Raw genomic sequence first — 117,500 nt, forward strand, 5'->3', positions numbered from 1 at the left:
GGTCTTTTAAAATAAACCTATCTTCTTGAGAAATGTCCTTCTCTGGGCTATGCTCTAATGCAGTTGTGTGACAATGGTGGATTCATGCTTTATGGGTACTTGAAGCATTTGGCTTGTCACAGTTTCGCCACTGTGCTACACCTCATATGTTTTACGGCAAGGATCTTTAACTTTCAGTCTGGTGATATTGGTTGTATTTACTTCTGGTACCTCGACCGTATTATTCAGTCTCTTCTGAAAGGCTTGTACACATGATAACAAAAAACACCAACTACCCAATTGAAAAAAATATCTATATACCTGATTTGGTCAATTAGTTTGACAGTTTAAACATTAGTTAGTAATAAACCTCCCACACTCAGTCCTGTTGCGCTCAATTCATACTTTCTAGAAGATAAGGAGTCACAGCACATCCAGGAATTCTGAGTAGAATGATCCTGAAATTTGTGTTATTTAGTTATTAAATATATGAAGCATATTTTTTTCTGATTTACACTAGCAATAATTCTGTAAATATCTTAAAACCTTAATCATTAAATCATTGTTTTGCTCTCTTGCTTTATGTAATATGACAAAAATATTATTATCCCTTGGGACTTTTCAGGAATATTACAATATGAACAAAAGCAAAAACAGAGCCAAATATGATGATTTACCCTGGAAGAGCAACTGTGAACTATGAATGCAACCGTAGAAACCCCATATAAAGACAAACACTTCACCACCAATAATAATGAGAATGAACCTCCCTATAAAAAGTTAGAGGATTATGTAAGCAGGTAGGGTCTGACTGACATTATCCCCAAATACCTTTGGGTTTTAAATCTAAACCAATTTGGAGATAAGTGAAATTGTGCAAAAGCCACAATGAAATGGTGTCAAGGGAACTGGTATTTTGATTTAAATAGATTCAAGCAATCTTTCTCATTCCTCATGACACAACCAAAATCTTTTTCATTCCTCATAGCTCATCCAAAATCTTTCTCTTTCCTCATGACTCATCCAAAATCTTTCTCTTTCCTCATGACTCATCCAAAATCTTTCTCATTCTTTATGACTCATAGCTGTCGAGCATGTCTGATTTGTCTGATTTGTTCAACTAAAATGACAAAACCATCAAAGGTCACATTAAATTTCATTATGTCACTGTTGCCATGACCACACCTCTGGTTGCTATGCCCTACACAATGCAATTTGCCTGTGTCTAGTTATCCATGAACTTCCTTTCTGTATAAAGAGTTCCTGTTTGTCCTCACTGTCTTTCTGTCTTGTTCACACTAATGTTATGCTAATGTTTGTCCAAGCACACCTGGCCATACCCTATTCCTAGTTCCCTTTTGTGACGGTGTCATATTTCTGCACTATACTGACACTACGGAGAAGCAACGTTCTGCTTGTGTATCTTGTCATCCATCATCTTTGATTTTTCCTCCTTTCGTGTCATCACCAGACATCCTACCTGCTGTGTCTGAGTGATGCGTCGTTCTGTCATTCACAGCCACTCCGCAGTGAAGACCAGTGCCACCATCTTCACACTTTCAGTTTGCACTGAGTGAGCTTGATGGTTACTGAAGGAACAGGGCAAGTGGCCTGTGGTGGTTTTTTCCCCAGAACGCACACACTCTTACACAATGGCAGACTGCAGGAATGCTCAGAGACCCATGGCTGGAACAGAGGCTGATCATGTTTGCTGGACAGAGAGGATGTAAAAGACTTGTGGAGTAGACAGTGTAAATGTCTATGGAATGAGCAAGAATGAGTTCCAGATGGCTGTAGGTAGTTAAGACAGTCAGAGACTCAGGAGGCCCTTGTTGCTGGAGGGCACATCTCAGGCCTTCAGATCTCTCCTGTCTCTCAGTCCTATGGGAAGCTCTCTGGATCTGCCTATGATTCATACCAAACCAAAATGTCATTGACCTTCTCTCTACAGCTTTAGTTTAGTGGTCGTAAATGAGAGAAAACAGATTTATTTAGACACACGCGTGTGTGTGTATGTGTGTGTGTGTGTGTGTGTGTGTGTGTGGGTGTGTGTGTGTGGGTGTGTGTGTGTGTGAGAGAGAGAGAGAGAGAGACAGGCAGCTGCATACCTTTGTGGTGTTATTTTCCACTATTCATCATCTCTCTCAGTAGCTTCTTGCTCCCAGTTTCCATGACAGCCCGGGGTCAAGGCAAGTAGAACCATTCAGCCCAGAGTAATGAGATTAAGGAAATGATGGAGATGTTTGGCAGTGCAGTCAAACAGGACAAACTCTTCCCCTCTGCATTCCACAGTTCATAATACGCTGTGGCAGTATCAAGGTGACTGGCCACTAGGTGCACCAGTGTCCATCTGTAAATAACTGAAGAAAGAAAATGGTTTGGAAATATTTTGTAATTAGCACTGCTTTCAAACAGAGTATGTTTTTATTCCTGGGCTATGGCTACACTGCAGTTTGATGTTGTTTACAAAATGCTTTGGCCTGTGTCAGCATCGGAGAATTATCATGTTGAATCAGGTGTGTTGAGGCTGGGAGAACACTAAATTGTAGAGTGCTGCGATGCTTCTGGATCTGACCTCACGCGCCCTGTCCCAAGTCATGTCAATGAGAGGAAAAAGTCAGCATATGCTCAAACGTTTACTTTCCCACATCAGAAATTTCAATTTGACTTTTAAGAACCATTTATAGTTATTTTTGCCCTCTTTCTGTTCTTCACAAAGAGGTGCAGCATGTTTGTGTGCATCTTTTCTGCATCTAAGCACTTCAGGTATAGCAAAAGGAGGCATGCAGCTGTGTTTGCTGTCCGGCGGTTTTGGAACAGTGAGACACGTACCTTCTCCCTGCGGTCAACTGTCTCGCTGGGTGTAATGTAACTTGTCACTTCCTGCCCAACGCCTCTTTCCTGTCTGAGGTTTCGCCTGTTTCCAGACTGTATTTATTTGAGGGGAAGTCTTGAATATGTTTGAAATAAATCTTTGAAGATCACAACACATTCCCCCAACTTTCCCTAACAAACACATGCATTGTTGGTGGTGGGCTTTAGAATAGCTATAAAAAGCTGACAAGCCATATGAAGTAGTGAGGATAGGCGAGAACATTTTAGAAACTCTCACATTTCAAACTGCTGTTGTACATATACCTGGTGGATAGGTTTTACTTTTAGCCAACAGCCAAACGCAGTGCAGTTGTATCTGATGTTTAACTTTCCATGTGTAAATATGGATGGTGGTCATGCCAAATAGCTCAGATATAAGTATGTTTATGGGTGGCATTACTGTAGAGGACCAGCATGTGAAAGATATGTAGCAATCAGAGCATGGCAACAGAGAGTGGTCTGCTCTGCCATCTGTCCTTGACAAAGTATTTAATGAGTACTTGTCAAGTTCTATGAAGCATGGGTCTTGCTTTCATTAGTTTAGCTCTGTATCATACCTCTTTTTTGGTGAAAAATGAGGGCTAATGTGTGTTTATTCCCTTGTTTATTACCATTATAACATTGATTGTATCGAACAGCCTTCATAGCATTTTAGCCTGTAACCTTGCAGTGCTTTCAGAGTATATTACATTCAGCTCCAGGTTGTTGTTTTGTTGCTTTTACACTTGCACAGGATGCAGCTTCACTAATGTTTGAAGGGGAAGGCTCGTGAAAGTGTAAGACAAGCCAGGGAGAGTTTTGTGAACCTGGGCTGGCATTCCGAAAGGTCACAGCAGGTCAGGAAGGAAGGAAGAGTTTAAACCCCCTTGCCTACATAACCTTTTCCACTGTAATTTTGTTATTAATCTTAAGGCATATTATACAGTAGCTAATGTAAAAGATATAATGAGTGCACTGAAACTATTATGGAAGATTTGTAGCTAGAAGAGTGAGGACCAAGAATGTGGAAACTCTTTGGAGTGAAAGGACTGGTTCCCTGCACATTCACCCCACAAATGACAATCAAAATAAATAATCAAATTCATATACAGGCCAATAATTATATTGTTTTATATATAAGTATTTATAATCAAATAGTAAGTAGCAAAATAAAGAAGTAGTCGCATGTTTAATATTACATTGTTTGCTGCCATGTTATGTTGCTGGTCTCTCTGTCCAAGCTTTGACCCCATGACCTGCAGCATGAATATCCAATGCTGCCAGTTAGGCAGTACTGTTCAATCAAACTTGGGCGTGCTGGTTCATTTAGACAATGTCATACTTCCAATGATGAAATAATAACAGCCTCCGAATTCTACTGGTCCTATGTTTTGTAGAACCACTTAAATAGTTCTAGAAGCAAACAGTCAGACCAAAGAAAACAGCTATTGAAGGAAATTGTGGTAGCATTCCTTGCATTATTATTAAGGCACATGTGTGTTCTAGTGACTGGGTTCTCCTGGGTTCTCCTCTGGGCTGTCCTCTCTCCTGGGTTCTCCTCTGGGCTCTCCTCCCTCTTGTGTTCTCCTCTGGGCTATCCTCCCTCCTGGGCTCTCCTCTGGGCTCTCCTCCCTCCTGGGTTCTCCTCTGGGCTGTCCTCTCTCCTGGGTTCTCCTCTGGGCTCTCCTCTCTCTTAGGGTCTCCTCTGGGCTCTCCTCTACTACATCAGTAAGATATTAATACCAGCACAACTGCAGACTACAATTCACATTCCAAAAGCTGCAAAGTCAAATTTTTTCAAGCTGTGATCTGCACCTCTGGTTGTAAACTGGGTGCCTTCACACCCCCAGGCAAGCGCTGCTGGCTTGATGGAAGTGGTTAGCAGCATTTCAGACATCCCAGCACAGTGAATGTTCCCTTGTTTGATTCCATGAGGCAGCATGAACAAGCTTGTAAGTGGAAGCAATGAAGGGTTCACCTCCAGCTAGAGATGTTTGCTGAAAGAGCACTCCAGCATCATCTGGGAGTGCTGGCAGAAGACTCTTCAGTCTTCTGCTTCAGTTTTAATGCGCACACACACACACACACACACACACACACACACACACACACACACACACATACACACACACACACACACACACACATTCACACAGGGAATGAGTCAGGGCATGAGTCATGGTTTGTTTAGTGTTTGTTTTGGTTGTTGGCTTTTCTGATTGTGTCGATGCCATTTTACGCTGGCTTAGTCAAGCTTGCCTCGCTTTCTCTTTCTGTCTGTCTGTGTGTGTGTCTGTGTGTGTGTGTCTGCATAGCCTTGTCTGTGTGTGTGTAAAACCTCCACCTCCTCACTCCCGTACATGAGTAATTATACAAACAGAAAATAAATCTGTGCAGAAGAGGAAAGCTAAATGAAAAGAAATGTTTAAGTGCTCCTCCTTCTCCACCAATCAGCTTCTCGCATTGCTGCTCTCCTTGCATTTCACTTGAGCACATTCACCCAGTCAAGCGAGGAATTACATTCACCCTTAATCTATTACATTTATTCCTTGTTAGAAACTCTGATCCTCTGTGGGTATGAATGAATATCTCAGATTTAGATGTGTGTAAGTCAAGTGTGTCTAGCACATATGTGAGCATATCCCGAAAACTATAGTTTTGTATGGTGCGTGTGTGCGGTGTGATGGAGTGTACGCTGATGTTCATCAGTCTAATTGAGCGTTTGATTGCCGCTCGCTTCCCTGGCTCATTTGCTCCGCTAGTCTCCCCCTCCCCCAGTCTAGCTTTCCTCTCCATCATTTCATATCCTCAGTCTTCTTGCTGTTTGGTCGTGCTCCAACATTTCCAGCACTGTGCATCTCTCCTCTGCACCTTGTGCTCTGGCTCTCAAGTGCGTCCTTTAATTTATCTCTGCCGTGTTCTCCACATGGACAGCTCGTTGTCACGTCTCCCACCCAACCATCAAATGTGCTGATGGCACACGTTAGCAATATATTGGTTCTTCCAACATTTACTAGTAAAATTAATAGCCTCTGGTTTCATGGATTAAACTCCAAACGCATGCATGAGCCAAGCACACTAGCAGCTGTCATTTCTGCGTCTGTAGACGCCAGAGGTTTTCACACAGGACTCCACAAGCTGATCAGTGACAAAGGCTTTATTAAAACGTTTTTCACTTTTATGAACCTTTATTAACCTGGGGCCAAAGCTGCTGAGGGGCCGCAAAGAGATGATACTGGATGCGGCTTTTTTTTTTCTTTTGACCTAACGCATCACTGCTGTAACACCTCACCCCTCAGAGAGACTCAACATTACCAAGAGAGGCTTGCCATGGGAATGCTGAACACTGAGGCCCTTGATCCTGTTCATTTCTAGATTCAGAAGTTTCTGCTGCTGTCTAGGAGGAAAGGAGAATGATGTAAAGCTACCTACTGAAGAAGAGAGACATCTTTAGATCGTGCCAGTTGATCGGTGACTGGATTAGACACCTCTGCATGTGAGATAAGTGCACATGCCCATGCAGCTGAAAATTGCCATAACGCTGATACAGATTGCGTACATCGATTGCTATGTTTATTATATTTGGTTTAAGTCACCCTTTGTCAGTAATTGGTAAGATGAATATCTATGTGGGAGTGGCTTCCCATTTAAAGGCGGGGAAGGTAGTGACATCAGGTTGTTCAGTGTAGATGATGACGGGTCTGAACTGCTTCACTAGGGCATTATTAGAGAAGGACTGCTTGCTATGCGTCTAGGATAAAAACGTTTGAAGAGCACATGCAATCACAACGTGGAGTTTGGTAGAACTGCTAGCTGTACCGTATTTGCTGCATCTGTATGAGTTCCTTGGCACTTCCTGTGGCATTGGTTATGACCTCAAACCAAATGCTCTGTGCCAGACAGCCTGATGAAAGGAAAGGTGATGCCTGCCGCTGCCAGCTCAGCCAGCGCTGGGGGGGTTTGCATATCCTTCTGAGTCAGCTAAGCGCTCCTCGTGGTCAGTTCTGATGTGTGTGCAAAGACAGCACTCTTACTCGCTCATAAGTGCTGGTGCTACATTAGTCATTTATCTGCTGACTCATAACGGACTGAAGGAGGCCCGGTGGCAGGATGGTACCTGCAGCTGGAAACGTGGGCCAGTCAATGGGGAAGCGTGTTATGAATGGAAGGAGGCAGATAAAAGGAGAGGAGTTTAAAAAAATCATAGGTCATGAAGACAAGGAGCATTTTAATCAGGATGCCGAGTGATGAAGGTTCAAGGTCTCGGATATCTGCTCAAAAAACTCTAGAAAAGTAGAGTCATGCACTGAACTGAGAGAGACAATGCTGGAAAAAAAAAATGAGATGATCCCATTGTTGGTTGAAGAGCTCTTCAAAGGAGAACTGTCAAAGAACCTGCAGCTGTTCGAATTGAGATAGAGGATAAGAGATCAAACAGGCATGCTGATGGGGGGAGGGAGTGAGGGAGAGTTGATAAAAGAGGAACCAGAGGAGTGGTGATGAAAGAGAGGGGGAACGCGGGAAGCTGAAATTGGTCTGGGGCAGATGTCCAGAACCCCACGGCCTTGCAGCTGCTCCTGCTCCTGTTCTTCCCAGATTTTCCAAGGCCAGTTTCAATTAAACATGTGGTTCAGGGTGTGACTGTGTGATATGTTTCCATAGCTACATCTGCACAGGGCTCCATGCCTCAGCTGAGATTAAAGGGGACTTAAAATCAGCTTGAAAAGACCTGGCTTTCCCCTACTACATTGCCCCACTCCAATTTTTTTCCCCCATTTCTTCTAACAGTATCGTCACATTAGCCTATTTTAATGAGATGGAGCTGGAGATAGATATATAATAATGTACAGTTAATGTTTTCACATTGTAAATGTTGTCGAATGATAATTTAAAATGTAAATATTAAGAATTGTATTAGGAAGAAAAAAACTAAAAACCAGTTTTAGAGGGTCTTAGGAGTCTGTTTCCAAATGAAAGGAGCCATATGATCATGTTAACAGCTGAGGTGAGAGGAACTTAGCAGGTGGGTGCACACCCACACACACACGCTCTCATAGCACACAAAGAATCGCACCTGTCTAATGTCAAGCTATGTGGACAGGTTGAGAATGAAAGGGGTGTGAAAAAAATAATTAAGATAAATCCAGATGAAAGAAAAAGTGATGAAGAATCTGGAAGCCTTTAAATCCGGTGATAAGTGGAAAGAGATCCCAGGTGCAGTAATTAGTCTCAGTCACCTTAATATCTTTTATTTTATTATCTTTAATTTAATTTAAACATGTCACAAACTGATTTTGTGAAAGGTATGATTGAATATCTCTTGAAATGCACTCTCAGCAGGATGGCCTGCTTCTAGTCCTCTGTGGGACTAGCTCGCTCTGGTTCAAGGACTGAGTGTCCTCCAGAGGCTGCTGGCCCTGACCCCATGGATGCAGTTACTGTGTCATTCGTAGGAGGGCAGTGTTGGTCATGGTGCGTCCCATGCGTAAGAATAATACCGGTGCTGTACAATAATTGTGCTGTACAAACTACTGTGTTTCCTTGTGTATGTTGTTTAGTTGAAAGTCTCCATCCCACACTGTACATGGGATATACTTAAAATGCTTCTTATTGAATTATTTAAAACAAAACAAAACAAAAAAACAGCGATTGTTTAGCTCAAGCAGATCCAGATAATTCCAAAGGGTTCACATTTTACCTCACAATTCAAATGAAATGCTCCAGCTCAGCAGTCTGAAATGGCACATTGTATGAGGAAATATCAGCACTCCAGTTCTGAAAAATATCCTCTGCCAGACCAACATGCACCAATAACAAAACAAATACCCATGGGCAATGAGAAAGTGACACAAACCCACACACACTTTGTGTGTCTTATTGTGTTATGACATAAACAGCCACGTACAAGGGTATTAGTTGTTTTGAAAAATGTAAATCTAAATCCAAGTATTGTCCTATGTTTGGAGGGATCACACTGCTGAAAGTGAGCAGTTTTTTTACCCAATAACCTCCTCTCCTACATGTTGGTTAAGGGGTTAAGGGGTGATACAGTGGTGCTTGAAAGATTGTGAACCCTTTAGAAGTATCTATATTGATCCATAAATGTGACTTAAAAATTAAACAGATTATCCTACAAGTCGTAAAAGTAGATAAAGAGAACCAAATAATCAAATGAAACAAAAATATTAGACTGTCATTTATTTATTGAGGAAAATGATCCAATATTACATAACAGGCCCAAACCGTGATTCTACCACCACCATGTTTCACTGAAAGGATTAGGGATTTAGGTTGAAATGCAGTGTTTTCCTTTCTCCAAACATTTCTCATTTAAACCAAAAATATCTATTTTGGTCTCATCTGTCCACAAAACATTGTTCCAATAGACTTCTGGCTTATCTATGTGATCTGCCTATCTGCAGTTTGGTATATTGTTTTTGAAGAGCAGTGGCTATCTGCATTGCAACCCTGCCATGCAAACCACTGTTGTCCAGTGTTCTCCTGATGGGGGACTTATGAACATTAACCTTATCCAATGTGAGAAAGGCTTTTGGTCTGATTTTTGTTGGGTGACTACTCTTGGGAAGGGTAATAATGGTCTTGACTTTCCTCCATTTCTACACCATCTGTCTGAATGTGAATCAGCGTAATTCAAAATCTTAATAGATGGCTTGGTAACCTTCTCCAGTCTGATTAGCATCAATTGAGGGTCTCAGAAAGCTCCCATGTTCATGTCATAATACACTTCCACAAATGTGTTGTGGTTATCTGACTTGATGGCTCTCCGTACTTTAAATAAAACAGGGTGCCCACTCACACCTGATTTTCATCCCACTGATTAACATTGCTTGACTCAAATTTCATCTTCAAATTATCTGCTAATCTTAAAAGCTCACATACTTTTGCTTCCCCACAGGCTAGAATTCCTGCTCCTGCTTGTGTGCACCATATTTATGTTACCTCAGTGAGCATTACTTCCATGAGTAGTAAAACAATCAGAGGTGAGACCAGGTTTCCTGAGTGTTCCATATATCTGTTCTTCATGTATTGGAGGAATGTGTCTGGGAGTTTTTTCTGTGCAATGACTTATTCATGTGAACCAAGGTGCAAAGCAATTAAGCCCTGCTGCCCAGAAAGGTGGTTTGAACAGAAATCAGTGTCATGAGGGTAAGACTGCCATTTCCAGAACACAGGCCTCATCATAATGCTAGCAGTCTTCTGGCCAAGAGTTTATCTGAAATCCTTGTCTTACTTTAGAGATGGATGAGACCTAAGACAAAAAGAAATGCATCATTCTAACTGGCTTATATTAGACTTTAGTTCTTGGCTAGGTACTTTTGACTGTAGTGAAATGATTCATTCAGATTTAATAGGGCAAGAACTTTCAGGTTTTATAACCTTTTAATTTATTAACTAATTTAAATTGTGCTATTGTATAAAGGGCAAATTTGCAGCTTCTAATTTGTACAAGTTTGTATGACTGCCAAATTCCTACAGGGTTTTGAATGGAGTTTAAACATGAATGAATACAATAATGACAGTAATTAAACTACTGTTATCCTGCAGTAGTTGAAGTGATCTCTTATTAACCATTTGAGCTGATGCAAACTTGTCCTGTAATGATTTTTGTTGTGGGGAACATGACAAGAATGATCAGCCATTACCTGGCTTTAGAATCTGAGCACCAGTAAGAGTGATTGATGGTATCTGATAACATGTTGTGCATGTTCATGAGAATTAAAATGTCATTAACAGAAAAGAGAGATCTAAACACAAAACCTATCACCCAGTTTGTGATTTGGTATGAATTAAATTTGGTGATTCATTAACCTGTACATGTGCATACACAAATATCCAGTCCAAGACATCTTTAGTGTCAACTGTGGCCGTGTGACTTTTAGTACCTTTCCATCCCTAACCTATATGTTGAGTGGAGTAACATTTAACACTCATCTCTCCAGGAATGGGCTGGCTATCACACTGACAACAGACAGGATACTGGAAAAATGTTTTCCTCTAAATCTCCTGACCAGTTTATATGGTTTTATAAGAACAGCCTAAAAAATGGTTCGTTATTGAAGGAAAAATAATCTTGTTTAAGTACCATTTGCGTATTTAAGATTAACATAAGTTTTGGTTTTTTTTCTCTTGAGACTGAGCTTCTTTTAAAGTGAAGAACACAACAACCATTAGAAATCAAGAAAAACATTTTTAAAGTGAATTCATTCTCTATAACAATAGAAAATGAATTCTTTGTAAGTGTTTTTCACAACATCTCCACAACGGTTCCACTGGGACATGTAGAGATCATCTCAGGCCAGGGCTGTATGAGCTTTAGAATAGTAGAGAACAATGAGCTCAAGTGCAGTACCACTCTTCAAAGTCATAAGCACACTATGGAACGTGTTGCATTCATGTAGTCGGTGTTATTAATTTTACACAAAGCCTGTCAAAGTGTGAGATGAGTGGAGAGCAGGTGTTTATTTATGAGAGCATTTTAACATGCTCCATAATCTTTACCTTTTCACCACTGTGGCCATTGTGGGTCTGATTCTGGAGAGCGGTGTCAGTTTGTCTTTCAGCATACGAGACTCAAGTTTCAGGAAGAGCAACTTCTGCATGGTACAGGGGGAATAGCACAACATTAGTATTGAGGGAGACTTTATAACCTCCTGTCAGATTTAGATTAAAGTGACCTAGAATAACTGTGCCCTAGTGGCCTAGACAGTGGCATTAAGATAATGTGCTGTGCCATGCTGATGGATTTAAAAGTAGCGAATGGGGTTCGGTGACTTTCAGTGGCGGTTCAGTTCTTTGTTGGTGTAAGGTAGCAAGCAGAAGGGAGTGGATGGAGTTTATCCTAATTGTCCTCTAGTGCTGTGAAAGCCCTCAGCTGGATCCTTTAGAAACCTGCTGCTCTCAGCAGAATGAGCTGCTGTGCTGTGTTGATAAGGAGGTAAATTCCCTCCCCCCTCTCCACCTCCTGGGATCCTGCCACGTCTCCCACCACCATATGTACAGGACGCACTGGTTCTGCACTGACTGGGAAGACACGTGTGCTGCCAAATTGATTTTCCTGAAGGAGAATAAGAATATGCAACAAAATACAATCTCTCGTACTCGCTCACTGCCTCGCTCATTCACACACACTCTCTCTCTCTCTCTCTCTCTCTCTCTCATGACTGGCCTGTTTAAAGACTCGGCAGTTGGCACCAACAGTGGATCTGTTGCCTGGTTTCTCTGACATGGGTGGCTGGTCTCTCTGGTAACAGACTGACCTCTGCTCTCACTACTTGGTTCAGTAACAGGTGCGAGGGATGAACAGACCTAGCTGACCTAATTGAGGTGGTCTGCTCCACTCACCTTGGCAATTGTTCAGTAACTGTCTATAGATGTAGAGTAGGCAGTATACTCCCCACGTGATTTCAGGATTTAGGGTATTAGAATTCAATAAGTAGCTTTACTGCCCGAAACATTTATTTTTAAACAGACTGTACTAATGTATTACACCCATTAGATAACATTTTGGAAATTTGATCAGCACTGTTCGGGAGTGTATAACCAAAGTGAAGATCATTAGTCCACCAAATGACCTAATGTTTATGTAACTAAAATAGCAACATGCAGTTCAGATCTATTATTCTCTGCTCACTAATTACTAATGCGCTGCATTTGTATTTGTATACTCTTGTGATAAGAGTCTGAAGAGTATCACAGTTTTGGTCCAGTGATAAAAAAAAATTATTTTTGTGAATGTGCTCATTTCAAGATCATTGGTTATGTGAAAAATTAAGCAATTGTACAAAAGAATGCTACTCCATTGTAGGAGCTGCGAAAGGTTTATTGACCAATTCAAAGATTTATGTCGTAAAAACATATTTCCGTGGCATGTAAAAAATAAAGGCCCAAACATCCTGCAATTAAAAAAATAATAATCAGAAGTTAAATTAACATTACCGGTTTAAAGATGACTATCGGCAAAGTCATGATTGTTGTCTCCCGCCCCATCAAACAGCCAAGGATTTATTTATTTATTTTAATGACGTCTTTGAAGCGCTGCTTAGTGCCGGTTTCTTGGTTTCAGATTATAATGGGTTTAGCCCACCGTATCCGCCTGTGCATGAATCAGGTTCGAATGGACGCGTGGCGCGGCGCCGTGATGCGCGAGTTAATTCTGCGGTAGCGCAGTTCTCTGATTGGCCGTTCGGCGGTACGATCGGGTGGTAGAAGAGGATGGAGTCAGCCGTTGGACGTCAACGCGTGAAACTGGCGCACCCAAAAGGGAGAAGCGGTCACTTATCAGACTTCACCTGCGCGCTCGACATTCGGGCACGGAAGCGTTTGAGTCTGTATCTAAAAGCGCAGCGCGCACACGCACGCAAAGCCTGCAAATCGGCTTGCTCCAGTCGGCGCCCCGTGAGTCAAAGCGCGTGACTGTGACTCCGACGCTGACTGTGGCGGCGTGGGAAAAACAACAACAACAACAAAAAACAAACAAACAGACCGACACCACTGCGAGACTGACCGGGAGAGAGATTCGGCGGAAGTTTACCGAGCCAAATTCGTGTCCTCCGGCTGCCGTGTCCGGTAAAGGGTATCTGTGGACATCCAGTGCATCCAGCGCTCGTGGTTTTGCGTAAGTTATTTAGTGTAGGATATTTTCGTGAATTCGGGAAACGGGTACCGAATGGCTAAGTGATTACATTTATGTATAAAGACACAAAACTTTGTGCCTGAACACTTGGCGGAGGAGAGCAATAATCAAATGATTAGAAGCAGTTGCTTTCATGTGATCTAATGCTGGAGACCGGTCTAGGTTAGACAGAATAATAGGACGTGGCGCTAGGGCGAACTCTGCATGCATCCATAAACGCGGAATCGGCATTGATAAAATATGTTTTGATTCCGTCGGGAGGACATTGCATTTATAACTGGCATTTGAACCAGTCCCGTAGTTTACCATGCGGGGCCGTTTTTTTGTTTTTTTTTCCGGATGTTAGAAGAGATTTGCGGTGTTGTCAAGATGTGAAGCATGTGTTAACGGCTGGGATGAAAAAAGGCACCCTGGCGCAGTATATATCAGTGTGCTGGAAGAGTAAACATTAATCTTTATACGGATAGTTATGTTTTTAATGGCCACTTTATCCGGATGTCAGGTACAATTTAGCCCACAGTCTCTTGCCTCTGTTCAAACGTGCCACTCACGTGCCATTAAGTGTGTCCTAGGAGCTGTTCATATTGTCAGTGCCAAAGATTACCATTTGGTGAGGGGCAGGGTTAGGGTAAAGATTTAACGGGGTCATCCTGAGTACGGGAGAACGCGCAGGCACGGTTTACATGCTCGTGACCTCCATGGTAGAATGCTTTTAAAGCAGCATTGGCTGTGTTAGTGTTAGACACTTTATGATGTGCAAAAACATGTCATATGATAGTATAGGCCTAACAAAGTTCAACAAAACTGAACTGCGGTTTTTCTGAAGCTCGTGTCAATCAGGAAGACTGATTACACCTTCTAGATATGGTGGAAGAAGGAAAAAATAAATACATAAAGTTTTATCCAGACTTGGTTTATTTTTAATGCTCTTGCCCAGGTCTAGGATTTTATATTACTGTTCTGTGAATTTGCCTCATATGGCAGTGCTTGTCGAATCTTGTGCTAGGCATAGAAAAAAGTCACAATGCTGAAACTGTAGAGTGGAGATCCAGGATGGAGGGCAGCCTGCACTAGGTGCTTTTTAGGATCCAGCAGATGATGGTAATCCTTTATTGCTTCTCTATTTGCACTGTTCAAGGAAGACAAATGACAGAATGTGAATACAGAGAGCTGGGCTCCTTATCTCATCTATCTGCAGAGGTTGCATCCCAGTGTGATCAGACAAGAACCTCACATGTTAAACCCACATTCCAGCTGTACCTGGCTGTTCGGTTTTCTTCTGATTAAGTCTGATCGAACTGATCGTCACAGCTGTTCACCCAATTGAGCTGCCTCCAGGTCCCTATTATTTTTGTACTTGCCATATTCGTCCAAACTGCCAGACTGAAGAGGTGAGAGCTCCACAGCTTTCCTCTGAAAAGTGAGGTTTGACTGCTCTACTCGCTACACCCCAAATGTACCATATGGGTGTCCAACTGCTCAGGGAAGTCAGTACATCATTATGCCAGTATATGACTGTACTAAAGAGGAGTAGTCTCACTTCATCACTGCATAATGGGACGCAGCCCTACATTAGTGTGTGCCTGATCTTTTAGCCAAGCCCACAAACCTATTATTTGCATACAGACAAAATGAAGGCGGCCACCACAATTCCCGTAACATCTTCCCAGCAGTGCCTTTGGCTCAAATCTTCTGAGTCAGATTATGCTTTAAAGATTATGTAATTTAAGGATCTTTAAATGTTGTATTCCCGTAACATCTTCCCAGCAGTGCCTTTGGCTCAAGTCTTCTGAGTCAGATTATGCTTTAAAGATTATGTAACTTAAGGATCTTTAAATTTTGTATTCCCGTAACATCTTCCCAGCAGTGCCTTTGGCTCAAGTCTTCTGAGTCAGATTATGCTTTAAAGATTATGTAACTTAAGGATCTTTAAATGTTGTATTCCCGTAACATCTTCCCAGCAGTGCCTTTGGCTCAAGTCTTCTGAGTCAGATTATGCTTTAAAGATTATGTAATTTAAGGATCTTTAAATGTTGTATTCCCGTAACATCTTCCCAGCAGTGCCTTTGGCTCAAGTCTTCTGAGTCAGATTATGCTTTAAAGATTATGTAATTTAAGGATCTTTAAATGTTGTATTCCCGTAACATCTTCCCAGCAGTGCCTTTGGCTCAAGTCTTCTGAGTCAGATTATGCTTTAAAGATTATGTAACTTCAGGATCTTTAAATGTTGTATTCCCGTAACATCTTCCCAGCAGTGCCTTTGGCTCAAGTCTTCTGAGTCAGATTATGCTTTAAAGATTATGTAATTTAAGGATCTTTAAATGTTGTATTCCCGTAACATCTTCCCAGCAGTGCCTTTGGCTCAAGTCTTCTGAGTCAGATTATGCTTTAAAGATTATGTAACTTTCCTTCAGGATCTTTAAATGTTGTATTCAAATCATTAAATAAACCTGTTGATCTTATTTGAGCAGCTGAGCCAAAATCTCATGTGTTCATTTTGTATGAGCAGTTAGCGTTGACGTCAGATCTGGGTGGCCACATCTGGTCTGCATGCAAGTTCGGATTAACAATGTTTTGGGTCGTGGGCAAGCATAAAACCCCTGTTCATTCATGAAAATATGGCTTGAAAGCTCACTGGCCAAAATCACCTTAGGACAAAGGTGATAGATATATTACATGTGCAGGAAATAATTACTTGAAAATAAGTAATGCATCACTATGTATAATAAAACGATAGCAATAAAAAGTCCTAATAACAATGATCAGTCAACAGTAAACAATAAAATAGATGAGATAAAAACTACATTCAACCTGTCCTTAAATAATAGCCCTGCTGGTGGGGACTGTTTTGTTGCTGTGCTTGTACTTTAGAGTTTCTAATTGCAGTTTCTAGATCCACCGTGATGGTTTTCGCATCATCTTTAGATCAGGGATCCGGGTCATGAGGGTTCCAAAGCATGCACACACGTCACCTGCCTCAGACAGTGTCATTTTGGCCACTGCTGAAAACATCCCTATAAGTCACATGACCAACGACAGTTCTACTGGAAGCAGCCAATATTTGGGCTTCTGTATAGAGAGGCCTTTTGCGTGTATGCTATCACCATTCCCTCAGTCTAAATGTATACACTGCAGTATATGTCTGTGCATAAGGTGTGCTGTCTTGGTACCACACACCTATTTCTCATATAACAACGTGTTCCGGGCACTATGTGGTTTGGTAGATGAGTTCATAAATAACTTTACTCTGGACAGGCTACTCATGGCTAGCTTTCTTGTGCAAGGTTAAATAACAAAGATACCAAGGATAAGTTGCTCTGGGTGGACATAAATCCATCTTACAATGTTTTTAGGCAAAAATATTTGCTAATTGACTTAATACATTTAAATTATATAGGTTTAAGGTATATAAATCCATAGTGTGGATTGCTGTGGTGGCATGCATATATGCTGAACATACCATTTGTTTTAAAAATATTTTACCTTATTTTCTTCATACTTTGGGAGACCTTGAAATTTGGGCTCCACTGACCAAAAGGCGCACACCATGCCTTTCAGGAGTCAAAACAATCACTCCATTTTGTGCATGGTTCAGATTGCCCTATAAACCTGCTTAATGATTGCTAGAAAAAAAAGGGTACTAAACCTCTTCAATACGTCAAATTTCTGAAATTTGAGAAGATTGCTAAAAATTGTACCTCTCAGAGGGTGTGTGTGTGTGTGTGTGTGTGTGTGTGCGCGCGCGTGCTTCTTGGAAGACAGAATGTTACACTATATGTGTGTTCAAAATATGTTTCCTCCCTCAGAACTCAACCCTAAAATGTAGCCAACCGTGTATGGCAGTGTATGGGTGCATTATGAATGTGACATCCAAAAGATCCCTGCAGTGCATTAACTGCTTGACACGTGCATATTTTGGCAAGACACAGAAGTGAGAGCTCCCTCAATAGTGGAACAATAGCAGATGCTGACTGGGAGTTTTAGAATCGCATGCACATTTGCTTCTGAAAGGGTAAGACGTAATAAGGGATCAGTGAACTTTCAGAAGCAAGTCACTCTTTACTTCTTCTCTGCTCTGCTGCATAGCGAGGTTTAGCCTGAGGGTGAGAGGCTGGCTGGCTGCCCTTTTCTTCACTGTTTGAAGTGGTTGATTATCTCCTAAGCTGCAGAGAAAATCGCTGCAGACTGGTCAGGAAAAAGCAGGGCTTTTATAAAGAGGCGCGCTCTCCGCGAATGCCTCAGCATCGAAAATGCAGGAGGCCCTTTGTTTTCTGAGCTTTTTCTCTGGCTCACTGACTGAGGTAGGCTTAGGTGTTTTTTATTTTATTTTATAAACCCTCACGAAGACTTGGTGGATGGAGGGAGAGGGGGTACTTGCATGAAACTGTCGGAATGCTAACATTAGGCGAGTTTGTGTGGGAATTTAAATGACAATTTTACATGGAGGTTAATGATGGAGAAGTGTATTCAAATGTCTATGTGGTTTTGGTGGAAACCTAAATGTCTGAGATATAACCCGTGTGTGTGTGTAAGTATCCGTCAGTCAAGGGCAGAATAGTTGTAAACAGAGGGAGAGTAATGTGATTGGTGGAGATACAGAGCACAGCTGACTGAGTCATCCCCCAAAGCATCATCCCCTGCCCCTTCTCTCCACATTCAGTCATCTTTTTTATTTCTGTTGAGCAGCCTTGCCTCTCTCTCTCACACACACACACACACACACACACACCTAGAGCCCATCAGCCCTCCCCTGCCCCACCCACACATTGAGTCTGTGTTCTGTAAGCTGAATGAAATGCCCCCCTACCCTGCTGTACTTCAGCTTCCTATAAAAAGCCAGGCTGACTAATAGGCTGCCTCTGGCAGCTTCCATATAATGGTGCATATTTGCCTCATATATTAGACTCTGTGAGTCTGCTCCTTCAGTCACCTCTATAAAGAGAGGGACAGAGAAGCAGAATCATTGGCAGTTTATTTCATCTACTTAAGAGTGAATGTACTTAAGAACATCCAAGTGTTAGAAACGGGTGCGTTGGAGCAGGATATGAACTGTGCTGAAGAACAGGATCAAGGTGGAGCACGGTGGGGTATGGGTAATATCAGCTCCTTTCTGCTTCTGGCTTTACCTTTTGTGATGTACAGATGTAGATCTCCAGGTTCTCATCTGATCCTCATAAAATGAAAAAATAAATTGAAGTCCAAAGCATTTGATTGCTGTTTAATGACAAGTCTGTTTCTCTGTGTCTGTGCGCAGTCATGTGAAGGAACTATAGCTTATTAAAGCCTTACAAAATGATCCAATAAACATCCTTGTATGTGCATTGATGGACTTGACAATCTCGCAGCTCTTTACATTGAGAGAGAGAGAGAGAGAGCAATGCACCATGCCATTACAGAGATGGAGGTGCAGAGAGGCATCATAGTTTAGTGTTCTGCAATCAGCTACTCGTGAAACAAGTTCATTCCATGCAGCACCACACCCGTTGCCTCAGAATAAAGGGTTGCTATCAGAAACAGCACTGCTAAGCCTGAGAGTGCTCCAGAGTCCTACAGGAACCCCCTCCCGAGGGCGCTCCGCCACGTTAGCTGACCAATCAGAGGCAATAGCAGTAACAGGTGTTCTCGTTAAGGGTCTGAAATTTTCTGCGGCTTTTTCTGTGGAGGAGTAACATAAAGTGAGAAGTGGCCTTGATACCGAAGTGATTGAATCGGAGTTCCAAAGTCAGCTACACAGGTGAGCATTATTAGGTTGAATAGCTGTTAGCAGTGCTTGTCAGGTGTAAAAGAGGTCTGCCAGTAAGCACATTGATTGGTGGTTTTTTGGCGAAACATGGGGCAACAGACAGAGCTTACAAAACCTGTTTGCTTCATGTCCACAGAAAGCCACAGGATGACTTCAACCCACAGTGCATGTTTCTGACTAAATATGGTGTTGGATCCATAATGTTAATGTCATCCATGTCATGTGAGTTGATAGATTAGATTGCTCTGCAGTGTTGTCCAATGGGCAAGGAACAGGTAGATTCTTAGGTGCAGTTCTAAGTGTGAACACTGTTCACTCATCATGTTTCTCATATTCCAATACATGCTCCATGCACACTGTGAAAGGAAGTCAGTGCCTTCCATGCCTGCCCAGTCAGGTGGAAGCACCACGGGCTCTTGAGGGAAGCATTATGGGAAGTTCAAAATTCAAAGTGTAGAGTGCCAAGTGGATTTTTACCCATTTCATCCCTCCAGGAAATGGAGGCTTTTCTTATAGAAGAATGACCCAATATCCCACTGCACTGGTCGGAGCCTTTCTAATACCGTTCCTCAAAGAACTCGGTGTTCTGTAGGCAAATGGTGCCCTGTTTCCTACTGAACGCTTGACGTATGTTTAGATGACTCTTCCATTATGTGCCTGTCATTTACCAGTTTGTGTCCATAAAGCCTCTCCCCCAGAGTGCCATGTTGTACGGGGGAGTTTGACATGTGGCATGTTGGACTGATCCGCATGACTGTCAGACAGTCCATGGGGAGGAGGGGGCCAAAGATATTTTGTCCACATCCAAATCTCTGTATTCACACATCATGGGCTACTGAGTCACTAAAATGTATGCAGTGTTATACAAAATCAGTCTGGAATTTGAGGGATTTTTTTTTTTTAATGCTTTTCACCAGCTCTAATATTGGTGCTGAAAAATGCAAAGCAAATATTGAAAGGTTTGGTGCTGTTTTCCCCAGGAACGGCCCCCCTTTCCAGCATCTGTGTCCTGAGCTCCCCTACCTGGCCACTGAACCCACTTGTCATTTGGTGTCCCCCTTTGACTGCCATCATTGAGCCAGCAGCAGCAGTCATGGGACGAAAATTGGACCTATCTGGACTGACAGACGATGAGGCAGAGCATGTGCTCAGAGTGGTACAGCGAGACATGAAACTCCGCAAGAAAGAGGAAGAACGCCTCAGGTAAGTGTGTGCGTGCATGTGTGCAGTGAGTTTGTGTTTGCACATGCTAGCTGTGTGTACTGTTTTGTTTGCAGTGTGTACTGTTTGTGTGCCTGTGCAGTGTATGAGTGAGGATGTGTGCAGGCATTCACCCAATAGAAGACAAGCTGACAAGCTTTCTCTAGTTTCTCATAACTGAATATTCTGTTCTCCCTCTCCTGACCATTAGCCCTGCATCTGTCCTGATGAGGTGCGGATGGAGCTTCCCCTTGTAGGCAAACAAGAAAACCTTGCATGCGCTCCTTCTGACATTCCATCTCTATTATTCAGCTGTTAGTCTCTCTGTCCCATTTCTTTTTGTGCTTTTGTAACTTGTAACCATCCACGTCTGCTCTGCACTGAATACTCACAAAGCTGTCAGCATGATGTACGAGCGTGCTCTCCTGCTATCATCTAGCTCCCATGTCTCTACCGCGTTGGCACACCATGTGCGTTGTTCGTGCCGTGCGGGACACTGCGCACACCAGGGCCTTCCGGAGTTGCTTCCACTTCCACTGGATTATTAGACGATGGTTAAGTGCTGCCCTTTCTGCAGCTTGGTGCCACGTGGTGTCTCTTGTAGCTCACCTGTTAAAGGTAGAGCGAGGTGGTACCGACCCCAGCTTCATGAGTTTGATTCCCTAGGAGTACACACAGTGCCATATGGATAAATATGTAAGTCACTCTAGATAAGCGCGCCTGCCAAATGCTGTAAGTGTTAAATGTACTGTAATGTTAGTCAGGAATTGGGCATCGGCCCGCCGGACACGTTGCTGCTTGTCTTGGTGAGGATGATGTGTGTATTGTGTGATTCAGTTTGGTGCATTGCTGCTGTTCAGAAAGCATCTGTTTGGTGCTGTAGGAATCGCCAATCAGGTTGTGGTAAATACTAACTGTCTGGCAGGGGCTTGATTTGGATCAGTGCTGTGTGCCCATCCTGCTGCACACGGGGTTGAGGGTCTTCCGGTTGTCATCTGGCAGATCTGTCTTGGATTCAGAGTGAGAATCCAGACACATCCATGCTCTGTTGCCTTAAAAATGCCTTATTGGCGCTTTCTCTCTCTCTCTCTCTCTCTCGCCTTGGGTGTTGAAAGGTCTCAGCGCTGGGATTGAGAGGCACCAGTCCTGTCTCTCTCATGCCCTGCCGGTGAGGGGCTCAGCTCTGTGGCTGATGAGTCAGAGCCTCTGTCGTCTCCGCCTCTGCCCTGATTGATTTTGCGAGCAGCCTCTTGGCTTTCAGCAGGAGAGTTGGAGTGGAAGGGAATAATCCACCCTTTACATGTTCAGTGTGGTTTGCAGCATGAATGTAAAACTGGATTATCAGAATGAATGGAAAATAGTTTTATATAAGAGACCAGTGGCTGCAGTCTATATTTATTTGCTAAATTATAAGTTTATTGCTCTTCACAATGCGTTGAAAAGAGAGAAATTGTATGTGTATGTAATATAGTGCATTTCACCGTAGTGTATAATTTAAGCTTCTGTTCTACTGTTTCCACACTTCAGCACTTTGCTTTCACACTTTTACAAGACTCAAGAAATCACTGGGCCTTTTTTAAAGATTAAAAAAACCAGAAGGCAAAAGGAAATTAAATTTGTGCAATTGCTGACCTGAACTCAATGTTTGTCACTGCCAATCCATTCACAGTTGACAGGGTGCTTCTTCACCGCACTCCGAACGTTTGCAGGGAAACGTAGAGGAATATTCTTTCCCTTTAATTCCCATGCTACTAGCATTTACAGTCGGTCTTCATTTCCCTCTTACTCTCTCACTCACCCTGCACGGTCTTCTGTTTCGTCTCCCTCTCAGTCCTCCACTGCAGCGGAATTGATCGCGCTCGTGCTGTGGGCAGGATAAATAGGATGTCCTGTGGCCTTAGTGCTCTCTTGGATTTCTGTGGTCGAATTTGGTTCACATGGTGGTCAGCCCAGCAGAGGGGTCGCACACAGACCTGCAGGAAGTCCTGCCTAGTGCTTAGTCCCGCCACTTCTGCATGGTACACTGCCACGCTGTAGTTCATTTTGACCCAGGACCAGGGGTGTCTGACCTTTTTATACTGCGTGAACTACAGTTCAGCTCAATTTTGTCTGTTTGTTTTTGTTGTTTTTTTTCTTGCATGTGAAGCTTTTCACAACGGACCGACATAGTGTACACTATAGCCTCAAGAGCCTCTGAATTCAGTTTTAGATCACTAAAACTACTTAGTTTTAAGTAGTGGTTGAATTATATTTTTATACAAGTGTACGGTATAATAAAACACTTCATGACGCTGCGCGACAACACAGGACCATGTAATGTGGTACATGCCTCAGGCAGAGGACAGAAGTGACCCAGTAAGACATATAGAAAGCAGAAGGTATGTCAGCTTGACCCTGAGGACAGATGACGGTATGTCTGGATATGGATCAGTCTCCAGCTGTTGTTGTCATGACGGAAAGATCCTTGTGATTGCACTGGCTCAACTGAAATTGAAATAAGTGAATTTAAACTCGTCTCAAATCGAATCCTTCAGAGGAAGTGAAAATCGTTGTGCTTTCCTTCCATCTTCTCTGAGGGCTCTGTCCATGTGAAGTTCTCAGAGATATGTGTATGCCAGGAACTGACCCTTCCCACAGGTCTGCCATTGATGGCGATGGGTGCACTGTCCACTATCAGCTCTTTGGCCTTTGCCACATTAAGGGAGACTCAGTTCTCCTGGCACCAATGTGTCGTGCATTGACTTCTTCCCGATATGCTGTCTCATCGCCACTGGACGTGAGATCTACCACTGCTGTGTGGTCAGCATATTTCACAACACTGTTAGAGGTGCTACTGGCTACACAGTTCTGTGTGTAAAGAGAGTACAGGAGAAGATTCTGTATGCTTTCCTGAGGGGCAACTGTGTTAAGGGTGAGAGATGAGGAGGTAACTGTCCATATAACCACAGTCTGACCACCTGGCACCAGTCTGATAGGAATTTCAGGATCCAATGGCATATGTAGTGATTTACACCCAGTTGGCATCGCTTCCTGTCCAGCATGGAATGAATTGCAGTGCTGAAGGCAGGGCGGTAATCGACAAACAGCATTCTCACATGCATCCATCTTATCCTGGCGCATGAGTGTGAAGGCTGCTGCGTCAACAGTAGACCTATTGACAGGGCAGGTGCAGGGGGTCCAGGGTGTCGGGCAGCCTGGAGAAAACCAGGAGCCTTTTGAAGCTGTTGTTCTCTCTGGGTGTCAGTGCCACGATGCGGTACCATGGAGGACTTGGGCACAGGAACAACCTTTGAGGTTTTTGAAGCAGCCCGGGCCAACAGATGGGAGGAGAGACAGGTTAAAGGTGTCGGTGACCGCTGCAGTCAGCTGGTCTGTGTGTGCTTTTAAAACGCAACGCAAAATCCCATCATAGCCAGCAGCTTTGCACATGGTCAATTTCCTAAAACTCTTTTGCGTGTCTTGTTTGGACCCAGAGATGGCGGTGACATCATGCTCTGCACATGTTGTCTCGTGGCGAAAATTGTTGGTCTCGAAATGAGCACAGATGCCAGCGAGACATGCTAAAAGTCCTTTTAAAGTCCGCTACGATGTCCGCTCCCTGCTACCTGCCACAAGTGTTGCTCTTACACTGCTGCTCAACTTTATACCTGTAATTGCATTTGGCTGCCCTAATAGTTCTCCAGAGGGAACACAGTGGATCCTGCATTTAAGAACATGAGTAAACTCTTTGTTCATCTAGGCTGGAACTGTGTCTTCTATGTACTTCCTCATAAACTTGCAAACTGTTTCTGTGCGCTCCTTGAGGTATGGTGGAACATTTTCAGTTCGCGTGGTCAAAACACTCCTGCAACATAACATCTGATTGCCCGACCAGCAGTTGATTTATGAACCGGGGCTTTCTGTTTTAACCTTTAATCTATAGGCAGGAATGAGAAGAATGGAGCAGTGATCTGATTTGTCAACAGGTTGTGGGGGAGGGCTTTGTGGGTTTCTCAGAAGGGAGAGCAGAAGTGATGTAATGTTTGTCTCTGCCTTATGCTACATGTTGTGGTAGAAGTACTCTGGCAGCTGTGTCTTCGAGTTTGCTTAAAGTTCCCATGCACAGTGGCCTCTGGATGCCTGGTTTCCTGTTTGCAAACAGTGTCATGCAAGTGCTGTAACACCAGGTCTGCTTATGGAAGAAGGTACACTGCAGTAGCTATTATGGCGGACAATTCCTTCAGTTGCCAGGACGGGTAACATAAGATAGTGATAAACTCCAGGAGAGCAGGGTGTTTTTAATCATGTGTAGACCTCAGTTCTAGAGCAGGACATGGCTCACCAACATTGTACAGACGGTCACGACAGGCGTGGCTCACCAACTAACCGCCTGAGTTTGTCGGTATTTGTTGGACGATTATGGGTCCGAGTGCTTTGGGCTTAACTGATTGTGGTTTTGTGGCCTGACAGATGAGTGAGTTTTCCTCCTAAACCCTCTGAATTGAAGGCAGCTTCTGTGGAATTGATTAAATGTACTACACCTGTTGGGAAGGTGATTCCTCTTCTTCTTCTTCTTCTTCTAACATTGGAGTTTCATTTACTGTCTCTTCATTTGCTCGTGTTTGTCTTGCCTTGTGGATTCGTGGCTCATTTGCTTGTTCTCCATTGCTGTGTGGGTGGAGTCTGTGGTAGAGTGCGAAATCCCTCCCCTGGGAATGCCTGGGGAACATGGTCCCGGTCCAAAGGCAAACAGCCTTGTCTTCAGCCTCATGTCTCCACTGCGTGTGCAGATACATGCAGTGCATGCTTGTGGCATTCTAAATAGCATGCATTTTTCATGGAGTCACAGATGCCTGCCATAAAGCTGATGGATTCTGAGAGCAGAGAGAGCACATCTTTAGGACTCTTGTGTAAATAGGGACAGATGGGGTGTGTGTGTGAGCAAGAGAGATGGAGAGAGACTCCAATGGGATTCTTCATAGTACCCAAAAAATATTTTTTGTTTCTTTTAAAAAGAATCGATATGCAAATGCTGTGGAGGAATAACATATCCCCCAAACCCTAATTTATGAGTCTTAGATTTATGATTCCCAAAGCCCTCTCAGAACAGCTGGAGCTGGATATTTTTTTTTTTTTTTTTTTTAAGGAAAAAGACTAATTGATATTACCTTCTGTTCCATAAATATTCATCTGATCTTTCCGAAGCTGTAAATAAGCCTGAACTGGCAGTGGCGTCAGGTTTGGTTTTGATGGCTCCTGTGAGGAAGCCTGAGTGGTGAAGTGCTGACGGTGCTGTTTGAAGGCCTTGCGGGGGGAGCAGCAAACACCCCTGTAAGGAGTTATTTCCAGGCTCATACTAGACAGAAGCAAGAAAGGCTTTCCAATAATTGTGCCCCCTTTGCAGTTAAAGCCTGCTACATGTACATTAGCCCTGCGCTGTGAAATCAGTCCCATTCTTGGGTTCCCAGGGCTCTGTGCCAGCTGTTCCTGACCAGTGCTTTGAAATGAAATGAAATCGTGTGCTGAGTGTGTAGTATTGTATAGCACGCTGGCCATGCGTTGGGGAAAACAAGTGTTGTCATGGGGCTAATTCATTCCATCATTCCAGCCACTGGCTTGAGGGAGGGGCACATGGGTCACGCCCTGCAGGCGGGGCCTCAAGATGAGGGGGGGGCTCCCAGGAAGAGATGCTACCTTTTTTTTAAAAGGAAAAAAGGTACAAAGGGGCCCACAAAGTTTAGTATCGTGCCCCTGGTCCCAGTCTGCCGTTCTCTTCATGTGCTTGCTCAGGCAGTTTTCCATAGCTCTTGTCGTTAATGTTAGTTTGAGTGGGGCGGTGTGGCCTGTGAAGCTTTAATACAGATTTGAATTGGTTTATAGAACAGGCCAGGCAGAGCTATTAAAACTGAGCTAGTGGATGAAAGTGATGTTTTGGGGCCAGTAACTAAATGCAATAACAGTGAAGATTGGTGAGCTTGGTGTAAATCTATAGTTCCTGCTTTCTCTTTAGAACTATGTCCAGCAGAGTCTTGCTACCATGATAAAGGGCCATCACTGGGTTGTAATCTGTTTCAGTGCCTAACAAGGCATTCATCATATCAATATAGTTCTCCACATATAGTAGGTTGTCACCTGGGAGAAGGACTGTAATAAAATATTTGAGGGGGAAATGGAGAACAGACATTTAGCCACTTTGTAGCTTTTTGTAGCGTCGTTGTATGCAGGCGCATAATGAGACACTGAGGCAGGATTCTGCAGCAACAGTCTTACTCCTCGTGACCTTATACTGACAGTGCCCTCCATATAGTCCATCTGTACAGAGGTGACCAAGCAGTATCACATGGATATTTTTTGCTCAGAGGCAAATAACATTTTTAGCCCCTAGTACGTTTTCCCTCTTTAGCCTTTTTGTTAGTTACTTAATCCCTACTTGATCACCTCCGAGGCTTAATCCTAATTTGAATCGGAGATATCAACCTCGTTATGTACTAAGTGTCTAGTGCCTAGTGTTGCTGTAATGTATTTCTCATTGTATGTGTGCTTGCTTCTTATAAGATTAGCGTTTTAAATGAACAGGCTGGGTGTTGGGAGGGGGTTGTTTGTCTTTTTTCCTTGAATAGGACAATTTTCTCATGAAACAGGTTCAAGTTGCATTATCACTTCTGAGATTCTCAAAGAAGCAGATTTAGAAGCGAATGTTTTCAGAGTCTCAGTTGCGCTCTCCCTCCTCCCCTCCTTCTATCTCTCCCTATTTTTGTCTTTCTCTTTTCTCTCGCATATTCTCTGTGGATCTCAGGAGTGTGAGGTTACACGGTATAAGCTTCACTTCTTGCTCTGCCCATGTTTCTCCTTTCTGTTCCGTGTGCGCGCGTGCGAATGAGTGATCTCACACTGGCGCAGCAGTCATCTGTTACAGGTGTAACACCGAAGGTGCTGTTCTAACCATAACCAAACAGGATATCCCGAGTGACCTTATCGTCTTTAGAGTAAGACGATGTGTTCTCTTCTGCTGGAGTGCAGGGTTTCCTAATCTGTTCTGCTGGGTTGCAGCAAACCAAATTCAAGGCTCCTCCTTATTAGTGCAGTTTTGAGAGGGGTCTGTGTGCACCTGTGAACTGGTAGAAAGCATTCGATTGGAGCGAATCTCTGGCAGTGGTGGTTCATGTGGAATTATTCTCCTGTGATCTGAAACTCTCTGCATGTCGTCTCTTCTGACTGAACTTAACTGTAGGTAAACACTTAACACATCCCAGTAACCCTGTTGAATTATTGCAAGTTTTGGCAATTACACACAAACCTCTTATTCACTCAATCGAATTCACTCGAAGCTGCTATTAGGTGTAATGTAAATCGAGTTGGCGTTCGGCCTAGCTGGGAGTGCAGGTGAAAGGGGCGGAACTTGTCGAGTACCCCCTGCCTGGACCAGCCCAGGAAAATAAAGCGATGTCCTCCATCATCCTTTTACACAGCTGTCAGTTTGCTGCGTAAAAGGACAGGAGCGAAAACACGTGGACATGGTGTTGGAGTCTAATGCTAGTAACGGCCCCTCCCCTTGCTCCTGCTCCGCTCTGCTCATTCACCACTTTGTATCTCTCCACCGTGAACTAGACAGATTAACATCTTGAACCGAAGACACATTGGTTTGTAAATGCTGTCTATCTCCCCAACAGCAACAGTGAACCTATTATGCAAGACATCTTGTCACAAAAATGAGGGGTGAGAATGGGGACCCTCTGAGCAGTGGCATGGGGCATAAAGTGAAGGAACTTTCTACTAACTAACTTTCTCATATATATATCAACAACCAGCAACTTTGTAAAAATTGGGACATATCAACAAGCTAGGATCATCTGAGACTGATTACACACCTTGTTGGACTGTTTCTTATCTTAGTCTTTGTTACCTTTCACAGACTGTTAAAATAATCCTTTTTTGTGGAAATTTAAATGGCCTAGATTGTTTGGCGTAAACAAAGGAACCAAGCAACTGAACCACTGCTGATTAGTTTATTTAGGCTTATTTTAAGGACTTGTATGTTTTAAATTAGAAAATTATAAAATGGTAATGGGATAATTAAGGTAGATTTTTTTTTTTTTTTTTTTTTTTTTTTTGTGAAGTCTGCGAACTACTTCTGAGTCGGGGTGTTTTTTGAGATCATTTTACATAGGGGTGTGTGTGTGTGGGGGGGTGTTTCGTGTGTGCATATGAGTGGATATAATGAAGAAAAAAAGGTGTGCAGTGCATATACTAAAGGTTAATTTATGAGGGCATCATCTCAGCCCCCTGGCAGGTTTAATGTGGCGACTGTGGCAAACCACTTGGAAATGAAACATGTGTCCCCCGAGTCTGACCTCCAGCCTCAGTCCCTCCCCCTCTGCTCCTCTCCATACTCAGCCTGTCCCGTTAATACAAGCCTGGCACTTCCTGTCCAGCAGGACGCAGGGAGCCGCAGTCCATAAACAGTTTGTGCGCGCAGCTTCCCAAATGACTCATTCTTAGAATTGTGACCAATTAACCTTTACATGCAGAAACTGGAAACTGAAGAATAACTGTGTCTCTGATGGCGGTGCTAAGTTTTGGCTGTGTGCACCATGCATGCAAGCGCACCAGGCTACCCTGAAACGCCCTTTTCACACAGTTAGACAGATGGGGGTGGCACAGGCTTGTTTCAGACCGTTTCGGTGTGAATGGGTGAGAGCTGTGAAGGAAAGATTGGCAGGTGATTAGTGAGAATCAACACACTGTACGTCTGTGCTTCTGAGTGAAAGGGTTGCAGGCAGCTAGGCGCTCTGGGAGAGCCAGCCTGGCCCCTCATCTGCACCCCAGCATGCATCAGCCAACAGCTGTGCTCCAATGAAGGGGGGGGGGGGGGGTTCTACAGACTTCTTCACAATCACAAACGCAAGCTGGATGCTAATGCACTATCCAGCCCCAAATGTACTAATGTGTGACTGTTGGGTATGTGCAACACTAACCGAAATATGGTCTCTGGTAATTGACTACGTTTTTCTTCATAGGACTCGGTTTAGGCCGTAGTTAGTCTAGGACTTCACACTTTCTGCCTTTTGCAGACTACTGAAAGTATTACATGTCTGTAATAGCAGGTAGCCTATTGAGTGTTACAAAAGAACACTGTGCAGTCGAAAGGTGTGAGGCCTTTTTGGTCTTTGTGTATTAATTGTGATGTTACTTTGCACCTGCCTCTGTGAAACTGGGCTATGGTTTATGTGGAATGCTGAAGTCTCAGTGCGACACCTACAGCAGAGCTACCTCATGTAGCCAAGCTAAAGCCAATGGTGGAATTTGATGTCCTACAGAATCGATGCGCGCACACACACCCAGAGATGCAACCACACAAGTTGATGGGTGCACACACATGTACAAAGATGTTCATACAGACTTTGCGTGCACGTGCACACACACGCAGATGCTCTGTTGTCCCAGCTCTTTTGTCGCACCTTGGTCCTTTTGAAGACAGCCCTTCGGGATAGTTCCCTTCTCATTGTGTGAGCTTTGCCAGTAACCAAACAACGGCAGGATTTTTCCATTTTCCCCATGTTCATAGCTGGCGAGTCCCCGCAGCTACACACCTCTCTCTCTCTCTCTCTCTCTCTCTCTCTCTCTCTCTCTCTCTCTCTCTCTCTCGCTTTCTGCTTCTCGTGTTCATACCCAAGACGGAGGTAATTCTGCATTCATAACCTCAGCATTGCAAATGACCAAACAAGTGATGCTTGGAATGTCAAAAAGGCAGCACAAGAGAGAGAAGGAGGAAAAGACAAAGACCTGGGAGACAGACGGAGAGAGTGAGAGGAGACCGAATCAGAGCGACAGAAGATGGGGTACCCATGTGGAGAGAGAACCAAAACCATTTTAGAGTTCAAGTGTGGGCAGGTGGAGGCAGAATGCTAAAAAGGCCATTATACAAATTCCATCACCTCCAGCCTGGGTTCATCTGGGCAGGTCTGGGGCTCAAAGCTGTTTGTGGGGCTGGAATCCCTCCCTCCCTTTCCCATCTGCCCCTTGCCCTGAGCGCAGCAGCTTGCGGGGGTAAGAGAGCTTTTTACATCTTGCTCCTAGGGGCAAAGGAGAGAGTACAACAGAGAGCATCTTCAGTCAGCGTTTGAGCACGGTCTTGACCTTCAGGTTTCAGAGTCATTCGGATGAGCACGGCCCCAAGTTCCTTTGGTGAATATTTGATGTGTGTGAGTAAAACTACGCTCATCATTAGCCTGCATGCTTAAGCACTGCATTTGTGTCATGTATATTGATGTGACGCAGCATACAGCATATACTCTTCTGATCCTAATATCCTCGATTTACAACAAGGTCTTATCCACTGTGTAGAACCGGCTGCTAACGTTGGCTTGATTTCCAGACCCAGATTAAACCATGCAAGACCGAAAAGGATTTTCTGAGGTTTTCACCACTGGCATTACAATTTAGCACAAGATTTGGCTTAATCCTTATTGTGTGTGTGAGGGTTGTTTTAGTGCTGGTCATGATGCGCGCACACACATCTCCAGCCAACTAAAGGATTTTCAAAAATGACTCAGTCGGAGCAGGCTGGGAATTGTAGTGTTTAGCATACAGAAAGTCAGAGGCTGCAAATGAGCCAGTCTGGTTCTGCCTGTGTACACTGCACTCAGACATTGCTTGCCTTGTTCTTTTCTGCTCATATACATCTGTTCATTAATCATACTTATGAGAGGACTCGTGCACCACGGCTGTGGGTAAGGTTGCCAGGTTACCTGCTCCTTACTTTCTAACTGCATGTTGAGAGAGAGAGAGAGAGAGAGAGAGAGAGAGTGGTTTTGGCACGAGTGTGAAATTATATTTGGAGTACTGGCTGGGGTTGCCACGTTGTGTTGCCAGCCTGTAGAGTGCACTGTTGTGCAGATTATTGGAGCAGCCCCTCTCTTGTGGTTTCTGATGTCCTTTTCACTGTCTCATACATGCACATAGAGACAAGCCAATTTAATGTGTTAATGTGAAACACACTGTCAAAATATATTGTTTGTATGCTGTGAATTATGGGGAATGTGTGTGTGTGACAGAGAGAATACAGAGACCATATAAATGCTGTCTCACTTCTCAGCCCGTATCTTTCACAGTCGTTGTGAATGGGCATCTTCATCATCGTCATTATCACAACAGCCCCCTTTACATCTCCATGAATGGACCCCCCTCCCCCCAAGGCCTTCCATCTTCCCTTACAGCTGCAGTGTTATTCAGGCTGAATATAAGCTGGCTCATGAGACAAAATGCCATCCTAGGGGTATTCATTCGTTTGCTGCAAAGGCTCGTGTCCCACAGTGTGCGGTGCTCGCTGAAATGGCACGCTCCAAGCGACGTCATGCTTGGGACTGTGCAGGGAAAGTAGGGCAGGAAAGTGGACATGCGGGGACAGGCTCCACTGTGGAACTGAGCACTTTCGATGCGCTCTTCATCTCCGACAAAACGCGCATACCTGTGTGTGTGTGTGTGTGTGTGTGTGTGTGTGTGTGTGTGTGTGTGGAAGGCTGAGGGCATCACAGCTGATCTCAAACCCAGGTCTTCCAGAGCCAGAACACACGTGATGGTCTCTCACTTGCAGAAGTAGTCAAAATTGTGGAGATTCCAGTTGTATAGTGTGCAAGGTTTCCAGACTGCTTCACTTTGCTTGCACAGCTGATAAGAATTTCAATTTCAGTGTTAAATGAAGTTTCAGTCCATATGAAGTCTTTATATATGTTTTTTTTTTTTTATATTGTATATTAATTTTATTTTTATATATGTATAATATAAAATTTGGTATAATTTAAATCCACTGTCATTCATCCTGTTTGGATAAGTCTTTATGAAATCTGTCCAGTTTAAGAATTTTGATTTGATTTGTATTTTTGCAGATAGGTACCTAACAAATGACTACAGCAGTGGTGTTGATATTTTTCCTCTATGTATCAGTGTTTGGTCTTTTCTTTTCCTGGGGTCTTTCCCGTAGTCTACATCCTGTGGTGAACCAACTGAGGGCAAGTGTTTTACACAACTGTGCTCATATCTTATATTCTTAATCAGTTAACCCCCCCCCCCCCCGATTGAAAGTGTTCAGTGGTCCAGTGCTGGTCTCTCTTCCTCATGCATGAATTGAGGACACACACACAGCTGGACAGGAAATGACACAGCAGTTCACTGTCCAATTACTTATGGCTCCTCGAGATGGCCAAACCGTGTTTTGAAAAAGGCTGTGATATTTGCTATCCATTTTACCCCAAGCAGATGTAAATGCTGACGAATTAAAGTCCTCATTCTGCCCTTTGACCTCACTGGCATTGTTTAATTTCTTATCCGGCGTGGTAGCATGCGTTGGCAAAACACTGGTCACGGTGGTCCTTCTCTCCACTGGCAGACTGCGCTGGATGTGCTGTGGGAATGCGGATATTTGCGTGTGAAAATACGGTTTTATGAGGTGTGTGTGTGTGTGTGATGGAGGATGAGAGAGGCATTTTGACCAATGCCTGAGATCTAAGCAAGCCTTTGCCCTTTTTATGTTCTCTCTTTTATAGCTCTGAGGTATTTGGCTGAGCCCAATAAAAACATCAACCACTTAAGTAGTCTGTGTTAATCCACATAAAAAGAGAAAGCTGGAACTACATTAAACTTTTACATTTAACTGTACTGTACTCAATGTAATTGAAAGTAAGACTGTCTGTCTTTTAAACTTTTGTTACACTTAAATCTTTCATTTGCTTCTTCTCTTGTACCTTCTCCCTTTCTCCCTTGTTCTCTTCACAAATGTCTCCCTTTGTTTTGTGTGATGGTAATATATTTTTAAGTGACTGGATGAAACAACAGGGTTAATTCTGTTTTTAAAAATCTACCCTGCTACTTTGTTACTGTGTTAGAACGTGTGACACTTGTTGAAAGGTTTTCCTTTAAAGGTTTAATGTGGGTTACATTTTTTTTAAACTAAATGTTTTCAAGATTAATGGTTTTGCATGGTTGGATCTGTGACCCTTTTAAGAGAAGTGACACATGTATGCACACGCATCCACTACCTCACTACCTTTTAATAATGGGGGGTGTGTGTGTGGGAGACAGAGAGAGGGAGGGTTAGGGGGTTACCCTCTCTACTACCTTTTGTACTAGTATTCCTCTTTTTGTGAGGAATACACACATTATATTCTATATACACAGTATACACATTGTATTCTTCTATATACACACATTGTATTCTATATAGACATGTTTCCATATGACCTGTATCCAGCAACTTTGTAGTTTTGGCAGTGAAAGTTGGCTCTTATCTGTGCGCTGACAGATGAGAAAATGTAACTTTTTACCTGGACTGACTGAATATTTTCTCTGACATTCTGTTATACAGAAACCTTTGAGCTGGAGAACCATTAAGCTCCATAAAAGGAATGGAGAGCATTGAAATTATTTTTTTTTTTTTTTTTTTTTTTTTTCCCAGTATAATGTAGCATTGCTGAACATTAAACATTTTTTAAATTTAAATTAAGCTTTCACTTAGTGGGCTATCGGAATGAGAGTGGCAAAAGTAATGAAAAAGATTCACAGAATCGTTATGTCAGCACCTCAGGGTCATGTCATGTTCTGTGCCTGTGCTAATGGTAGAATGGAGGAACTGTTCTTCATAAAGACACAACTGTGGAACACCCCACCTAATCTCTCCCGACTGCACTCCCGCTTGGCTCGGCCCTGTCCTGCCTCGCGTCTCCCTGTCCTCTCTCTGCTGGCCAGCCCTCGTCCTGTATGTCTTCATCTTTTCCCGCCGTGCTGTCCTGCACCCTTTCATTCATCAGCTGTGCCTGTGGTCCCCTTGGATTCATGCTTCCTCTCGCCCAGACGATTTAGCTGGCGCCTCGTCCCTCGCTGTCAGAGCTGCTAGGGAGGGCTGATTGACACTGTGTGCATATACACACACACACACACACACACACACAGCCTGACTGACTGACTGTGGAGTCATAATTGACTTGCACTTTGAGGCTTGTAGTGGCTTAAATACTACATAAGATTTGCAGTTTGGACTGATGGGTGTGATGACTCATCCTCACGGTATCTTGTCTCCCACCCCCTCGTTCTCCTCCTCCTTGCGTCCTCGAGCCCTCGGCAATACACTCTTGTTGCTGCCCGCCGTCTCCAATGGTAACCAGCCGAGGGGCAGAGAGAGAATGACATTACTAGATGAAGTCAGGTCGTGTCATCTGACCCTGGCTAGGTCGTACACACACCAGAATTATATAGCCTATCAGCGTTTTTCCTAAAGAGTGCCAACTTGTAGTGCGCGCGCACACACACACACACACACTGTTTACATAAGAACAAGGAGTACACAAAGACAAATCCTAAGGCTGTTTTTTTTTTGTTATTGTTTTTTTAATACAGTCTGACCTTATTATTTCACACAGCAACAGCCTCTTTTTTAAAGTCTCATTAAACACTTTAATTCACTTTGGGAATACCAACTGTTATAAAACATTAACACCAGCTGGATGTCGTAGGTGTTTAACACCAGCCTTTTTACTGTGTACAGATAGTGTGTGGCCATACAAATGTATTTGTATAATTCCTGCTCTTATGAGTAAAACACAAATCTAGTTCATCACTGAGGGTGTACTTGGTTAAAAGGTGCTTGCTCTGCTGAGCTACGGGCAATGGTAGCTCAGTGGTTAAACTAGTAATAAGAAGGTTGCTAGTTCAAGCCCCACCACTGTCAAGTTGCTACTGTTGGGCCCTTGAGCAAGGCCTTTGACCCTCAATTGCTCAACTCGTGTTCAGTCATAATTGTAAGTCGTTTGGATAAGTGTCGGCCAAATGCCGTAAATGATGATTTTTGCGCTCCTTGTCCAAGGTGAAGAATTAGTCCTGGGTCTTGGCAATCATTTTTCTGTACCACGCGTTTCCTTTGATACTTGCCATGTTTTTGTCCTTCTATTTCAAGAGAACTATAAATACAATGAGGCATCCAGAATTTGAGTTGTCATTTAATGAAAACGCAGCACTGTTTTTGCACTGTGCCTCTCTTGGGAGTACCATCACCTGTCATTTGGTGTTTTAAATATTTGTACTGGGGCTATTTTCTTTTCTGCACTCATTTTACCTGGTTGACTTGTGCAAAGACGCTAAGAGGTTACTGGTTTTGGATGTTGTTTACATGTCCTAATTATGCATTTATTTTCTTATATTATTTCTTCTCTCTTATTTCCCAGCCTTGTGCCCCATTTTTAAACGATAGCCATTTGTAATAGTCCTAGCTGTTCTACAGATTGTCATAAATCTGCCGGCCTGCCCAGTTGTGACCACAGTACATTATTTTGATATTCAGGAGCAGCTCCTGCTGTTGGCTGTGACTGCTATCCTGTCTAGGCCTGAAATAGGCCTATTAGATGTGAAACATGCCAGCCATCTCGATTAGCTGCGTCTCGCTGCTTGGAGCATGCGTGATGGTGCACCTGCAAACAAGCCCACTTGGGCATCAGCAAGGAGTTGCCCTCTTCTCTCCATCTCCCTTGCTCTCAGTATGACTCGTCACATCCCTCAGTGTGTCGTTCTGAAGGGGGCAGATATTCCTCTGACAGTGTTCCCTAAAATAGTACTGCGAATGCAGTGCATGAATGAAGACTCATGAGGGTGAAATAACTAGCATGAATTAACATGCATATGCTCTTGGGGTGATGCTTTTGTCATTTAATGATTCGATTCCTCTTGTGAAATTCGTGTGTGTGTGTGTGCGCACTCCTGCAGTAATGCACGAGGAGCAATAGGTGTTAACAATTGCTTATTTTGTGCTAGTGAATTTTGGCTGTTTATAAAATCACATGTAGCTGATCTAGAGCGCTCGTAGGCTACAGTACCACAGTGATTTGACTGGTCATTTATCTTCCTCTCCAAGAGCAAGTCTTTTGATTCTTTGGTCTACTCTATAGGAGATTAATGAAGGATCCTTAAAAGGGATACTTTTAGCCTCATGTTTCAGTGTAATGTTAGCCACTGTTTTATTTGTAGGATGATTAGAGAGCACGGAAGGAATTGTTCAGTGCATCCCTTCTCTGAACGGGTAAAACACCAGCAAAGGAATCATCCACATCATCTTCCTTAGGAAAACCACATTTCTGAAAAACATTCACAAATTTCCATATTTTTCTGGAGGATGTTTTCATTCTCATTGCAAATGCATGCAAGTCTTAATAGCTGTGAGTAAAGGATGTTTTTTCCAGGTCTTAGAATATGAGGAGTTGTACTACCAGAGTTGTATAACCCAGAACTTTCAGACATAAATGAAACATCCAAAATAGTACAACCCTGTGGGACCTTTTTGGATCCAGGCTAATAAGCAAATAGTGGAAAACCAGACAGACATTGTGATGGTAGATAAGATGCAGAAAACCGAAGTGGGCATAGATGTGGCAGTTGCACCCAATAGGAAGTAATAGGAAAAGCTGAAAAATTCCAGGGCTGAAAGAAGAAAGGGAGAGAATGGAGGGAAGGGTGGTGGTGATGGAGAAACTTGGGGCTGTGACCCCTAAGCTTCTACAGATCCCAGGAATAACAACATCGATCTCATTCCGGAAGAGTGCACACACATGCGCGCAAACACTCCTATGTCTCTGGTAGAACTGTGTGGGCAAAAATAGGAAGATATGACCACACAATTGAATTTATAATAGATACATATTTGTGTGTCTGAGAGTATGTGTGTTGGTCTGACTGATGAAATGCCAGCCCTCTCCCTCTATTCTCATTAGATGCACTCTCTGTCTCACTCACTCACATAGTTTTCCTCCTGCTGCTTCTCCCTCCTTCATTTCACAACATCCTTGGATTTCTTCCTGTCTTTTTCCCCTTCTCCTTCCCTCTCTCTATCCCTCTCTCTCCCAGCTAGCCTACTGCTCCCCCGTCATGCTTGATTAGTGGACAGTAAGAAGCAGCTTTACTTGGCCTCGTTATTTTTTCAGAAAGATGGCGCCAGTAAAGCACTTTGGGGGATGATATTTGTTTTCTTGTTAGAATTGTCACTGACTAATAAATGGCTCCATCTAGGTCAGAAGGTTTTTTAGATTATGTTGCAGTATTTAGATAACATAAGTAGATGAATCTTACTATATGCATGGGAGGTATATAGAAAGAGATTTTATGTGAATGTACTTTAATACAGTACTGAGTTATATGAAGCGAAAATGAAATTGAAATCTTCTCTCTGGTTTTATTTTGAGCTCAGATTTGTATCTGTTCCTGATTTCAGTGCTAAAAAAAAATTCAATGTCTAACCTCAAAGGCCAAGATATTGTCATAGCACTCTCTGGAGGAAAGATGTTATCAAAGGCAGGAAATAGACACACACACACACTTCGGTCAGTATGAACTGTTTCTTATTACTATACATTACCATTGCTAACATGTCATCTAGCTTTTAAAACAGCAGAAGTTGCAGATAGTGTTTCCATCTGAACATCTGTGTTACCATGGCATTTATTGTTAAGCTCTCCTTTTCTTATATACAGCTGGACATGCACAGATCAGCCACGACATTAAAACCACTGACAAGGTGACGTGAATATCATTGATCTTGTTACAATGGCACTTGTCAAGGCATGGAATATATCAGGCAGCAAATGAAGAACAGTCGGTTCTTGAAAATGGGCATGTGTAAAGATCTTCCTTTGACAAATTGTGATGGGTCAGAGCATCTCCAGAGCAGCAGGTCTTGTGGGCAGTTCCCAGTATGCAGTGGTTGGTACCTACCAAAAGTGGTCCAAAGAAGGAAACCAGTGAACTGGCAACAACAGGGTTATGGCTGATCAATGCACGTGGGGAGTGAAGGCTAGTCTGTCTGATCCCACAGAACAGCTACTACAGCACAAATTGCTGAAAACATTAATCCTGACTATGATAGAAAAGTGTCAGAAGACAGTGCTCACAATCATCTACATATGGGGGTTGCATAGCCACAGACTGGTCAGAACGCCAATGCTGACCCTTGTCCACTAGAGAACGCTCCTACAGTAGTCATGCGAGTATCAGATCTGGACCATGGACCATTGAAAGAAGGTGATGTGGTCTGTGGAATTCATGCCTCAACAGGGAAGAGCTGGTTTGATAGTATGTGGTGAACTTACACGATATTAGGCAGGTGGTTGTAAGGTTATAGCTGCTCTGTGCATAACAGATCAATGATATCATGGACTCTAACCTACGGTACTGTCTAGGATGCATTCTATGAGTAGATGTCAAAGCACTTTAGTTGCTCTGGATAAGAGTCTGCTAAATGCTGTAATTGTAGAGTGACACATTATCGTGTGTGTGTGTGTGTGTGTGTGAGAGACAGAGACAGAGAGGTGCCTGATTACCCATTTATATGTCTGGAACAGACCAAGCACTGTGGACTGGAACCAGACTGGGCTATCTTGAACTTTTCTGATCTGACGGACCTCTCTCAACACACCCATAAACATGCATCAGAAATCCATGCCGCTGCTCAGTACTCTATTCTGACTAGTCAGAGTTGTTATTTTTGTTGAATGACCACTAAATGAAACCCGATTATTTCATACCTATCCTTGTACTTAACCACATGGATGAGCAGGTCATGTTAGCATGATGATTACTGCAAAAATGCAGTTTGTAAAACCGCTTTGATTGATTTATGGAATATGGAAAGCTTTCTTCTTGTGTGGTTTGGGTGTGTGTGTGTGTGTGTTTGGGTGTGTGTGTGTGTGTGTTTGGGTGTGTGTATATATATATATATATATATATGTTTTTTTTTTTTGTTTTTTTTTTTTTTCCCCTTGAAGTACATTCCAGAAAGCAATAATGTGCAGATAGTGGTTTTGGAGTTTTTTAACTTTGGAGTTGATTTTAGATGCAGAAGGACAACTTGAGAGTAAATGTCTTGTGCGGTGGGGCTGTAGTGTGTACTTGTCTTTTCATCGTGGATAATTCAGGAGATATTTGGCCAAAAAGCACAACAAGAAAATCCCCAAATGGCAGAATTCTGTTTGTGTGTGCGTGTTTTTAAACGTAAAATTTACACTTTCAAAACTAAGAGCCAAAACATTGCTCTTCACTTAGGAAGCTTACTGTGCATGTGAGTGTTTAAAAAAAGCATACAGTCATGTGGTATAAACATGGCTTTTAATTTAAGGAAAAATGGAATTAAAGCACTCCTGCAGATCTGACCTACAAAGAGAAAGAAGGAGTGAAAGAAGGGGAAAAAATGGGAGAGAGAGGGATGGAGAGGAGGAGGAGGGAAACAAGAGTCTTCTCAGAGATTTAGGAATGGAACTGTCCTTTATTCATTTGGCATAGTTATTATACCATTCTAGATTTTTTAAGAACATCACATACTTGATGATCCACCTTAAAACACCTGTAATGTGGAGGCAGTCGCAATAGGATACAATTGCTGAGATGAGCAACGTTTACTGAGGGCGAATCCAGAATCGTAAACATGAGGACGGTCCAAGGTCAAAAAGCCCTTATAGTTCGACATGGAAGCAAAACAAGAATGTATGATGAAACTAGGAAGTGGAAATGTGCCGACTAAATGCAGGGAAGCAGCTAAACAGGCAAACGTTCAACACCACTGTCCTCAGAACAATGGCCAACAAAGCTGACAGAACAGACAAGAGGCTTAATACGCAAGTGGATTAACCGATAGACAAGACATGGCTGGAATGACCAAAACAGAGACCACAAACAACTGCCACTAATAAGGGGTGAACATTAACAAAACCAAAGTGGAACAAGGACTAAAAGAATGCACACATGGAAAAGGTGTTGCTGTGGGAGCATCGATGCCAAAGGAGGGACAACTTTGACCGTGTGACTGACAAGTTTTTATGGCACCATTTGTTCTTTAAACCTTTCTATAAAACTCAAAAGCAAGTCCAGGTTTTCCAAAGGGTGTGAACAATGGCTAAATGTCCTGACGGATCTAATTTCCAATTTGTATCTCTTTGAACAGGTTTGTATTTTGCAAGTGAAGCTACTGTCATATCATTCTTCCTCTGCACTTGTAACCTGCCCCAAGAATACAACTACGATTATAAAATGTTTTACACATTCTAGAAAAGGAAAACAGAACTCTCAGCCCACAACACACACACCAAAGACATTTGGATTCATCCCTGATACAAACGCATTAACGGCCACACCCCCACGTAAAAGTCCCCACTGGGAATCACCAGGTTGGTAGTTCAGTCATGGTCTGGACTGTCCTCTCCCAACCTCCTGCTTTGCCCTGCTCTGCCCGGTCAACCTTCCCATTTACAGATTCAGTATGCTCACACATTTTATTCAAAGCTTGTCCATAGTCCCCATGTGGTGGCGAACTTTGTGCTGATCATGTAGTTAGAGGGCCTAACCTGGAAAGGTGGCGTAAATGAAGGGAAAATAATCCCCTTATCATGCACCGTGCTTCCGTTCCGATATCCTGATATGCCCAGTCGAGGACCACTTGGTCTCTCTGACCAAGTGATGGTCTCCAGTGATGGTCTTGACATGGCGAGCAGGGACAGAAAGTGCTGAAAGGAGAGGAGCCGTATATATTGCATGTCCGCATTTTGCAGTTTTAGGTGAAACCACATCGCAAATTGATGAAAAGCCCTGAATCAATGGAACATATTTGCATTCCTCAGTCGAATCACCTTGATTGAGCCTTGCTGGGCATGCATGTATGCATGCTGATGCATGCACTGGCCATCAGTCAGTGTTTGACTTAAGAGGATAGGAAGCAGGAAATGAGCACAATAGTAGATCAGTAGACTGTAGTGTGGGGGTGTGTGTGTGTGTAACATCCTGCTTCTCTGGAAACCTTTTGTACTCTAACATTCATGTTATATGTATGTATGTAATCAAGTTTCAGCACATTGTTATATATGCTTTACTTTGAAGCAGGAATAAAAATTCAGTAAAAACTTTAAAAAATTGAAATTTTCTAAAATAACTTTGCCACTTGACATTGTGACTCGTTCTACAGTACACGGTAGTTACTCACTTGGAATCTTTTCACCCAATTTTCAGTATTGCCACAGTGATCCGAGTCCGACGTGATATGGCATGGAGACGTTTTTAAAGCGCCATATATCCATCCATCAAATCACCTTTATAAATTCCTGTACGCTCTCCCTCTCTCTGACTTTACCACTTCATTTATCTCTCGTTCTCATTTTCTGTGCTCAGACCTCTCATAACCTCAAGGGTGACTTAAATGTATCTGTATAATATGTATCTTTTTAACTGAACTTAAGTAGTCTTTTGAACTGAAGTGAACTGAGTAGGAGCTGGGGTGAGTAGAGGATGGGGTAAGGGTTGAGTAGGAGCTGAGGTGAGCACTGCCGGCAAAAGGAATATTTTATTTATTTTTTAAAATTGTTATTATTATCTGGGAACTTGTTTTAGACCAGAACAGTTTAACTGGGTTTAATCCACCTTGTCCAAACTAGATTTCTTACTTTGGGCATAGTACCGTTATAGTTTTGCTATCTCCATCACTCACTCATTCATTAACCCTAATCTCTCTCTCACTCACTCTTTCACACGTACAGAGATACCCATGTACAGTAAGTAGATTCTCTTCTCCTAAATCAGTGCTGAACAGTCTCAGTAACTGGCCTGGATGACTGTATCCACAGACTCGTTCTCTCCTCTGGCTGGACGGCACGTAGGCAGAGCCGTCGGTGCGGTTAGAGCTGTCAGAGCGAACAGCATATTAGCTTTCCCACCCTGACATCAGCAGCCACAGAGTGTGGAAAGATTACACAGCAGAACACAAAGATATGAACATATCACAGAGGAAAAGAGGGCGAAAGAGAGAGAGGGCAAAATGGATGAGGGTAATGAGAGAATGAGAGAATAGGGTAACGAACACACCAAAAGCAATGGAACAGACTGTCCCATATATCTGAGAATCTTGTGAGGTGGCTGGGGGGGGGGGGGGGGGTGAGAAACACATTGATTCATAGCGGAAGACGAACAAAGAGAGATGAAGAGCACACGAAGGCCCATTGAACGTGCCTCCCCTCCTTCACTCCTCGCCTTTGTCTTCTTGAGTCCTCGCTGCAGCGTGACGGCCTGAGGAGTCGCAGTCATCGGGTCCATCTGTATTCTCCCACGGTTGCCCCCAGTGAAGGAGGGAGTCGGAGAGCTGCGTAAAATGAGACGCAGAATGGAAATGGCCAAACTCGTCATTCGAGACCGTTGCTCATTAGAGTTGCTCCAGAAGGCTTTTCCACACTGACTGTGCAGCTCACTCGCACGTGTTTCCTGGGTGCGATCTGTCTCTTGCAGTTCCGTTTAGTTCTGCTTCCTTTCAGTATGTGCTTCATCACTGTGGCTCTCTATGGTATTCTTTATAAAGCAGTTATAAGGTGGTAAAAGCAAATGTGTGACATGTAAACAGACAATAGAATGGCAGTCCTACTACTACCAATGACAGCACTGTAATGATTGCCATGGCACAAGCAGGGGTGGAGGAGGTAAAAACACGGTTTCCAAGACTGGCAAACGTGGCATGGGCCTCTAACCCTTTGGCGCATGCCACAGTAAACTGATAAAGTGAAAGACTGACTGGTCTTATGCTTATGCCCAAAGCTACCCCTATTCAAGCAAGATTGATCACGTATTGTTTATGGCTAGCCTGTCCCAAGCAAGGACACTTGTGTACAATTATCCTTCCTCTTCCCCAAACTGTTTTTCCCTTTCTCTTTCCATTTTACTGTCTCTCTCCCTGTCTTCCCATCCGTCTCTTTCACTCTCACCTTCTCTCGCTCTCTGTGTGCGTGTGTCTCTCTCCCATGCCGGATAATATTAGATGCTCTTTGCCACGGAAGATTTGTTTGTGTGGGAAAGCATGAGCTCAACGTGTCTTTAGCCCAGGCGTCTGTGTGTTTGTCAGTTTAGCTCATCCATGGCGCTGCGCTGGTTGGAGGAAGCACGTCTTTGTTCTGTATTCGCGCCGGATGCTCCTCACGAGGCTGCAGCATCAAATGGCAAGGTGAAGTTAGAAATGGAACATTTTAATTAATTTTTCCAGTGAATAGCGACGTGTTGAAACGTGAGCACTTATTCAAATTAGTGATATATTTAACATGTACGCTATTGCAGTGCAGTACACAAGGCTTCTAGAGAAACGGGGTGCTTCAGACAGGTCGTTCATCAGCTGTGCAAGTAAAGTTCTTTATATTTTTTTATGTTTTACCTGTTTTTGACATCGCACGTTTAAGATCAGAATGTTGTGACTCTATTTCTGCGTGGCTCATAATCCTTTGGATCGTTACAGCTCATAATTGAGACTTCCTTCTTGGCCTTGCCTGTCTAGCATACAAAACTGGGTGCTACTGCTCTCATAAAACATGTATATTAATATAGAAATTCGCATGCATATTTCATTGGGTCTTGTTGCGTCCCAGATGAACAGAGTTTGGCAGTTCAAACAGTTAATGGAGGAGAATTGTAAGCAGTACTTCCAAATAAAACCTTTGCCTTCTCTCCAGGGCTTCTTGCTTTAAAAAGCCTGTCTATGTTTAAGAAAGGGAGAGGAACTTCTAAGGGAGCTCTGGTTTTTTGCACCACACACACGTGCGCACACGCATGCATGCTCATTCGCTTTGTCCTAGAAAACATCATACGATGAAAGTCCAGGATTAAGTTTATTACAGTGCCAAATTACGTATTCACCCACTTTTCATCTGCTGTCCCTACAGATGAGGACCATCCGCAAAGCATGATGTTAACCACCACCATGCTTCACTGTGGGGGTGGTATTTTCACGGTCGTGATGCTACCACCAACATGCTTCAATGTGTACTTTGCTACAAAGCCAAAAAATTGCATTTTGGTCTCATCAGACCAGAGTACCATTTTTTCTAGAAGTCCACTGAGTCTCCAAAATGCTTCCTCCAAATGTGAGTTTAAATGACTAGCTTTGTGGAGTGTCTGGGAATAGTTGTCCTCAGCACAGCTTTTCTCATCTCAGCTTCAGATCTCCAGCTCCTTCAGAATAACCTTTGACCTCTTGGTTGCTTCTCTGACTACTGCCCTCCTTAATCAGGTCCTTCTGATGGATGGCCTTGTCTAGGCAGAATTATAGCTGTGCCCTGTTCTTTCAGTTTTTAAATGGAATTGTGCTCTGTGGAATGTTTATTCCAAAATTTGTTCATTTAGAGCCATACGTTTCTATACTTTTGTCACAGACTTGTTTGGATAGCTACTTGGTCTTTATTATGTTTGTGTAGGCATGCTCTCAAATTCTCGTACCTTCCAGGACAAGGTGTTTTTATACTGTGAGCATATGACGGTTTAATGGCACACAGGTAAATTAGGGGGATGCAGTTGCTTGCACCAGAATTGTTTTCATGGCGGTGGGAGTGATTACTTGTGCACTCACCCAGCAAAACTGGACACTCAATTTTATTTGCCAGGCAAGTTGCATATATGAACAACTTATGATGGCCAATGCACATCAGACACATTTGGCTGTATACAGTTAACAATTACATAACAGAGTACAGAGATTGCATGAATTGGGGAATAAAGTATAAAAACGACTAAACCCGCTGTGAACACCAGTACTGCAGTGGCAAAACAAATACGCACACCAAGAAGCAGCAGCCAGTTGCCCTTAGCATTCATGCCGCAGAAACCTCAGAACAGGGTAAGAATGCTTGTTCTTCAGAAGTGAGTAAAAATGCTTATTTAACTCTGCTCTAAATATTCGTTAAAGACTTCAAGACGTAAAAAAAAAAATCTATATATTTTCACTGTTCCTCTGTACATTTATGTAGCACCTTGCTTGCCCCCAAGGTCACGTCACAAAGAAACGAAAGGGGCATGGAGAGTCAAGGAGAGAACATGGAATAAGGCTGAAATGAAAAGGTAAGTGTGTGTTGGAGCAGTGAGGAGATTACTGCCGGAGGATCAAGGAGCGCAGGAAGGGTTAGAGAGGTCGAGAAAGATGAGCAGCAGCAAGACCATGCAGAGCTTTGAGTGGGAGAGAAGATTTAATATTCCATATGGGAAGAGACAGGTAACCAGTGATGGAGAACCGGAGCAATATGAGCAGATCGCTGTGTGCGTGTCAGTACTTCAGCAGCAGAGTTTTGAATATTTTGAAGTCTGTTTAGATATTTGTCAGGAACACCTATAAGAGGGAGCTACGATGGTCCGTACAGGAGCTGAGGAAGACTTGGGCTAGAATCGGTGATGTTCAGAAAAGTATTGCAGTGTTGTGGAGATAAGAGATCAGATTTGGTGGGAGGTGAGATATGGGACTGTAGATATGGGGAGTGGAGAATCAAGAACGATGCCAAAGTTTCGCAGTCTTGTCAGTGTATTATGTCTACTTCTGATATTTGTCTGAGCTTATTAATTATGTGCTTCCTGTTTAATTCCTATGTGTCGTTTAATTCCTAACTTCCTGTTTAATTCCTATGTGTCCTATGATTGTAAAGCATCGTTGAGCATGGAAAAACTCGCTATATACATCAAAATGATGCTAAATACTAAGTAAAAATATAGATTTAAAAATATAAATATTTATGTAGATAAAGGCAAGATTTGGAGAGTACTACATACTACTATGTGAAAAGAGCATTTGTGCAAAGATAGTTCTAGCTGGAATGATACAGATTATACAGTTGATTAGTGAAAACACTGCTGTTATAGGGTAGGAGAGAGAAACTGGTCTTGGGTTGGAATGTGATGGCTCTTCTGCAGAACTACAGGGGGTGGAGGTCAAGGAGGTATTGCTGTGAGCTTTGTGTTTAGCATGAGAGAGAATGTAATCTGTTTCAAATTGTGGGTGTAAAGTCTTGAAACGAGTGCGCTTTTATGATTATTGGCTGGAAAAGGACTGGTGATTCTGGTGACTGATCTCTACACTTCTTGTGGTTTAATTTGTCACATTTGTGTGTAGTTTTGATGGCTAACCTTTGTTAACCATTAAAAATAACCTATATGGGGGTTATTTGAATAATTTGGTTCAGTGAATTTCACTGATTTGCTTCTTCTGTAGAGCAACAAAACAGTGTAGATGAGCTTGTTTTTTTGAGTCTCCTAATTTCATTGCTGCCATAGGAACATCTGGCAATGCAACAGATATGTCATTAGTATTAAAATGCTTTGCCACTGTAAATGACATTCTTAATTCTTATGCTTCGAAGGTATTCAACAAACTGATCAGATCTTGGTTTCTCCAGTATAAAGCTGATTACATCTTTTACAAGTAATACAGTAGACAAATGATCATTTCTCACTGTTGACGAGCATGTCTTTGATTGGACTCCTTAAAAAGGGGTGCAGTCTTTGCATCGTCCTGGAGGATTCTGAAGTGCTGAAGTATAATATCAGCTACTGTTGGGTGTAGTCCTAACAGCAGATTGTTTATAGGTAAGCAAATTTATAGGTGTGCACACTCTCTGAACAGGTGTAACACGAGCATAGGCTTCATCTATGACTTGCATGTGTATGTAGCAATACCAAAAATTTATTTAATGCATCTCTGAGATTTCAAGCATACCGGTCCAGTATTTTGGTCAAAAAAAAGTTTCTCAACGAATACAACAAAGAGGTTTGTATAGGATGGTCCCATTTTAGTACTCATACTAACTCTCCTTACTTGTGAGATGGATAGATAGATAGATAATCTCAAGACTAACACAGGACACACTCTTAGTGTCGTACAACAGTGTGCAGAAATATGACTAATATCCATGTATCTGATATGCGTTTCATCTGATAACTATTCATCTCTGCCACATTTTAAAGCCAAAAATGAAAATCAGGAAAAAAAAAGACTGCAAAGTTTCTGCAAATTAAATCTTTGTTGTCGTGAACAAAAAGCTCATCACCATCAATGGCCATTCTGCCTGTTCTCTTTTGTCCCGCCTCTTTTTTTTCTGAGCCAGTTGTTGACTCTGTGTTTAGTCTCGATGAGCTCATTGCACCAGTAGAATATCCAGTGTATGTGCAACACCTGGCATCTACTTGCACTGGCCTTCTTTGGGTTGCTTTTTAGAGGAATAAAGAAGGCACTCATTGGATATTTTATGTTTACCTTTTACATTTTTAGCATTTAGCAGATGCTCTAATCCAGAGTGACTTAAAAAGGTGCTTCGTCATCTACTCAAAGCATATCCTAGCCTGTACAGTAGGTTAGGGTCCAAAATACCACTGAACTAGAATTCTGCTGAAAGACGGGAATCAATGCTAATACCTAGAAGTGCAAAATAAGCATAAGCTCTATATCCGGACAATGAGAAGTGTGATAATAAACAATACCAGACAATAAGTACTAGAGGTTCAGTTTTATTTGAGAGTTTATACACAAGTATGTGGGATGTGCATGGGTATATAATAATTCTGTAGTATAGTAGGTCCACATATTATTATACATCTTTTTGTTTGTTTTTCTTTTTGTGGTCATGTGAAGCACTCGCACACAGAGAGGATTTGACACATTTAAGAAGGTATTGATGGCCACGATCATGGTAAAGGCTGGTTTATTGTTGGAGGGATGTAAGATTTCTGATACAGTACAACACCTTTGATGAACAGTACAACACATGAGAGAACATGGTTGTGGTCAACAAGTAGTTTGAAGTGTGTGTGCACGCGTGTGGAGAGGAGTTTTGATTTTCTTGAATGAAAGCAGAAGTAGGTGGAGATCACGCTGCATGGAACGATTGTGTGTGTGTGTGTGTGTGTGTGTGTGTGTGTGCGTGCGTTTGATTTGCAGGAACCTGCTCTGCTTCCAGGAGCTGTAAATCCCTCCCTCATTAAATACGACCTAGGGACTTTTCCTGCCTTAACATGGCAGAGATTGATTGCCATGTGTAGGAACAGGCATGCATGCTGTCGTCCATTTAGCTGTGTGTCGCTGGCGCACACTCCATCCCAGAGCAAACGGCGTGATATCAGCCGGAAAAGAAAGAAAAAGGTGGAGAGAGGGCTGAATCGTAGGAGCAGATTTCTGCATGTAATGCAATTCAGTTTAACTTCCCAAATTCATTTGCACTGCAGCATTAATGTTACTAAGGAGGTTGCTGAGAGAGGTGTGCAGCTGCCCTTTCTCTGTGAATTAAACATGCAACCGAGGGGATGCTGCAGATGCAAGATGGGGAAATAGCCATATCGATTGGGGAACTCATGCATAAGAGTTCTGGAACATTTCAGTCTACTATACACTACTGCATGAGCTACTACATAATGCACCACTGTGTATGTAGAACTAAGGCAGAAGGAAGACCTCCGTTAGTGATGATTCAGTGTGTGATCTTCACATGGAGAACTTTCAAAGATGAAAAGCGAGCCTACAAAATTGCTGAGAATCGCAGGTACAGGGGGAGGAAGCAGGGAGTGAATTGTATTAGGACCTGTGATGTGGTTTTGAAACTTAACACAGCCTTTAGGTGATTAATGTTCTCTTTGATTTGAAGATCACATCATCCTGTCTGCTGATTATCAGTGAGATCATGCATTAATTGTCCCTATTACAGTTAAGGAAGAAATTAATTAAAATTAAGTCTCATGTGTCCACACATCATGCGTACGCGCACTAAAAGGGAATCGTCATATCTGATCCCATAGTGATTTATAGTGTACAGTGGTAGACATGCCAGGCCTGCGTAATGGATTGTAGAGCAGGATGCAGAAGGGATGGAGGCGTGCGTGCGTTGGCCCAGCAGCAGGTGCTCAGTGGCTCTGTCAATGGCCATCTCTCAGTGCACTGCAGTCCGTGCACGGAGCCGCACTCGGGCAGCGAGTGGGTTCTGAGCGCTTGCAAAGAAAATGCTGACATGGTGTCCTGATAAATCCCACACGTGATGGCAGTTGTGAATCCCTGTCTGTAGTGGCTCAGACTCTTCATTTAGCTACAGCAATGGGGTCTTAAATGTTTCAACTAATAATAAAAGCCATCTGGTTGTGTATTGATATTGTCTGTAGCCTGTGAAGGATCAAAATGACTCCTAGACTGCCTAGAATACAACCCAGCCAAGCTATGAAACAGCATTGTTGCTGGTCTAAAATCAGCTTTGCTGGTTATTCTGAGATGATCAATGCTGAATTATGGACAGTTGAAACTGATTCCAGATTCACAGAACTGTGACTGATGATGTTGACGAGATACTACTGCATAGAGGGTTACTTTGGATTTACAATCGAAAATAGATACTTTCAGTAGAGGTCTAAATCAAGAGTTTGTCTTTTTTTTAATAAATGTGGGATTTGTTTAGTTCCATTTTAAAATTCTATTTCCGAGTTAAACATGACATCTTGCAAAGTGGATAATGTCACTAATTACGGTTGACAAAGGTTGTACATAGCAGTGAGCGCAGCATTGATTGAGACTCGACAAAGATCCTTGTGGGATCGAAACATCGTCTTTGTCTCAGTAAAGCACAGTGTGAGCATGATGTAGAGTGCAGACTTGAGGTTTACTTTGGGATGAAAAGTGCGTCTGTCGTGTTCAGTATTCTCCTCTGAAACCCATTAAGCCATATTCTAATTCCTAGTTCACCCCCCACCCCTGACTCCTTCACTCTAAATCTCTCCCTCGCTTTCTTGCCAGATCACACCCTCTCTCTCTCTCCCTCCCTCCCTCTCTCTAGCTTTTCCTCTTGCTTTCCTCAGGGCAAGTGTGTGTTATATAGGGGAAGTTACTGGGCTTGGTTTGATGTGAGAAACAGCCATACTGACGGGGAAATGACAGTGTGTCCTTCTCATTAAATATATTGTATGCCATTACTGTGTGCACGTGCCTGTGCATATAAATTGATTCCAGAAATTGACATTGAAATAGTGGGAGAATTGTAGGGCCTTGAGCATTTTTACCTAATAGTCAGTGACATTAGGTGTTTGTGTGTGGTCTGAAACCATCTGGTGATGAAAGCCATGGTGTCAATGACAGCTGTAAAACCCACTGATTCACCTGCAATAAAACATGCTGTTATGTTGGTACCTGGAAAATGTCCGTAAGCCTAAACCATGTTTTAAATTATATGCTCCATTTATCACTTCTCACTTTGTCAATCTGTAGTGGTATCAACAAATTGTGGGCAGTGGTATCTCAGTGGATAAGGTACTCAGCTTATCAGAAGGTTGCCAGTTGAAGCCCCATCACTGGCAAGTTGTTACTGCTGGGTTCCTGAGCAAGGCCCTTAACCCTCAATTGCTCAAGTTGTGTTCAGTCATTACGTCGCTTTAGATAAAAGTGTCAGCTACATGCCATAAAAATAAATTTAGCAGTTTATTTAAATACAGAATAGAGTAAAATGAATATGGAATGAATGGCCGAATGGAATCTGCATGGGAAAGATTGTAATTGGGAACTGAGTTTTGTGGAAGTGGAACTGATGGTCAAATGGAACCGAGGGTGGAGTTAAATGGAATTTAGAATAGAATTAAATGAAACTTGAAAGGTATGGAATCAAATGCGATCATATTCAGAAATTGGTCGTAGATTAGTCTCTGAGATGTATTCTGTAAGTTCTCATAGAATTTGACCATTTTTGTTTCTAGTGAACAAACTGCCAGGGTTGGTGAGAGGACTTGCTTTCTGAGTGTGTATGTGGGTCTGGGTGAGTGTGTTTTTGATTGGGTACACTCCACTGGAGTGTCTGCGCTCCCTGTAAATCAGTCCACACACTTAGTCAGTGGCTGGGGGACTGATTAGTCTGGCACTTTGGTCCAGACCTGGGGAGGAGGGGTTCAGCAGCAAGGCTGTGTGTGTGTGTGTGTGTGTGTGTGTGTGTGTGTGTGTGTGTTTAAAACAATGAGAGCCATAAGGAAAGGAAGAGTGCAGAGTGTGTTTCCATGTGTGTGCCCCAGTCTCCTCCCTCTGAATTATATCTTTCAGTTTTTCATCCTTTCCAGCGTCTCCAGTTATTCTGCTTGGCTGTCTTCAACCTCCTTCAGCTGCTCTCTCCCTCCCCCCCCCCACCTCACCCACTGTCCCTGTCTCTCCTCCCTTTCCCCCTCCCCTCTCTCTCTCTCTCTCTCTCAACCCTTCCCACTCGCTCCCTGCTCTCCTGCTCTCTGCCTCCTCTCGGTCCGTAGTGAGCTGAAGCAGGAGTTGGAGGAGGAGGGTGCGCGCTGCCTGCTCCTGGCCGGCCGCCGCTGCTTCAACCAGCAGTGCTGCATCCGCTGCTGCCGGCCCTTCGGCTTCCTGCGGAACCTGCGCCGGGACTGCCTGGACTGCCGTTACAACGTCTGCGGAGCCTGCTGCACCTACAGCCAGCGCCAAGGAGGCTACGTCTGCACCGTCTGCCAGAAGAGCAGGTGAGTGCACACTCGGGGGTGGAGCGCACCCTTTCGCGCACGTGTGCACGCACGCACGCGCGCACACACACGCACACACTGACAGAGCAAGAGAGACCGACCACGTGTGTGTGTATATGTGCACCTGCAACTGAGAGAGGAAATGCATGTGAAGAAATGTGTAATATAGACACAGTGGGTGAATACAGGCAATACTGTGGTGAGAGAGAGAGAGAGAGAGAGAGGAGCCCTGTGTGCAGCAGGAATGAAAAGGGGCTCAAAGCGCACGCACACACACCAACAGTCAGGCTGCACACTGGAACTGTACTGCATGTTAAAACAGCAGGTATGTGTGTGCACGCATGCAGACACAGAGACCAAACACTTAGGCACATCTAGAGAGTTGAGCTGCATCGTCTCAGAAGTGCAGGTCGGTGCACAAGTATACGCATACATGCACACACTTGTCATACACTCTTGCATTTAGAAAGTGAGACACATCATCGCTACAGCCAAGCGTGTAGATGCACTAATATCCACATGCGTGGACCAGGTGTCTTAGACGAGCAGATTGCCTTCCAGTCCATACAAAGCAGAGTTGCCTTGATGTGGCTGGCTCTCCCCGATACGGCCGGGTTCCATCTGATCTCCCAGACGTGCCGTGCTTTCTCAGGCATGCTAGCCAAAAAGAGAGAGCAGGGCGCTCTGGTGTGGAAGGACAGAGGGAAGGGATGAGGGGCTCATAAATTGTGCTAGGCTTCTGGATTACTGATTACCTAACACGAAAGGAAATGGATTTTGCGTGTGTGACACTCCAGGAAAGGGATTCTCTCTGTCCACTGTTTCACTCTTCACTCTATTAGGGCTTCAGTATTAATACGGTGTTGGGGTGGGGGGGTTATTGTCTCCTGTTACCTGTGAGATGCATATGGGCAGAGCCGACGTAAACGGTGTCCAAGTGTGACTGCATGTCAGAAGGCGTTACATGGGCGCTTTTCGTCTGCCTGTGACTGGCGCCATCTGTGACTGACGCCGCCCCAGCAGATGTAATGTTCCGTCGCACGCCCACAAAGCCAGCAGTTCAGCCTGGAGGGAAATGAAGCGTGGCAGTAAGGTGTTGATTCGCTTTAGCCCGTCTGCTGGCTGCTGGAGGTGAGCTGGGCTGGGCTCAGGGTGTGTCCCAAACCCCCCCCCCCCCAGCGGTGGTAGCTCTAGCCAGGGGCCCCTCGCCTCCCCTAAGGGGTCGGGATATGTTTATGAGCAGGGGAGTATTTTCAACAAAGCTAATGATTTCTATGTCTCTTATGTGGGTGTGTTAGTGTTTTGATATTGCAATTAAGCACATCAGCGCGTAAAAAGGCTTCGTGTGTGTGTTGGTCACATGCTGACTCAGAAGTTACAAAATAGACAGGACTTCACTAACACATACATTAGTGTTGGTACCTTCTGTTGACTGACATGTTACTAAGTGAAATGCGCGTGTGTGTTTCTATGGGAGAAATGCAGAGAAATGGAGTGCCAACACATCTTGCTCCTTGTGCTCTCGCTGTGATGGAATTGCTGTCATGGTACCTGTTTAAACACACACACACCCTCATTTGTAGATGCTCCGTGTATTTGTGTAACAGCTGTAAGTGTGTGAAGTTGTTACTATCAGCCCCACACAACACCTGATTCAGAAGGAGTGAACCAGCTGTGTGTCTGTGGGGGTGTGGGGCAGTGGTGGAAGAATGGTAGAAAAAAGGCAACCTGAGTGGACACCAGCATTTTAACAACAGTTCATTTAGTCAATTATAACAGAACACACATTCACCTGGGAAATGACCCTGTTCTACCTAAATAAGAACTCTGTGTTGCCTTGTTCTTCACACCATGATTAATTATCATGTGGTTGTGTTCGTTTGTGGACCCTTAAATTGCTTTAACTACAGCTTACTCCTCATGTCTCTCTCACACACACATGCACACAGGTTGAGCATAATTGAAATGATGAGTAGTCTGAGGTGATGCACAGGGTGAGGGTTGGGCAAAATGGGTCCAATTAAAATTGAATCTCTCCTTCACGCTAACCCCACCTCCCTTTTGACATTACCCCAAAGGCTGTTCACACAGCCTTTAGTGTGTGAGAGGGAGAGTTTTCTGATTTATTTCTATAACAAGCATTGCACATCCCTTGCGCTTTGGCTGGAAGGAACAGGATCATCGTTCTAGTCCCAGGTGCAGGAAGGGAAACCCAACACAAACAAGCAGTTAACAGTTTTGTGGAAGACTGTGGTCACTTCAGCAGCAATCAAAGCAGCCAATGAGGTGGTGACATGCATTCAGCATTGCAAATCTGTAAAGGATATGTGAGCTAAGCCTTATGAAACGTTCCCAACAGCTGTGATTAGGACTTTTTCTCACTTGCTAAAATTCCGACGAGTTCTTCTTAAGATCAAGGTCTCATGATGCCACGGTACCACTGCACACCCTTCTTTAATGCCAACCATCTACATTAGGGCTGTCACTATCAGATTTTCACTGCACAAATATTGAGGCCAAAGAATTCATAATAATGATATCACGATATTTATAGAAAAGTTGAAGAAAATGTAGATGTTGCACCTTTAAGAGAAACCAAACCACCAAACGCACTCTGATCATGTAGCTGACCTGCTTAGCATCATAAGGAATGAGCAACAGTTTAAACGATAGAACTGCATACATGTGGCCTGTAGCAATACAGACAGGTCTTGTGTGTACATGACCTCAAATGAGTAACTGATGTTTGGTTACTAGTTAAATACAACTGTTTGTTGCTCCAGTTAAAGGTATATTGGTCTATGCTTGATGTGGTATTGAAAATTTGCTGCTTGCCTACTTTGTATGAAAGTCATATGGTGTTTCAGCACTGCCTTACCTATTGCCATTGGATTATTTTGAATTTTATTGTATGTGTATTATTAACATGAAATCAAGATTTAATTTTTTAAAATATCATGATCATCATCAGTACCTTTATATCGTAACACCCCTAGTCTAGATCCCGTATATGGGAATGCCTGATTGTGTAGCGATGGCACAGATCCAGTACCACTTTTTGGAGTCAGACTGATATCTAATGTTAGTCTATGGCTTTAGTACATTCAATCTGCATGAAAAAAGCTAAGGTGGACCGGGAAATCTGAATAAGAATCTAGAGAATAGCCTAAGATAATGAGCTAACTCTGTCTATACATCTTTTGGGCTTTGGGAGAATAACCCTTTTGGGGTTAGGAAGAATAATTAGATTCCATCTCTGTTTTTAAGCAGAGGTCAAGTGAAGATGATGTTTTTGTCTCGCAAACAGTGTTTTTCTGTATCATTTTATTTGTCACATCCATGCATGATATCTAATAATATTGCATATATAATGCACACACAAAAAATTCCCAAACAATAGAATCACAGCTCCACTCTGACTTTTTAATTAAAAAAATAGCGGATCTGTATCAATATCGGGCAATATTCAAATGCAAGATATCCATATCGGATCGGTACGGAAACTTCGGTACTGTGCCATCTCTAGTGACGCCCCTTTCCTCTCTCTCGCTTTCACTCTCCTGCTCCACCTCACCCACCCACACCCTCACACCCCCACACACCAAAACGATCTCTTAATCCTTTCTTCTCTCTGTCTGTCTCCATTTCTCTGCCCAAAGGGGTAATTGTCAATTTAGAGGTCAGGGGAAGCCAAAAGCTACTGTTAATTTTGTGCCTCATAATCTTATCACTGTGCAGACACACTTATTTTATAACTAACACACACATTATGGTCTGTCCAACGAGAGCATAGAGGTATGACTTCAGCCAGCTGCCATGGCTGTTAGCGTTATATTCATAAGCCTGAAGAGCTATGAAAGTGATCACACAGCTTTGCAACTACACATAGTCAGTGCTGTCTGATGGAACCAAGGGAACTGTGTGTGTGTGTGTGGGATGCATCTATTGCAATTTTATCAGAACTTTTTCTTTTTCTGGTGAATTCAGGTGGCACATTTGATACAAACGTCATCCTGAAACTAGCTTGTATTGGCCATTTCTCCCTTTAAACTACTGGGGTTGCTTGTGTCTAGCTGATCCTAATTACCGTATTATTGTCATTGTCACCAAGTTTGGCACTGGTCTAATCTTAATTATGAAACATCACTTGGATGGTAATCGACCACAGTCCTACTCAGGTACATAAGAGAATATAGGCATGGTATATTGAGATTTGGGTGTAAAGAAAAAAAAAAGACTCGTCTTTCCATCCTCTCTCTCCCTCAGGTCTGGTATCATTTAAAAAGATGAGAGAAAAACCCAAGAGCAATGGAGAGAATGGGCTTCTCTCTCGCCTTTTTTAATGGGAGCAGTATTTTTAGTTTTGGGGCAAATACTGCACCTAACGGAGCTGGAGTGGGCAGACTGCAGGGCAGGTTCAGTGGCTGAGGCCAGCGATGCCATACGTGCTGGATATCCAGGAAAGAGTCCTTATGTCATGTCTTCCAGCTCATGTTTCTGCAGGGATCTGACATTTTTTACAAATCTGGACTTTTTAGTACTTGCTGTTTGTTTGGGCCACGTTGCATGTAAATGCATGTAAATGTCTATTTAAGGTCCCACAAAACAACTATTTTATGTAAACACGTGCAGATACCCATGTGCAAGAATAAGGGTGTGTGCTACGGAGCTGTTTCCAATTCCATGTTGCAAGCAGACAAACCGCTGAAGTCAGGAGCCGCTACCTTTCAATTAGTTATTTCTTCTCCATCATGGTCGAGGGTCACTGCACGGTTTGACGTGGCTGTTGGGTGTAGGCACAGAGAGGCACATTTGATGCACATCAACCTGCCTCATTAACTCTAGTCTGCATAATGCATTTAATGCACATCAACCTGCCTCTCATTAACTCTGGGTTTGCATAATACAGTTAAAAAGCAGGATTAGGTTCTTGGTGGTAAGAGATTTCTTCAGATGTTTTCTTTAAACCTACTTCCCAGGATTCCAGTTTTCATGTTTCAAGACTTGGCATGTTTTGTGCGAGGCTGTGTGTGTCTGGTGTGTGTCTTTCTTCAACAATGCTTTCCCCTCTGTTCGTGTAATTTACTCCTACTAGAAATCCCTATTTAGGAGTCCTAACAGAAGCCGTGGCCAAACCAAAGTTGTTTTTAACTGAAGTGATATCTGTATGAAATAACTGATTTTGTAAGACAGCATTTCAGTTAACAGCAAAGTGTCAGGCTACGTCAAGCATTTCAGTAAGCTGTGATGCAGGAACACTTTCTTTGTGCAAAATTTCTATTGTATTTAATTCCGCTGTTTTGGCTCTGTTGTTCCTCAGTGGGTGAGAGATCGAGATGATTGTGTGCGCCATTTTGTTTCACCATTTTTCCAGTGGCAGTGTGGAAATGCTGTATTTCATTGCAGTGAAAATAAAGAAACACAGTTTGTTCCCAGGAACAAACCTGCTGGTTCTCTTCACATCCTCACAACATTGTTAAAGCACACACACAAAGCAGAGTCTTTGACTGCATTCTCTTACCAGGACCACAGTTTCTAGTCCTGGCCAAAGCGCTTTGTGATGCAGCACATGGACGTGCTCACGTCCTCACAATCGTCCTGTTGTAGACACACTCTCCACGTGCCTCTTGTCGCACTTTTTTTCTTTTTTCCTTTCACTCTTTCGTTTGTTCTTTTCTCTTTTCTTTTGCTCCCTGCCTACTTACCTCTCCTCCAGAACATAACGCAGTCATGCAGCTTCTCTCCACGTTTGTGCTTTCTCTCTCTCTCTCTCCCCTCCCACTCTACCCGTCAGTCTCTCTCTGATTTGAAATGAAATCAGATATTGGCATATCAGCAGTTTCATATCCACCAGGCGACCCCCATGGCCCCATTGAAGCCAGAGAGTCTGAGTAAGGGAGAGAGAGGATAAGTTAGGAGAATATGCAAGAGCAGGAGCGAATGAAAGTGAGAGGATTCCACTGCAAACATAATTACAAAAATCTTTTTTTAATCTCATCTTTCTTGCTCTCAATGCCTCTCCAGCCTTCAAAGATGGCACTATTTTCTCAAGCTTGCCCAAAAAACAGCAGCGGTCACTCGCTCACGCACCTATACCCACACACCTGTATAAATGCACATGCAGTGGTGCTGTATATGCACACGGATTAGAGAGTATGCTGACGTATTTCCCGTTCTGTGCAATGTTCAGATATTTTTAATTATCGTTTCTTTTCTTTCACTCTTAACTGTAATGCGCACACCCTCTCACTTTCTGCATATCAATGCCTGTGCAGTGGAGAGACCATCATGCACTCTGATGATTGAAGTGTGTGATTTCTTTGTGTGCCTTTATTGTTTAAAGCGTCTGCTCAGGGGAAGCATTGTTCAAAGCCCTCACTCAGCTAGCCAAAGTTTTACACTTGCCATCTTCATCATTGTGCTGTGGAGCGCTAGGAAGAAAACCATGATGATGCTCTTTAAATGGGATGGTGCCTGCACACCCTCCATCACATCCTAAACAGGGCAGCACCTGTGAGGTTCCTCGAGCCTTTGCTGATGCTTTTGTTGATGCTTTTGGAGCTGTTATTTTAGTTTTGCACCTCTCTGTATTGCAATATAACCAGCTGGAATGCATAATGTTGACCAGTTAGCATCTGTATGGAGTTATGTTTGGCAATGGCTTCACTGCATGTTTGTATAATTATTGATCCTCTTCTGTGTATGTTTGTGCAATGTCTGGATTCCTCTACACACAGTATAGTGTACACAGCATGTAACAGAAAATATTATGAACCGTGCACATCAGTCAACATTTTGGATTAAACTATGGTAGATTATAGTCATAGCACAAAATAAAGTGAAATTGAGAGTTGAGAAAGTGAACATTGCTAGGTCTTGTAAATGTCACATTCTTTAGCTTTGATTTTTTTTTGTTGGATGGAAGAATTTATATACCTTTTTTGTTTTATAATGATAGTGTAAAGTTGAATCATAAAATTGTATAGCAGTAAGAAAAAAATGCCCCTTTATTGGTGTTCATTCTGTACCCAATGATTAGTCCAATTTATCCTGCAGTACAGGCAGTGTTCTGAGTTCCATGATCTATACTCTTATCAAACGCATCATTTGGTCTTTTCGGTCGTGCAGGAGACTGGATATCCAACTCCCACTAGTAGCTGTGTGTGGCTATGGGAAGGGGGGTGTATGGTGTGGATGGAGAAGGGCAGGGAAGGGTGGATGGATGTGAGTATACACCTGGAGGGAAGGGTAGAGTGAGGGAATGAAGTACTAAATGATTGCTCAGAGTTCCAAAAGCATTTTGCAGTAGAAAACCGGTGGGAAAGCAAAGCAAATATCTGTCCACGTAAATCAGATTTTTTTTTTTCCCTAGGGGTGAAGCCTCTAGCTCCTGAAAGAACCGGCTGAGAGTAAAGGTGTGGGTTTGGGAATGTCGCTGTGGTTTTGTGAATGGTCCAGTATGTGGTTGTGGTTTTGGGAATAGTGTAGGGTGTAAGCCTGTTTTTGGGAATGATCCAGTGTGTTGGTGGCGTGTTGGGAATGGGAGTAGTGTGTGGGTGTGCTTTGGAGAATGCTGACAGGTATAGGTGTGATTTGGGGAATGGTGCAGAGTGTAGGTGTGGTGGTTTAGTGAATGATGTGGGTGTGGTTTAGTGAATGGTGCAAAGAGTAAGTGTGGTTTAGTGACCGATACAGGGTGTAGGTGTGGTTTAGTGAGTGGTGCAAGATGCAGTTGTGGTTTAGTGAATGGTGCAGAGAATGGGTGTGGTGGTTTTGAGAATTGTACATGGTGAAGATGTTATTTATTCTATTGTTTCTACTACTTCTATCTGTAGCCAGGGAATGTGTTGACCTTTCAACCTACTAACGTGCGTGCGTGCGATTAGCATCAAAGCTTTTGCATGAAGACTCTTGGGGTATTATAGCCATGTCACATTCATCTCCAGTTTGTCACACTGCAGTGGGATATTGGTTCTGCATAAGTCAATTTTACAGCAGATTTAGTTTAGTAAATGTAATTTAATGAATTGTGTTGAAATGTTACACACATCTAAAGATTTATACCTGCAGCAGACTGCAGCGTGCCGCTCTTAAATAAGGAAGGACGTAGTCATTTCATCTGGAGAGTTTGGGATTGTGATTAAAAAATTAAAAATAAGCGTGAAATACTAGGAGTCTATCGGTTAAGCGAATGCTAGTAGTTGTGTAAGGCATAGATCTAGGATCCTGTGTTATAGAGATGGATGGATATAGATAGATAGATAGATAGATAGATGGTTTGTTTTACGGGAGCTTGAAATGCAAACAAGTTTTGCATTCTATAATCAAGAAACAACTTGGTTTGTTTGAACTGTACATGTTGGTAGCATTTTATTCAATGTTTTATAATGCGAATGTCTTGTACGGTGTTTTCCAAGGCCTGGGGATACTGCACACAAGACAAACTTCATGTCAAAGTATTCTTAATAAAGGTCAGATTGCCTTAACACTCGTGTATTTTTTAGCACCCTTGAGTATTCAGTAAACATTAATGCATTTTGGAAATATAGTTGAACACAATAGTATTGAACAGGTTTTACATTTGGCTATGTGTGAATTTTCCTGTGAAAGTGATTGATTTTTGCATAGATCAACATATTTTCCAGTATATCTTAACAAATGAGGAAACAGTTGGCACCCACTCCCTGTCTCTCGTGACAGTTTGCTGTTTGCCTCGTTTTAGCCTGAGTCACTCTCGTTGGCAGGTTAGGAGGGATGATTGGATCAATAAGATGCAGAAAATGCTGAGTCATCTTTGTCCTGAGGAAAACGCAGCCAAACGAAGGAGACCGAAGGAGATTGGCAGATTAAAAAGTGTTGAATTATGCTAAATGGAATGGGTTTATTGTTAATGGGAAGTGTAGCGATAAGGAAAGTAGGTTATTGAGGTGTGAAATATGCTCACACAGTTGGTGGGATTCCCAGTGTTCACTCTAAGTAGAGTTATCAGCTTTGAAAGTTCAAAACCCAGGAACCCCAGTGAGCACGAACGTACTGATGATGGACTATCCTGAAAAATCCCAGACAAGCCACATGGACTGGGGCTAATGCTAGAGAACAGTGATGAAACCTCTCTACAGCCACACACAAGTATGGCACATTATCCCAGCATTTCACCGGCTTGGTCTCTGTTGGAGAGCCGGTCGTCCACACTCACACAGTGCAACCACTCGAAGGGAAAAACACTGGTCTCGGATGAGGCCAGGACTTCTTAGCCCTGAAATGTTTGTGGTTTTATGCACTAACACACCTAAGCCCACATGCACACGTGGTGCTTGACATGTGCTCTGTGTTAAACCAGGTGTAAGCCAGGGAATAGGGAGAGGTGCTGTACTCAGGAACATTGCTGTGGCATAGAGAACTGTTTGAGAATTAGAAAAATCTGGATTTCTGTATCAACAGCTTCTAAAATATGATCTAATCTTAATCTATGTCATAACAACAAAGGCAATGTACTCCATGTTTTATTTAGCAAACACAAGTTATGTAGTATGTGTGTGGGTGTGTGTAAAGGAAAACAGCATTGCAGAACCTATGGTCTCAATCGGAGACCACTGGGATTTTTTTTGTTTCTTGAGTTTTTGGGGTTGCAGTACTGTGGGTCAAAGTCATTTTACTGTATCTGTAAGATGACAGGGTGTATTGGGTTAGTGTGTGTGTGTGTGTGTAGTGTGTGTGTATAATGTATGTTTTCACAGAAATGTACTAGACTGCAGGCTTTTTCAGTCCAACTGTTAGTCACTGTCTTTTCTGATTCTCCTGGTCTCTGTTCTTTTAGGGATGACGTTATAGCTGAGCACCCCTACCCTAAACTCCGTCCCCATCCTGCTGGAGGGGGTGTGTGCTTGCATGTGTGTGTTTAAGTCAGCGAGCAGATTATTCAATCCTGTCATCTCCCGAGTTTTCAAAAAGTCTGTTTTGCCTCTTCTCTTCATCCCCTGGGTTTTTCCTCTGCAGTCAGTCTGACTGATAAGAAGTAAAAAAAAAAAAAAAAAAAAATCTTCGGATATACGCCCAAGACATCAGTCTGTTCTGATTCATACCTGTGATATGTTAACAGATATCTCTAACACAGCAATAGTGCCTCCATTGGCAGATAGAATCTTCTGTGGGCCATTTAGTGCGTCCACGTTTCTATGCTAACCAATTTCTGGGGTGTTATCTTTTCCTGAGTCACCTGGGTTATCTCATTATTGAACCCACAGCTTCAATAATGCAAATTTTAAAATGTCAAGTGAGGAGCTAAACCAGCATCTAGAGTCCGAGGCAACAGATTGCTCTGCGCTGTGCATTCAATGCCTTCGATGGTGCAGGATTTGGGCTGCGTAATCTCATACTGAGCCGTCGATCATGCCATGGTGGTTCAGGCCACCGGGACCCTCTGAGACATGGGCCGACGGTGAGGGCGCCAGAGGAGGCCTGGAGGACACGCTTAGGAGTGACGCAGTGGGGAGTAGAAGGAGACAGGAGGTCTTATAAAATGAAGAGTGGGGTGGGGGGGGGGCATTTGAGGGGATGACCGGGGTTTGGGGAGGGAGATGTGGAGGAGGAGAGCAAAAGGAGGTTTGGGCAAGTGGGAGAGAATTTGTGACCTGGAAGGGAGGAACACTAGAGAGGAAAAGGGAGTGAGGGAAGAAGAGAAAGAGCAGGAGCATAAATTTGTCGTGAGAGTGACGACAGGAGCAGGAGAGCGCGAGAGAGCGCGAGTGTGTGTGTGAGCGCAACGTGGCTGGAGACACTTATGCCAGGCGAGGGTGTGCCTACCGATTCTCTGTTGTGCGTTTCAGTGAGGCCGTTGTTTCTGACAGCACGGTGTGGAGAACTGCCACGGTTGGCTCATGGAGTTGAGTTACAATGCATTTACACTGTCTCGGCGCGACTGCGCCTGTTGACACTTCGCCTGCCTCCGATTCGTCACGGTGCCGTGTGGACAGACCGTCTTGCCAGAAATCAGCTATTTGCATAATTAGAAGATGTTGGCATCCAACAAAGTTTCTTTCCGCTGGTGTTTTGAATATTGGAGGGACGAGTTCTGTATAAATTCGCAAATATTGCGTTATCCTTAGTCTGACAAAGAGCATACAAAGAGGATAATATGATTTTAGTTTGTTGCTCTATACCTAATCTTTTAAATAAGATGACTTTCAAATTCTGCAACCTCCCTCTATGCAGATCTTGTCTGTATGTTGGTAAAGAGGCATCAAAAAACAGTGGAAATGGTTAACTGCTAATATGAGCTTTTCTTCCATATCGAAACAAAAGCTTTGATGATCAGAAGTGATGTATCACACATGCAGTTGTAAAAGTCTTTGTTAACGCATACAGTGTTTTTTGATTGGCTTTTGATTGCCTCACATGACAGATTCCTTTTCATGAAGTTCAGCTTGGCTCAACTTTTTTTTGTCACTTCGCAGCCCTCCGATCTGCCGCGATGGTACCACAGTGCGTTGCATGGCTAGATATCTTGCAACTGACATTTTTTTATAGAAAATGAATAGGAGATTTTGCAAGGCATAGCTTTACGGGAATAGTGTAACTGCACCGTCGGCTCAAGCAGGCAGATGTGGAGGTGTAGCAACCGACGTGAAGCTGCTCAGTGTGGACCACGGACGCCCATGAAATGATTTAACACTCACCGCTGCGCTCATTAGGTGTTCATTAAAGACAATTGCTTGAATTGGACATTTCTGGAGAGTGTCCAGGATTTTGATGGCCATTAAATGTAACTGAGGGATGGAGAAAGAGAACGAGGGGGGAGGTCATCTTTTTTGGCAGTCATGTTGGCGCACGCGTGTCCGCATTGACGCAGGTGCATACACCCAACTTGTACTTTCATTAGCCCACTAATTGTTCATATTACTGATATGGTCAAAGAGTAATGATCCTTAATTTCAAACCGCTGAAGTGAAACGTGGGCATGTGCGTGTGTTTGTGTGTGCACATGCGAGTGTGTAAGAGTGAGGGAGAGACTTGGCAGCTGCTCCAAGTGCAAATATGAGCACATTCTTGATGTAGATGGGCAGGGTTTCATTGGCCTACTGGGCTCTTTTAATTACCTTCCCAGTGATTTTAATCAGTGTCACTGTAATCATTTATTCACATTTAATTATCCTCCTCTCTCAATAAGGTAATACTGTATTAGTAGAACAATGAATACCAGGCACTGGGGAGCAGGTACAAAGCGAGCCAGGAACATTTGTGAGGATCTAAGATCTTCCCAATCTACAGGAATTATGTCAAAGATCCCACCATACCCAAGAATGGATCTTTGTGCCTCTTTGCCAGTCATGCAATCAACAGCTCCACTATCAACCTCGGTGCAAGCATTTGTACAAATTTTAATGCACAACTTCAAATAAAACCATATGAATTTCTCTGATCATTAAATACATCCGTGCCCTTTTCATATATCATTCCAGTTAACTTGTGCAAATTAGAAACAAATTGCAATCAAAAGATGCTGTCGTCATTACAGTTCATTGAAATGAATGTATTTGCTGTAGATGCCCTGAAGCTATATTTGTGCTGAATGCACCCAGAGAAGCTGCAAGATGACAGTGTAGTAGCAGACTAAATCAGTATTATGACAAATGAGCATCTGTTCCCTCCCTGGAGTCGGAGCTTCTCCGAGGTTTTCCCAGTGTTCCATCTCAATAGTGATCCCAATTTCAAACTGCGTGTGACACGCTTTGGCAGTTCACACAATCCCATCATGCCTTGGAGTTGATGAAGGGGAACCGTGTTTCAGTGTAGCTTGTAGAGCAAAGTGTCTCAGCAGAGCAAGTTAGTGATGGTGGTTGATTTTTGATGACCATAATGTACAAAAATTATTTTATCTATCTATCTATCTATCTCTAGCTATCTAGCTATCTATCTATTACAAAGCCAGCTTTGTTTTATCCAGTGCCAACTAATTCAGCTTTTGTGATGCTGAAGTTTTAAATATTTGCACAGGAATTTCTAATCGGTTGGACCAGCATACGTACCAGTTTTGTTTTTTTTTTCTGACTCTGTATGTATTGCAGGGGTCTTGAAAAATGTCCTTTTAAGAGCATAGCCCAATATCTGCCATTCTGCTTTGACAAGTGAGCTCACTTAGGTAAGAAGTTAATAAACCAAGTGTAACTGTAGACTTGTTTTAAACAAAGAAACACAAGGACACACAGCCTATTGGAGAGACGGAACTTTGCGTGTAGATTCTAAGAAGAGGAGGAACTGTAATCTTGTGTGCATGTCTGTGTAAGAGAGGGTCAGAGATGAAACCTCTCCCCTGCCTACCCTGCCTCTTTGTTCTCCATCGATCCACATACATTTTCCAGCTGCCCAATAATGCACTAAAAATAGCGGCACACAAATGGCTTCAGGAGGCAGCTGGCGCAGGGCACGTTTCTGGAGGATTCTTCGGCCGTTCGTCCCCTTGTTCCGTGTGCCTGAATAGCTTCTTCTCTTTCCTCCCAACCTTCAGCTTAAGTGACCTCTCTTTCGAAACAATTCACTCAGTATTGTTTATCACAGCTAATCAATCTATTCTAACTAAATTATTCGTTCTTTTACTCTCCCCCCCCAGAGTGACACACAGACTGGAACACAGAACATCCTCACAAACAGGCGCAGAGGCAGAGTGATTCTGCCGTGTCAGTACTGCATCTCCAGAAAGCTGAAGGTGCCCTTTACAGAGCACAGTGAGGGTGTTGCCAGCATGTGGAAAGCTTCATCTTATTCACAGCAAAGTGGAATTTGCTATTTGAAGGGACATGAAGGGTCTACAATATCTTCTGTCTTCAGGATCGCATACTTACTTACAAACTGGGACTCGGCAGAGAGCAATTACTCTGAGATCAGGCTAGTTCTCTTATTGTGCCATCTTCATGACTGTTGGAAATATATGTCACTTCTCTATTGGCTGAGACGGTGAACAAATATGGCTGTACCATCAGAATCCGCCAGGGATCAGTTCTTGGTCCACTTTTATACAATCTGTATGTGCTCCAATTAGGCTGAATTCTGCACCACAGTTATGCAGTTAACAAGTAAATATGCTTGGCTCTTTCTCTTGATCATTATAGCCCAGACATGCACTGTCTGTTTGGTGCACATGCATAACTGGATGAGGCAGAATTTCCTTCAGTTAAAATAAGACAATACGTTTAGGTATTTGATTGATAGAAAAGGAGCATCTCAACGTTTGTCTCAAATTTAGGGCTCTTAAAACTTAGAAACCTAGTCTGAAATCTCCGCATTCTTATACACTCAACATTAATCCAGTTCTAAAATCTCTATACTGCGTTCGTTAGTTACAGAATAGATTTAACAAGATACTCGGTCAATAAATCACTAAATGAATTAGACGGCCTAATATATAAAATTATATGCTTAAAGAGTATAAACCCATTTTTGTTCACTTCATTATTTCCTATAATCATAATTAATTTCAATTCGTTATCTTTTCTATTTCAGTCAGTTGTTTATCCTTGTATTTGTAAAGCACCTTGAATTTTCTTCTTTATAAAATGGGATACAGTGAATAAACCAGCTTTGCTTTGTCGAGAGAGGAATAGGCAGAACAAGGCAGGACAGAGGGAGGTGTCCATACCTTGTTCCCTCACTGTGCTGAAACAGCCTGCGCTCTTCTCGGCAAGGATCCCAAAAGAGTTTGGAAACCTTCCTTTGAGACTGTGCTCGACGTGGACATATTGCATCACATAATTGCTGCAGATTTATCAGCTGCACATTCATGCTGTGAATCTCTAGTTCTAGCACATCCCCAAGGGGCTCTGTTGGCTTCCGATACGGTGACTGGGAAGGTCAGAATTGCACCCCAAACTCACGGTCACAGCCATGGAAGCAGCTGGAGATGATTTTCTGATTTGTCTGCTTTGTGACCTCATCCTGCTGTATCCATTAAGTGTCCATTAAGATGGGTAATTGTGGTCATAAAGGAGTTTGCAGTGTCAACAGCAGCACTCCGATGGGTTTTAGCATTAAAACAATGCTCTGTCGGTATTAGGGAGCCTAATGAGTACCATGGAAGAGAGAGATTTCATAGCCTTACATCACTAGCAGCAGCAGCCTGAACTGTTTGTTCAAGGTTAAATCCATATATTCACGCTCATTATGCCATGTTCTGCACCCAGCACACAAACAGTGTCAAAATGACAATTACATTCACACAATTACACTCACACCACAGGTAAAAGTGGCACACACGTGTCATTTGGATGACGGTGTACACAAAGAAATAAAAAAACACTTTACATTTTCGACTTCAGCATGAGCCATTTTCGTACGTGGCACAGAAATGGAGTTTGTGGCATGTGACTCCAATCTGAACTGTCAAAGCAAACTTGAAGCAACTTTTTACATCAGTCCAGCTTGGCATTTGTCAACTTCACACGGGCAAGAAGTCAAGATCGACGACAGCAGAGCTAGATATTCATCTGCAGAGTGGGAGCTGCCATGACTCCACAGAGCCATCACTAAAATCTTGATGCCTTATGTATGTGAGCATTAGACTAGTGGTTGGCTGGTTGTTCGAGTTAAACCTGAATGAGTGCGTCATGTGAAGCACTGTTCCTTTGTGTGTGTGGGACAGCTCAGGTGAGAGATCTGTTCAGACTACAGCTGGATATCAGACACATTTTTAAAAGATACTGTGAACCAGCCAAATTAGATTTGGGCATTAAACTGTATTTGAACAATAGATTAAGTGGTGGGTATAACATACAGACACAGCCAAGTAGCAGCAACCTTATTCAGAATCAAGTACACTGCACGTGAGCTTGATAAGTCCACATGGGTGGAGTAAAAGAGACTAGTGGAGCACATCGTGGGTCCCGCGGGACCTCCAGATCCAGACAGATGAGCAATAGTGAGCAAAACTGTAATAGTGCCTGGTAATATTGCACAATGTTTTAGTGTGTGTGTGTGTGCGCTTGCATGCAATTGTGCAGGTTTCTGAGAACCCAGTCTTTGGAATGGTATTACAACAACGTCGAGTCGCTTTAAGAGGTTTGGCAGTGCAAAAGTCCTCAAGACCCTCTACAAGAAACATATCCAGACAGATGAGCAATAGCCAACCAGCCAGTTACAGTGACAAAGCTACATGACGCTGGTGCCAGGGGAACTGCGCTGTCAGAGGGATGTACTGTGACATTAGCATACATTTCCTGTATCAAGTCGGTCAGGGTTTGTACTTTCAGAATCAGAGCAGAGACATACCAGAGAGTGGGTTTATTTACTGTCAGACTCTTAATGGGTAAGCAAATTTCATTTGCTTCATTAATATTTGGTTGAATTACTTTTGAATTGCTTAGCTTCAGTTGAGTGCTTGTGGTAATCTTTTACAAGCGTCACACAATACTTTCCAAAATTTATGACTACTCCTTTTAGCAGAAGTTCTGCATAGAATGGTATGTATATATATATATATCATTTCTATATTTCTATATATATATATATATATATATATATATATATATATATATAGAAATATAGAAATGATTTGTGAGGCACCTTAGTCAAACTCATGTTTTCAGTTCAGTCCACAAACGATCCAGGTCAGGGCTTTGTTCATACCTTTGGAGGTGTGCTTTGGACCACTGTGCTCCTGGGAGAACTTTCTGGCTGATGTCTTAAGGTGGTGTTTCAGAGTGTATACATATTCCTTCCTCATGATGCAGTCTATTTTCAGAAGTGCACCAGTTTTCTAGCAAAGTAGCAAAAATAGCAAAAAAATTTTTAAAGAATTCTAAGAATCTATTCACAGTCCACAGTGGTGTGTGTGTGTGTGTGTGTGTGTGTGGGAAAGGGAGAGAGGGGTTCTGTGTGCCTTCTTGCACCTGCTGCCTCCAATGCCTCTGGCATGAGTGTGAGAGAGACATGGCAAATCAAAACGGACAGAAGAGTGAAGACCCAGCAGTGTGGTGAGACGGGGAGACAGACAATGCAGCGTGGACTGGAAGAACATCAGTTTAGCCGTGTCTGTATTTAATACAACGCTATTCAACGCAGCCCTGCACTGCCCACAGTTTCCTCATTCACTTTAGTACTACGACCACAAACAAATCAGCTTTTCAAATATGATGCTACTTAATATGTGTAACCTGCTTTTGACAGCTGCCAAAGATAGCAATTATGTAATTGTCTTTAAATAATTATCATCCAAGTTCCTTTGATTTAAAGGACTGAAGATGGATGGAGGTAGAATTACTGGGAAGACTTCCATTGTTTTATTTGTTTATTAACATGATTATCCTCTGGCTATCTCTGTGCTTGTAATGCATGTGCAGTGTGGTAATGAGACAGCACTCAGGATTAATCGACAGTCAGCTCTGACTCTGTTTTCCTCATGTGGATGATCACGTAGTGTTTATTTCCACAGCCACAAAAACAGAAAAATGTAACTACTGGTTTCTACACTAATCAAATACAGCTTGGTTTTCCAGCTGAATTCGCTCCATTAAGCTAAAGTGCCTGTGTACCATTTTAATGCATATTGCAGACTAGTGATGTCCAGATCTGAGTCTGGCTTCACTCTCCACATTACACTTCACATTAGAACTTTTCTGGCCCATTACACTGTAGACAGAAGCCAGCTGCTGCCATAGGCCAACTTCCCCTGCCGTTTGATAGCAGAAAGTGAAGCAGTAGATTATCGGTTGGGCGATTTAGGGGCTGTCCCCTCCACCGTCTCTGTGCTCTGTTTGTCCAATAGAAGGAGGTGCACGAAAAAGAAACTCTATTCATTAAAACCTCAGAAAATCAATTATGGTAATGGAGTTTCGCCTCGGGGCACTTGGCAAGCCTGAAGGTGGACATTTTTAAGCCTGTCACATTTTTTACTGCAGTCTTATTTAGAACTGGGACAGGGTGAGAAACACAGAAGGATATAAAGAAAGAGACTGCGAGGGAGAGCACCGGTAGTGATGTGCTGCAGCATTTTGTGGGTGGGGGGGGGTTGTGCATGGACCAGCTTGCATATCTACACAGCTGTGAATTTTGTTCCTCTGTGTAGAGTGATAAGGACTTTGCATCTCATGTGGGAACCTTAGCCAAAACCACCATCATAAAGGTGATTTTATGCCGAGTGCTCAAATTCTCCCACTTTAATTCTCTTCTGTAACTAGCAGAGATACAGCAAGACTTCTTCTGATGCACAAGTTGCACATTAGCAACTTACAGGACCATATACACACAAGGAACATTAATTCTGCTACAATGGCACTACAGCAAGGGAGCAGGAGGATATTAAACAATTTTTCTGCACTCCTCTATTGTTCTGGTCTGTCTGTGTGTTTACCCACATGTAGTGAGGGTCAAAGGGCAGTTGTTATATCTGGCCTGCCAGTGCTTGAGGGCTCCATAAAAGCTGATCTCGTCCTGTGTGGCTCCTCAGTCAACGGACTTTGTCCTGGGGGTGGGTTTAATGTAGCTTCTTTCACCGAACAGGATGAAATTGCTTTTGAAAGCAGTTTTTCTCTTTTTCCTTTCATTTAATTTCCCTCTCTAAATCTTTTTTGCAGTGTACAATGAAGTTCTCGCTCTCTCCCTCTGTGCGTGCGTGCGAGCACGTGTGTCACAATTACTAACAAGCTCAGGCACAGAGAAATTGATGAATCATGCCTGAATGAGCGAGAGAGAGTAATGGAGACCAAACCTTAAGGGGCAGAGACCTTCAGGATACACTTGAAACGCGTCACAGCAGACCCACAGTCCCAGGTCTTATTTACCTTCCAAGAAAATGAGGCAAAGAAGTAGTGAGACCGTGTAATATGGAAGTAAATAAGGATGAAAACTTCAGAGGGCGACGGCGAGAGGAAGAAGCAGGAAGGTTGTGGAATGTGATTACGTTAGTGCAGGTCCCATCAGCATGGGTTTGAAAGGAAGGGCCGTGCTGGAAGTGAGCTGATGGGACCCGTGGCTGACGCGAGCGAGGGTTTAGAGGAGATTAACCTCCTGGGTGGTATCTGGTTGCTCTGACTCATTTCTTAGTTTCCCTTTCTCATTCTCTCTCTCCATCTCTCTCGGTCACTCGCACTTCCCCCTCTTCAGGACTCTCTCGCTCTCGCTGGTACCCTGACGTTCAAACTCCACACTCACACGCTCGCAACAAATTACAGCTTATGCCACAAATAGGAGAAACTTTGGCTCCAAGACTCTGACTAGTCAACACCAAGCAAGTCCCTAATGAAACACACACAAATACACACTTCAGACACAGACTTAATGGATTTGAGAGCCCAAATGAATATTAAAATTCTTGCAATTGATACTAATTTTAAAGTGCACAAAAAAAAACCGCTGATGACAATATTTCTGATATCATTCTGTTTGTTAAAATGAATGCTCAAATATTTTGTACTATTTTGATCTGTGCAAGTCTTCTATGTGTTGTACTAAGCATAGTCTTGTGTTTGAAACTCCAAGCCTTGCACACTTAATCCTCAAATTAGGTCCTTGTTCCATTACCTCTTATGTTATTATATAATTACATGTAATGGACAGTATGCAGTGGGGTAAATGATCAGGCCTTTTGGTTGGTGAACCTTCAGTTCTAGAATCTAAAGTCTCTAAACCTCTAATGTCAATTTAAAATCAGGTAAGTAGACCTACACAAAATCTAACCTCTTCTACGTGTCTTATGTTCAGAAATAAAATCAGCAAATGGGACAATTCCACCTTATTAATCATTACAGTCTTATTGTTGCCAGGCCACATTAAAGCAAATCAAACTTGATTTGAAGAACTAAGGAGAAATAGTGACTTGTATTTGGCCCAAAAATGGACCACATCCTCCCTCTTCACACCAAGGAGTATAGTGGCTCCAGCTGGTACTAGGATTCGTCTCCTTCATCCTACTAATGGTACCACTCATTGTTTAAACTGTAATAGTGCCTGGTAATATTGCACAATGTTTTAGTGTGTGTGTGTGTGTGTGCTTGCATGCAATTGTGCAGGTTTCTGAGAACCCAGTCTTTGGAATGGTATTACAACAACGTCAAGAGTCGCTTTAAGAGGTTTGGCAGTGCAAAAGTCCTCAAGACCCTCTACAAGAAACATATAATCGAGAGGGGAGCCCTCTCAGAGTTACCAGGTACACACACACACACACACACACGTGCACTTACACACACAATACAATCAGTATGGTGGAAAAGTAACTCCATTAGCAGCATCTTGACAAACAGTTTGGCGCCATGCCCAGAAGTTGCAGTCCCCATCTACTAAAGGGTGTAGGGTAATTTAGGGTTCCTAGTATAGCATGCTAACTCTAAGGGTCAGCTCCAGGGTCTAGCCATGCATTGGTTTTTACCAACTTGGTCCCACGCCTCTGCTGTAAACCATCTTGAACGTTAAATGTAAAAAAAAAAAAAGTCTGCCTACCAGTTTTAACAAGTGAAGATGTTGGTGCACTTTCACATAGGGCAGTGCTAATCTGAGACTCTCATCCTAGCTCTTATTACGCACACAATAGCAGCATAAATGCATAACATTCAAATCCTTACTCTCAGCAGACACACACACTCACTCACTACATATCTGGATAAATTCACTGCAGCATGTTACTGTTGTTAATCCCTTACAAATATGCACAGCCTGAATGATGCAGGTCAGCTGTAAGTAAACTTGGTGGAGGTGTGTCACTTTTTCCATATTACGTTATTTACTGACTTAGTGATGTTTCTTGATCACTCACTTTCTTGATCACTCACTATCCTTCTTTCTTTGTCTTGCTCTCGCGCTCTCTCTCTCTCTGAAAGAAGATAGGATTAGCCACTGCAAGTCTTCATTGAGATGAGCAGATTATCAGTGAGCCACCTTGCCAGGCTTGTGTATGTGTTGTGCATACATACATATATGTGTGTGTATATGTAAGGTGGTTGCTTGTGAATGCCATTAATAGAATGATACTTTATAATGACTTGTTTGTACTTTCCTGTGCACGTGGTCGTGCCTGTGTTCTTGGTACCAGGGCCTATATGGGGCATGCTGCTGTGCCTGTCAGTGGTAGTTTTTAGTACTGCATCAATAGAGCTGTAAGACCATTCCCCCCCCCCCCCCCCCCCCCCCCCCCAAATCTGTAATGGTGCTTTTGCTGGACTAGAAGAACTAATCTTGAGTTTTCAGATGCTTGAGGTTTTAAATGGAGAGACAGTGGCAGGTCAAAGTCTCTCTCTCATTCTCTGAATGGCGATTTTGTATTTCTGACATGCATGCTCTAGAAAGACAGTGGTGTTAAAGCAGTAAGCAAGAGATGCTTGTGTGTGCTTGTGCGTGTGTGCGCGCACACAAAAATGTGGGTAATGCATGTTTGGGTGTTACCTCTGCTTGAAGGGCAGCAGTAACCCAAAGCTCTTCACAACCTTTACTCGCCATCTCATTTACAGCATTATTCAAGCAAACCAGTGACCATGACTAGATTATATACCAAGACACCACTTATCTATTGCTTCAGATGTTGTATTAATGTTGAGTAATGTTATGCATTTGTTGGAAGAAATTACTTCATAATGAATTACTAATAACACAAACTTGCAGAGAAATAAGTGGCTGTGAGAGAGGGAACCTGCTTAGATGAGCAGAGAGCGGCAGGGTGCGTTTGTCTGTGTGTGGGTGGATGAATGGGTGCGAGCGCATCCAGGTCGTCCATTTGCCCTGTGACTACAGGCTCCAGTGTCATTTTCGATTCGTCATACACACACGCACATGTAATTTGTTGTTACTGCCACAGTCAAGGCTAACTCTTTCCAATAGCAGGGGCAGCGTGTGTGTGTGTGTGTGTGTGTGTGTGTGTGTGTGTGTGTGTGTGTGTGTGTGTACACGTTTGTGTGTGTGTGTGACGGTCTGTCTCTTCCAACGCCTGTGTCTACAGACACAGCATGTCTGTGTGGGCGTGTGAGTGTGTGTGGGCGTTCATTCCGGGCTGCCATTCCATGCGCAAGTTCATCTGAATTCTCTTTGCGACGCAGCTGACAGCTTCTCGGGGCTGGTTGTCAGAGCAACAATCAGCATGACGCGCCCAAGCATAAGAATCGGTCTAAAGTAGGTGTGTCGTACGCCAGCTTCGTTTAACCTCTCATCCTTCATCTCACTGCCACTTCCCAGCATGCCGCTCATGCAGTCGTTCAGGGCGCGGAGGGAAGCTTCCGTGCTGACTGTCCGTCTGCGCGGGTCCGTCCATAACGTGGGACCTCGCTGCTGAGGAAGAGCGCGGCCTGGAGTGACACCATATTTGGGGACCGGCCGTGACCGTATGACAAAGTGGGATAAGCTCTTTCTCAATAGGAGGAAAGACGAGGAATTTCCTTACTGGACTAGGTTTACTTTGGCCATATTCAGTGAGAAAGGAGAGGGTTAATGTTACCGTAGCATTGTGTAATTGGAAAAAAGAACTGGACTATCCAAAACACACCATTATGTTCCTAGTCAAAATTTCTTCCTTTCAAACTGCTGCACTTCTGGTCTGGGGAGGCCCAACCTGGTTATCAGCCCATATCCCCTCCTTCGCAATTACAACTAGACAATGGTGGACCAGTTTGGAACCACTTCCTGTGGATAGTTGTCTTGTCCATAGGTAGCAGATATCCTACCATGGCAGCCATGTCCGGAGTGTGAAAATAGGCAATGTGTCATACACGGAGTGCCACTCCTGCATGTGCCCGTGCACAGTTTGCGGTCCGCAACAGAATCAGTCCGAAAACACATGCGTGTTCTGACTCTTGTTGGAATCCCCTACTGTCTAGACAGCTGTGTGCTGTCTTCCGGCTCCAAGCACAGCACTGACTGACGGGAGTTGCAGTGGTCTCGGGCTGCACTGTCGCCATGGTGATATTGGATGAGTACTTCTTTTGGGATGCATGGAGGCAGAGGTGACTGCACGGTCATGCATTGCTGTTTTGATTGTACTCTGATGATTTTCAGGGTCGGCTTATGTTTAAGCCTCACACTTCCGTTAATGAAGCACTGTGCCTTCGCGTCAGTGATTTTCAGCCACATTCTCTACACTCTCTCGCTCGCTCGCGCTCGCTCTCTCTCTCTCTGTTTGTCTGTGTGAGACTATGTGGTTCTGCATGGCCTCGGTAGCATATCCGTTATAGATGTAGAGCCAGAATGTGCCTGCCCACATGTGTACATTTCATTTGCATTTTGTGCCAAGTGGCCAAGTGTCAGTAAGATTTGTTTGTTTGTTTTCTTTTGATCAGTCAGTGCTTGCATGCATGCTTTGGTAGCTCTCCATGTATAGACCTGTATCCGAATTTCTGTCCTTCTGTGTCATTCTTCTTGTGTGCCACCTACTGTGTGCACTCACATCTGTTGTTCAAGATTTAGACACACCTTAAGTACCACTAGATGTGTTGGTAGTCGTGTGTGTATGCATGGGCATGGGCACAACTACGCGGTAGCCTGCAAATCAGATACACTCCTGAAGATTCAGTGTCCATAAGCATATCCGTCATTTTCTCAGCATCCCCTAAAATCAGCAGACTTCCCTTAACCTGTTTTTAGATCCAGCATTTACTGTGGAGCCTGTAGATAAAATGCTCAGGCTGTTAATTAAACCCTTTAATTGGCTGCCTCAACTGTGCGGTGAGGTAGCATGGCACAGGGGCTCGAACACACCATGAGCAGAGGCAAAGAGCACTTCTCCCGTGGGGTGCTCGGCAGGACAAACGCACTCCTCGGGAAGGGAGAGGACCACGGAACTCTAGCTGATGTCCTTAACTACAGACGTACGGCTTATAGAAGTGGCATATATGTACTGTATTCCCCTTCCTAGCTTACTTCCTCTCTCCACTACCTTCTCTCTCCCCACTCTGGACCGATTGCTTTTAGGATGGTGATGTACCATCTCATAAATCAAAGTGCATATTAATCTCGATCTCTTTCCGATTCCCTTCCCACCCTCTGTCTCTCCGCGCCTCCCTCTCTCTCTCTTTCCCTCCCTCCCTGTTTGCAGAGGGCAGCGCTCCCGAGGGCAGTAATGAGAACGATGGCAGTGCATGTGGTAGTGACTCCACCCTCTACAGGCAGAGCGAAGGTAAGCCCTGGAGTCCAGCAGGGTCTCTGTCTGATGTGTGCGTGGGAAGCCGCTCTAGAGGAGACTGGGTTCGTGAACCTGGGTCAGCCTGCGATACTGCACCTCCATGCAATTGGGAGGGAGGGAGGGGCTCACTGCTGTGTAAGTTCTGTTTTTCATTAGGTGATGTGAGCATTGTGCGTTCGCTTTCGGGCATCAAGATTGAGCTCTTGACAATCAAGTGTTTGCTGAAGCAGTGTAATGATGAGAACACTTGAGATAACAATTGTAAAAGAAATGGAACAACCAAAACAAAAATCTGTGTGCACACACATACACATGCACACACAAATACACACACACACACACACACACACACACACACACACCCCTTAACTCTCAGAGGGCAAAGGAAAGGCACACTTCACAAAGAGACAGTCCTGTAGGGTATATCCTGTTTAATAAATGTCACCATCTGTATGTGAAAGTCAAACTGTGTGTGTGTGTGTGTGTGTGTGTGTGTGTGTGTGTGTAGGTCACAGCATGGCGGATACGCTCACTGTTGCCCTGCGTGTTGCTGAGGAAGCCATAGAGGAGGCTATCACTAAAGCAGAGAGCTACAGGGACAGCCTGGTTCGGCCCTCAAGATCATCCCCCTATACACTAATCCACCCTCGCAGTGTATCCACCCAATCATACACTTATCCACCCTCTCAATACATCCAGCTAGCCATATACCCTACTGACAACCCCCCCCCCAATACATCCACCCAATCATACGCTAATCCATCCTCTCAATACACCCACACAGCCATACACTACTCCACCCAAACATCCACACACCTGTCCACTAATCCAGCCTTTCAGTACATCCACCCACACATATACCCTTCTACTAATCCAAACTGTCAATATATCCACCCTCTCTTTGCATCCACTCTCTCAATTCAGCCACCCACCCAAACACCGTTCAGATAATCCACCTTCTCCATATATCCACCTATCCATCTTTTAGTTTTTTTTTCCACTGCTGTCACATACCCAGTTTACTGCATCAGATCAAGCCCTTCATGACTTGCTTCTGGATAGTTAGAAACATGCAGTTCATGGCATACAGACCCACCAGTTGTATTCAGCAATCTCTCCAGTCCCAAATAATTGTAAAACACACAGGATAAGATGTCACATATCCTATGCTAAACCATTGGTTTCACATAACGCCCAGCCCATTCACTTCATACAGCAACCATATGACAAACTCTTCATAGAGTTTGTTATCAGTGTTTTGCTGAATTAAGGCCGTAATGCCTCCAGAAGGCTCAGCAGTGAGGTCTAGCATCCCAGCCTCACTCTGCTCCAAAGTCACCAGCGGCATACACGCCTTTTAGACATAAACCCACAGTGGCCACCCTGGTGATTAAGGCTGTACCCAGCCCCACTCCCAACTTTCCAAGTCCCATATGGACTTTACGCATTACACCAACAGCAACTATACAGTTCATCAAATATTTACCCACTGTGCTTCCCCTGCATAGCCAATTACTTCCTGACCTATACAGTCCTTATTGTCCTTCCCACTGGCTAATGCTGTACCCAGCCTCGGTGCCACCGGTCCCATCTGGGCTCTGCCATATTAGACATGATAATTACATGTGTGATCTCCCTTGGATGCTCTTTATGGTGCCTCTGTGAAATGCTGTTAGGATCAGAAGAGGTAGGTTAGCTCTTCTCATCCTCCTGAGGAAGTGGAGGTACTGCTGTGCTTTTTCACAGTGGAGATGGCGTGAGTTTTGCAGTTCAGATCATCCGTGGTGCATACTCCAAAGAAATTGGTGCTGCTTACCTGACCCACTGGTTTGCCTTGTATTGTGAGAGGGATGTACTCCATGCATTTCTTCCTGAAGTCAGCTTTGGTTTCTTTAGTTTTGTTTATGTTCAGCGAGTTGTTATCCTCGTACCATGCCACAAGTTGGTTCAACTAATCCCTGTAGCTTGATTCATCATCCTTGCTAACTGAGGCCCACCACTATTGTCATTATTATTTGTGGTTCTTGTTGGACTTTGCCTGGCAGTCATGAGTCATCAGAGTGAACAGTAGGGCGCTCAAGACGCAGCCCAGAGGCTCCCATGTCCTTATGTTGACGGGTCTCGATTTGTTTGTTCCAACTCATATAGACTGCAGTCTGTCTGTGCGGAACTGCAATATCCAATCACATAGTGAAGTTTCAATGCCTAGTGAGTCCAGCTTCTTCATTAGGTGCTGAGAAATTATTGTATTGAAGTCTATAAAAAGCAGCCACACACTGTCTTTGTAACTGTTTTGTTTTTTTAGGTGTTTTGCTATGTTACACTGCTAGGGTGTTGTCAGTGGAGTGCTTTCGTCGATATGTGTATAGGAGTTTGTCACGTGTTGCGGTTTGGAATTTTGGAAGTTACATGGTCTATTATGAGCCTTTCAAAGCACTTCAATATGATATGGGTGAATGCTATAGGGCAGTATTTGTTTAGAGATGTTGCTGGTGATTTCTTTGGTGTGTGTGGTGGTCTTGAAGCACTTTGGAACTATGGCTTGATCCAGAGAGGTGTTTATATATCTGTGAGAACTTAAATGGCCCACTAATTCCCAGAGTGCTCTTCCTTGTATGTTGTCTGGGCCTGTTGCTCTCTGTGACTTTCAAGGGTCTTTCTGATATCATCTGAATCTAGGTGTAGTTACTCACCTTCCAGGTTCTGGGGAGTTCTTGCTGTTTTCTCCGAAATATGAGTTGAGTTCATTAAGAAATTCAGTGCTGTCATTACATTGTGATGCATGGTGTTTGTAGTCTGTAATGGTCTGAATGCCTAGCCATAAGCCCGTTGGATCATTTATAAACCGGTTCTGTATTTTCTGTCCGTATGCTCGATTAGCTGCCTTCACTCTACAAATCAGGTTCACTTTCACAGATCTTGGTGCATCTTTGTCTCCTGACTTGAAAGTGTCATTCCCTGCTTTCGGGTTCCTACGCATCTCCCTAGTGAGCCATAGCTCTGGGATTGCGAGTGTAGTGATGTTTATGATGTTCACATCATCCACACACATTGATATGAACCCTGTCACAATCTCTATATTGGTGAGAAGATCAGACATGACTGCCTCTTTGAACATATTCCAATCTATACTGAGTGCTGACACTCCTCCATCTGGATAGGATCTTATCTGCTTTACTGCTGGTTTGCTCCTAGTTATCAGTTGCCTTTATGCTGGGGTCAACATGACGGAGGGATGGGCCCAACTTCCAAGATGAGGAGTGAGGGATGGCTTTATGTGCCTGCTTTACATTTGGGTAGACCTGGTCCAGTATGTTTTGCCCTCTGTTTGCGAAATCTACATGGTGGTGGTGGTAGTAGTTGGGCAATACTGATTTTGGGTTGACTTGGTTGAAGTCCCCAGCGATAACATGTGCGCAGTCTGGGTTAGCATTTTGTGTCTGGTAGCTACAGTATAGACAAGGCTTCTGCTTTGTTGGCATCTGGGGGGAAATATGTCGCCGTAATATAGACGTTTGGGAATCTTTTGTGTTCATGCACCAGCCATTGTTTACATAAATGCAAATTCCAACCACCTTGAGAGTTCCTGCTGAGTGACTGAGTGCTGCACCAAAGGCTCTTACAGAGCGCCCCCCCCCCCCCCCCCTGCTAATGGTGTTATCAGCTATTGTGGTGTTCAGCCATGTTTCAGGGAAAATGAGAAAGCAGCAGTTCCTCACCTTGTGTTGGGTGTTCAATTCCACTCTCAGATAGTCCATTTTATTTTCCAGTGATCTAATGTTGGATAAAGGGATTGATGTAAGCGCGTGTCAAAGCTTTCCTCCTCATCCTTGCGCTAATGTCTGCTCTCATGCTCTTGGGACGCTGCCTGTGTCCAGCCCTGTTTGTAGATGGAGCCACTGCTGTGCAGGCCTCTGGCTCTTGTAGAGGCAAGATTCCTTGTTCGCTGAGTGTTTTGGACTCTGTGACAAATAACTTCCTTGGTCGATTGCTGGATTGGCCAGACGTTTGAATTCTAAGTACTGCAACTGTAGACCATTCTCATGTCCATTTTTGAGTAGAAAGTATGTTTAACATAAAATGCATAACATAAAACATAATGTTTGACATAAAACAGGAGCTGGAGTAGCCGCTGCCATCTGGAGCACCGCCATCTTGAGTTATCAGAAATAATGATATGGTTATTATACCATTCCTCAAACAACAAATCTCATGGTGGCAAAAGCCTTTTGCATCGTTCTGTACTTCCAAGAACTCCTTCACAGCACCCCTTAGTTCACAGTCTCTAAAACCAAATTTCGCAAACAAAGATTTGCAGACTTACAGACCCTGTAGCGCCTGTCCCCACTGGCTTTAAAAATGCCTGCCATCCACAATCTCTAACCTCAGCTACCAAATCTGCAGCTTCTTCCTTTCAAAAGCTTCAAATGGATTTAATTCTATAAAATAAAACTATCCATTTACTGTCCGACTGCAATGCCTTGTCCAGCCGCAGCGTAGGTAAAGCAGTACTCGGTGGAAAGAGTAGTTTCTTACCGACATCTGCAACCAATTTCCGATCTCTCACTTCAGCCCATCTACCAGTACTTGTAGCCTGCACTCACTCTCCAATACCCTCACACACAAACCTAATCACTATTCATTTCACTACTAGATAAAGAGTTGAGTTAATTATGTGCTTATTATCAAAGAAACCTGCTAATGAGCCAAGTAACTGATTTATGTCTCTGTGTAGATAATCCCTGCAACAAACTAACCCTACAAGCTTCAATTTACAACTAGGCTCTTCACCTGCCCACTGTCCAAGGTTTTGTAGAGTTGGAAGGACATTGTAAGTCACTCCAAGCAAAAATTTACTACAACTCATATCCATTACCAGCAAGTCTCACCAGGTTTCTCTGAAGCCACTGGCCTTGAAAAGCCACTGTTGTGTGCCTTCCTTCCTCTTGCTGTTCACTAATAAAAAGAGTCATCGTTCACCTTCTGTCTGGCTATCTAGCCTTATTAAAATCTTACCACAAATCACCTGACCGGAGCCCCGTTCTTCGCAGCCCGGCCGCGTCCATAACCTCTAATACGCTCTTGGCTCACTGCGCTGCCACTCTCTCCCTGCTTTGGTGACCGAAGCCACTGCTTTTAATCAGCACACCCTCGAACCCCAACAAAATCCTCTTATGCCTTAGCACATTTAAATCGCTTAACCGGACGTGTCCGCGGTAGCTCCAGCGAGCCTCTCCCGTACCATGCCGCACTACTTAAACAGCACGGCAGCCCTAGCCGCCTCCTTACAGCCTTGTCCGCGATCCTCTCAAGCCTCTCTGCTTCAGTGATTGTGGCCACGTAAACCGTCATCTGATGCGAGGCAGCAAGCCAATCTGGAGGTGCCACAATTTCAGTTTACCTGGTAAAAATAATTTCTCGTTGTTCTTAGTAGCCTTCACCACTTCTGTCTTTGTCCCCACAACTGGCTCTTTATCAATAAATGCTGCACTATACCATCTACCTAAACTCCTAATGGACATCTCCACTATACTGTAGAAGGTAACAGTTCTCATTCGATCAAACAATTTCCCGTATATCTTCAGAATAAGCATTAACCAGAATAGTAATCCTCTCCAGTACCTGGCAGAACCTCATTGCCTTCCAAAAGAGACTATGCAGTACCGAGCCAAATGCATTAACCCAAAAAAGCCACATGTAGGTCCCTACGCTCTTTCGTCACTGTCTGAATCTGATGCCAGCTTATACTGCTATGCTCCATGCAATCTGCAAAACCTGAAATCCCTGCTTTTTTTGCACCGATGTATCATATACTTATTCACTTCGCGTGGACACTGGCGCATTGCAATCATACTAAGAGTCTTATAGACTGAAGCCCTGTAGAGCAAAACGGTTCAATCCACAAAGAACCATTCTCAAAAAATCTTCTCTGCTCTTCTCCACTCCTTGAGGATAATGCCTTTCTTCCATACTCTGACCATCATCAAAGAAAACCGGTGACGGATATCCACAGGTGTTCAGCTGATAGGACACCCATTAAAGCAAGAGAGCAAGACAGCTGACATGAATGCATGAAGGCAGCAAGATGCAATGGACATGTAGACAGTTGGCTCCGTCTAACAGATCCGTGCACTGCAGTATATACCACTTACCCCCTTCATCCTTCATCATTCCACTTTTAATCACCAATCTGTCTTTTTTCTTAGAAAAAAAAAATAGACGTGCTGCCTGCAATTAATCTTTTATTGATTGTGTGTCTGTCCCTCTCTGTCCCTGTAGGAGAAACAGAATGAGGCCCGCTACCTACGGGATCACCGAGAGGAGCTCATAGACGAGCTCGCGACCACCATCGTCCAAAAAGTGAGCGCGTTTTTACCTGGGGGTCTTACTGAACATATTTCACTTTAGTAATACAATATAATAAAAGGCAATAATATCATCTCTCTCTCTCTCTCCATATCCAATATCCTTTTCACTTTCACCCTCTCTCTCTCTCTCTCTCTCTCTCTCTCTCTCTCTCTCTCTCTCTCTCTCTCTCTCTCTCTCTCTCCCCCACTCTGTCTGCAGATCATTCACAGAGGGAAGCGTTCAGAGATGCAGGCAGAATATGACTTTGTTTGGTCTCAGGCTCAGAACAGTGGACTTCTGTCCCCAATCTCTGCATCAAGCATGCACCTGTCAGCACAGGACACACACGCCACTGCACAGCACAGCAATCTTGCCCAGGCCTGCCTCAAGAACACCTGGGTAAAACCTACACACACACACACACACACACACACACACACACACACACACACTCTCTCTCTTTCTGATTGACCAGCTCACAGAAGATGAGTCATACACACACGTCATTTCAAAATAGCCCTGCTTTTAAAAAAATCATTATACATATAATGCATACAAGTCTACTCCCACACATAGAGAAAAGCGCACCTTCCTACTTATATATTTTTATTCAGTCTCATTTTTATTTTGTCTATGAGAAGGCTATACAGACAGTCATTCTCGCACATTAACACTATCCAGGTCTCCTGGTAAATCTGTTCTCATTCGAGGCAGGTTTTAAGGGGAAATGTATGTTTCTGGTGCCCTCTACTGGTAAAGTTTTTTTTATATATACAGCCTTCACTCATGATTTACAAGACTGAAAAATTGGTCACTGAAATGTTCAGAAAAGAGGCTTTAGGGTTTTTTACTTGAAAAAATCTATGTTGAGATTAATGGGAATTTGAAAACATTTCAGGAGCCATTAATATTAGTTCTAAGCCACATTGGCATGAGTCAGGGTTGGAAAGGACTTTGTTCTTGTCCTCTATTTTAATGGACATTTTATTGACAGTTGGTGTTGGGGAACGTGGAATTGGAGTTAAAGATTTTTACGCAGATCTGGTGGGTGGGTTTTGGTGTGTCGGCACGTTCACTGAACAGTATCTCTGTTGATCATTGTGTTGATGCTCGATTGTGTGTGCGTGCATGCGTGTGTGTGTTTAGAGGTCCCAATCTGCCTTTTCCCTGACAAGTGATGAGTCTCCAGACAAAGCCCCAGAGGCTGATGAGACAGCCGGAGGGGCAGAGCCAGGGGAGGAGCCACATATCCAGCTTTACTCCTCCCTCCGTAGAGAGTCCCGTGCTTCTGTGCCAGGCTGGAAAAGCGTGGACCGCCTGGACAACTCCAGTAGGTTCACACACTCACGGACACGCACACAGAAATACACAGTGACACACTGCCAAAGATACTTGGAGGTACCCGTATACAACGTGCTTTCATATTTTAAATTTGCATGATTGCTCTGCACGGTGATAGAATGGCCAGGAGATATGGGACTGTTTTTATAGGAACATGTGTACCCTGCGGTGCAAACACTCTTGCTTTTCCAGATGGATAATGCTATCATACAGTGTTAAACACACTCAGGAGTGGTTTCAGGAACACCAGGATGAAGTCAAATGCCCTCTTTGCAGTTCTCAGCATCAAACTTGCAATTAAGATGCAACTAGGATGTCAAAGAAGATTCTACCTCCTTAATCTGTCAATGTAGCAGTTACTGGTCCAGTATTCCACTACACATGGGTCAGGACCGGTGGGACATCGTTTCAAGGATTAAGTCAATAACGTCCCTGTGTTGCTTATGATGATGCTCATCTCCTTCAGTAGATCCTCTGTCTTCTTTTGTGAGTGTGAAGTGAGTCTCTCCCTCCTTAAGCAGGTGTGCAGAGTGTCCTGTTTACCCTTTTAGTGTGTGTGTGTGTGTGTGTGTGTGTGTGTGTGTGTGTGCGCGTGTGTGTGTCTCTCACAGACGCCTCGTCTGTGCTGCAGTCCCCGGATGGCAACTGGATGGCCCTGCAGACCTCGCAGCATTCCCGGCCGAGTCTGCTGACCAAGCGCAAGAGCCTGGTGTTCAACGTCCTGGAGAAGGAGTCTGGCGTGGTGTCTGCGTACGATGAGCTTGGCTCTGACTCCGAGGCTGGCGAGCAGGGCGGCTGGGGCATGGCCCTGCTGCAGATTCGTCGCCGCCTCTCCGACGAGACGTATTACACGGACCCGCAGCACGAGCCAGAGTGGCCATGCGCCCCGCTGCGCCAGCCCGCCACGTCGCCCTCCTCGGGCCAGTACACCAACACGGAGACCCTCAACTCGGATTCAGAGGCCTCGGCAGAGCCGCCCGGGCAAGCGTGCGAGCCCACTTGTAACTACCCCCAGGAGGGTAGAAAAGGACCTGCCGAACCTCATCCACCGTACGCTCCCTATTTGCCCTACAGACACCCGCCTGCGGTCACGGTCTCGTCCGACACCCTGGACGTGAACTTTAACCCCCGGGTGCGCGGGGATAGCAGCGAAGGGGAAGAGCAGAGCGAGCAAATCAGGCGGTTCCGGCGGCGGAGGCGGAGCAAGCGTGAGCTGGATGAGCACAGCTGTGCACACAGTGCATTATACACGACTGCCACAGCGGTGAGAAAAACCGCAGCACTCAACATTCTTTCCTATTACTTAGTGCTGTATTCATTGCTGATAAAAGCAGCGCTTGCTGTCATCAGCAGTAGTATTGTTCAATTCTGTATCCAGTGTTGCACAGTACTTGTATATACTACTGTGGTCCTCTCCCTCTTTCTCATTCAAAACATAGAGATATTTAATTAGAATATGCAGTATTAAGATTTGTAAATACACCGATCTCTGAAGTTTGGGAGAAGCCCAGTACCAGGACTGCAAACATTGTTGAAAAACATACTTGGGTGAATTTTCTTACACCACAAGGGGGCACCACAGGCACATGGTTTCACTACCGTCAAGCTCACGTAACTACAGCCGTCAGAAGGCGTCGGCGACTGACCGACGGCCGCGCTTAATGTGCTGTGTTCCACGTCGGTGGTTCCAGGTGGTCTTCGTCAGTGCTGTTCTGGCCGATAGTGCATGTTGAATTGGCGTCAGCAATCGGCTTTGAGAGAGTTTTCTGCAGTTTAGTCTAAATTTGACTTAAAACAAGATAATAGACATAAACGGGATTAGTTTTTTTTTTTTTTTTGATCTACTGAGACAGTGTGCTAATATTTTACTTCGCTACCCTGAAAGTAGTTTTGTTATGCTAACTATCTAGACAACAGATAGTTGTCTAGATTTTAGCTTGACGTTACCATAGGCAATTAAATGAAAGGAAGGCGCTTATGAGGAGATGCGAGTGCCTCAGAGCTCAGTATACTCGTTATAAGAAGCCTGTGCCTTCAGGAAGCAGTGGTTCCCTTTTCTGTTATTTTTTTGTGCAGGCGAAGAATGTATGCATGCTGGAATCTGTATGGTGTGTTTAGTACACCCGTGACAAGGGGCGACACTGAGCTAATGGAAAGGGATCCTCACTCATTTACACTTTGCTTCACTTCTTCACTGTCAGTTTGGTGTGTGCCTACCTTTACAAACCACGATGAACAGTGACGAGATCCCGAAACACTAAACACGCTCTCACAATAATTTGGATGCGTTACTTTCAAGAGTGTAATGACTAAAAAGACATTGCAGTGTTACTGGTTTGTTTTCGCTGGCATAAAATGAAAAGTTTTTTTTCCTTTTGTTCTCTCTCTCTCTAGGAGAACAGTGCCCTCTTGCTCAATGCCATGATACTGCGTCGTCAGCAGAGCCAGGAGATTCACCCCCACTTCAACTATCAAACTCCAGACACCGTCACCCCACCTTACCTTTTGACCTCTGGCGCCATGATGCCTGAACCTGACTACCAGGACACAGCTCTCAACTCTATGGCCAATAGTCCTCTGACTCAACACCAAGCTGAGACCAGTAAAATAGGGCCTAGCAACCAAGGCCTCAAGTTTAGTGCCTCCACTGGAAATGACACTTTGGACCAGCAGCTGAAGTCCAAACTCTCTGAGCTAGTTGGACAAATCAGCAGGGAAGATATGACCTCATCAGAGGATGAGCCAATCAGAAAAGTTGGCAAAAGGTGGGATGACGAGGAGAGGGAGAAAGGAAGTGAGCGACCAAGACAGATGGAGAGGCCAAGCGATGGTCAGAAAGAGAGTAAGAGTGAAGGAAAGACAGAGAAGAGGAACACAGAGAGCGCCAGCGAGGCGTGGCTGGAGAGAGACCCAAACAACGCAGCACAACATGTGGAGAGGGAGACAGACAGAACGAGGGCGAGACAGCACGAGCTGTACAGGCAAGTAGAAAGAGACCAAGCGAGAAATGTCGAGAAGCAGCGAGAAATCAAGGTGCAGGTCAACAGGGAGATGGAGATGCCGAGAGAGAGAGAACGATGGGTCAAAAGGGAGCAAGCGAGACGAGCGGAGGAGGACGGAGAGGTGGAGAGTACGGGCGGAGGAAGGTCCGGGGCAGCCGAGGGAGCGCTTCAGACGCTGGCGCACGTAAGCGGCCCCGGCGCCAGACCCCACATGCGCGAGAGGAGAGCAGGCAGCGTAGCATCCTACGCTGCGCCAACGAGAGAGGAGAGCGAGGAAGAGGACAGCGAAGCAGACGAGCCGACCGGGGCGAGAGCGAGGAGGGCGGTGATGAGGAGGAGCAAATCGGAGCGAGGCCCCGATACAAGGCCGCAGGAGCGTGAGATGAAGAGGACGAGGTCGGCAGTCACGTTGGCAGACAGCGCCCCCTGCAGGCTGGAGGAACAAACGCCCCCGACTGAGGTGAGCAGAGAAAGCGCGAGCCTACTCCGTGAGAGTCGGATCTCCTCTCCACTCTTCCCATCCCCGCATGTACTCTTCTCTTTAAGGCCTCGGCGGATGAAAGCAAACAAGCAGCAGTTTCGTTTAACTTGATTTCCACATCTATCCTTAAAGAGTGTGCTGCGTACGGATGGAAGGAGCCCAAGAAGGTGTTGGAATATCCCATCACTGCTATGATGTCTAAACTTAAAAAAAAAAAAAACCACCTTCCTGCATTCTTCTCCATACTAACCGCACTTCAAGTACTCTTTCAGCACCCTCGTTCCTTTTCGTTTGAGAACTAGTAGCCATTTCTCATGTATGATGAGAGACGGTGAATAGCTGCGCAAGCACAAGATTAGCATGTCGTCCAGAAAAAAAATCTCTCACACATCCGGCTAAGTATAAACCTGCAGCATGCCTCTGGTTAAAATCTTTCACAGATTAACGTGGGACCCTTAATCCAGATTGAGAAATGGCCGTGGCCTTATTAACCCACGGCGGCTGTGACCTCCTCCCTGCCTCCCTGTTTGTGGCTCTGTTCAGTCCTCCGTGTCCCTTTGTCGTCGCTCTCCATGTCTCACCTGCGATGTCAATGTTTTGTTTCTCTTCCTCTCCACTTCACTGTAGTCACATCTTTTATCTGTCGTTTGTCTTGTCTTTCTCTCTCACTGTTTACTACTCTTTCTCCATCTCTCTTTCTCCCCCATGCTCTCTCTCATCTCCTCCCTTTATCCCATGCTGTCTGTTGCCCTGTTCGCTTTTGGCTGCTACCGACCGTGCTCTTCAGGAGAAGGTTCAGTTGCTCTCCCCTTTCATGCACCAGGTGAGACACACACACACACACACACACACACACACACACACACACACACCTGGACACACCTGCCATCACTCAAAACCACCTCGCCATGAAATATAAGATGACTTTATAGCGTCAGTCAGCAGTCACTGCAAGTTGCAAGAGAGAGATTTGAATAAATATCCATTAACTGTGTCTTTCTGTCTCTAATAATGGTGAAACCTCTGCAGAAATGTTTGGAGCGTGAGTAAAACATGCGTCCGTGCTCACCTGCTGCTTCCTTTACATTTTACACAGATCAGCCATAGAATTACAACGGCCTGCCTAATATTATGGAAGTTCCCCTCATGGTACCAAGCCAGCTCCTACCTGTTTTGCTATTCCATGGGACCTAATTCTGGAATGGGCTCTTTACAAAGTAATCTTACAGAACCTACAACTCTTATTGTATTCTCCGAGTGGTGAATTTTCATTCTGAATTTTCAAAATCCTATGCTTTGATCTTCCTTTTGCAGAGATATATTTTTAATCAGAAATTGAAGCTACTGCAAGAAAAATTTCAAAACGTTGTGGCAAAGACAGGTTTCTCCTGCAAGCACACATGGGTTGGTTGAGACTGCATTCTCTCACAAGCCAAAGCATATGGAAATCTTATGATGAGTGGAAGTGCCTGTTCCCACCCATTCTCATGACTGGAAGGTCATCATTGTTATTACTGTTCTGCTTGGTTTGGATCATTTGTCAAAACATTCCAAACTGCAGCCTTGAATTCTATCAATAATTTCTCATTAAACAAGCATAAAGCTAACTGTTGCAGAACACAAAAACACTTATTCAGCTCAGAACACCATCCATCATAACCCTGCAATCTTTAAACTAAACCAAATGGAAGTGTGTGTGTGTGTGTGTGTGTGTGTGTGTGTGTGTGTGTGTGTGTGTGTGTGTGTGTGTGTTTTTCACCATGTCTGTCTAAGATAACAGTATTATGCCCTTCACTAGTTCTACCTATTTTAAATATTGAAATCTCACTGTTGGACATGCTGTTCTTACTCACTCATCTATAACTCCAGTGCTCTTTCATAGGAACGAACACGCACGCGCGTTTCCTTTCATAACTTGGTGTGCTCTTGTTCTTTGGCTCAAATGGACTTTCATGGATGAAAGCTTCAGGCAGCCATTAATCGATCAGTGAAGTGCTGGTTACTCATCACATCATGCCCATCTTTTGTCTCGGCCCTTTTCATTCTGATCTAAGTCCACATTCTGATCTGATCCACATCGTGTGCTTGCTGTCTTTTACGCAGGTCTTAGTCATAAGGCACCAACATCTAAACACCTTTTCTGGAAGTCCTCCTAAATAGACTAGCATTTCAGAATATGCTGTGGTGTATGTTTGTTTGTGTTGGGTGTTTCTGGGAGAGGATACTTAAAATGATGGGTCTTGTGCTGGTGCATGTGCTTACGTGCCGATAGGCTGCTCTAAGCAAGAGCACCTGTGTGTGTGGGGGGGGGAGGTTGCATATGACTCATGGTTGTCTTATGGTCCTCTTCACTTTATTGCTGTAAAGTTGTACATGAGATCTGAGAGGCTTTGGTCATTATCTTCTTTCTCTTCACTCACCCCTTCCTCTTACTATACATGTTGAGCATGAAGAGCTACAAAGAAATACAATGACTCTGAGGTGTGTGTGTGTGTGTGTGTGTGTGAGTGTGGGAGGGACATGGCTGGCTAGCTGGATGAGCGTGTAAAAGACATGCCCCACACTGAGTGATCAGTCATAATTTGCAGGTCACTGGTTTCTCTATAATTAATTAATTGCCACTGTCTCTGTGTGGTAAAATAACTACAAGGCAAAATGTCATTATTGCTGTATTGAATTTTAGATAAACATTTATTTTATGGGATGCCATTTACCTTCAAGTCTTTCTTTTTGTCTACTGATTACTGGTCTGTCTGTGTGTGTGTGTGTGTGTGTGTGTGTGTGTGTGTGTCTTTGCGCATATGGATGCGTGTGTGTGTGTGTGTGGCCGTGTGTGTGTGTGTGTGTGTGTGTCTGTTTGTTTGTGTGTGTGTGTGTGTTTTTGCGCATATGGATGCGTGTGTGTGTGTGTGTGTGTGTGTGTGTGTGTGTGTGTGTGTGTGTGTCTTTGCGCATATGGATGCGTGTGCATGTGGTGTGTATGTGGAGCAGAAGTATTCGGCCGCTTCTTTGTGCAGTATCACCACAGAGGTTCTGAAGGTCCTGAACGCTACAGAGGAACTTATCGGGGAAGCAGAGGGTAAAGTTCAAAACCTCTCTGAGTCCCCAGCTGGCACACCCCTTTCCTCTGGCCCAGACAGTAAGAAACTGGACCAGCATCTCACCAAGATGGAGGAAAACGTAAGATTCAAGATCCGCTATAACGAAGCATCTTTTCAAAGTTCTAAGCCATTTTGGATCCTTTCGTTTAGGGTCAGTTCATATGGACAAGAAAATATCATGTCATTCATTTTCAGTTTGGAACGGTCTGTCCCAAACTCAAGAACCTGGCACAGTGTGTGTGCTTCATGGCACAATGTGACGGGGCACATTCTTTCTAGCGGAGCTGGAGCTGTTTTACATATTTTCATTTCATTATTACCTTAACAGCTGCGTATGAATGTTAGTACAGAAGATCCTCATAATACAGACTACACTGAGAATTTGTGTATTATCACCTGTATTTCATTTGTCATTGTCCAAACCCTGCATTACTGCTGATGGTCACAGAGATGAATTCACTAGGCAAAAAGGATAAGATCACGGTGCAGACACATGAGTGTGGCAGAAATGATGCTGGCTATTTTGATGTGCAATTCCAAGCAGAGGTTGTGTTGACTGCATCTGCAGGTTTGGTTAGGCGTTCCACTGTGATGCCCAGTCAGATTAATTTCTCTTACTGGCTTTTAAAGTCGAGCATCAGCTGACAACAGCATAGTGAAAGTTTTGTGACTGCAGTGAACGTGCAGCAGCGGAAAACAAAAATTCACTGATGAGCAAACAGTTTTGTTGTTGTTGTTCACTGTGATGAATCTATGATGAATTAATATTTACATAATTGTGATATGACTAATTATTTAAATTATATAATTTTCCATGTGTAATGTCACAACAGCTGTTTGATTTACATTTAATAGTCACAGTATTTTTCCTTATGAAAAAATGAAATCGGTTGTTTTTAGTGGGGTGATTGTGGTCAGAATCACGTTGTGAGAAATTGGACACGTCTTTATTTGCCTGCTTAAAGTGAGGAAAATGCCAAAATACCACTTGCATTTGCGATAAGAGCAGGTCTGGTGAGGTGGAAGTGCAAACTGTGATATAAGCCATAATGGGTTCATAAATGCCCGTTGCACTAGCGGAGTTCACACACCCTCCACCCACCTTGTTACAGGTGCATTTATTTCTGTCCATCAAATTAACAAATATATGTTAATATGCGTGAGCCCTATGAAATTAGTAAAATGCAGTACTATATGACTTTAATGGCCCATCACAGCCAGGTGATGTGCCATCAGTCTTTTATTTATGATCTATGTTCAGGTGTACCTGGCTGCAGGAGCAGTGTATGGCCTAGAGGGGGCGCTAAGTGAGCTGGAGGACTGTGCTCGCAACATCAGCAGCTGCACCACTGAAACAGAACTTGCTTTTTTGGAGGACCAGGTGGCCACCGCCGCTGCTCAGGTGCAACAGTCAGAGCTACAGGTGTGTCAAGCTCCACAGGTGCTTCAAGTGTGTACCTTAGTGAGAGTGACGATGTGCTTTTCCATGGGAGTGCGTGCTATATTTTTGGCTTACTTCCGTGTTTCCACTCAATAAGGGTTTGCGAAAATGTGAAGTTGATTTCAGTGTGTGGGTCATGCAGAAACCTTTCTCACACTCCTGTTGGCTTCCTTTAGATCTCAGACATCGAGGCAAGGATATCGGCACTTAAAAACGCCGGCCTGAATGTGTCTACATGCTCACGATTTTCCAAGTTCAAGCCCAAACCTAAGGTGACTTTCTTGTAATGGCTTGTTTCACCAGTGCCTACAAAACACCAATAATTAGTATTTTAAGTAATAGTAGTAGTAGTGCTGCCCAGCTTTAATGGTTGAATAAGTACTATGGTTGTAATGAAAAACACTGTTTAATCATTCTGTATAATTATATGCAGGCCTGCAGGAAATAACTGCTCTGTAGGCTATTGGGCTATTTAATGTTTTAACTGTAGCAAGTTCATTGCTGCTTGTTCTGTTTATTTGGAGTGTGTGTCTTAATGGATTTTAATGGTGTGTGTATGTTTGTGATTGGGTGTGTGTCTCATGTCAGCCTCAGACCCTAGACTATTCACGCCAGCTGAGGCGGAAGCTGCCTGCTCCACCTGCCACAGGTACTGCTACTCTGTCCCGCCTCTGCATCCTGTCCAGCCAATGGGGGTCGAGCAGCTGTGGGTTTCATCCCAGCCAATGGTTGTTGGCCTTGTGTAAACCATTTTGGGGAAGGCCAACATCTAACATGTAGTTGACTAACGTCAGTCACTTTCAGCATCAGCTAAAGGACTGAATGTTCTCAACATGTCAATGAGATTTTGTTGGTAGCATGTTATACTTTAATGGTACATTAACGTCTGGTACATAAATGTCAGATGTAAAAAGATTCGTTCATCCTCTATTGGATAATTGGGCTTTGTTGTTGCATGTTGTGTGGAGGAACTACTACAATACAAATTGATTTACCAATGAAGTATTTGACAGTCTGTACCAGTGCTTTACTGTGATCTAATAATGGTGTTAGTAAATCCTCAGACTAACATGCTAGATTTTGTTCATTAGATTTTTTTTTTTAATTGAGCATTGTGTTAAGTCATGAGTCATGTTTAAGTCAGAATGTCCTCCTGCTTGGATCCGGTCAAGCAATGTTCCATTAGCGACCAGACATGCACCCATTTTCCTTGTTCACCATTCTGTGCATTTCTTGTGCCTGTCTGTGTCATCAAAGTCTCCATGCGCCAAGGTTTATGGTGGCTGTGTGTGTTCACACGTGCTTGTCGATCGATGCTAAGGTCCCCAAGGCGACCGTTCCCCTGGTTAAGAGGAAAGGAACTCCTCCCCCTGCCTCCCTCAACTGATGCTGATCACAGTAAAAGAGGGGGAAAAACTGTTCTTACACCTAATACACATTTTGATTAAAATCAGAAATAAAAGAAGACGGAATGAAAAGGTGTGAGACATCTGAAATGGTGTGCAACTAATTGCACCAGCTTGAATGAAAACCTAAGAAAAACAGAGACACACTGTCCATTAAAGAGACAGACTAGGCTAGTAGTGTCTCCCTTTGACTCTCTCTTTCTCAGAGACCTCTTTCTAAAATGCCTCCTTTTTAATTAACGCCGGTTCCCTTTGGCTCTGCTCCATGTTGATGACCGTGATTCACTCACTGTTCCTTTTTCTTCCATCACCTGTAGTGGCAGCTACAAAGCACAAATTGCTTATTGAAATGTTAGACTTGGTCACGTAATCGTATTGATTACCAGGTGATAGGCCTGCAAAGAACTGCGTGATGGTCCTGCAGAGCACTGCGCGATGGTCTTTAACTACATGCATGGCCTGCTATACTACTCCTCTCAATTTTCTATGCTCTACACTCACTCTTTTCATAAGAAGATACCTGTTGCATGTTGTCTGCTGATGCACTATATTCAGTTGTCATTTCCATAGAAATTCTAGGGTGGATGTGGTGGAGGTGTTTGTTCCCTATGATCCCAGTTTGATAAAGTGCATGAATGAGTGGCCACAGGTCTGTGCATTAAAGCCCAGTCAGGTTTGAAGTCCATCATCCAGCCTGTTTGGTTCTATTCCAGGTCTCAACACATCTGAAACTTATTCAGCAAACATCTGGCTCTGGTGTGTTTGAAGTTAAATGAATTGGGTATATCGGGGACCCTGACTGCAGGTGTTCAATCCCAATCCTGGAACACCTGAACCTGCTGATGAATTGCTTGATAATTAGTGGATGATTTGAATCAGGAGTTGTTGGTCAGAGAAAACATGAAAGCATGCAGAATGCAGGTCCTTGACGACTGCCATTGATGGCTGAGCTCTGTGGGGAACCTCCCCTAATGGGGCATGTTTGTTCATTCCTTTCTCCACAGAAAAAGAAAGCAATCCCAAATTGTAGGGGAGATCTCTGCAGCCGTGATGACAATGATGGTGACGGCAGCGATGCACCCCAACGTCCTCCCCCAGCCGCCGAATGCCCCTCCTCCTCCAGCTCTGCGTCTCGACTCGCTCTGACCAAAAGGACCACCGGGCTCTTCCACACCTGTGCCTTGATCTCACACTTTGGTCCTTGGCCTCACCACTACCATGATCGGTCATCTTCAACCCCACCCAACACTCACCCTCGCCCCCTGCCCCCTGGCTTGAACTCTTCCTCTCCAGTGAAGACATTTCTCCTGAGTCCACAAATGGAACTGAACCCTGCACCTCCGCTATGCTACAGCTCCCCCTGAGACCTGTTATTCTCTCTCTGCCTTAAAGGAGTCTATACTCCTCTACGAACCATCACAGAGGTTATATTTACAGAATGTCAATATAATCAGAGTTACTGACATAGAATCGCTGTATGTAACTGTGGACACGGAACAAACATTACCGTTTGCAGGCTCTTTTTTTCTTACTGTTTGCTAGAACGTTCTAGGAGTTCTGTGTGTTGGTAACATGTCCCAAAAAATTGTGTATGATCTGTGTTCCCAAAATAGGCTGAACCATATCTGGTAAGAGTGTTGTACGTTAAAATGTTATGAAGAAACTAAAGAAAAAGTTATCGCCACAGGACCTGTTTGAAGTTATATATATATATATATATATATATATATATATATATATATATATATATATATATATATATATATATATATATATATATATATATATAATTTAATTTACATGGTTCATATTGAATTCACTTTGCATCCACATGTTGGCATCACTTGTGAACTGTTTGTGTGATATTCCTGGAAGAGCCAGGAAGATGAACAAAAATGAAAACTCAGCGTTTTGAGCAATCATCATGCATTTGTGTGTGGGTGGAGGAGGTTGGGGTGAGCTTGGGTGTGGGTGTGTGCATGGTGTGAATATTCTCTCCCATTCCATCGACAATACACATATTGGCCCACAGTGACCCATCTGTATCTATCTTTGTGTGTGTGTGTGTGTGTGTGCGCGCGTGTGCTTATCAGTATTTTCCACAACAGTATCTAAATCAAGCCAGGTGCTCTTGTGATCTATGAAGTGTGTATGCCAATTACCATAATCTTCAACTGCCTCAAATTAGAAGCACCCCTCTCATTTGATCCATGAGTCCTCTTGACTTTGCTACGCAAAGATTCTTTCATTAGGCTGGACAGACTAGCAGATGGCTGAATATTGCAGCAGTATAAGTTCATGCTTTAACTGGAGAGCTACTCATTAAAGTGCTCAGTGCGTGGTCAGTTGTTCTCTCTCTGCCTTGTAGAATCTGTGGTGTGCTTGAACCAATATGATATGAAACACTGAGACACTGCATATAAAGCCATACACATTTTTATTCTCAAATAATCTACCTAAATGGTATTTTTGGGGCTTATCTCCAAAGAATATGAAGTAGGCCATAAAACCAGTAGTGCTACATTGTATATTTAGCTCCTGCAAAGTAATCCTTACTGGTTTGTGCATTCTTGTTTTTGATGATAATGTGGCATAATCTACATAGCTTCGATCTTAATATTAGGCTAATAGCTTCATGGATTGCTACTGTGACTTCACTGCAAGAGGTCTCCCAAAACCAGTAATAGAGTTATATGTTCTGCTCAGAGGTCTGTCAAACCAACCAATCCATCTTGGTGTACTACACAGTGTTATTTAACGTATCTGTCACCAAGTGCACTGGAATGTGCCTAGGTTGCATTTAGCCTGGTATTGCAGTGTGGATCTAAGCACATTGTAAGGTGGGGGGGGGCAGGCAGATTTGGCCCATTGGAGATAGGTTTTGTGTGTTGTTTATCTCCAACAGACAAAGCCCATCACAAATGTGGAAGAACTGATTTGGGCTATTAGCTTCCACATTTGCAATGAGAGATTTTCTGAAGATCATAGTTTTTTTTTGGGGTTTTTTTTTTTACCTAAAAAATATTTGAAATAACATTCCACTATTCCATGTTTAGTGACTGTATTTAACTATTTTTGCAAGAGTAGAGAAAAGAGTAGGTATGCATTGTGAGGCTCTATCCCAAACCCAAGTATCGTGTTTTTCTCCTCTACTTTCTGGAGGAGTACTACTGCTAACACTTGAAGGTTTTCACCACCATCTCAAATGGGTCCTGGTAGTTGTTGTCTATGGCAGTGTCTGTGTACAAAAGCATGTTTGGTTTCAAATAGATGTACAAATTTTGAAGAAAAGCACAGTCAAGAGGTTGATGACTTACAATGTCCTGTATTTTTCTATTATAAAAAGATGAAAGTATTATTTAAGAATTTGTTAATAAAAAAAAAACCACATACAAGGGTGAAATATCTTGTGCGGCATACGTGTACGGTTTGTGACGGTAACAGCTCATCTTGTGTTTTTAAAGGAGAAGGGAGCTAGAGCTGAAAACTAGACAATGCACTCCCTCTCGCCACTTTCTCAACCATTTTGTGACATTAAATGTCATGACGATTCAGCAGGATTTAAAAAAAAATGTGTTCACACTGACTTCCATGTGCCATAATTGTTTTGATTGAGACAACGCATCCTACTGTATATGAATAAAGTTCGCATACCTAAGAACTGCTTAAGGTTGCTGGTGTTGACTTCGACAGACTGATTTTCAAGCATTTCTTTTTTGAAACTATTGTTACAGCATGTAAAATACATTTACAGCACAGATCATGCTGCTACCACCAAAATAAGCTTACGTATGTTTACCCGTTTATTTATCAGTATAGATTGCGTTAGCCATGTGCACAGGTACACGCTGTTTCAGTTAAATAAAATAAATATTCAGGACATGAGAACTAAGAGGCCGAGATTAAAAGTGATTTTCTTCAACACATCCAAATGAAAAGTTAATAAGTGGACACGGGAACATGTCACGGTAACCAGTCCGAGTCCTCGCTGGCGAGTGCGTCCCGTAGGCTCTCCTTGTTTCGGAGCGTGCTCAGAAGGAGCGCGAGGGAGTTAGCCACCGGCTGCAGACCCGCTCCGCTTTGCCGCTTGCCGAACCGCCCGATTGGTCGGACACCGCGTCCCACGTACCAGAACGGGTCAATTTCTGGACCTAGTGGCCAAACAAAAGCATGGTGTGACGCCATGGAAAACGAACTGAAACTCAAAACATGTCATTTACCCTGATTAATAATTTTAAGGGGGTCGCCGTTATTGGGTTTTTCCAATTGTTACATAATTCTTATAGGTATACGAGTTACACCGAAATAAGAACTTGAAGCTCTGTCAGTGTAACCCGTTCAACTTGCCTTAAAGTCCTACAACTTTATGATGTGATCTGGAATTGCAACCCTGTAATTACTTAAAATTAACTTATAATGATTATGATTATTTGTAATGAAAGTGCCAATTATATGATAAATAAATAAAGTTGAAAAACTTACTTCTGTTATCAACGTTGTGAACGATATGAAGATCGTGCTCTACCGTTGTGCAGTGCGCACATGTCGCGGTCGTAGAAAGAATGAGAAGCACCATGAGCGCAACGGTCCCCCATCGGGAGCGAAAGAGGCACTGTCTCACCGGCAGAGCGAGCATTTCAGGCAGCATCGTGGATCTGGGTTCAGGGCACTGGATATGAGACAACAGGCATAACAAAGTTCCCCTAATGTTGCTTAGACCGTTAAACTACTCGAGCCTTCCTATTAGCGGGGAGTTTGAAAGTTTTCCAAAATTATATTACGTTTGGTAATCGGTGTAGGATTAAAATGCCTTTCGGATCCTCCGGAGAAGGACTGAAAACACGTGCCTTAGCTCATGTAGAAGTTTGTAGCTTAAACAACACTCCTGAAAATTGCTCAAAATGGTACCTCAAAAAACATGTACTTGGGTGAGAACCCAAGTTCAGACATATGCATCAAAATTTTTCAAAACAATTTTCTGACTAAAACTATTTTGTTTCGTATAATATCATTTCACGACAATATATTAAATTTGAAGGCAGAAGTGTTCACTGCTTAACAATTTACGAGAAATTATTAACATTCAATAATTTAAAGTGAATTAAATATCATTTATAAGTACATTAGACTACTACATAGCAAAAGGTAATAGGCTAACAAAACCACAGACTTTTTTCCACAAAGTTTTAGTTTTTAAACTCACCTGTATGTTTGGAAGCTTGTTCTTGAGTTACAGGCGCTTTATCGAGGACCAGGTATTTTTCCTCTAAGCCAGTTCACTCAGTGAACTATGCAGTCTCGTTTATATACCTCCGCTGATGTGGCACAAGAAGTCCGAGGACGCGTCAGTCTCTCGATATTATCATTTCTCTCTCAAACACACACACACACACACACACACACACACACACGCACACACACAAAATAATTCACCCTTTTCTATTTTTTCTCGCCCTTCATCTCGTCCTCCTACTCTTACCCTCTTTCATTGCCCCCTAACAGTCACAGGGAAATTGGGAATGGACGGCGACACGCCGTGATGCATTTCATCACGGAGCCCCTGACAGGGATACGGGATTCACTAACGCCGCCGGCCACGTTAACCGAGTCGCCAGCAGCTTGGATTCTGATGCGCGATTGTGTGTTGGCCAGCAATGTGCTTTCTCAGTTATGTATTCCCTTCAATCCCGTGTTTTTCTCCCACGGTAAAGTGAATATTAAGGTTGTTTTTTTTTTTTTTTTTTAAATCTTGAAAGAACTCATACGTTTACTCAGTATTCTTTTTACATGGGGTAGTTTTATTCATTTATTTATTGGTTTGTTTATGTTATTTAGAAAGACTAAGACTTTATATACACACACTATATATACACTAAGACTACTAATTACTAATACAATAAACAAATGCTAAAGACTATAAACAAATGTTACTATATCTACATGCAAAAGAAGGAAGGCACTTTCAAGTTAAACAAAAAGATGATATGTGAAACTCTTTACAAATTACTGTGTAATAATACTCTATGCCATCGCCTCATTAACACTATCATGCAGTGATCACCCACTTCCACACCAGCCTATCAGACTGTTACCAGCCGCGTAACCACCGTCACCTGTTCCACATTTGTTGTATTCATGAGCATGGATTTTATGCTGGCAAAATACTTTCTAGAGTCTTATCGTTTTTGTTCATCGTCTTCTTGTGTATTGACCTTAGCTTTGTATCTGCTAGTTTTAATTTTGTAGAATTTTAGATTATTGCACCGCCTCTGCGCATATTCTGAAACAATGCTGACTTTTGTGCGGGGATTTTGTTTAAGATTCAGATCTGTGAGTGGAAGCTTACTGAGCAGAGAGGAGCTCTCTGCATATGAATTTTACTCCTGCATGAGGTATACTACCAAACCATCCACCACCTGCAGATCTCAATTTATTACATATCCATCCATCCCATTACAAATATGTGATTTCTCTTTCCAAAACATCTGCACCAGTGGTATGATAGAGCTGAAATCCTCTGTGGATCTGAATTGTTAAAAGAAGGAAATTTAAATATCAGTATTAAAAATTTGTGATGAATGAAACACATACACACTCACATGTGCTGTTTGAAACAAATTTTCTGTGTGGCTGTGCAAACATTTTGAGTTTTACAGTTTATGCAGGTTGATAAAACAGCCAGAGAGAGCCGGATTAATCACAAACCCATTCACCATCGGAAGGTCTGGGGAGACCTGAACCCATGAATCTTAGTCTGCTCAAAGAGTGGGCAGGTTCCAGCACTGATTCATTCAAGTTCACTCTTCCCAAAAATGCTAACTACTGGTCTGCCATGAACGGTTCAATATCGATGCCTTAGCAGTGTGTGTGGGGGTGTGCATGTGTGTGAGACAGCATTTAGTTTAGAGACAATTAGCAGTTGTTGACAAAACTTAGCGATGCACCAGAGGACCTACACCATTAAACTGACTTAACTGTGAATTGTCACCCCTGAAGAAAACAGAATAAACAAATTTCCAAATTTTATGTTGTTACCTGATCTAACACCTGTTTTAATACATTTGGAATTAATTCATCATTCTACAAGATGCAATCTTGGTGTCATCGGGATGCGCTGATTTCTGTGAGCCTGTAATCTATAAAATAAATTTAGGTCTGCATACAATTGGTTTTTCAGAGATATTCATTATGATATAACGTTCCAGCTATGCATATGTCCTCAGAAGAACCATCCCAAAAATGAAAGTGATACTGCGCATTTTGCTCACTGGCTAGCTAGCTGCCCTGTCCCAAAATACAATAAGGTCAGGCTTGGGAGGCAGGTGGAATTAGTGGAGAAATAATTGAATCATTTACTGGTCTCTGGGATGGTACTCTGTGGACACACTTTGTATATGTACATTGTGTGCCCACAAGAGCAAGATTAACAAAATTAGAAATAGACTTACATTCCCTGAGTCTTTAAAATATAGCTACAGGTGCTGTTATAACATGTTCAGTCATTGTCTTTCAATGATTAAAGATTAATTAAATGGAAACTAATTAGTAACAAATAGAAGCTAACCATCTGAGAATAAACTGCCTTCCTACAAACAGCTGGCGTTGCCTTGACCTCTGTTACTTTTGATGGCTTCCTTGGCAGTTCCTTATAGCACAGGATAACTTCCAAATAGGCCTATCTGATTTTTACATATAAAACATTCATAGTTGTAAACAGCCATAAAGATAAATCATAAAGCGTCTATTAGATTGCATGTGTGTCATGTTTCCAATCCCAGATCAGAGACCACACCCGCCCACCCTCCAATCACAGACCTGATCACCACACACCTCCTAATCCTGCCAATCACAGATCCTGATCTCCACACATCTCCTAATCCTTCCAATCACATCCATGTTCCGCTTCACTCAAACACTGATCATCATTATACACACCTGTTCCTCATTTCTCCTTGCACTACTTAACCCCAACCCCCACCCTATCCCCAAAACTCTCTCAGTGCTTTGTAATTAAGTCTTCTCTTCTTTATGCCATCACATGCCATTTGTGGTCTGTTTGACAGCTATTTACTCCTTTCTTAGTTTGCCACATTGTTTTGCATGTTACTAATAAAACTTTATTTCATTTTGGCTCGCATCACGTTCCTGCTGCTTGCAAAATGTCACACTGTGGTTGGAAAACATGCTTTAACGGACTTGCAGTGGCTCATGCTGGCTTGCTAGAGCACTTTATAGTTACATTTGCTTGGAGAGATCAAAGATCACCACTGCAGAAAGAATGTTGGTTTAACTATCACTATAACAAACAGGATGTAAAGGTTAGAGGGTGCATGTGGTCAGGGTGAGTATTTGGACAAGTCTATCAAGAGCTGTCAAAAAAACAACCATTGCAGTCAGTAACTGAATTAGTGACTTCTCATCAAATTCTGCTCTGGAAGCCTATAGTTGATCCCTTGCCTTTCCAAAGGGGTCATCCAACAAACTGCAATGAGTACAGTAATGGAACGGCTCCTCCGACATCAAGGGTACCCCCAAGGGGACATGGTAAGCTAAGAAAGACATGTTAAGAACAGCGGATGTGGATGGAGCAAACTAATCACAAGTAAAGCCATAATGAAATAGAAAATGTGGAAGAAGTAAACAGTTAAATCTATAACAGTCACAAATTCTGCCCAGCATTAATGAAATAACCGTCAAATGTATTTATCCCCTTCCTTTGATCACTATAACTCATGAAAAACTACCGGGAGCGTTACAAAATTGGATTTCTAATCTACATCAGAGAAGGAGACAAATTGGAGATGGCTTTTGTCACAACTTGAGGCCGCTGTGAGTATTTTAATGCTGTATGGCCTTGCTAACAGTCCCTCAGTATGCCAGAGTTTCATGGATGAGATATTCCAAGATATGATTGTAAACAATAAGAAATTTATCACTGACAACATTTCAATTTATTCTCAGTTGCTTTCAGAACATCTACAACATGTCACTGCCATTTTAACCAGACTCTGACAACACAACATTTATGCTAAGGCTGAAAATTGTGAACTACATCGGACACGCTTGACCTTCTCAGGCTGTGCCACCTCTCCAGGTAACATTTCAATGGACTGTGACAAGGTTACAATTGTTGCAGACTGGAAACGTGTTACTATCAAGGAATTACAATGGTTCTTGGGATTTGCTACTTTTTTTACAGGATTTATCAGAAATGTTAGCATTTTATTTCATCTATAGCATCCCCCATAACCAATCTTCTCAAAGAGCAGAATAACAAGAAACTAAGATGGACTTCACAGGCTAGGGATGCTTTCAAGAGGTTAAAGGATGCCTTCACATCTGCCCCAGTCTTACGCCAGCCAGACCCATCTCTTCCTTTTCAAGTAGAGGTAGATGCCTCTGAACTAGTGTAGGAACAGTGCTTTCACAGAGACAAGGCTCACCACCCAAGTTTTATCCTTGTGCTTTCTTCTGAAATAAACTCCTACCGGCCGACAGGAATATCGGAAATCGTGAACTGCTGTCCGTTAAGATACCATGGTGGCACTAGCTTGAAGGGACATAACATCCTTTTTTTGTTCTTACAGACCATAAGAATCTTGAATATTTAAAGTCTGCTAAGAGGCTGACCCCTTGCCAGGCCAGAGGAGCCCTGCCCTCTTTTTTCATGCTTTCACTTCTCTGTGTCTTATACACCAGTCTGTAAGAACAAGAAAGCAGACACACGTTTATATGACAAAGAGAAAAGAACTGGCAAACCTGAAAACATTTTGCCTGAGAGCTGTTTCCTAGCTCCTATTAGATGAGGCTTTCAGCAAGAGTTAGAGGGTAGAGGGAGCCTTGTGCAATGACCCTAGCCCAACAGAATGCGCCAATATGTAAGCAATATGCACCCAGTACCCTGAGAAGTGATTTTATGAGATGCACACATACCTCACTATGTACTGGACATCCTGGTATCACATGTACAATCAAAACACTGTAGTATTGGAAGTATTGGTGGGAGTCATTGGGTGATGACATATGGGATTATGTGTAATCCACTATGGAATGCACACAGACTTGTACTCCATGCACACTCCCAACAGAGCTCCATCCCCTGCCTGTTCCTGATAGTCAACCGCCTATGTGGTACAAGAGATCCTGGACTCCCACAGGCGTGGCAGTACCTTATCGATTGGGAAGTGTATGGGCCAGCGGAACAATCATGGTTGCCTTCATGCCTTCACATATACTGGACCACTCGCTTATCTCTGACTTCCATGCTGCCCATCTGGATTCTCCCAGCCCCAGGAGCCAAGGCAGGCCAAGAGCCATTCGATCTCAGTCATCTGGAGCTGCCCATGGGGGAGGGTTCTGTCATGAATTCTGCCCAGCCCTCTAGAATTATCACCGCCAGATTCTCCCACTCCAGGGAGACTCCCAGAATAACCAGATCACCATCACACGAGTACTGATGTTCTACACCTGTTCTCTATCTAATTAATTACTCTCTCCTCATATATATATATATATCTCCCCCTGAATTCCTTCCAAAGTATTGCCATCACATGATGTATACCAAGCGTGTTTCTCTTCTGTTGGTCTTCTTGGTTATGGGTTCCTGTTTCTCCCTCAGACTACGCTTCTCTCCTAATCCCTTGGTGCCTTCAGGATTCTGCCTACCAGTTCTGGCTGTTGATTGGAAAGAATACTCTCAGCCTAGCGATTTCCCTGCTATGAAAGCTGCACCTGCCTTTGATTCTGCTGACTCTTCCCACATTGTTTAGCTGTGCCTAGTGAAGAAAAAAATCATCCGCATTTGGATTCGCAGATGTGTCCAATTGATCATTACAATATCCAAATACAAAATGAGAGATTATGAATCAAAAATGGATGAGGGGAATGCTAGAAATCAACAGATTAAAAAGAAAATCTTGGAAATGCATCAAAACTTCACACAGACTTATTGGATGTAGGCCCATAGTGAGATACTGGAAAAAATTAAAGAAAGCCAGTAAAAACAGGAGAAGCACAAGAGAACTGATAAGACTTTACAAAGGTTAGCTGTTCGTTGGTGAGTATATACACAGGTGCTAATAAGTGCTGAGGAGCTGTAGGTGTAGATGATTAGTAAGAGTTGCCAGGGTGAAGCTAGAGTAACAGCAGGCGTAGACAAAGTAGACAAAACCTATTGTAGAGTAGAGTCCCCCATGCCACATCTGTGATGATCATCTTTTAGAAAAATGTTTAACAAAGCGCATGCTAAATACACAGGCAGCTCAAAATCCTGAAACAAGAGTAAGGAAGCTGCTGCTTTGCTTCTGCTGGGGCTGTGCTGTGGCTTTGGAAAACTGAAACCCCTGCCACAACTGTCACCAATCAGCCAGATGTCCACACTGGACTGAGAAAGATGAGCACTGTGCTAACTGAGCTGAGACCGACCCACAGTGCCCACTGTGAATGAGGAGGACAACCAGAATTACAACCAGAATGAGAGTCAGTGACAGTCATGTTAAACAACTGTAGAAAAAGTTTCAGCTAATAAGATGAAATAAAGGTAAATCAGGAAACATATTCTCCCTGTGGGAATGATTTACAGGGAGATAATGCTAGTAGTTAGAAAATGCTTCATTTGTAAGATAATTTTGTCAGTACAAATCATTATTACTCAATTTGCTTATAGGAAAATGAATGGTATTCACCACTTTCAAGTATGGCATTGATGTTATATTCAACTATGTCATCACAAATATCTGCAAGGCATATAACCTAAATATAAGTATTGATGAAAATACACATTTTGCAAAATGGAATTTTAACTTTGAAGAAATCAGAAAGGGTTTGTTTTCCAAAGATTTATAGGGATTTCCACTTCTAATAAAGTCTCACTGCAGGATGTGGGGGATGTAATTTCCCTGAAGCTTCCAGATAACATATGACAACCTCTACAACCTTATCGCTGCCTGCTATGTAAGGCGAAGTAAGTGTGATTAACATGAGCGATAAAATGTGTATTATACCGCAATTGCTGTATAAATGGTCTCACTTTTGGAAGGATTTTATGAAACACATGTTTGTCTTATACAGTAGATTGTCACTGGATTGGCATAAATGACCATTCACAGGAAAAACAGAATGTTGTAGCAGTAGTGGTAACGGGCCTTGTAGGGGAATATAATAGTAGTTATTGTAATAGTCCAGGAGTTTAATTTAGCATGTATCTTTTTGAACGCCTTATTCAATTTAAGTAGGATTAAACTCATATCCCAGTAAAACTTAGAAATTGGAGTGGTATCATTTGGCCAAACCACAAACTCTTTAACGTGAAGTTCTGAGGTTGTTTGAGCTTGGAAGTTGAGAGAAGTTACATTTCTTCAGCAGCAGCACTGTTAAAGCATGAGCAGCACAAAGAAACAGTGCCTAGCCCAACAATTGTTCAAACTAAATGTTTTCCTCCTAAAGTAACTTATATTAGCTAAGTACAGAATTATTCTAGCTAGGGCTCATATATACTTGTTTTAGCTACTTTCTGTCACTGAGAGGTCTTGATGGTCAAATGCATTACAGTCAAAAATAGACTGATAATGACTTAATGCATGCTTTGGAAAGCCTTTGTACTTTTCTAATTCTATTTCTCTGCCTTATTTATTTGTTTGTATATTAATTTTTGTAATACTTTGCTTCTTTTTCTTATTTGGCTTTCAAAATTGACTGATACTTAGAATTAATTAGAATAACCAAAACCATAACTGCTCTGCAGGATGTTAACTAGACATGAAGCAATAAATAATTTGTGGGATTAGTAACAGTGTACATGTAACGCAGGACGGGGCAGGACGCACAGACTTCCTCGACGGTGCAACATGACGATTAACACATACACATGAAATACACTGCCTGGCCAAAAAAAAGGTCACCACCTGGAATTAACTAAGCAAATAGGTAAGAGCCTCTTATTGGATAATTACTGCATGATTGATTATGTTTCAGCTGGCAACAAGTTATTTAACCCTAACTGATGCAGTGAGTAGCTTCTCATTTGTTAAACAACCATGTCGAAAGAAACATCCTGTAGTCGTGGAATAGATGTTAATCTGTTTCAGAAGGGTCAAATGATTGGCATGCATCAGGCAGAGAAAACATCTAAGGAGATTGCTGAAACTACTAAAATCAGGTTAAGAACTGTCCAAGGTTATGTGGTCTGATGAGTCCAGATTTACCCTGTTGCAGAGGGATGGGCGCATCAGGGTAAGAGAGGTGTCTGAAGTGATGCACCCATCATGCCTAGTGCCTACCATACAAGCCTGTGTGGGCAGTGCTATGATCTGGGGTTGCTGCAGTTGGTCAGGTCTAGGTTCAGCAATGTTATGTGCCTAAAGAATAAGGTCAGCTGACTACCTGAATATACTGAACGACCAGGTTATTCCATCAATGGATTTTTGCTTCCCTCATGGTACGGGCATATTCCAAGATGACAATGCCAGGCTCAAATTGTCAAAGATTGTTTCAGGGAGCATGAGACATCATTTTCACACATGGATTGGCCACCACAGTGTCCAGACCTGAACCCCATTGAGAATCTTTGGGATGTGCTGGAGAAGACTTTGCACAGTGGTCCAAATCTCCCATCATCCATACAAGATCTTGGGGGGGAAAAACTAATGCAACTCTAGACAGAAATAAATGATGTAACATTGCAGAAACTTGTGGAAACGATGCCACAGGGAATCCATGCCATAATGAAAGCTAAAGGTGATCCAACAAAGGCAGTGTATATCGACAGTTACACAAAGTAACTAGCTAGTGACAATGACGAACAAGGGTGCACTCCCTGACAGGGGTTTAACTAGAGAGACAAACATGTAACATTAAACCCTGTGCAGGTGTGTACAATCCCGGGGGGTGTGGTTACAACAGTCCACGTGTGAATCCACCTTCACGCGGCGGGCCGTACCACGTGACTCGTGGGGGGAGGAGCATTCTATGACAGTGTAAGTTTTTAGAATTGAAAAATAATACGTTATGAGTTTTGTAAGAAATAAGTTTGTTAATTGTGAAATGTGTCAAATGTATTTTAAAAAGCCTGCATGGGAAAAGAATGAAACACAATGTTTCAAGTCTCATGGAAGACATGCATCGAGACTATTCACTGTCCTGGGTCCCAGATGGTGGGGCGAACTTCCATTGTCTGAACAGCAGAGTCCCTTGCCGTTTTCAAATGCAGACTGAAGACTTATCTATTCATGGAAAGTTTTTTTAAATGACCGTTGAGCAACTGAACCTCTAGCACTTATTGTCTGGTATTGTTTATTATCACACTTGTCATTGTCTGGATATAGAGCTTATGCTTATTTTGCACTTCTAGGTATTAGCATTGATTCCCGTCTTTCAGCAGAATTCTAGTTCAGTGGTATTTTGGACCCTAACCTACTGTACAGGCTAGGATATGTTTTATGAGTAGATGACGAAGCACCTTTTTAAGTCACTCTGGTTAAGAGCATCTGCTTAATACTGAAAATGTTAAAATGTATTATAAATATAAAAGAATGGGAGACTTTACTGACCAAGCTAGTGTCGTGTCCGTTGAAGCAGGAAAGAAGAGACAGGAACCAGTGCGTTACCCTGTGGCCTTTTATTAATGCAGAGCTCTGGAGATGTCACTTCACAACGCAGTGCGAGTGAGATCTAAAGCATAACTTTGCAACAGACAAACTTATAGTTTTTCTCGCCTTGTACTACCTCTGATTTTGTGTTTTTTCATCTCAGCCGTCACCTCTGTTTGACCGTCTCGTACACATGTCTTCTTGCGTAAACACACATATGCATGTCTAGGGCATTTCCTTTTATGTCTGGACATATAGTAATTATTTTATTAATTCAAGAATTAGTCCTATTTCATTCTGCGCATTATTCTCTATTAGTGTAAGCTTAGCATTCATATAATTTCTGAAACCCTACACTAGGGTTACTAAACTTTGCTAATTTGTTGAGAATAAAACCGGTTGATGGTGTGTAATTTGTACAAGTTTTTAGTATGATTGAATATAGTTAGATATTTAAAATGAATCACAACCCCCCCAAAAAATTACGGAAAGTCACAGCTTTTATTCGATGGTTATGTATTAGCCATTTAAACATTACTGTTCCACTCATAAGGCAAATGTACTACAAGTTAAACAATTAGCCAGAAACCAGAGAAGCAGGCAGAGCAGGCGCTTGGCACACACCTCCAAGAACACTCTAACTTTATGTTGGCAGCTGTTCAAAAAGATGTGGTGGCCATATGTTTGCCGGAGTAAGCACAGAAATTGCTTAGTTAAACAGCAAAAATTAGTGGTATAGAGAGGTTGATAAATAATGCATGCCAACTTAAAATGCAGGTATAAAGCAGGTGTAATTAACTGTTCTTTGAGTTCACAGACAAGATTATTCTAATCAAATCAAGAAATCACACCTTGTAAACAAGAGAACTGTCAAAAGTTTGGGGAAAAAAATTATATATAAACAGACGATTCAAGGATATTTCCATTGTTTATCTGTTTTGTATTTTATTACTTAAACAATGTCCCTTTTCATTTAATCCTTCTCAGTTGCATGTTTTTGTTTCATTCTCAGACCCAAAAGCTTCTTGCTTGAGTTTTGGCCCAAATTTGACATGAGAGACTTGCAATGCTGCATCAGCTGAGAGAGGGTTTAAATGTCTACAACTTAATGGATGTCTTGGAGACCAACCAGAAGCACTGTTGTGGTCTTTCTATCATTGGAGGTACAAATACATTTTAAGACAAGCATTTTTTTGCATATACTGGAATTCAAAAAGGTCAGATTCTATATTAGTGATGGAGGTTTCAGTGTGATGGTCTTGCTTACTTAGGAAATTAAACTGAAAGAGCAGATACATTTAAAGGCCTCAAAAACAGTTGCAAACCCTTAATATACTTTCAGATGAACAATTCTAAATGCATTATTTGAACACTATTATTTAGGCTCAAGTCATGCACCAGAAATGAGTGACAGTGGAGCTGTAAAGCAACCGTAAAGAAAATGGAGATCCTCAACTTCTTTCAGGATTTCTTGCTTTATCTTAAAGGTGTATATTTCCTTAGCATTTATAATCAAGATCTTTTAGAGTCAGTTAAAAACCATCGATTTAATACATTCATTAGTATTATACCGCATTATGTTTTGAACAAAGATGCTGAACCTGAAGACCAAGAGAGCCTGGCTGTCCCTGAGGAGACACAGTGGTTTACAGGACACTGGCAGAGGCACCTAGTGTCAGAGACGCAGCACAAGTTTAGGGTCAAGATCCGTTTTGACCTAGACTGCGTTCCAGACCGCACTGTCCGTTACCCTGTTGTGAGTGCATGCACAGACACTTTTCCTACAGCTCACTTTAACAATTCTGAAAAGTTTCAAGAGAACATGACGATTTAGATAAAATGTGGTACAGGATAGCTGAAGGTCTAACATCCTAATCTAGGGCTGTAGTCCTGTCTGCAGCTATGTTACAGTGTCCCCTAGATTAACTGAGTACATCAATTTGTGTTTGTGTTCACTTTGTTAACCAATCCTTGCTAAAAGTTCAAACTGGTCTGTAAATAACTATACATTTTATGAATATAATGAATATTCATAAATGAATAATGAATGGATAATAAATTTAAGGCAGGGCAAAATGAGTTGGCAGTTTGTCATTTAAGTGCTCTTGTAAAATGTCCATAAAAGAATTAAGTACATTTACTTGTATTAAAAATAACCTTCTTGTCCTTACAAACCGTAACTTCACTTTTTGAAAAAAAGTGGTAAAAACATCTTTTTGCAAGTCTGTTGAACAGTTTAGCTAATTAGTTTAAACACAAATGCATGAAATCGATCTAGTCCACATATTACTATGCAGAAGAACAAAATTCAAGACCCAGACGTAAATGTCACATCCATTGTTCTCTCATGGCCCACATTTGCGTGAGTTCTGTCAGGCTTCTGCTGTTAAGAGAGCTAGCCACAGATGATACCATGATTCCTGCAGCCACCTCCTCGTATTGGTTGTCAGGATTCCCAATGTCCAAAATGCCCTGTACATGATTAACATGTCATTCCAAAATGTGTCTTATAGTAAAACCTTTATCGCAGCACACAGAACCCAACCCATTAATTGGAATTCAAGCCACAGTGGTTGATTGACAATACCTCTGAATAGTCTGAGGGAATGATGGAATTTTGAATGCAGCCTATATCCAAAACTAGTCTGGAATTAAATTACGCTCGGTGTGAAGGTGGTGATTATTCCAAGCAGCAGAGAAACCTTCAAGGTCAGGTTACAGCTAGAGTAAGAGCACGTATTATACAGCAAAGTGGTATAAATACAGTAAATATAGTATGTTCCATACAACTCCACAAGACTATAAAAAAACAAACAAACAAGTATGCTCATAACCCCCCAACCAAACAGGACCCTCACACCAGAAGATACAAGATCATTTGTTTACCACATTCTCTAGATGAGTGACAAATGCTTTCCAGTCACCAGAGCAGTTGAAAAAACCCTGTTACTGACCATAATTAAGTCAAGTCTGCCATCCTCAATTTACCTCCCAAACACCAAATTTGCTGGATCAGGCGTGGGTAAATGGAGCCACTCCACAGGTGATGGAGGTGCTCTTTGCCATCGGTGAACCCCTCTGTCTTCACCACAAACTTCAAGATAAACCACATCTAATCTTTAACTGTGATGAATCAGGGTTTGGGGACAAACCACATGCTGGAGAGAAAGTTCTGCTGTATGCTGCAAGGAAGAGCATCTCACCTTTTATCATCTGTCCACATTGCCCAGCATATCCTATGCAATAGATAGGACTACACACTTCCATTATGGACAGAGAATGTTTCATGAAATCGTGTCCAATGAGGCTGTGAACTTTGCCAGGGGAAACAGCACTGAGGTGTTGTGCCTGCCAGCACACACCACACACATTTTGCAGCACCTAGAAGTGGCAGTGTTTGGTCTGCTGAAGATAGCTTTTACAATCACAGCATCTAGGATGGGCCTGGTACATGGAGACATGGTTGTTGGCACGCACCAGTTCTCCACCATCCTAAAGCATGCCTGTCAGCAAGATGTGATACCAGGGACAATCAAGGAGGGTTACAAGGGGACCAGCCTCATCTCCCTTAGCAGGGATACAATCAACTTTTCCCAGGTAAAAAAAAAAACAAGCAGACAAGCAAAACAAGCCACTGATTCACAATGTTTATCTACTTCCATGTTATCACACTGAAGATCTCAGAATGTTCGTTACCTACATAACTTTAAGGTACAGATGGTCAAGATGGTTCTGTCCAGAAGTGGTCCCATATGAGCTGCTGTAGTCCCTCCTTCTGCTAATGCCACCCCAAGTTCCAGCTCTGTCTCTCCATGTCCCACTTCTCATTGCATCCCATTCTTGTTCAGAATGGAATCATTCCAGAACTGGAAAATATATAGGTCACCTCACGGTTAGCCAGTGCGTCTCCCACTCCCTGCTAGGGCGATAACAATGAGCACACCACCCTGCTGAAAGAAAAAGAGGAGAAGAGAACAAAGGAACAGAAAAAAAGGAGAGAGAAAAATTAGAAAAAGTGAGAGGACAAGAGAAGGAAAACCTTGATACAAACCTTAGCCAGCACTGCGGGATGATGTCCCACCAGGATCCACAACAGACATCCGTGAACGGGTGCAGTGTGAACCAGCCACATAGCATTCTGCTAAAGTTAGAGCTACTGTCAGCTATACACACCTGCCCAGTAGAACCACCAATTAACCAACAAGTTCTACACTAAATTTCCACAAATCCTTCAAATCCCGTTTCAAGTCACTTTTTGTAAGTCTAGACTGCTGATAGTAGAGTTATGGATAGAATAGCCAAGCAGCCAATGCGCAGTCAATTGAGTTGTTTTGAGGTACCTGTCATCAGAGGCAGGTGTTGTTTCTGAAAGGCAATTGTCACTCATAACAAACAATAATAGCAGTTGGCGTCCACAAAATGGCACTTGCTCATACATGCATTTTCCACCCGGTGTAGCAGCCACTTCCTGCTGCCACATACCAGAGGCACTGAAGCTTGTCTCAGTCATACACACTCAACATTTAAAATTGCCCTTTAAAAAAAATAAATGGGGCTCCAAATTTATGTACGTATCTTATTTTTCGCAGTAATCACAGCGGTGTGGGTGGGGTTGCAGTGTTTTTATTGGTAGCAAATTATAAACCAACTCATGCAAGTTTTTTACAATTCTGTCAATATTGCATTACAACATTTAATAATGCAGACAATTAACAGGAAAAAAAAAATAATAAAAAGAAATATACTTTCCGATTCATGCTGATATGCTCAAAGCCTTACCTATTGATTGATGGTGTAAAGGTGAAAATGAAATGAAATGTACTTTTTAACTTAATCGGCTGCATACGTTTGATTTCAAACAGAATTTCAAACTGAGAACCGTCACAAAAGCCAACGAACGACTTTAAAACTGTCTTAAGTTTATTGACATCCATGCATAAAGTAAGTTAACAGATAAGTATTAAAAAAGGATAATTCACATGCACAACCAGTCAGTCAATACCAACCAACAGCCCAATTGCCCCCCCCCCCCCATATTTTAAGCTGTTTCCTCCTGTATCAGCAGTGGGGTGAAGCCGGCCACTGACTGAAGGAGGACACACCAGTCAGGCTGTACATGCCTGCTCCTATGTATGCGTCCTCGGGTGCCGCTGGATCAGGAGGGTGGGATGTAGGCAGCCACATCCTCCACCCCAGAGCTTTCACTATCTAGATACTCCAGGATGACATTGCCCCCATTGTAGAGAGGAAGGTCTGGGAGAGAGAGCAGTGACTGGAGACTGGCGTCCATTTTAAGGGCCTCGCCGGTTTCAGGATGACACAGACGCAGTTTCTGCAGTTAGACCAAGCAACCACACATAAGGGAGAGGGTATAATATGCTGAAATTAGGTCAAAAAATGTACCAGTCAAGCAACTGCATCCTAGGTACCCAACCATACTGAAGCTTTTTAGCAATCAGACTGTCAAGTATGAACTAGAGACTAAGGGTACACCTCTTAAAAGAACACAGTCCAGGAACCAATGAAGAATGATCATTTCAATGGTGTGGTTTAGGACATGTCTCATGTCTCATTCTGGAAAGCACAGATTAATTTACCATGGCCGTGAGCATGTTGTTGCTGTTCTTCAGACTAGCCTGAGATGCAGCGAAATCCACCACTTTACCCACACTCCACTTCGAGCTAAAGAACATGGGCAAAGTGGAACTGGGAGCCCCCTTTGGTAAAAACACCTGGAAATACGTCCGCTCTGTCTAGAGAGGCAAAATGGGTGTCTCTGTTAGGACCCTTATAATTCTTATGGTTGTGTATAAATGTAAACTACATTGTACTTCTTTGTGCCTCAATACTATGTACTTATGTGGGTGTAAGTACCTGGGGCAGTCCTTTGTCTCCAGATGCATGTAGCTTAAGCTTCATAAGGGCAACTTTAGCAGCTGTAGAGCTATTTTTTGCCCCTTTTCTGCCTTTAGTTTTTGGTGCATTCTTCTTGGACTCTGATTTTTTTTTTTAAATTGAAACATTTTATCATAACGTTACAGGAAATGCAATAAACCTAGCTCTCTATCGCCCATGTGTGGTCATATGAAGTAAATACAGTCTTTTTTTTTTGGGATAAAATATGCTTGAACAAAATCCAGTACAAAATAATTTTAGGTCTAGTGCAAGAGTAAATTGTTTTAACACCAATAGGCATGCTTTTTTTCACATTAAAACACTGTTAGAAATAGCCACGCATAGCTTATTACACATCAATGTTTTGACTATTGCTTTGCAGTCCAGCTGCATCATCTATTTTTTAGACTTTGACCAAAATTGAGAACCTAATATAGTACTTGCACATACACAGACTAACATATTTTACCATAGATTTCACAGTTAAGAATCCATAAGATGGCTGGGTCTATCCTTACGACTAACCTACTATCTTTTGCACAAGTTCTTGTGTAGCTGCCATACGAGGCCTGGGTGTCTCCATCTTCTCACATTTATGATCATCCTGATGCCGGTGACTGGAGAGAGAAGGAAAGAATTATGAAGAATGGATAACAAATCTCCTTATACAGCCATGAAAACAATAGACAGCAGAAAAATACAAAAGTGCTGCATCTGACATGAAAACAGTAAAGCACAGGTTCTATGAGTTTCAAATGATTTATTTCAAGAACATATTTAGCCTAGGAAACATTCCATTGAGTGAAAGGTAGAGTACGAAAACACGGCTATGCCTATGAGACAAACAGACCTGTGAAAAGGCATACGCACGCAAGGCAGAAGTGTTTTTGACACTCTGGGCAGATAACAGGAAGCAGCTCCCTGCCTTTGCAGTTGTCAAATGTGCATGGGTATGATGTACTGGCCCCAGACCCAGAGACCTCCCTCTTTACTGAAACCTAAGGAACAGTTAGCTATCAACTGATTCAGCTGGCCTCTGAAGGCTATTACAAAAAGTGACACAGAAAGAATAGGAAACACAGATCTTTAATAAAAAGGATTAAATGCCAAGTTATGCCCATTCAAAATATTTACCTCAGGGCAGCAGTGGGAGTCTCTGCTTCTATGTTCAAGACTTTTAAAAAATAATGAAACGTCATATTTGACAGAGATTTCATATATATTTACTGAATGTTTACACTGATTAAAATGTGAACGATATGAATACGACAAAGTGTAAGTAAGTGTATATTAGAAAGCAGCTAGCTAGATATTCGTTAGTTACCATCACGTTTCTACCACTGGACTAACGCTGAATGCATCGCTCCTCACCAGAACACTCCGGAGCAACTGTCACAGACGAATGGAAGAAAGTCTGAAATAGGATATATTCATGTAAGGCTTATAAGGCTTAATCATAATTAAGTGTCCTGTAGCTAGCTAGTTTGTCAACTCAGCTACCAGCCACGGATTATTTAATTTTATTCAGGGGAAAAACACAACTAGGCATTATTTAAAGCTAGTTTGTAACGTTACTGATGCTGCAAGTTAAATTCTAGGATCGTGAGTGGTTGTATGCCTTGACAACGTGAATAATTACATTGTTTAATTTTGCTATCAATATATTTTACATTTAAAACCAAATAATCTGAAGAACCTTTTTGATTGCAGGATTCGATGTTACAATGCTTTCCAATATCAAATTCCGCCATTTTGACACACGTCACTGCCTGTTTCACAGTAAAAGTCCGCGAACGGTATAGGATATAATTTGCGTGAAAACGCTTGATAGAATAAAGTTTGCCTGAACTGTCGTGCGCTCAAATTATTTAGCTGCATGTTCAGATCACTGTTGCCCTCTCGTGATTTTAATATTCTTATCTCATCATTATGACACAAATCATACAGAAATTAATTTAGCCAAATTATTAAAGAATGCAAATGTCTCAGCTGACCTTCCTTTAGGGATAGACTAAACATTAACTTATCTATTAAACATGTCTAAACATTGCTGTTGTTGTAGAAGTTGTTGTTAAAGTTTAATCTATAATTGTAGTTTTGAACGCGTCAAAGAATTTTTTGTATTCAAATGTGATGTGGCACGTAGTGTTTTGACCTCAAGGGCTGGCTCAAGGGAGCGATTTTAAGGGACCAGCTTGGTCGTTTGAAAGAAGCGCACATTTCTGAATTGTCTCGTGAACAAGTGTTTATGAAACGGCTCCTCTAGGATGTAGCTGTAGGCGACGAGAAAATGCTGCGAAATAAAAATCCGATGTGTAGGCCAAGACTTCATAACTAAAAGACGCCTTTAGTCCTCAGAGAATAAAGCGCACATGTTCAAGATACGTTGCGTCGTAACAGCTTTAACTCCCAATTTTAGCTCATCTGAGACGTACCGGTTCATCTAAACGGTTGGCTATGTCTGATTCTCCTCGAATACGCCTCTAGCCAGGCGTACGCCCTACCAGGTGTACGTCCCAGGTGATTGTTTTGGATTTGGAAAGTGGACAGTCAGGAACTTCCACTCTTAACCCCTGTCGCTTTCACCCACTTCTACTCTAAGTATCTTAATAATCCAAAGAGGATTTCTGCAACGAGTTGCTATGAGTAAAGTTTCAAAGATGTTTAAAGGGAAGTCAAGCTCTTCCAGCAGCAAACCAAGCAGTAGTTCAAAGCATCGTTCGCGGACAGGGCCGTCCCCGCAGGAGGCCATTCACAAACTGCGGGGGACCGAGGAAATGCTCACAAAGAAGCAGGAATATCTCGAGAAGAAAATTGAACAGGAAATTGTGATTGCCAAGAAGAATGGTATTAAAAACAAAAGAGGTAGGATAATGCACATATTATTGAGGTTACGGTGTGTTTTAATAGCTGTTTAAGATGGCTATCTAAATGTTTCGCTAGTACCGGCATAACTTTAAGCACATTGATTAGTATCGGGTGTTTAACAACATAACTATTTCCACTTTGGAATAAAGAAGAAGGGGGAAAGCAATAAAACTGAGCTGTTTGACCTCTGTGAGGAACTAATTTATAAACGTACCAAAATACACATTCAAAGGTTCTTCTTTAAAAAGGCGCTGCATCACGTATTAAAAGGTGACGTAACATTTCCTCGAGGCAATGTCTTTCAAACAGGCGAAGCTTCGGCCGTGCTGGGAGCTTTTTGGCTGTCTCAGGGGATCACGATCTCACTTTTCTGGTGTCTCTTCATTTTCCTACCTTAGTCATGCCTTTCATCACTTTGTATAGGCCTGAAACAAATAATCGCGAACATAATAGCATGAAATTATTTTCAACCCCATTTCAAATGTCAACATTACCTTAACAGTAGCCTAATGTTGGTCAGTCCTGACTGAGCCAACAGCCTGGTGAATGTTAAGCAAATGCTTTAAGCTACTAGTTGAAAAAACTGGCAGTTTTTTTATTCGTTACGAGGGTACACTGGCAATGAAAAATTTTCCTGTATTGTAAATACGCTCTCAGACCCATTAAATCTGTTCTCTAACCACTGATGCCCCAAGAACTGAAATGTACCATATCATATTGGTAAAACTGGTTCAGATGAATGAGGAATATTTTGTCCAGCTGCGCTACAGGCTCTGAAAAGGAAGAAGCGATATGAACAACAGCTGACTCAGATCGATGGGACTCTGTCCACCATTGAGTTCCAGCGGGAGGCACTAGAGAATGCCAACACTAACACAGAGGTTCTGAAGAACATGGGCTATGCTGCCAAAGCTATCAAAGGGGTCCATCAGAACATGTAAGCCACCCCAAAACATATTCATATACAGTTAGGTGGATAACATTTGGTGCAGTGATTTGACACAGAAATGCCATACTTCTTGTGCATGGCAAGTAAAAATGTGAAAATATGTGACTTTATAATGTTATTTTAAGTAAAGGTTTTATATCTTTATTAATATGGACAAGCTGTACAGTTGAAGACACACAAATGGTTAACTGCAGTGAATGAATGAATAACTGTTTTGTTTTTAAATGAAATACACACTGTCATGTCATTAACTGTGAATGCGTTGCTGTCTTTTTCAGCGATCTGGATAACATTGACACACTCATGGCAGACATA

At 42.9% G+C, this 117,500-nt stretch overlaps 4 protein-coding genes across 9 annotated transcripts in view; 2 read left to right on the plus strand and 2 right to left on the minus strand.

Moving 5' to 3' along the window:
* Positions 1-13,219: 13,219 nt before the first annotated feature.
* myrip (myosin VIIA and Rab interacting protein) lies at positions 13,220-94,586 on the plus strand. Of its 4 annotated transcripts, XM_035525915.1 has the most exons (17): positions 13,220-13,468; positions 20,210-20,432; positions 51,465-51,686; positions 71,681-71,817; positions 75,682-75,762; positions 76,277-76,374; positions 82,048-82,128; positions 82,336-82,515; positions 83,263-83,446; positions 84,069-84,721; positions 85,852-86,919; positions 87,701-87,763; positions 89,932-90,120; positions 91,303-91,464; positions 91,659-91,754; positions 92,071-92,131; positions 93,893-94,586. In XM_035525915.1, the coding sequence occupies exons 2-17, from the start codon at positions 20,323-20,325 to the stop codon at positions 93,916-93,918; spliced, it is 3,411 nt and encodes a 1,136-aa protein (XP_035381808.1). In that variant the 5' UTR covers positions 13,220-13,468; positions 20,210-20,322; the 3' UTR covers positions 93,919-94,586. The 4 variants fall into 4 exon arrangements, with proteins under 4 accessions (XP_035381808.1, XP_035381805.1, XP_035381806.1 ...); XM_035525912.1 differs by lacking the exon at positions 87,701-87,763; XM_035525913.1 differs by lacking the exons at positions 87,701-87,763; positions 89,932-90,120.
* An 81-nt stretch (positions 94,587-94,667) lies between these two features.
* prlh2 (prolactin releasing hormone 2) lies at positions 94,668-98,206 on the minus strand. Of its 2 annotated transcripts, none has more exons than XM_027004377.2 (3): positions 98,092-98,206; positions 97,371-97,543; positions 94,668-97,039 (listed from the first exon to the last, which is right to left on the minus strand). In XM_027004377.2, exons 2-3 carry the CDS (start codon positions 97,534-97,536, stop codon positions 96,852-96,854), a joined length of 354 nt encoding a protein of 117 aa, XP_026860178.1. In that variant the 5' UTR covers positions 97,537-97,543; positions 98,092-98,206; the 3' UTR covers positions 94,668-96,851. The 2 variants fall into 2 exon arrangements, with proteins under 2 accessions (XP_026860178.1, XP_026860177.1); XM_027004376.2 differs by having other exon boundaries at positions 97,371-97,557.
* A 14,303-nt stretch (positions 98,207-112,509) lies between these two features.
* On the minus strand, positions 112,510-115,134 carry zfand1 (zinc finger, AN1-type domain 1). 2 transcript variants are annotated; one of them, XM_027004359.2, is made up of 8 exons: positions 115,065-115,134; positions 114,740-114,782; positions 114,503-114,542; positions 114,239-114,366; positions 113,894-113,985; positions 113,348-113,469; positions 113,071-113,226; positions 112,510-112,805 (listed from the first exon to the last, which is right to left on the minus strand). In XM_027004359.2, exons 1-8 carry the CDS (start codon positions 115,117-115,119, stop codon positions 112,629-112,631), a joined length of 813 nt encoding a protein of 270 aa, XP_026860160.2. In that variant the 5' UTR covers positions 115,120-115,134; the 3' UTR covers positions 112,510-112,628. The 2 variants fall into 2 exon arrangements, with proteins under 2 accessions (XP_026860160.2, XP_026860161.2); XM_027004360.2 differs by lacking the exons at positions 114,239-114,366; positions 114,503-114,542.
* Positions 115,135-116,010: 876 nt separating this feature from the next.
* The window catches only part of chmp4c (charged multivesicular body protein 4C), a 2,374-nt gene continuing 884 nt past the window's right edge, over positions 116,011-117,500 (plus strand). The window contains exons 1-3 of the mRNA XM_027004384.2: positions 116,011-116,233; positions 116,996-117,173; positions 117,464-117,500. The exon at positions 117,464-117,500 is cut by the window's right edge and continues 72 nt beyond it. Of these exons, the coding sequence (XP_026860185.2) occupies positions 116,011-116,233; positions 116,996-117,173; positions 117,464-117,500 (438 nt within the window). The remainder of the gene's footprint in view (positions 116,234-116,995; positions 117,174-117,463) is intronic.

The sequence above is a fragment of the Electrophorus electricus genome, chromosome 5 (genome assembly GCF_013358815.1).
Source record: "Electrophorus electricus isolate fEleEle1 chromosome 5, fEleEle1.pri, whole genome shotgun sequence".
Lineage (NCBI taxonomy): Eukaryota > Metazoa > Chordata > Actinopteri > Gymnotiformes > Gymnotidae > Electrophorus > Electrophorus electricus.

Bases quoted from the DNA above. Each gene is read 5' to 3' on its own strand.
- myrip (XM_035525915.1), top strand. From the start codon at position 20,323: ATGGGACGAAAATTGGACCTATCTGGACTGACAGACGATGAGGCAGAG. The intron at 20,433-51,464 runs GTAAGTGTGTGC...CTCGGTCCGTAG, and splicing joins AAAGAGGAAGAACGCCTCAG to TGAGCTGAAGCAGGAGTTGG. The intron at 76,375-82,047 runs GTTCGGCCCTCA...CTGTCCCTGTAG, and splicing joins AGAGCTACAGGGACAGCCTG to GAGAAACAGAATGAGGCCCG.
- prlh2 (XM_027004377.2), bottom strand. From the start codon at position 97,536: ATGCTGCCTGAAATGCTCGCTCTGCCGGTGAGACAGTGCCTCTTTCGC. The intron at 97,040-97,370 runs GTAAGTTTTTCA...TTTGGCCACTAG, and splicing joins TCACAACGTTGATAACAGAA to GTCCAGAAATTGACCCGTTC.
- zfand1 (XM_027004359.2), bottom strand. From the start codon at position 115,119: ATGGCGGAATTTGATATTGGAAAGCATTGTAACATCGAATCCTGCAAT. The intron at 114,543-114,739 runs GTGAGGAGCGAT...ATTTTTTAAAAG, and splicing joins AGTTGCTCCGGAGTGTTCTG to TCTTGAACATAGAAGCAGAG. The intron at 113,986-114,238 runs GTGCGTATGCCT...TTCTCTCTCCAG, and splicing joins CAAAAACACTTCTGCCTTGC to TCACCGGCATCAGGATGATC.